The 144,179-nt window shown below is 39.5% G+C and overlaps 1 protein-coding gene, 1 long non-coding RNA gene and 1 other non-coding gene across 3 annotated transcripts in view; 2 read left to right on the top strand and 1 right to left on the bottom strand.

Annotated features, from left to right (window-relative positions):
• The window catches only part of LOC131225891 (uncharacterized), a 3,961-nt gene extending 1,694 nt beyond the window's left edge, over positions 1-2,267 (bottom strand). Inside the window, exons 1-3 of the long non-coding RNA XR_009161605.1 lie at positions 1,930-2,267; positions 1,507-1,598; positions 1,289-1,340 (exon numbers count right to left, since the gene is read on the bottom strand). This is a non-coding gene — a long non-coding RNA (uncharacterized LOC131225891). The remainder of the gene's footprint in view (positions 1-1,288; positions 1,341-1,506; positions 1,599-1,929) is intronic.
• A 60,477-nt stretch (positions 2,268-62,744) lies between these two features.
• LOC131226414 (small nucleolar RNA R71) lies at positions 62,745-62,849 on the top strand. Its single transcript, XR_009161801.1, has one exon. It is a non-coding gene; the product is annotated as a small nucleolar RNA R71 (small nucleolar RNA).
• A 12,420-nt stretch (positions 62,850-75,269) lies between these two features.
• On the top strand, positions 75,270-133,624 carry LOC131225889 (protein RETICULATA-RELATED 4, chloroplastic). The gene is made up of 8 exons (XM_058221496.1): positions 75,270-76,209; positions 90,172-90,240; positions 118,184-118,315; positions 118,404-118,457; positions 118,583-118,627; positions 126,393-126,532; positions 132,695-132,820; positions 132,911-133,624. Exons 1-8 carry the CDS (start codon positions 75,688-75,690, stop codon positions 132,957-132,959), a joined length of 1,137 nt encoding a protein of 378 aa, XP_058077479.1. The 5' UTR covers positions 75,270-75,687; the 3' UTR covers positions 132,960-133,624.
• Positions 133,625-144,179: the final 10,555 nt, after the last annotated feature.

Below are 144,179 nucleotides of genomic sequence, written 5' to 3'. Positions count from 1 at the left end.
AACCATTAGATGAAACACCAAAAATTAGACCGTAGACCCAACATTTAGGCCCATATATATGTTACAAAATTGCCCTTCCAAATCCTAATTAGTCCACTTGGGGCAATAGTATTGTACATGGTTCAAATCAGCCATGATTGAAAAACAGGCTTGAATTTTAAGCCTAAGCCCAGCCCAAAAGCCCAACAGGTAGTGCTGCAAATGGGATGGGTTGGGTTAGGTGTCTAGGCACGCCTCGTACCTGACCCATTTAAGAATCCACTTGGAATTTTGGACCTAGCCCTCACCCATTAAAATTCAGGCCAGTTTAGGTTAGGTTGAAATAAAAAAGAGTTGACCCACTAATTTAATAGGTCAAAACTGGCCACTTATCCAAATTTGACATGTTTATCACATAGGTCACATTAAAGTCAATAGGGATGCCAATGGGTACCAAACAATAAATCAGGTAGAGTTGGGTCCAAACAATAAATTTATCCATACTTTTCTTCTTTATTTTGTTTTGGGTTTTGGGTTGAGTCAAGCTGGCTCATCTAGCTCAACCCATTAAAAACCTATGTAGGTTCAACCCAAGCGTAACCCATTATTTAAACAAACAAATTCTAAACCTAGCCCATTAAAATTTGGGCCAGTTTAGGTTAGGTTGAAATCAAAGCAGCTGACCCATTAATTTAATGGGTCAATATTGGCCTCTTATCCAAATCTGACCCAATTTATCACAGGGGTCGCATTAAAGTTGATAGGGATGCCAATGGGTACCCTATGAAACCGACCCAATTTTAATGAGCTCGGGTTCAATCAATTGGACCGAAGAAATCATGTTGAGTTTGGGTGCAGACAATAAATTTATCCATACTATTGTTCTTTATTTTGTTTTGGGTTTTGGATTGAGGCAAGCCAGGTTATCTAGCTCAACCCATTAGTAACCTATGTAGGGTTATCTGGCTCAACCCAGTAGGTAGGTTCAACCCCAGCCTAACCCATTATTTAAATGGACAAATTTCTAGCTCAAAGGCCAACCCACTACCCAATAAGTTTGGCTTGAACCCACCTCAAAAATAGGTTGGGTCTGTTAACACGCAGGCCAACCTGACTTAGGCCCAAGGCCAACCCATTTTAAATTAAAGCTAGGCCCATCAATGGGTCTATATTAGGCCCAAGTCCAACCCATTCAGTTTGGGACTCAAACCCAGAGGCCAATCTGGCATGTTCCTTCCTAATGCAAGGTACAATTTTAACTAGGAAAATAAATAGCAATCAAAGGTCAAAAGTGAAGTGGTTTCCTTACCTTTGTTAATTATTTCATACCCCATTTGCCTTCATGCTCTTTGGTAGCGTCACTAGAAAATAAAAAGAAAAAGAAAAGTAAAAAACAACAGGAACTGTAAGTAGTTGCTTTGACAAACAATTGATTACCTGAAAGTGGCAATGCTGCATCAAACCGCATTCATTGGCAGCCACATGTTCATCTACCCCCATTACAATAATTGATAAGAGTATTCATACCTTCCAATCATGGGCCAGGCAACAAGAGTTTTCCCATATGCAATAGTGAAGTTGAGCATTTTCGCTTTTCATCTCTCAAAAGCAAAGGCATCCTGAAATAAGCACGCATATATAATTAAAAAAGAAAAGAAAAAAAATCATTACCAAGAAACAAGTTAAGCATAAACTAGTTAAAATATGTTCCCATATGCAGTGTGGCTCCAGACTGCAACTATCTTGCTTGAAGTTGGACTTAAGAGACCTATAACTAGTACTACAATTTCAGAGTCACTTCCTCGTCACTTTTTTTCTAATTCATGAGGCACTGTTCATGATTGTCTCATTCTTTCATATTAACTCTATATTCCTAGTTTCATTGTCTTTTCTTTTCTTTTTTTCCTTTTTCATAAGATCAGTGCAATGAGAAGTTTACTGTATAATTACCTTTTTTTAATAGAGGAACTGGAGGTTTGTCTTCCCTGGGTTGAGGGTACCATTCAATCAGCACCCTTTTTTCCTCTACAACCTTACGAATATGTGGGTACATATTCATTGCCATCCTTGAATGGAAATTCCCACCAGCCTTGAATGCATTCAACATGCTCTAACAGTTTGCAAGATGCACAAAGATCCGAAGCTCCAGCTATATGATAAAATTTGTTTCCATAATCAGATCTAATGTGGCAATTTTAAAATTCACTAATTGCCTCGCTGACTCAGCTAAGTCAGCCTGGTTTCGACGAGCTCCAATTACCGGCCTGAACTCAAATCTTATACGAAAAGGGCCCCGTGGATCAATTTTTATATACTTGGTGAGCTTGCAATTGACTTGGCTAAATTGTACTCAGAAATCAGGAAAGAAGTTGAGTCTGTAATGACGACTATCACATGATTCAGTCCACAAATGAAAACACAGAGGATAATAAAGAGCGGAATGGGACCTTACTGCAGGTGAAGATTACATCCTGCAACGGCGAGCAAATGCTACCAGGGGCTCTGGGTTATCAATAAAATATTTTCTCTGCTCCTCTAATATCTTGAATTTATGAAGGATAGAACCAAAACCTGACAAGAGATGCATAATAGTATGAGCAATGTCAAGCTAAGAAAATTATGTAGAAAATGCATACATGAGACTCAGAGAAAACAACAATCCCCACCATGTCTCCTCCATTAAATATACATATAAATAGACACACAAACACTTAGCATATCCTTACATAAATATCGACTCATACATATAGAGCACAAAACGAGGTATCCATTTAAATAGAAAGACATTAAGGATATGTTTGGGTGTATGTAGAAACTAGAGATGTAGGTAGGCAGGGTGCTTTCTGTCAAATAATATCATTTGTCTCAGATCCTAATTGATGTGCAATGGATATGATTTGGGGTACATAATGTAGTTCTGGGTTATCACATAGCCACAAATGCTCAGCAGAATGGAATATCTGTCTCTTTTTCTTGTTTGTCTCTGCTGCATGGTCCTGAGTTTGGTGTTGAAAGTTCATGATTAGCTTCCAGTTTTGAACTACATATATTCTAAATTCAAGGGTCCATTTCGATGCACTATCAAATTTGAAATTGTAGGCATGATGAAGAAGAAGTAACCAAATTGAAGGATCCTTCTTTAGCATTAATATTAGACTGTTAAAAATAAAAATAAAAAGTCCAACAGTCTTACTTCCACGAATAAGCCTTACAACCATCCCATATGGTTTGTACATAGCCATAAAAAGTCCAATAAATCGCCGCTTTTGGTGATCCAATTGGATTTGTACAGGCTGCACTACAGTTGTATGGCCCATCTCAGGATCCCTTTGACAGATGGGTGGCTTGTATGTTACATGAGGCCCGTGTTTCAGTTACCAAAGCTATATATTTGATGGGTTCCAATGTGGATGGTCTATACAACCAATATACCCTAGATTGGAAGATCATATCCATTGGATCTCTGGTTTTTGTCTTGGCTGAATGTGGATCGTTGCTGCACTTATTTTCTCAATAGCACGTGCTGGACACATATTGAAGGGTTAGGATTTTCCCATATGGCGGTTTTTGTTGCATGGGCCATCGCAAAGTGGATCCATCCAGGCATACCAACAGTTTGGACCACTAAACCAAGGGATCCCACTTGTACAAAGTGAAAAATTAACCTGAGCTTACTTGAATACCTGAGCTTACTGTTAACCTCTTTCCTAGATGAATAATGCTACAAGAAAATAAAACAAGGCATAAGACGCATTGCAATTTCATATAAGCAATTTCAATATAAAATTGAAGAGAGTTAATATTGAGACCACATCAAATTCAACAATGCTTACTGTATTCAATCTGCATGATGTCCCATGATGTTGATCAATACAATATGTTAGTCTACCATAGCTTAAGATTTTGACCAAGTGATTTATGCAAGTTTATTATAATCACATTAGCTAACTTTTCAAGCGCTTCACATGAAGGTGTCATAGCCAATCGGAAAATGCAATAAACTCCATGTGCTACATATCATCTCGGTGTGGTACAAAAATGTCATTTCATTTGCAAAACTCGAAATATGATGAACTTGATCAGGTTGAATGAAGTCAAGTTATATAATTAGGAGGGCCACTTCTTTAAGGGTTGAAGTTAGAAGCCAATCTATGGTTCATATTAAACATGGCTTAAGGGTTAGTTAATTTAGGAGACCTTAAGGGCTGATTGGTGTTGGAATTTGTGGTTTGTTGGCATTCAAAAGCTTTTTTTTCTCGTATATAGTGTGGAATTGAATCGCTAACTCAGCCAGTTTAAGTCCCAACAATTAATGGCATAGCTGCTAATGAAGAGGCATACTTCATGCTCCACAACAATTAAGTCAAGTTTAGAAAAAACCCCATATCTATAAACACACGCGTCAAATAAACACATCAATAGGGGAATTAATATTTTATATTAGAAGGAAATCAAGAATAGAAAATTAAAAAATAGGAATTTCTGGTATAAAAAATATAAAACATCACATCTATAGCCGTGTCCAATTGTCTGTATACCTCTGATTTGGGAGTAAAGATAGTCTAAAACCTTCTAGCCCAGAATGCTTGACCTCCTGCGCCAAGTCGATCTTTTAGGCTTGGCTTCGTCCAAGAAGCGAAGCTTCTATGACGAGTCGCTTCTCCACTCTCTCTAGTGGACAAAGCTCTTCGAGCTTCCCGATGAGTTTAGTATCCCTACTTAAGAAACATAGACTGCAAGATCCCATGAAAGTTACACATTTTGGATCATCCAATTTTGGATTTTAGTTAAAATTGTTTCCTAGATTAAGTTGTGACCATTTGGTTTATATCTAGCCTTTATTAAGGGTTAAGTTATGGAAAAGCCTTAAGACAACATAGATTCCCCATGCTCGTGTCATGGCATGCTCGACACGGGAAACCCTAGATATTTGAAGGATCTGAATATGAAACATCTAGTTTTGAGTACTATGGATAGCCATATTAAAAACAAAGGAAGAAAAACATTTTGAATTAATGAGAAATGACTACATAAGACGTTGGGTGTGGAGTGGTGTTTAGAACATAGAGTTCAGCTTGCATTTTCTCTTAGGATGAAGATTTTTGCCCATCTACACCACAATAGATGTCACTGGTAGTGCTAGCTATAAGAAGATTTTTTACTGTTGGATGACCATACTTTCAAAAATTCTAACGAGACACTAAATCTGGGATTAAAGCTCCTAAGATTAGGAAGGGACAAAATAAAAATAAAAAATGAACACAGCGAACAAACCCCAACCCACTGCCCCTGTGCCCCCCATCTAGCGTAATCCATTTGGTCAATCAAGCTCTACCTAAGGAATCATCTCTTAAACCAGCTATTTTCTAACTAAATCCCAAACCTACAGCTGCTTCTCACCTAAAAGCGCAAGACTGTTGAATGAATCCACTGCCTTATTGCACCTACGATTTACCTAAAGAATGCGGGCTAGAAAATACTTCTTCAAATGCTGCATAAGGCTTACCTAAAAGCTAAGGAATTTGCTCACAGGATTGCTAAATAAATCCGCCTTATTTCACCTACCATTTATCTATTGCACCTACCATTTATCTAAAGAACGTAGGCCAAATAAACAACCAACATAATCCCATGACACGTTTCATCATTATAACTTGGGCCTTCTTAGATTTACAAACAGTAGGAAATCAAGTATGCTGGAGAAGAACCTTTACACATTTGAACATCTTCTGTTAGACAAGGGGAAAAAGGACAGAGAAGATTATAGATTTAAGGCTGAACTAAGGAACTAAGAATGACTAGAAAAGGAAAAGAGGAAAACCTGAAAGACTGCTTACCATGTTTAGACCAATTTTGGCTGCCAAGTGCCAACCATATATCCCGATTCATAAGGCTTGCTTTGCTTTTGAGTTCGTATGCTGGCCATAAGAGATTTCTCACAATTTTCTCCATGGTGTTGATAATTAATGCCGAAATACGGATGACCATGAAATTATAAATGGGAATGTTAGCAAGAACAAGCTTGACAAGAATAAGCCTTTCAGCGAAAGAAGTTTACCTTTCCTTTCAACAATTTTAGCTCTGAACAAATCTAAAAGAGATTAAAAAGAATCTTCTACATGGGGCACTAAATAAGAGGGGCAAATGAGAGAATGTGATGTTCTTATTTGAATATGCTAGCTTGTGGGGAGAGTAAATCATTTTCTCATCAATCACTTCGTTATTCTCAATAATCGAGGCCCAAATTACAGATTTTCTTCGTCATTCTCAATAACCTAGGCCCATATTACAAATTTTCTTTGAATAGTATTCCAATCCCTTTATCATTTTTTTCAACTCTTTTTAAATTTTTTTCGCGTTTGAAGTATGTGTTTTTTTTCTTCTTCTTTTTTTTAATAGGAAAATCCAATGAATTCTTTTTGAAATTTGGGCATTCAACATTTTCTTCTTTGTTTTGACATTTTACGATGATCATTGGAGTAAACAATTTTTATAGAAGGCAATGATGCTTTAAAACTTAAGAAACTTACATGGTATCATCAACTCTTGCATAAAATTCTGACGTTAATGCTTATGCTACTAGCAAGGTTTGACTAAACATTTAATCCATGATTAATAGATACCTCAATCCTCTTAATTACCTCCTCAAGGAATTCTAATATTTTACTATTTAATTCCCCTAATCACTTTGCGTATAGAAGTTTAGATTGGAATATAAGGATCAAAGGATTTGATATATTGATTTTATTGATCATCTTTTAGTAGTCTTTTCTTATCAATTTATTTTTTAATTCTTCAAATTTCCCCAGTTATTCTAGCGCGGAATCCTTTTGTAGTTTGTTGATGATGCACAATATTTGACTATTTTAAATCATGCCCCAAAATTTTCAATGAGAAAAACTTTTTCGGAGTAACTTCCTAATCCATGTGGTCCTTCTATTCGAGTCTACCATCGTCTTCAAGTTGGAGCCTTATCATTCTTATTTGTCTTAATCCTAACTTTGATTCTGCCGTTAAATCACCCTTGTCTAAAGTAGTGTGTGATTTTGCCTATTAGAAATAGTCCAATAGAAAGGAAGTCGTCTGCACGCTCATGGGACCTTATCCCATCCCCTTCATCAATGAGAGAATGCAATTGAGGTTACGATTTCTGTATTCTCAAAATGTGAGGATTAAAAAACTTTCCCGGAAACACTTAAGGTCTTTTAATATTAGTGTACTTCTATTTTCATTCTTTTCATTTCTTTACTTTTACACCCTTTTTTTAATTCCATCACACTTTGCAATAGAGGAAGATCCAAAAGGCTCACTTCCCACTAAGGCTTAAAACTGCAATGGTAACGACATAGGGAATACCCCTGCCCCATATTACGGCGAGCAAGCTCCAACTCTCTCTCTCTCTCTCTCTCTCTCTCTCTCTCTCTCTCTCTCTCTCTTCTCAATGTATTTTTTTTCCCTTCCTTCTTATCACCTTGGTCAATAGTTGAAGGTTCCAAAAGGCTCACTTCATACTAAAGACAAAATAACAATGGTAACGGCATTAGACTATAATCCTGCCTTAGATTGCTCAATCTTCTTGTTCCTTTTTCAAGTTTTTTTTTTCCTCTCTCTTCTAAAGTCCTTGCCCTTCTAATTTTGCTACAATATGGTTAATAACTTACTCGTGTTTTTGGGAAGCGAAACCTCATATCTTTCGAATCCTTAGATCTAAGTTGAAGGTTCTAAAAGGCTTACTTCATTTTTATTTTTATTTTGCTTTTCTTCTTCTTCTTTTTCATTTTATTTTTATGTTCTTCTTATTTCTTGTTTTCGGTTTGTATTTTTTGCCTCATTAAAGCTTAAAACAAACGAAAGAATTTAGTTATGGCTCATTTCAATTTACATTCCTTCATTCTTTCTTTCTTTTTTTAGAGGGAGAGAGAGAGACAACTGAAATTTTATTAGAAGTGCGTAAATCGAGTAATATGAAAGGTTAGATAATTGAAAACAAGACAACTGTAGATGACCAATGAACCAAGTATGTAAAAGGTTTTGATCCACTTAAATGGCCCAAGCATGTCAAAGGTTTGGATCACATGAAACGGGTTGAATCATCTCAACAGTTTGCATCTCTATAAAAATAAAAATAATAAAAATCATCTCAAAATTTTATATAATATTTTTTTCAAGATGATCATACAAGTTATTAGCTATTAGCTATTACTTGGAACAACTAACAAGAAGATGCAATACTTTTTTTTGTTTTTATTTCTTCTTTTTTTTTAAAAATAAATAAAAATTTAAGTAATGCATTATTTAAAGAATTGTCCGAAGGGATTACAAATAAGAACCGACCATTAAAACTATATATGGGACCAACCATGGTATTCAAAATCGGTTACATAACAGCCGTTACAGAGAAACGGGCTATAACAGTCCTGTAATAGTTTTTATTTTTTATTTTTTATTTTTTAATTTTTAATTTTAAAGAGAGCCATAATGGCCAATACAAGGGCCGTAACGGCCGTTATGGCCTGTATCATAATGGTAACGGTGGTGGCCATTACGACCACCGTTACCATTTTGGAACACCTTGGGACCAACTCAAGAGCTAACGGAAGAAAAGCGATCTGAAGCCTCTGCCCAGAAGGAGCTAATAAGACTTTCAACTCTAAAAATGACAAAGGCAGACAATTCACTAATATTGTTGAAAGTGTGTTTATTTCTTTCCTTCCAAATAGCCCAAATGATCGCAACAAAGCAAGGCTCCATAAAACGTTTCCTTTTCAACCAAATGGACTCTTAGTCTCCAGGCCTCAAAAAGTTGTTGAATATCAGCATCAACCAAGCCACATTAAACTAATCCAAATACCATCCTCGTACAACCAAAAACATAGGAGCAATTGATGAGGAGATACCTAACACATTCAACATCAGAAAGCATAAGCAACAACCACCAACAATCAACATATTTCAACGACAAAGGTAGTTAATTATCCAGATATGATCCTGTCCCACAAGCCATGCAAAACCTATAATCCTTTATAGAGCCTTTCTTTCTTTTTTCAATGAGCAAGAAGATAACAATACTTCTATGCTAGTGCAAAACATGACCTTCTACTGACAAGACACTAGAGGCATTAGGGAAGACATGTGGCTATATAAGAAGAAGAAATGGGTAAGCTGACGGGGGGTTGAAACCAAAGATGCTTCGGTCCTTACCAAGGGGAGTCCTATAACATATAAAATCCAGCTTTCTAATCAGGGATTCCTCATATCATGATGCATATGGGCCACACAGCCATTAGATGGCTCCTAAATGGGCTCCAAAAGTTGACTAATTAAGGATCAGATATCCTTAGATTGAATATCTGACTCAAATCAAGCCCAGCCGGGTCCATAGTCCATACATCAGATCAAGATCATCCAACCATCCAGATTGGATACCAGGATCGCATCAAGGATCCAGATTGGCAGGATTGAAAATCTGGATCAAATCCACAGTCTAAAAGACACACCTAGATCCAGATTGGCAGATTGCATATCCAACAGTTTAATTGATCCATGAGAGCTATAGATCTAGCCATATTATATATTTTTTCTTGCACCTTTGTTTAAGCTTTCAATAAGGTAAGTTCCTATTTATGCATATCGGAAAAGTCATCAATAATAACCACATCCTATTTGCAATAGGATGATCTATCCAAATATTATTTTTAGAAGCAACAGTGGCTATTTAGGATATTTTTGGGAATTTTTCACAGTGACACATTCCCCAACAGCAGTCAATTGGTATTTGCGGAGAGATTACAGTTGGCTATTGCCTATTGGAAAAGAATCTGCGGTCAGTAGACCCCTATACTCCCGCGGCAGTTTGTTTGTCATTTTATACAGTCAAATAGGCTTTTATGCAACCTAATATTTATGTTTTTGGAATTTCCAGCAGCTGGCAGATTCCATAATTAACCATGTGGCTACATAGTTGTGAAGGTGGTTTATGCAAAGAAGATGTCTAGTTATATTTGTAGTTTTTGGTTCTCTACAATTAGTTTCCATCAAGAGATTTCCGATTAGGAGTAGGAATTGTCATTGCTTGTGATAGGAGCTCATCGAATAAAAGGACAACACTACACAAATAAACCTTGAATGCAAACCAATCATAAGCAAAAGAACCACATAACAAAGAGTAAAACACAAACATCCGTTGGAACATATGGCCATATGGTATCTTCCTGTAACACACGAACTGTCTGAGCCTGTCTTATAATGGATGGACTATAAACAAAAAACGCCCAAAACATTTTTTTCCTGCAGTGATGGATGATCCCAAAATGGTAATAATCCCAAGCTCAATAAAAAGGGCTGCCATGAAAGGATTCTTACACACAGAAAAAATACAAGAGAGAAAGGGATTAAGAGATTACCCATTTGGTTGAAAAATCCTCCTGCTAGAGATTCGTTGCCAAACGGCTGTCTAACGCCTTCCAAACTTCACTGGTATCAGAGTTGAGGACGATCTCCATCACACACCCGCACCCTGCATCGCTGCCTCACTCTGTAGCCGGAATCGAAAACCCACGCCAACCCCGGGTGTTGTTGCTGTCAAAGAACCAAAACCCTTCATCATCTATACCACCCATTGCGATCAAATGTGACGAGGGGTTCTGCTGCTGCTGCCACCTCTCAATTAGGGTCATAACCCACGCACAAATCAAAGGGGTGCAACGCTCACGATCAAATCAGGGCCGTAATCTTCATCCACTCTCACAATTGAATCAGGAGACAAAACCCTTAATGCCTATCATCATCTCAATCAGGGCCGTAATCTCCATCCACTCTTGCGATCAAATTGGGAGCTAAAACCCTCGACGCCTCTCATCATCTCAATCAGGGTCATAATCTCCATCCAATCTCGCAAGAAAAACACCTTGACGCCTCTCATCATCTCAATCAGGGCCATAATCTCCATCCACTCCCGCAATCGAATCGGGAGCTGAAACCCTCGACGCGTCTCATCATCTCAATCAGGGCCATAATCTCCATCCACTCCCGCAATCGAATCGGGAGCTGAAACCCTCGACGCCTCCCATCATCTCAATCAGGGCCGAAATCTTCATTGTGATTAAGACTGGCCCGAAAACCCTCTTTTCGAATATCTCTCTCTTCGATTTCCTTTTAAGGAGGAGTAATAAAATGCCCTTACGAAAGAAAATCAAAGAATCACGAGAAATAGAGAGGCTACCCGCATTGATCATATAGCTCAGTGAAATTGCCAGCATAAAGACACCATCCCTTTGTAGAAGGCTCTGATTTCACCTCTTTGCAGTCGGGATTGAAGCAGATCTTGGATGAAGAGGAGGACAGCGACATCTTTCGCTTCATAACCCTAGAAACGATCTCCATGGGAGAGGAGAGGAAGAAGAAGAGAAGAAGCGAAAAGAAATGAGGGGAGAGACGGAGGAGGTGCCATGATTTGTAATCACGAGAGAGGGGAGAGAAAACGGAAAGAGGGAGAGGTTTTGTACGATTTTGACGAAACGAAAATTCAAAAATTAACAGTTACAAGTGTCTTTTCATGGGATATGTACCCGATAATTTGCCGAGGTTCATATTTACCCAAATATTCTTATCGGGTAGTGTCGTTCCCAGTAGGAATCGGCTGGTGCACCACGCAATAATGTATTTATCGTATCCACACCGTTCATACATTTGGTCAGATCATTTTAAATATTGATCCCAAAAATAAATTATATCCAAAACTTAATTGGACCACACCACAAATATCAGTGGGACAATGACTCTCACCATTAAAATATTCATAAGGCTACGTAACGTTTATTTTACATCCCTTCTACTCTTGAGGTCACAAAAATCTTAATAATGAGGGAAAACAAATATCATATTGTTTCTAAGTTTGTATGAAAGGATTTCAATGATAGACGTTCAATCTCCTGTTACCTTTTACACGGTTGTCTACTTATTTTTTAATGTTTTATTTTCGCGTCTCACGAGTTGCACTGCCAATCGGCTTCCACAGATTAGCTACCGACAGGTACTGTGGCCAGACTCGTTATTCCGTGGGCCCTGCTGTGACACATGTATTGTATCCACACCATCACCCATTTGGAGAAATCATATCAGGGCATGAGCCAAAGAATGCATCGGTCAAATCTGCAGGGTCATGCAAATGTATAGCCCCTTCGAGTTAGTTTGAAGGCGCTTTTCATTCTACAATCCCTTGGAGCGAAGGGTTGGGTGGCCTTCTGACTTCCAGCCATGTGCTGTGCGGCTCCCGCGAAGTGAATGAAGGGAAGCTCAAGTGATTCAAAGCCCGAGTGGACTTCACTGTAGAAAACATTGGTAAAGAGTAACACCCACCGTTGAAACCTTCCTAGGGGACCGTGATGTTTTTATGAGATAGAACCTGTTCATAAGCTAACACAAACATGAGCCAACGGAGAATACAAATATCATCATGATCGACAACTTCTGTGGTTCATAGAAGTTTTTAACGGTGGGCATCACTCTGTGGATACAAAACATGCATCATGATCGGCATACGGAACTTACTAATGTCACTTCGGCAGCAAGTCATGCAACTCAACCTGTCAGTAGCTAATTGGTGTCCCTGTTCCGCATCCATTCCTACGAGGTTACTGATAAGACATGAAAAGTCTAACTTAAATGAAACCGTGTTGGCCCACATCTCAAGCGGATTTGCTGCTGTACCACACACAACCGATGTGGCTGGTGTGTCGTTCCGTGGGTACATCACGAGGTATGAGTTATATCCAAATTGTCCATTCACTAGGTGAGATTGTTGTAAAGCTTGAGCCAAAAAATAAGACATCCAAAAATCAACTAGCCCATCCTGTAAAAAGCAGTGGAGAATTGAACGTCTGCCGTTGAAATCCTTTTGGGGTCATAAAAATTTTAGATTAATATTATATTTGTTTTTTTTCTCTTCATCCAGGTCCATTTGAACTTATGAACAGATTGGATAGAAAGTAAATGTTACGGTGGGCCCTAAGAATGTTGTAACAATGAGAATCATTATCCCCGGTGCTATTTGTGGTGTGGTCCACTTGAGCCTTGGAAATTACTCATTTTTGGGATCAAGATCTAAGATGATCTCTCCAAATGGATGAACGGTGTAGATATGATAAATACATCATTGTGGGCCCCATGTAACTTTGATCTCCTTTGAACTGTTCATAAAACTCAGAGCTCATTGTGGGGGCCATGTAACTTTGATCTCCTTTGAGCTGTTCGTACAACTCAAAGCTCTAGGACTGTCATTTCTCGGCTTCAACGCCAGATAGGTTGCTAGTGTGTGGTACACCAGCCAATCCGCCTCCATCCACATAAACCAGCAGCTAGGTCATGAACTGATTTTAAGTGTACGGCTAAAAAACCATCCCATCTGTGATGTGATTCAATGGACCTACGAATTAGAAAAGGTGTAGAGGGGATGCCCACTTTCCAAACTATTTTTCTTCGCGTAGCCCATTGAATCACAAATTATCTTGATTTTTTGTGCCATGACTAAATTTTGTATGGCATCTAACAGTTTAAGTAGAATTTACATCATCATTACAGTGAACCAATAAAAATTCAACAATGGATAGCTTTCTCCCAACCTTTTCTTTTGATGTGACTCATCTTAATCACATGTCAATCTGATTAGTTTTTATCATGTTTGCCTGTAGACACACCACCCGAGGCCAACAAATTGTCGAGTTGGATTGAAGCCCTAATCCAAACCTTAAACCCAATCCAAACCCTAAACCTAATCTAAAACTCATACTAAAACCCAATCAACTCAATCAATCAGACTAGCTAAACGATAATCCAAACCCTAACCATAAAACATAACCTTAGGAAAAACCTAGTCAAACCTGATCAACTCACTGAGTCAACTCACCCAAACAACTCACCAAGTCACCCTACCCAGTCAACTCACCTAGTCAAGCCCTAACCTAAACCAAGCCTAAATCTAATGCCTAATTGAAGAGAAAAGCATAAGCAACAACATACCACCCCTTTGAGCAGAGCCCTTACATGTGAAGGGGAGCTCACATGCCAAAGCAAGAGAGCTCATGTGTGATGAGCGGCCCCTAGGGTCACCAACCACATGACATCTCTCTTGTTTGGGGAGAAAGCTCCATCCGTGTGCCCTATATCCTTTCGCAAGCTTCGAACGTGTGACAATATGGATTGACTCTGATGCCCCTCCCTTGCACCCAAAATTACAACTTATGACATCCAATACAACCCATTAGATCTTGCCACATGACAATCTTAAATCTTAGCTATCCAAACCATTTCAAATCTCAAGCTTGGCAAGAATTGTAGGAAAACTAGGTTGGGAAGCTATAAATAGTCCCTTTCACCTCTCATTTCACATGTCCTCACTCATTCAGAAATCCTTCAGTTATCTCTCAAACCCCTTTTAGCCTCGCTACACCATCTCTCCATCAAGGAGAGGAAAGAGCCATTTGAAGAAGTGTCTAGTCCATTTCAAGCCTTGTCCAACCCAATCAAAAGCTTCTTGAGCAATCCAAGTCTCAATCCAAGCCCTCAGATCTGATCCTTGTGACACTACCGTTCACCCAGTCCTTTAATCTTCAATCAACTTTGTCTAATTTTAGCATTAGCATTGTGCAACACTTACTCTCTTCCCAACCCCCTTGATCATCAAGTTCATCATTTCTTTATTACATTGCATATTACACCCGATCACTATAAATGTATGCTCTGCGGCTTGCCAACGCAGTCGGATCCTGCCCATGAGAAATTCGTGCTGACTGGTAATTCGCTTTGGTAGGTGGAGGAATTAGGCCTGATTTATCTAGCCTGAACCAAAGCATATCATAAGCATTATGTTTAACACAATACTAAATACAACATTGCATCATTTGTGAACGAGAACTAATACATAACCCTCAGTCAATTTTTGTGAAGCAAAGACCGTACGATAGTACGGGTAGAGTGGGTGTCTAACACCTTCCCTCTCTATAACCATGGTCTCTTACTCAAAATCTCAAATCACATATCAAAGAGCCATATTAGGATTGGAAATCTTCGGATCTCTCTCTTAGCGTCTCTATAGGGTCTAGCCGACTATAGAGACAAAGTAACTACCTAGTGGCGACTCTGATCAAATGTACATAATTTTTAAAGCCTTTTGAAGGTCAAAGTAATAATTCAACTATGGTAATAGTTCTAGCTACTTGTTGTTTTGCAGCATTATTATTGACACTTATTGTATTAGAAGATTGACGATTATCCGCTTTTGGGATCTAGGGATCGACAATCATATTTTTGTCTGTAGGAATATATTTAAAGGAATATTTAAAGACCATATCTCTCTTTGATTTTTGTTTTTATTAATTATTCCCCATCTTTACTTCATTAGAGAAGGGAGGCTCATGAAGATACATTGTTGCATATTGCGTTGTTACATGATTATTCATCTCATCGCATTTGTTATGCTTGTTACATGTATGTACTCGTTCTTCCCCCTTTTGATTGGAAAAGATTTACGTTATCTTGTGAGACAAGCAATAATACCGTAATTTCTGTACTGCAAAGACGAGGGTTAAGCATACTTTCTCAAGGGGAGAATAGTTTTCTACTCAGGTAATAGAGGACATTTTCTTTTCCTTGTTTGTTATGTTGAGCTAGCAAAGCTCCTGAAGAACTTTCACATGTGGTGATGTACAAGATCAAAGGATTGCCTTTCACAGACGTTGTTAGCACTGGGGTCATTTTAATAGGTCATTGATGGAATCGAACACATTCTGGCATGTTTTATCCCATACGAACTCTACCTCTCTTTTCATGAGGTGGGTGAATAGCTGGCACCTTCCCATCAAGTTTGATATGAAGTGCCAAATATATGCTAATTTTCCTTCCAAGTTTTTCAATTCTCGTAATATTTTCAACAGAGACATTTCTTGGATTGCTCTGATCTTTCCCGGGTTGACTTTTAATCCCTGATGCCTGACAATGAACCCAAGGAACTTATTGGACGATACCCCGAATGCACATTTCATTGATTTCATCTTCAACTGTTTCTTCTTGACTCGATGAAAGACTAATGATAAATGTTCACAATGCTTTGCATGGCTGCAGGATCGTGTTGCTAAATCGTCGACATAGCATTTAGCATGCTTATGCATCATGTCCTAGAAAATATTTTGCATCTTTTTCTGATACATAGCCTTGGCATTTTTAAGCCTCAATGACATGACTTTGTAGTGATATATTCCTAGGGATATTCTGAACATTGTAGCTTCTTCGTCCTTTAGAACCATGCGTATTTAATTGTATTTGACATATTCGTCCATGAAGGACAACTTTGCATTTCATCGTACTATCGATCAATAATTCTGTTATATCCAGTAGGAAGTCATCTTTTGGGCATGCCTCATTTAGATCCCTAAAGTCAACGCATACTCTGATCTATCCACTCCATCTTCATGGGCACGGTATTAGAAATCTATCTGGGATTTTTTATCTCTCTTATAAGTCGACCTTAATCAATTTGCTTACTTCTTCCTCCATTAAAGGTATTAAGGGCCCGTTTGATTTTTGGGCTCAACTTTAATTAACATGTAAATGGGTAATAATTATTTACCTGGATAATTACCACATCTTTCCCAATACAGATATGACAACTTACTTTTTTAATACTTACATCGAGAAATTTATAAAATCAATGTGGGGCCCACTATGATGTATATGGCATATCCACACTGCTCATTTGTTATGCTAGCTAAATTTAGGTCCTACGCAAAAAAAAATGGGGCAAATCCAAAGCTCAAGTGGACCACACCATAGGAAACAACGGGAATCGAACATCTACCATAAAAAACATTTTTGGGCCCTTAAAAGTTTTGGATAAAATTGATATTTGTGTTTTCCCCTTATCCATGTTTGTGTGACCCTATGAACGGGTTAGATGATAAAAAAAACCTCAATGTAGGCCTAGTGAAGGAAATAACTTTCAATGGTATATGAATTAAGGCCATTGTTTCCTTTTGTGTGGGCCATTTGAGTGTTGAATCTGCCTCATTTTTCGGTTCCTGCCCCAAAATGTTCTAATAAAATAAATGGACAGTGTGGATATATTATATACATTATAGTGGGGTCATCAGATTTAAGTCAATACTTTTGTATCGATTTTCGAGGTCGAATTATTCTCACCCTTTTAAACGAGATGAAAAAGTAATAATTACTTATTTACCAAGATTTACATCCATCATAAAAAATCAAAAAGGCCATAAGTCAGGATGGAAACATTTCTTTGCTTGCTTGATTGGCTTCTTAGTTTTAAAAACATTGAGCTGATGCATTGCCACTGTTAGTATTAGGTTAGTAATTTCTGTATATGTCCAAGCGAATATATCTTTAATTTTTTTTCAACAATTCAATATACCGGTCTACCTCCTTTTATGGCAGGTCATCACTTATGTAAGTATTTCAAGGTTCATCATATGTTCCTAGGTTTATTTCTTGTAATTCATCAATGGTCAGCTAACCTCCATCTTTAATCTGTATTAGTGTTGTTTTAAGGTGTTTCACCTATTCTTTGTTACTTTCGCCCGTCTCTAAGCTTATTTCCTTGATAACTGCCTAGAACATGTGAGTCATATTCACTTATCCATATGTAGGGGATGCCTCCAACCCGTAAAGCTTTTCCCATTTTATTTTATGGACGCTGACTGGGATCTTTATACCTCTGCCATTGCCAAGTTCTATTGGTTCATCGCAGTCCAACCCCATAACTTGCATAATTTTTTGGCTTACCGGCTGTATCTTTTCAAACATTCTAGTAAGAGCTTTTTGTTGGTCATTATTTTATCAATTTCTTTTTTTTTGGTGAGGTATAAAACATTATTGGCCTCGGATTAATGAAACTAGATTGTATGTAAAATCTATTTAGTAATGCAGGAAATGGCTTGCTTCTTTCTAGTCGTGGTGCAGGCACCGCATAATTGACTGTATAATTTTCATCTGCTCTTGTAAAAATAACACCAAAGAAGGTTGTCTTGACTGCCTCAAATGCTTCAGAACGAAGTAGATTTTTTTTTTCTTTACAGCTGCCACAAATGACTCTTAAACCTTTGGCTGTCCTTAGTTCTTTTCTTCGAACAGTTCAAACTATGCGACTTTTTCCTTCTAGCATTGAGGCCTTACAATCTTTTAGCTTTGAATATTCCTTATTCAATTTTTCATCTTTCTCTATGGTGGATTTGTCATAGTAACTTGCATTTACAAAGAATGATTTTGCCACTATATATGGCTTCATATAGACCATTACCTTATATTGAAGGTTGTTTCGACAATATTTGAAGCACTAAAGCAATGTAGATGGCATGACGTAATACTTATGCATCCAAGTACACCCCAAAAATAAATTATATATTGTCACTATATTGATCACGTGGCATACAATATTTGTAACCAAGTCCCCAATCTCCAGGACCAATATAATTTTTCCTAATGCTCTTTGACCATCTTGGTTAAAGCGCTAAATCATCATCCCACAGGTGCATAAATGTGAACAAGGATACTCTAATTTACCAAGCATACTTAGCGGTAGTAAATTCACTACGAAGTCGTTATCCAACATTATGCACTTGACTTGTTTCTCATGGATGTGACCGACGATCATGAGCGATCTATTATGTTCCTTTTCTCCTAACATTAAGTCATCATAAAAAAACATGATAACAAACATATAGTCAGTGTTTTCATTCCTTTGGACATGACATCTTGTGCTGCATAGCCATCTTCCTCTGTTTCTGTATTTTCCACTTCGGCAAGCAACGCTTGTCTCATCCTATCGTCTGACAGTGCCTGAAATAACATTTGGTGAAAGTCCCTGGATAGACACAATGTGTCATATATGCTTAGTCGAGCAGGGATCCTCTTCAAGTGGCTTATGACGTTGTAAGTCACTTTGGTAGCTAGTGGAGCTTTGGCACATGACATTTCATCTCCTTGATTTTCTTCGTCACATGAGTATTTCCTGTCCCAAGAATTTTCTAGAGTCTTCCCTTGCACTGTTACGAAACCATGCTTTCTTGAGGGATTGACTACCTTATTCCCTAAGTGTAGTGTAACCATCACTGCTTCACGGGTGCTTTTTGATGGGGAACCGACTGGCTCTATTTCTGATTTCATAGCGGTCACATTACAACTTTCATAGCACCGTTTGATGCGCGTGAGTGACATGTGTTTATCCAGCTCAATCCTTTTGCCCCTTGTCCTCTTCATTATGTATGTTGATTAAACCTAAGGGTTGACAACCCCAAGTATAGGGCTGCAATGTAGTAATAACTCGGTAAGGCCAAGGTCAAATCCACATGAAAATTGGTGAGAATATACTAAGATTTTATCTAAGAAGAATGGTTGGTCTGGGTTTTTAATCCAACAGAATAGAGTGGTAAAAACAATAATAAAAAGGACTAAGGATTAAGGAATCCCCAATCAATAGACTTTGAATTCAATTCGTCTTCTCGAGTTAATAACTCAATTAGAACTAATTCCAATCCATTCTAACTAGAAGATAACACATTAATATCAATTAAAATATCTGACATATATTAGAATCATAATAAGCTTGATCTCTCATGAAGATACATGTAATCACATCGTAGGGAATTGAAAGCATCTAATGTACCTGGAGGTGACAATGGATCAAACAACTTTATGGATTGATTCATTCCCTAATATAGGAATTCAATCACATCTAATCATAATTCAACATAAAAATCTTAATTTTCATTGAAGAAATGAATTAAACATCAAATATCTATCAAAAGGTTCATCCCTTAACTTTAGCTAAGAGATTAGCCAATCAAAGACATAATTGAAATAAAATTGAAGAGAAAAATATAAAAACTAACTAGAACCAAAGGATTGGAGAAGAAAGAGGACTCTTTGGAGGCTCTACAACTCATTTCTCTACACCTTCTATCCTAATTCATCCATAGGAAAGCTTAAAACACATTCTTAAGTAGGAAAATTTTGCACCGACTTGGAATCGACTCCAATTTACGCACTTTGGTCATGCTTCGGTTGCAACTGATTGAGACTTTCGGTCACACCGAATTAACTCTCGGCTGTAGGCAAATATTTTTTATTCACATCTAAAGTCTATCTTCCTTAGGTTGTACCGAACCCCCCTTCGGTAGCATTGAACCCAGCTTCGATTAAACCGAATGTTGAGCCAAAGCAACTTTGAAAGTCACCAATTATTGCTGAACTGTTCTGTGCACATTCGATCAAACCGAACCAACCTTAGGTAAGACTGAAAAGATTCTCAGTCTTTTCTTCACCTTTTGTACTTAGTTTTCTTGAATCCTTGGCATGCGAATTCTTCATTAATGACTTCCAAATCTCTAAGTCTTCTGTTAATTAATGTTTTGAGCTTTAATCCTTCTTCATAGGCATGATTTCATCTTTGTTTTTCGTATTACCTCATATGTAGAAAGTAGATATTAGTTTATCAATTAAGTACTTTAAATGCATGGAAACTAGTGCAATTGAGATGATAAATATGTAATATTTAGATGTTATCATACCCCTTAATCGACATTTTGCTAGTCCTAAGCAAAACATGCGAGAAATTCTGAATGCAAAACAATTCTGGAAAGAAACCAGTTTCATAAGCTTAAATAATTTCAACCTAATCCAATCAAGAGAGAACAAAATCAAACATATCATGTACCAAATGTCTATTACTTTGATAAATATTTCAATTAAACTCAAGTAATGCCCATTTAATTGAATAATTTCTAACATTGAGTTTCATGAATGTATTATGTAATCCAGACTTAACAACACCATAGATCTAGTTTTTCTACCTTCATATTTATAATGATAATTAAAGAAATGAACAATCCAACCAAAACTTAAACCAGAACTTATTTTATAGTTCAACAATTCATTGTTCTAGCTCTTTGATTTTTTTATTGACAACTTTCACACTATTACTTGTTTTTTTCAGTCATTAACTTCAATAGGTAGCCCTTTTCGACAATAACTATTTTAAAGCTATGTAATACTCTTTTTCCTTTTTTCTCAATAAACATGATGGACAAATTATCCAAGCTTAGTTCCTAGCATTCTTAATAATCACAATTTCAACAATTTAGTATGTAAACTAAGGTTTAATGTGTAAATTAGATGTGACCCATGAATTCATAACTCAAACAATGTAAATAAAAAATAAAAAAGTCAACTAAATCTCATTCAAATGCACTTAATCCTAACATCCATTAAGTAACTAGAATTTAGGATTCAAAAATATTCAATACTAACTCTAAAATTTTATCTCATGAAACTATCTAAAATTTTTAAAAAAATAAAATCGGATAAAAATAATTTAGAATTTTCAGCTCTAAAAATATCTATAACCCACCCCAACTTAAAATCTACATTGTCCTTAATGTTTAAAATATATTCAATAAAAATAACATGAAAGAAACAACATGAAGAAAAGTAAGTGGAACAAGTATTTGAAGAGCGACATACGGCAACAAAGTTAAAAGATTGGTGCTTCAACAACTAAATATTACGAAACAAAAGATCATATTCTACCAAATGAAACTAAATCCTAAGAAAGCAAGGAAAATGGTCTTCATCAGACTAGGGGATCAGTCCTGATACATAAGATCTTCTAAAGATATGGACTCTTCTTATAAAATTAATTTTTTCATAAAATGTTTTAGTCGTTGGCCATTTACTTTAAACACATTACCGTTTTTAGGATTCACAACTTTCACAGCCCAATAAGGATAAACATTCTTTACTTTGAATGGGCCAGTTCATCTACATCATAATTTTTCAGGAAAGAGATGGAGATGAGAATTTTTAACATCTCGAAAAAATCCGTACAAAGACCCGATTACCACCTCAGGCAGAAATCACTAAGGAACAAATCCTTTAGAAATTAGTCAAGGATTAGCTAAGTGCTAAACTAGATTACTTATGGAATTAGCACTAATCACTTTAAATACGATCTGCAAGACCTAAACAAGTAAAACCGCTAACGCTACATTACCTAAAAACTTAGTATCCATCTCAACACCCAGTTGCTCTCGAGAGCATCATGAAACTTCGTATCAGACCTGGACTGCACGTCGAAAGTCTGATTGCCCCAAAACTATATGGTTATGACTGCATCACTGGACTTGACAACCACTTCAGAAATTAAGTCCTAATAGTACCCAGAAACACACAACTTGAGCCCGGAGCAATGTGTATGAGAAATGCGAATATCTTTAGGAAATGAACTGAAACTTAAGTGAATTGAGTCATTCGCTTGCAGGCCGAATTTAGGGATTCAGACCGTCGAAATCTAACCCAATTACACTCTCGGATCAGGAAAAATTTCTAACACAGGTTAGTATACTTGTGACCCTAATCAAGTACCGGTGGCCGTTGAACTGAAACTGGTCCCCCGCGATCGATCCACTGATCCGATTGGGCTGAGATCTTAGCCTGGCCTAGATCCAATGTTAAGGAGCTTAAGTCTGACTGCATGCGGAAAAGGGGCCTCTGGAAGTGTTTCGTTGGATCGAAACTGTCTCCCTTTGGCTATAACCTAAGTATACCTTGGCCCTGGGGCCATTTCCATCAGTTATGGGCTTATATAAAGGCCAAAAACCCTCTCTCACCCTTCACATACGAATTTTTAACCCTAGGTGAGAGAAGAGGAAAAGAAAGGGAAGAAAAGAGAGAGAAAGTGTGAGGGAAAGCTAGGGTTTGTTGCAAAGATTCTTCCCTGTCGCTCTATGTATCGTATCACCGCTACCGTATCGCTATACCAACGATTCTGGTTTCATTTTCGGGTAAGAAATCCTAACCCTAACATATTTTAGGGTTTCAAATAGAGTAAATGCTGAAGTAGCTAACCTATTTCATGTTATAGGTTGCCATTGTACCATAGGCAAGAACTTAGTGTTTAAACTGAGTTCGTTATGAGTCTACCAGCGTAAGGTGCAGACTATAAACGTTTAGGTTATGGTTTTCAAGGCTTTCAATGTCAGTCAATGATTTGTGACTGACTTGAGTGCTATTACATATGCGTAGTTAGGATGTTTCAACATATTACACATATATGTAGGTTAGGCTATTTCGAATGCATTCTAAGTGTTTGTTAAAATGTTTGAATGAATATGAAATTATGATTTGTACTTGCGATGATTATTGATTGCTAATACATGATTGTTGTGCGTGTGAAACTCCCATGTAGGAGGATTTGCTATAACATGTGTTTTAACTGATTTATTACATGTATGTAATATGTGTAGACTAAGTGTTTGATAAAATGTCTGAATGAGAAAATGCTGGTTTAAATGTATGTAATGAGGGTGTTGAGATGGGATTCTCAATCCCCTTATTTATAGTTACAGTTTCTTTATGTAACCTACCTTACTACTATATGATTGATGGATGAATTGCCTATGTATTGTAACATGTGTAGTATGCGTTATGTTGAAATGCTCAGATAAGATTTATATTCAGATTTGGTTGTCACACGTGAATGTTAATGTTTGAAGTGTGATTGGGGCTACAATGTAGCCCAGGCAATTAGTAACGGTTTACGATCGGTGGCCGAATTGATTTAGCCATGACGGATAAGTTCAACGAATCCGAGTCGTACGTTGTTTGACGGCAGTGGTTAGGCCACAGAGAATGCTTATGCATTTCATGTCAATTAAGTCGACGTACGCTCGTACTAGTCAAGCTTGTCAAGTAACCCAATTGGCCCGATGTATGTTCACCATGTATGGACGCTACTGCTTGAATCTAAGGTACCAAACTCACCAGTGGAAACCCGTTTAACCTTGATACCTCGATCCGCTAAGACTCATGAGCTGGGCATGGTGGTATGGGACACCGTGGTCGTGCTGTCGGCCTACGCTGGGGCGACGAGCCTCCCCGCAGTGTCCAGTGAGTAACTCAAACTCATGGGCTGAATACGGTGGTATGGGACACTGTATTCGAGCTGTCGGCCTACGATCAGGTGACGAGCCCGTAGTGACCTCGAGCATACACTAGAAACTACGTTGAGGTGACGAGCCTTTCCATAGTAAACTAGAGTATAAACCAGGCCTACATTGATGGTGACGAGCCTCTCCGTAGCGACCCGAAAACCATCTATCGTATGTGACTACTAGGATTGACGACCCTAAATGGATCAATGTTTGGGTTATGATGTAAAGGGAGGTGCTTTAGCTTCCCAATCCTCCTGTATGAATATGTCTAATTAAGAACTTGGCTAATACGATCATGAATCGCATTGCACGGTGCTTTGATGAGAAAGTGCACAGAGGAAGGGGTGCATGCCGCGACCGTAAGAGGAAGATCGCAGAAGGAGTGCAGGCTAGGGCATGCATCATTAATACATATCATGTTTGCATTAATCAGAGTACTTAGGAACGTTTGATTGTATTGCTTTATCATTACTGTTTAATTGAATTGATAACATGTTAACCTTTGCCTTATAGCTCCACCGAGTTGATCACTCACTCCCACGTTCTGGGACGGTGTTTTCAACACCAACTAGACTCTGTCTTAGCTACAGGTGATGGCGATGCTTATGAGGTAGAGCCAGACTATTACGATTGTCACGCCCCAAACCCGGGGACGGACAGCTTCCGTGATGCCCCGAATTCGGCACTCGACTTTCATACACCAAGTCCCGAGTTCGGCGCACCACAAGGAAGATTTTTGACTGAATTTTTTTTTATTTATATACATAGTAATACCTGAGCATGAAGATCCATGATCAAACTACCAAGCAACACTCTCTATCATAAGTCCCGATGATTATAAGTATAATGCTTTACAAAAGATACGTAACGTCAACATTGCCAAATCGAAGAATAGATGCAATGCATCGAGAAAGCTAAGTCTTCCAAGCTACTCCAACCCTGAAAAAAATGGAAAATAGGAGGCTTAGGCAAAAAGCCTAGTGAGTACACACATGTGTGCAGTGTGTCCTACATGCAGGCAAGATAAATATGCTACAAGGAAATTATACCACAGCCATAACCATATTACATGCATCCGTAATCACATCATCATCATCATATTGTCATGCCATAATTATACAATATCAGAAATACTGACAAGTCCATGAGTCATACAATATCAGAGTACGCAATATAAATCAGCATGTAAATGAGGAGTTATAGAGAGCCAAATATCAGATGTCGAGGATGCAATGCAATATGTGGTGCGAATGAAATGACTATGCTGGAGTGAAGACGGGATGGTAGTACGTAGTATCGCAGACTATGGGGTCTATCACAAGGGACTTCTATCCAAAATAGTCCCATACCTAATTTGGATAGTCAGACTCAATGTGGTAAACTCCTGATCTCAGGTTAGTAGTGCGCCCCAACTGAAATCCTGGCCATTGCGAAGGTACACACAACAAATAGTTGCGCACCACCAGCCCGAGTGAATAGTGAATGAATGAATGAATGAGTATGCAACTCCTGCTTAATAAGTCCACATATCAATATAGTTCATCTCTGGGATCATTACCGGGGTTTAGTACACTCCAAATGGCACTGTCTCTCTCCCAGCAGCACAGTCCAAGTGAGCGTAAGAAACCTCACTATCCGCCTGGCCAATAGTCTGCCAATACCTATCCGGCACGTCGATAGCGGACCCATTTATGAGCTGGTCAAACTCAGCCTAGTAATGCCCCCTACCCTCGGGCGGGTAAGGCCACACCCCCTCCCAACCGACCACGACACAGTGGGAGACGCGGCCTCCTGGTATTCGGCACTCGGGCGCTCATATATCCACTCGGTCTCGACGTTGGGGCGTCTCCTGGCCTCGGAGGTTTAGGAATTTTCACCCAGGGACATCTATGGCGCCCGTATGCTAGAACCAAATATTTTCGGTATCCCATCTAGCCATCCACGATATGCCTGTGGAGGCTACGGCCCTGATGTCGCTAGGGCACACAATGCAAGATGCATGAGTCATACAATCCAGTCACGCATCAATCCTGCGCATACCGTGCACTCATGTGAGATAACCTCCGCCTATCAGGGAGTCTCATAGTAACATGCTCAATGACACATGCAATGATCAACCACATCTCATAACGAACATGCAGATGATGCATATGGGCATGTATCATGATGTTATGCTATCATGTACTCGTAATCGGCATCGTCAATTGGAATCGGTGAGAATGGGCCTAACAAGGCCTAAAGGAAGGTCACAATGTGGACATTCAACCATCATTGCCCGTCAATGTGGGCATTTAACCAACATTACTCCCAAGGAGTGACCCACATAAACATCAATACATACATCATGGCGAAATCACACATCACATTGGTCCTCATATACATCGCTTTGGATCTCTTGCAAGGGCCACACATTCATCACATTGGGCCTCACTCGTGGGCCGCATATACATCACATTGGGCCGTATCATATGGGCCTTACACATCGTTATGGGCCTCGACACATGGGCCAAGAATACACCACATTAGGCTTCACAACCCATGGGCTTCAAATACACAATAGGTGGGCCCTACACATGGGCCTCAAGTACATCACAATGAGCCTCATCATATGGGCCAGAAATATATCTCAATGGGCCTTGCTCATAGGCCATGAATACATGGCTACACCAATTATGATAAGTCTTATACTACAACCACTTCACACGTCACATAGTTAATGGCTCATATTTGGTGCTGCATAGTTAAGGGCCAAAAGCCACGTTTCATCGTACCATTTACGGTTTAGCGATCACAACGTATAGAATCCAGGACCTTAATAGCATTAGCTTAGGTAATATAACTCTACATCACATTCAGTTAGTGTACAACTTAGTTATATGTGATTCAAGTGGCGGTATCTATATCGATAAACACAAACCTACGTTATTGAATGGCCATCAATGCCACTTGATTTCATACGGTTGGGTGGCCTTGTACGTATTTCACATTTATACAATTACATGACTACGTATACTATGTATACTCCACTATTGCCTATGATTAGGCGGCTATATATACATTAAATACCTACATGATTAATGGACCAAACAGGTATATCACACCCTCACACCACTAGAGTCTACATATTTATTATAATTAAACATGTTTAAGGGTTTAGACATAAGTCACATGATCCTATTACTTAGGGTCGTACTTTAACCAAAGTGTCAAGTGATCAAGGGCTGTCCACGATCAACCCATTTAGGGATTGACCATTATTACTTCAAAAATTACAATACCAGTTCGTCATATGTTTAACACATGGAGATTACAAACTCTTGTCGAAGAGACATAATGGTTGGCCCAAGGCTACCGCTGATGGGCCCACATGACATTCTCTTAAAATGGGCCTTAACATTCTTGGACCCACAAATAAATGGAATTTACAATGAGTTCTATATGGTGGAGCTCATGGGGCTTTCCCATGAGGTTAAGTCGTATGTGACTCACTTAAGACTTAGGTCTACTTTGATTTTAGTACAAATCCTAAAATGATATGAGGAAGTGGATGGTCCGCATGGATTAAATAGATACACCATGGTGGCCTTAGGTTGGATTCAATAGTTAAGTCCTTATTCTCACAGCCTTGTATTGTGGTCCAATTCAGGTTGAATTGACTGATCTTTGGGACAATGCCCTAGAGGGGACCCGGTACATAGGCTAGATGGGTTGAATATCTAATACATCATCGGGATGACCCATAATAAATTTTTAGTGATGAGAGTTCAATTTACATTATTTTATAATGGACGACTATCTAATCATTGGATGGGCCTGAGTCTTGGTAATATACCGTTAAAGGGGCTTATAAAATAAATAAATGATGAGGATCTTGAATATAAATCATGTCATAACCATGGTGGATTAAGTGGCATAATACCTACATCAAAGTGGGCCATATCACACACAATTTGAGAGGGTTACCCTCCCTTAAATATTCATAATTATTTGTTGGGCCCGCAGAGGTGTGGTTCATAAATCCAGCCCATCCATTATATGTGTCCCACTTGGTTGAGGGGTCAAACCAAGTTTCAGATACATCCAAATTTTAGGTGGACCTAACACATGATTTTACATGCTCGAGCTTCGAGTTGTACGAATGGTTCAAGGAGATCAAAGTTACATGTGTGCTACAGGGATGTATTTATTATACCTACACCGTTCATCTATTTTTAGAGATCATTTTAGAAAATTATCCAAAAATGAATCATAACCAAAAATTATCTGGACCTCTCCTCAATTAGCAATTAGGATAATGATTTCACCGTTAAACCATTCATCGGGCCCACCATAACATTTATTTCCCACCCAATCTGTTCATAAGGTCATAGAGACCTGAATTAAGGGGAAAGACAAATTTTATATTGGTTCAAAACTTCTGACCCAAAAAGGGTTCCAATGGTAAATGTTCAATCCTTGCTCCTTTTGTCGTGTGACCCACTTGATAGTTAGATCTATCTTATTTTTCTTTCAAGCCTTAGGTCAAGTTCACCAAATGGATGGATGGTTTAGATATAACATATACCACATGATCAGACCCATAAAATTGCTGATTTATTCAGCTTCATAAATTTATTTTTATTTTTATTTTTATTTTATTGTTTTGATGATGTGGGCCACCTGAGTTCCATGTATGGATGAAATTTGGAGGTGGCCCATTTTTAAATAGGACCCATCAAATGCATGGTACTGATGTTCGACATGCATCAACGTGGGGCCTGTGATGGGGCCCACTTTCCTCCAGCGTCAGCAGCAGACGCTGCTTGCTGCAGCGTCATCCAGACGGGTGACGGCATATATATATTATTTATTTATTTTGTTTTTAAATATGGGGCCCACAACAGGACGATCCAGTCCGACTGTTGTGTGTGTCCCTCGTAGTTGATGGGTCAGTCCAAGTTTCAGATGCATCCAAATTTCAGGTGGGGCCCAGCAAGTGCTTTTATATGTTTTAGCCATGTCTGCACATTATTTTAGATGGTGTGGGCCACCTAAGCTTTTTATACGGTTGATTTTTGGCACGACCCATTTTTAAGAGGGGACCCATCAAATTCACGGTGCTGATGTTCGACATACATCAAGGTAGAGCCTGTGGTAGGGCCCACCTCTTTCCAGCGTCAACAAAGACGCTGCAGCATGCAGCGTCAGAGTGCTATTTTTTTTTGTTTATTTTTTTTTTGTTTCTCATAGATGGGGCCCACAACAGGACGATCCAGTCCATCTGTTGTGTGTGTCCCACGTGGTGAAGCGTTCAATCCAAGTTTCAAATGCATAAAAATTTCAATTGGGCCCCAGCAAGTGCTTTTATATGTTTTAGTATGTGTTTACATGATTTTTGATGGTGTGGCCTACCAAAGAAATGGATTGGCTTCATTTCTTGGCTCAACGCCTAAAATGATCTGAAAAATTGAATGGACTGCATGGATTTAATACATACATCAGGGGTGGGGCCCATTGTGGACCCACGCCTCTTCCCTTCTTTTTCTTTCAAACGGCGGGACGCCTGCCTTCTCTTCTCTTCTTTTCCTTTTTTTTTCCCTTTGGTGAGTATGCACGTGTGCATGTGTGAGCGTGTGGCTAACCAAATTGCCATACTTGAACAGTTTGGATGGCTACAAAATTCTGGTGGGGCCCACTATCAATGGGTCCCACATAAAGCCTATAATAAATTATTATTCTTATTATTTTTATTTTTTTTCCATGCATCCATACCATTAATTACATCCTTATCATCATATCATCTCAAGTATTAATTATTATTATTTACATGTACTCTCTTATGTATGCACACCATTGATCACATCATTATTCTCAAATCATTTCCACTAATAATCAAACAAATAATTAAAAAAACAAACAAACCAAGAGTGGAGTGGGTGTACTCACCTTGATGAATTAGATGGATGGTTGAGATGGATAGAAGGGATGTAATTGATGGTTGAGATGGATGGAAGGTATGGGATTGATGGAGTTGATGGCCCACCAAGATCACTCCTCTCTCTCTCTCTCTCTCTCTCTTTCTTATAGAAAAAAATGGTGAAATGTTAAGGAATGAAGGGGTATGTATAAAGAAATGGATAAATTTTTGGTTAAGTTAAGCTAATGTGATTAATATTATCTTAGGCTAGGATTATGGTACTTAATTCATGCTTTATAATTAATGGTGGATTAAAGGAGCATGGGATGGCATGGTGTGGTGATGTCATGCATAGTATATGGCATGGAGAAAGGTTGACTTTTCATGCACATGAGAGAGAAGAGGTATGGGTATGTGACATCACACACATGGGTAGAGATTCTCTTACCCATGTGTGGCATGTGCATGTGTGTATGACATGTGTTGTGCACATGTGTGGAATGAAATACATGGTGCCATGCGCACATGATACACTTATTATTCTTCACGGCGCATCTCACTAACAGATTATCATACCGACGAACGGGTGGTACCTCCACGATCGCGGCGATGGGGCGGTTAATATGAGATAGGTTTCAAGGTCTTGATGTCCCGGTCAGTTGGGTGTGTACTATGAACGACTAATCTAGGTCTAGTTAAGGATGTCGATCATCATGCATATATGCATAGAAACTGGTACGGAATGGACTGGGTATTACAACGATGACGAGTTCTCCTATATGTAACTCTCTGGCGGGTCTATGTAGACCTGAAGTTGCGCTGACGGGGCTACAGGGTTTTAGATAGAGAACATTACACATTCTGATTTTGTATATTTTGAATTAAACTTGTAATTATTTAACCTAGTGACATTCATACTCTGAGGGCTTGCTATTACTTTTGTATAGTTTATATACATATCACAGTCTTTCGTTAGCTACTTTAATTGCCTTTAGAGTATGATATGCTGTTTTGGTATATTTTCATTCATGTTTAAGGCACTAATACAGACAACATTTAATCATTATTATCTATATTGCATAAGTGATGCGTTGGAACTCGGGAGTTGAGCCTATGCTCGACCCCCAATTTTCAGGGCGTTACAGAATTATAAAGGACTTTCTGATTTAGCTCAAATGTTTTTCTGAAAATATTCTTGTCATGGAATACTTTTTTCCTCTCCTTATAAATTCTCGCATTCTCATACACATCTTTCCTAATTTCTTCCAACTCCACAAGCTGGAGTTTATGAAGTGTGCTAGCTTTGTTAATGTCGAAATTGAACTTTTTTATGGCTTAGTATGTCTTATGTTCCAATTCATCTGGTAAGTGATAAGCTTCCCCAAAGACAAGTCTATAAAGAGACATTTTAATAGGAGTTTTAAAAGCGGTCCTATAAGCCCACATTACGTGAGTCTTGAAGACCAATCCTTACGTTCTGGATTCATAGTTTTCTCTAATATTCATTTAATTTTCCTATTGAAAACTCCATCTTGGCCACTTGTCTATGGATGATAGGTTATAGTCATTTCGGGTGTAATAACATATTTCCTCATAAAGTTCTTGAATAGTCTATTCTAAAAGTGTAGCCCACCATCATTGCTTATAGATCTCGGCATTCCAAATCTTGATAAGATATTTTCTTTTAAAAATCATAGAACTATTTTATGGTCATTAGTCTTACAAGGAATCATCTCCACCCACTTGAAAACATAATCCACAACTAGGAGGATATAAAGATGTCCAAAAGATGGGGGAAAGGTCCCATGAAATCGATACCCCAACAATAAAAAAGGTTCGACAATTAAGATCGGATGTTCAAGCATCATATTTCTATGTGACATTCTTCCCATTTTTTTGACATTTCTGACATTTATTGCAAAACTCATGGGTATCTTTAAACATTGTCGGCTAATTGAAGAATCATAGCGGTGATTTTCTTGACCGAAAAATGACCTATAAAAGTTTGTGAGTGACAAAAGGAAATGACACTAGAATGTTCATTATTCGGAACACATCTCCTAATGGTTTGGTCTAGACAATATTTAAAGAAGTAAGGATCATCTTGGAAAAAAATTATGTACCTTGGTTAAAAATATTTTCTTATCCTATGATGTCCAATGAATTGACAATTTTTCTATCACGAGATAATTTGCTTTGTTAGCGTACCAAGTTAATGGGGAGATTTTAAAAAGTTGTTCACTAGGAAACATGTCTTTAATATGTGTTATCTCCATGAAATCAAATAGAACAAGCCGAGAGAGATGGTCAACCACAACATTTTTTACTCACTTCTTATCTTGTATTTCCATGTCAAACTCTTAGAGTAAGAAGATCCATCTTAGTAAACGAGGCTTAACATCATTCTTGAAAAGAAGTTACTTCAGCGCCGTGTGGTCAGTGAAGATAATGATCTTAGATCCTATCAAGTAAGACCTAAACTTGTCCAAATCGAATATTATGGTAGGAGTTCTTCTTCTTCTTCTTTTTTTTTGTAATAGAGTAGTTCACTTAAGCATAATTTAGAGCTCTACTCTCATGGTATATAACATAGGGTTTCTTCTCTTTTCTTTGGCCTCACATCGCCCCAATTGCATGGTCACTTGCATCTCACATAATTTCAAAAGGTAAATTCTAATCGGGTGGTTACATAATGGGAGTGCTAGTCAACATGCCTTGAGCTTAATGAAAATTTTTTGGCATTCCTCGCTCCACTCAAATGGAGTTTCCTTCTGAAGAAGGTTACACAAAGGATGAGAGATGAGATTGAAGTTTTTTATGAACCTCGGTAGAATCTGACATGTCTTAAAAAGGTCGCACGTCGTGTATTCTATTCACGAACCCCAAGTATAAGGCTGTGAAGTAATAATAACTTGGTGAGACCATGGTCGAATCCACATGGAATGATGAATATGGCCTATAACTAAGTCTAATTGTTTTTCTGGGTTGTTAATACAGCGATTTAGGAAAAGATTTTAAAATAAATAAATAAAAGACTAAGTATTCAAGAATCCACTCATAGCAATCACAATATCTAATTTACTAATTTAATGTATATCTCAATTGGAATCAAAGTCCTATCCTATCAAATTGGAAGATAATTTAATTAAACCATTCATAAACACCAAGAAAAATGTGATTTTCAATTGATTGATTCTCTTATGAAGTACTTGAACATTATCATGCCGCGAAAATCAGTACCCGAGTATGGAGACTCTGATCCCGAATTCTCAATTGTGAGACTAGCCAAAATGCACGTGGGTGAGTTCCCATGTGCTCGTGCCGTCTGGTTAACATTCACATATGATTAAAATAAGAGTAGCTTTAAAATTAACGGTATCAAAAGTTAAGCAAAGTTAAGCAGAGATAATTAAAACTAGAAATATATGGCTAATATTCAAAATGTATAATTCTGAAAGTGGATTTTGCCCAAATGAGGATTATATAAGCCATAACGTATGGGATATTGGGGATTCCTATTACACGATTATGTAAGTAAATCTTGTTGTGCGGTCGCGTAATAGGCCAGCCTTCTACTCCTTGCATCTTCGACTTCCCTTCCTCCCGTGGTACACCTCGTGAGATACCTGAATGCTACAACTCATGGCTTTGAAAACTCCTGAATGTCTCTCTGATGGTCCTTTCTTACTGATATCTCAAATGAGAGTGGGAATGGGTATTTATAGGCCTTCACACGTATAAACCGTTGAATTCGTACAACAAAGTACTATTACATGATTGCACAACATATCCCTGTTGCGCGGTCACGCAACAGGCTTCTATGCAATTTAGACAGTCTCCCTTTCTACCAATTATCTAGTAATCCTTTCTTAGTTGCGTGGTCACGCAACTTATGTCCATTATGCGGTCGTGCAACAGAGCAACCTTGCGCAAATAATCATTTTTGTGATCCAACAGACAAAACATCTAGATCTTTGATGAATGATTCTAGATGAAAAGCTGGAGTAGAAAAAGAAGAAGATGCAACCATGATAATTGAGAGGAGAAAACTAGGAAAAAAGAATTTGACACAAGAGAAAAGAAGTAAAGAGTGAAGGAAGAGAAGCACCATCTTAGAGCTTGGTTATGTATTGGCTGCAACATGTGCTCATTAATAAAAGGATAATCATGACTCCTCATACAATATGATTCTACGTGATGTGTCACATGAACAACGTAAAAGAGTGAGGCAAATGATATCTTTTGGAACGACATCGGTCGGGTAAAATCAATAGAAAGACAACACATGGACTAATGACCAATTACATTTATTGCATCAGGTAACGGAACAACATCGCTTTTACCTTTTTCCCAAAGGCAAAGCGACATGGGGGGAATGTTGTACCTTATTTCTGACCATTCGAGGTTAAGATAATAGGAAGGCGACAAGTGACATTATATAAGAAATATGAGGTAGATAAAAAGATCTTTAAGATACTTGGAGCACTTTTTGTGAAATTATAGCTGGCATAAATATAGTTTTTCATGTCAATAGAAGGTCAATGGAGTGATGTGGTCGAGGTACTAAAAAATTTAACGAGTGAAGAGAGAAATGCGGTCGAACAATTTAAGTTACAAAAGGCGACCGAAATGAACAAAGTTTGGCCAACAGAAGAGGAATAGTCACAAAAAGAAAAGGTAACGAGAGAAGGATCTAGAAAATGATTTTCGACTACTGTAACCATTACAATAATGGAAGAAGCATATAGAAGAACAAGCTTCAAGAGAAATCTATAAATAGAAGTGGAAATATATAGAGCAAAAAACTAATCAATTTATAATCTAACATAATCTAATAAAAAACAATCAATCTAATCAATTTATCTTTTGATCTCAACTTATTATATGAATAGTGGTAATTCTTAACTATTCTTTAGTTGTAATCTGAATTTATGCTCATATGCTAGTTTTGTTCTCTATCCAATATCACGCAATTCTTTCAAGAGACGCATCCTTGCAATTGCTCCTAATGACCGATTGTGAGTTTTTCTTTTTGTTTGATTGCACATGTATTATGAAAAGTTCTTTCTTGAGGAAGGCACAAAACAACCCATCTTTGGAGGAAGCACCCCACCCTTTGATTATTGCCTAATTGTTATAAAATTTTGTAAGTAGATGAGTAAGCGACCGATCATCTTAGAATATGTTCATATGCATTAATATCAGATGCATATGCTTATTTTGGCACTTGGGGTCAAAGTTGATCAGTTTGGACAGAGCTGCTTTATCGATTTTGCCATGCTCATGCACACTACACATGACAAAAATATAATCAAGTGCCAACACTTGTCCCTAATGTTTTGTTGGTTCATGTAATGTGAAATAATTTGCTATTAGTAAGCCAATTCACTAGAAATTTACCTAAATGCTTCAAGTTCTCATATGATGGTTTTGTTGTCAAGAAAACGAGCACATAGACGGTACTAGCAAGAGAGAGTAGGAGAAAAGGAATCTATGTTCTTGAAATTACAAATAAGATATCTTCTGAGCATGTTTGGAATTAGGTTTTTATCTTTCAAAAAATTGATTAATGTTGATGTTTAAAATAAAGTAAACTCTATAAAAGAGTTGTACACTTCATTTTAGTAATGCTAATAAAGCTTCTTTTGAGCCACTATTTAAGATTTACTATGGTTTGTGGGTATTAACTCATGTTCTATCAAATTAAAAGTTTTCATATTTTGCTCTGTTTCCTATGAAGTGATTTTTATTTCATATAAATATCTTGTATTCTCTTGAAAATTTTTATGACTAGGATCTCTAACAGGTGTGCAATCTAATGATTATTTTTGTTGGGGAAAAATATGACAAGTCCGGAGACCTGGTTATGGAATGGACCAACTCTGCTGACACTGCTTGAGATTCTGAGGCAATAGGTCAGATCGAGATAAGACAAAGCCTAAAGGAGAGACTTAGCTCGGATTGCAGGAAATGAATCTTGACGGAGATTCAACGAGTCAAGAGCCATAGGCAAAATATATAAAACACATAAAGTTATCTCGAATAATGAGCCAACAATGTCTTAATGAGACCAATTAAGGTCCCAAGCCTATAAGTCACCTGATCGATCATAAAACCGACCCATAGTAAATCGGTTGTAGTGTCAGCTATCGGAGTGAGAAGGGGTATCAGTTACGGACCAACTCTATTTCGTCCGACAAAAGGTAAGACGCTTTATCCTTGCTGCCAGCCGAGACTCATCTCTCACTAGAGTCGGTTAGGGCCGAGCCGAGCAAGGAAGAGACGGTGTAAGCATTAACACCATCCCGAAAATCTTGTAAAAGGATTTCTGACCCCAAAAATCTCGAGATCGAGAAGCATCCGTAAACAAATTGTAATTAAATCAAATCTCTGAGATATTCAGAAGAAAATCCTTGCACGGGGGACGTCCCATTACTATAAAAGGAGGACATCTCCAACATAAAAGGTATGCAAAAACTCTCTCTCAAACCCCCTCAATACTATAAGACCCAGATTCCTAGCCTGACTTTGGCATCGGAGGGTCCCCTGCTGTAAGCCCTGTATCCTAGACCGTACTGTCCGTCAACTTCCGCGGTCTTCCCGGTCGAATTTCGGCAACCTTCGACCCTTAACCGGTATTTATGCGCGACCCTGATTCACACGCCGTCAATCCGAGTCGACTCAACCCGAGACTGATACCTTAGCGACCGCGTCATCGCCGCGGTTCCGATGCCGCGACTCGCGCGCCGATGCGGTACTCTGGCCAGGAGATGTGGGCCAGCGTTTGGTGCGAGAAAAACGCCGCGCATGCGAATTCCGAGAGAATCTCTATGAGATGTCACCTCAATCAATCAATCAATCCATCTTATCATGTCAAGTACATGTCAAGTACACCATCACCTCTCACCCTTCCCAAAGCAACCCCTAAAGTCAAAAGTTTCTTACAAACCTATACCTTTCTTACACTATTTACCATAAAAGTCAAAAAGTCTCTTACACACCCATCCCTCTCTCTCCCATCCATCACTTCACTCCATAACCCATCTCTCTTTATAACTCTCTCTCTCATTCATTTTCAAATCACAATCCAAGCAACCCAAAAGCCTCCATACGTCCAAACTCTTCCACTACAAGAGAGCCACAAGTGTGGCCCACCTTTCCTACCCTTTCATCTCCCATCTCAACCATCCAAACCTCATCTCCTCCGTTGGAATTAAAGCTAAGGAGCTAAAGAAGCCTAGGGTGCAAGAAGAAGCCGGTGGGTGATCTTGGATATGTCTTTTTTTTTATTTAATGGTCCACATATGTGGGACCCACCTTGATGTAGGCTTTGTATCAAAAGGGGCCTATAGTGGCGGGCCCCTCCATCCTCTCCGTTCTCTCTCTCCTCTGTTTTATCTTTTTTTTAAATCTTTTTTTTGTGTGTGTATGATGGCTTGTGGCCCACTTGATGCAGGACCTTATCCATGCCATCCATTGATGTGGACCCCCACTGTTTTTCATGGGTGGTAAGTGCCATGGGCAAAGCACAAATATCAGGCTAATCCAAAAATAGGTGGGCCATGTGGGACCCACCTTGATGAGGCATGCCACCCGTCTGTCAGTGGAGGTGGCTAACAGTGAGTGTGCACTGATGTAGGTGACTAACAGTGGGTGTGCACTGATGTGGGTGTACTAACAGTGTGGGTGTGCACTGACAGTGGGTGTGCTAGCCAGGGAAGTGTGGACTGGCATGGGTCCATGGGACCCATCCACACCCTCCACCCCACGTGTGGGGCCCTCCTTGACGTGTTAACCCACCCAGATCCATAGCTCAGGTGGCAGACAAGTGAAAGATATCTCGTTTTAACGTGAGCCAGGCCCTAGTTCAACTGGCAGACTGAGGGAAAGATACCTTCCTTCAACACTGAGGCCTTGGTACCGTACCCTAGTATGGTGGCTAACTATGGTGTGAGTGGACGGTGGGGTCCATGGGACCCACCCACACCATCCATCCACTCCGTTGGGCCACACCATGGTGTATGTGTGGTATCCTAGCCATCCACCATCTTTGGACGGTGGGACCCACCCCATGTGTGGGGCCCTCCTTGATGCATGAGACTGTCCAGGCCGCCCAAGGGCCTGGACGTCAGCACATATGCATATATTATATATTTAATATGTTACATATATATTATATGTTTTATATATATATATTATATTATATATATATAAAAGGTGGTGGGCCTTACATGGAACCCACCTCTCCTTTCATGTGCATAACTGCACAGCAGCAGCTATACCTATATAAGGTATTATATATTTTATATATATACATGCCTTTTTAAAAGCATAAAGCTGCATTGGCAGCAGCCATGGATATATACATTAAATATATATTATCTTCTATACTTCATACGTATATATGGTGGGCCCTACATGGGACCCACCTCTGCTCCTTTTTAGAGCAGCTGAGGCTGTACGTCCAGCAGCTGTGTAGCTGCTCTTGCACCCTTGGCATTAACTAGGTCCGTGAGACCCATTGTACATGTGGGTACAATCCACACCGTCCAGTTCTATGGGACCCTCTACTATTCCATGTGTAGGCCCCACCAGGGTGTATGTGTTATATCTTCACGGCCACTGTTTGGGTGGTGGGGCCCACCATGACATATGTGTCGTATCCATACCATCCAACCACTTGTGAGATCATCTTAAGGCATGAGAAAATGAGTGAGTCCGATCCAAAGTTCAAGTGGACCCCACCATTTAATAGTGAACCATGACATCCACCGTTCAACTTCTTAGTGCCATGGAAATTTCCAATTACGTTGATATTGTTTTCTTTTCATCCATCTCTATGTTAACTTATGAATGGGTCGGATCTCAAAAACACATAATGGTGGGCCCAACTTGATATACATGAGGTCGTTGGTGCGGCCCAATTTGATATACATTTGGCCCATTTGACTCGGTCATTTAAATCGGCCCATTGATTCGGCCCATTTGATTAGGCCTGGTGCAATGTACTTGGGGCCCAGTTGGTTAGGCAGATATGATATACGAGGCCCATTATTGAGGCCCACCTTGATATGTATGAGGCCCATTTGATTAGAGCCATCTTGATGTAGTTATGGTCCGTCCATTGAGGCCCACCTGATATACATAAGGCCCATGTGATGCGGCCCATTTGTTGTATCTAAGGCCCATGGGTCAAGGCCCACTTGGATGTACACAAGTCCATTACAATGTGTGACTCTACCATGGTTTGTGTAATAATGTTTATGACGACCGTGCCTTGGGAGCAAATGTTGGTTTGACGTCCACATTGCAAGAATAATGTTGGTTAAATGTCCGCATTATAATTCTCCCTAGGGCCCATTATTAGGCCCATACTTGTAGGCCGTCTAGGCCCATCTTCGTTATGAATAGCATCCATCACCATATAACATGTTTAGTATAGTCCATGATTCATGATCATACGCATCATATGTATGCTTGATATGAGAAGTGACTGATCATAGCATATGTCTTCAGGCAGATTGTTTAGGGGCTCCCGAATGAGCGGTGTTGCCCTACATGAGCGCACGATACGCGCAGGATTGCTGCATGACTGGATAGTGTGATTCATGCATTGGCATTGTGTGATGTGGTACTGTACGCCCTAGCGACATCAGGGCCGTAGCCTCCACAGGCATATCGTGGTTGGCAGGATTGGATACCGAAAATCTTATTCTACATGGGGTGCTATAGATATCCCTGGGTGAAAGTCCCTAAACCCTTATAGTACCAAGAGGTTGCTCCAACGTCTAGATCGAGTGGGTGCATGAGCGCCGAGTGCCGATTTTCAGACGGTCGCACTTTCCACTGTGTTGTGGTCGATTGGAAGGGGGTGCGGCCTTACCCGCCCGAGAGGAGGGGGCAAAGCTAGGCTGAGTTTGACCAGCTCGAGGAATGGGTCCGCTATCGACGAACCGAGCCCTATATTGGCAGGTGGATAGTGAGGTCTTTTTCACTCACCTTATTGCATACGATGGGGCGACAATTTGGCTTGGAGTGTACTGGACCCCGGTGATATCTCAGAGTTGAGCTGTATTGATATGTGGACTTAGATGAGGATTCGCATGCTTGAGTTGCATTTCGCATCGCATGGCCTTGTTATGGCCAACATCATTCATACCTTGTATCGCATAGCCTTGGTACGGCTAACGGCATTCATGGATTCATCAGCATATTTCGCATCACTCTGATACTGCATAATTGTAATACTATCTTACGCACACACTTACACCACCCTTTAAGCTTTCCATAAGCTTATGCACGACCATTGCGTGCAGGTGACGTTAGAGCGCAGCAGCGCTGAGGCAGGAGCGCTTTGCAGATCATCTTGGAGCTTTTTGTTCATCATCATTGTATTTCCTTTTATACTCATTGTACTTGTAAAGTTTTTGATCATAGTGAAAATGTAATGGAGTTTTTGGTTGTTGTTTGTGGGTTATGCCTTTGGTTATGCTTATTACGAATCAAACTGATGTTGAAAATCCTCCTCGTAGCATCCCAGGATCGGAACTTGGCGAATAGGCGCTAGGAGCCGAGAATGGGGTTCTACGGAGGCTGACGGCTCCGGATTCTGCAATCGGGAATTTTATGAGCTCGGTTTCTGAGTTTGGGGCGTGACACCTGCTCTAGTCAGGGTCTCCTTTATCCTCTTCCTGTGCAGGTACTCAAAGGTTTAAGGAGGGTGGACCAGTTTTTGCATCAACAGTTTGGCGCCGTCTGTGGGACTGTATACAAAAAGTCATTTTCCACGCTCTACCCAGAAGCTGTGAACGCATTATAATGGCGATAACTAGAAGAACGGTCCAAAAAGAGCTTAATGAGGCCACTGTCACTGGACCGCCGGGTGCGAGCGTAGCCCAAGGAACTCAGAATCAACCCGACAACCGCCGAGATTCTGCTGCTCGTCCAGCGGCCTCTAGTGTGACAAGAAATACCCAGCGAAATTAAGGCAATAGGCGATTGGATAAAGAGGTCCGGGAACTCAGATTCGACATAAACATCATGAAACAAATGTTGGAGTAGATACATCAACAGCAAGTTCAGCCCTATGGTCAGACAATGAATGTCCCAACAGAAGTAGCCGACCCTGAGCCTATCGCTCCGCAATCAGTCCCTCAGCGAAGTCAGCCCCACGGTCCGTCCAAGCCAGTGCCCGCTCATTCCACGACTATCGTGCTGCCCCTCACTGATCTCCAACATGAGATAGATCGGCGGAGGCGCAGTCGGCCTCCGGTTGAGGGGATGACAGAAAGCGACGAGCCCTGGAAAGTCAACCTCCAAGACTTCAGGAAAGAAGTATAGGAAGAGATTGCAGACATGAAGTAGAGTCAGAATGCATATCAAAACAGGCTCAAAATAAAGGCATCCCCGTTTGTGGAGGAAGTAATGTAGGCTCGGTTACCGGAACGGTTTCGTCTTTCACAGATTACACCTTTCACCGGTAAAACCGACCCAACTGAACACATCGAATACTTTCGAACATACATGGAATTGCACGATGCCTCGGATGCCGTAATGTGTTGAGCTTTCTCCCTCACCTTAGCCAACATAGCTCGACTTTGGTTCAAACAGCTGAAACCAAAGTCCATTAGCTCATTTGTAGAGCTCAGTGATGCGTTCCTCACCAACTTCATTGGTGGAAAGAAGAAGTTGAAGCCCCCTGCGCATCTGAACAACATAATTCAGAAGGAGGGAGAGCTACTGAAAGACTACATCAAGAGTTTCAATTTTGAGTCGCTCCAAGTTCGAAAACATTCAGAGGAGACAGTACTCAATTCAATCATGCAAGGCGTTAGGGATAAACCGTTTCTGGCATTCCTGGATAAGAATCCGCCTATGACTCTGGCCGAGTTTATGACTTGATTGGATAAGTATGCAGATGCTGAGGAAATGCGAATTATGCGTGAGGCTGCCCAAAATGCAAAAGCCCCAGCTAAAGAGTCAGCTAAAAAGGAAGTTGACTCGGTCGGAGGGAAGAAGCACAAGGATGACCGAACGCGCGAAGAGTGCAAGTCGGGTAAGCGACCTGATTGAAAGTTTTCTATATACACCCCGCTTAATAAACCCCAAGAGCAGGTGTTGATGGAGATTAAGGCTGAAGGATTCGTGAACTGGCCAGACAAACTTCAAAGCAATCCCAACCGACGAAGCAAGAACAAGTATTGCCATTATCATCGCGATCATGGGCATAATACGGGTGATTATTTTCATCTGAAAGAAGAGATCGAAAGGCTCATCCGAGACGGTCGACTCAAAGTACACGTCGAAAGAACCGGGCAACGGAAGAACGCCTGGGTGACAACTGACCCATGGAGGAGATCTGAACTATCGTCAGTGGTCCTCGAGGCGGAGGTAACTCAAACAATGCATGGAAAAATCACGCTAGGAGCAGCAGTCGACCCGAATCCGAGATCCTGATCATAGCTCGACCTTCTAAAGAAAAGAAGAGGAAAAAATACTGCATCTCATTCACTGATGAAGATGCTCGGGGTATTCATCACCCCCACGATGATGTATTGGTCATCGCTCTCACCATCGCGAGCTGTAGGGTGTTCCGTATACTCGTCGACACAGGATCGTCTGCTGACGTGCTGTTCACTCAAGCGTTTGACAAAATGGGTGTTGAACGATCGGCATTATGGCCGGTTCGTACCCCATTGCTCGGATTTTCAGGAGGACAGACATTCCCAGAAGGAATCATTTCACTGCTACTTACAGCTGGAAACCCTCTGCATCATGTGACAGTAATGTCAACTTTTTGATAGTCAATCAGTCATCTGTTTACAACGCTATACTCGGCCGACCTTCTCTGAGTCTCCTCTAAGCAGTGGTATCTACATACTACCTCTCCATGAAATTCCCGACTTAGTCGGGAGTAGGAGTCATCAAAGGAGATCAGTAAGATACAAGACATTACGCGACAGCCGTAAAAGCTCCAACCGAGATATCCATGATTGAGTCACTGCATCCTTGGGTCAAAACTCACGAACGTGGACAACCGATGGAAGACCTTATCTCGGTACCTTTGGTCGAGACAGATAACTCCAAAATGGTGCAAGTTGGCTCGTCTTTGCAATCTCCCCTGAAAGACAATTTGATAGCCCTGCTCCGATGATACGTTGATGCATTTGCATGGAGCCATGAAGACATGCCAGGAATCAATCCATCAGTAATGACTCGCCGACTCAATATCGATCCGACCTACCGGCCGATTCAATAGAAGTGACGTCCGCTCGGCCCTGAAAGGTACACTATCATTGAAGAAGATGTCAGCAAGCTCCTCAAGGCCAAATTCATAGAAGAGATATACTACCCAAAGTGGGTAGCTAATGTTATACTTGTGAAGAAGGCCAATGGGAAGTAGTGAGTCTGTATTAACTATACCGACCTAAACAAAGCTTACCCAAAGGACAGTTTTTCTCTTCCGAGGATCGATCAGTTGGTGGATAGCACTGCAGGGCACGAACTTCTTAGTTTTATGGATGCTTATTCAGGATACAATCAAATTGTAATGCATCAATCTGATAAATCTAAGACCACCTTTGTCACTGATAAAGGTCTTTATTGTTACCGTGTGATGCCGTTTGGTTTGAAAAACACTAGGGCGACTTATCAAAGATTAGTGAACAAAATATTTTCTCGGCAAATCGACCAAACCATGGAAGTATACATTGACGACATGCTCGTCAAAAGTATACATGCGGCCGACCATATAACTGACTTAGAAGAAATGTTCCTAATCTTACGCAAGTTCCAAATGAAGTTAAATCCGATCAAGTGTGCCTTTGATGTGAGCTAGGGGAAGTTCCTCGGATTCTTGGTTAGCCAAGGAGAGATCGAGGAAAATTCTGAGAAGATTAAAGCATTACTTGACATGGAGTCTCCAAAAATAATCAAAGACATACAAAGGATGACCGGATGAGTAGTCGCGCTCAACTGCTTCCTCTCCCGAGCTACCGATAAATGTCTCCCATTCTTTAAACAACTGAAAGGACAACAAACGATGGACTGGACGGAAGAGTGTAAAGCAACGTTCCAACAATTGAAGTCTTATCTCGAATCTCCACCTCTCTTGTCAAAACCTGAACCAGGGGAAGCTCTACTGTTGTATCTCGTAGTGTCCGACACAGCAATTAGCTCGACTCTGATACAGGAGCACGAAGGAAAGTAATTACCGGTCTATTACGTCAGCAAAGCACTATTACCGGTAGAAACAAGATATCCACTCCTGAAAAAAGTGGCCTTAGTCCTGGTAGTCTTCTCGCGATGACTTCGGCCATACTTTCAGGATCATACCATTGTCGTTATGACCGACCTCCCACTGCATCAAATTCTTCAGAAGCCAAAAGCATCCGGCCGACTCACAAAGTGGGAGATCGAACTCAGTGAATTTGACATTCAATACAAGCCGAGAGTAGCAATCAAAGGGCAGGCCATGGCCGATTTTATTGCTGAAGTGACACCACAAGCCGATCCAACGAATGAGCATGCTACCAAGCCTATAGAGGAATCGATGACCGCATCTCCCAAGTCAGCACCCGACCCAACCCCTAGAAGCTATATGTTGATGGCTCCTCCAACTCTAAGGCAAGTGGGACAGGAGTTGTCCTGAAAACTCTCGATCAAACCTACATACAATATGCCTTAAGAGTTAGATTTCAAGCCTCGACCAATACAGCGGAATATGAAGCTTTATTGCTCGGCCTTCGACTCGTAGCCAGTTTGGGTGTTACTCATCTTAACGTCTTCAGAGATTCACAATTAGTCGTCAATCAAGTCACCGGTGTGTATCAGACACGGAAAGAGTAGTTGAAAGCATATATGGAGAAAGCCAAAGAGTTAATCGATGGATTTTAACAATGTGTGGTTACTCGGATCCCTCAGACAGAAAATGCTAAAGCCGATCTACTAACAAAACTTTCCTCTGCCGACGAAGACGACATACCCAGGTCCGTTCCAATCGAATACGTCGCTAAGCTGAGTATCACTGACCCGGTTAGCATGACCATACACACAATTGATTCGGGACCTACTTGGCTCGACCAGATCGTTCGATATCTCGACAATGGAGAGTTGCCTGAAGATCGTGCCGAAGCTCGACGTTGAAGATTCGAGCCTCCTGTTACACCATACTCAACGAGACGTTATATAAAAAGGGTTACTATGCTCATTTATTGCGATGCCTAAATCCCGATGAAGCCAACTATGTACTACGAGAAATCCATGAATTGATCTGTGAAAATCACTCGAGAAGACGATCACTTGCGCACAAGGTCTTATGTCAAGGATACTACTGGCCGACCATCTAGCACGACGCTCGTAAGCTTGTCCAATGATGTGACAAATGCCAACGGTTCGCGACCATTCCCTGGTAACCCCCGGAGGAGCTAACTCCTATGACCGGTCCTTAGCCTTTTGCGCAATGGGGAATAGACATCATCGGACCACTCCCTATGGGGAAAGGCCAGACCAAGTTTGCTGTCGTAGCGGTGGATTATTTCACAATGTAGGCCGAGGCGGAGGCATTGGCGAAGATAACTGCACAGAAAATTATGGACTTTGTATAGAAAAACATTGTCTGTTGGTTCGGGATACCCCGGACTATTATTACTGACAATGGGAAGCAGTTCGACAATAAGAGCTATCGAGAGATGTGCGATAATCTCGAGATCAGAAATGTATACTCATCGCCCCATCATCCTCAGACGAACGGACAGGTTGAGGTGGTCAATGAGATCATTAAATAGCATCTTCGAACCAATCTCGACTGAGCCAAATGAGTATAGGTTGAAGAACTCCCGAAGATACTGTGGGCATACCGAACCACGGCTTGAACCGCTATGGGAGAAACTCCTTTCTTCCTCGCTTATGGCTCGAAAGCCGTCACCCCAATCGAGATCGGGTTGCCTTCAGCCAGAGTCAATCCGTTCAATGAAGAAGATAATGAAGAACTCTTAGCCCTCGGACTCGATCTTGTAGATGAACAAAGGGAAAGAGCTCGGCTACAAATGGTGGCTCGGCAGTAACAATTAGCTCAGTTCTACAATGCCCGAGTCAAGGTCAGGCATTTTTGAGTCAGGGACATGGTCCTCCGAAAAACGTTCTTCAATACCAAGGAAGTCGGGGCGGGCACATTGGGACCCAATTGGAAAGGACCCTATGTCGTCTCAAGCACTATCCGACTAGGAATGTACCGATTGGAAGACCTAACCGGGCAATTGCTACCTTACCCTTGGAATACCAAGCATCTAAAGATATATTACCCTTAGGTCAACCAATTGAATATGTAAGAAGACTCAAAGATGACAAGCATGTAAACTGAGTCAAAATGAATAAAAGAAAAACTAAAGTATATTCATTCATCAGTACGTTTGTGCATCATGCATGTCGGGTTGCATCTACTCCCTAACAATACTGGGTAGGTAATCCCACAACCTTGCTGTGGTTGTCGGATGAGATTATGGACACCGAAAGTCTATTAAGGTTACAGGGCATTACAAGCATTCCTAAGTGAAAGTCCTTAAACCTTATGGTACCAGTAAGATGCTCTAATGTTACATTGAGTGGATTCATGAGGACATAATGGCTGATTATCAATAGATCGCGTCTCCCATTGTGTTAGGGTCGATTGAAAAGGGGTGTGACTTTACCTCACTCAAGAGCAGAGGACTATACTCGTGAAATGAGTTCTCCATCGAAGAGTCGGGTGGGCATTGGCGTTGTCATGCTCTCGATCTGGAAATTCGAGTTCACTTAACTCAGTCGTTGAGTCGAGGGTGTGCCTCGATGGGGAAGGGGTAATATTATACACATCACCATAATAACCATAAAAATAGTAAACTTAATTAATCAGCATGCATCCAGTCAATAATATCCGACTCAAGTTTATACATCATTATTTAAAGCAATAAATATAAAATGAAAAATTCTTTATTCTTGCAGCGAATTTTCAAGAGTATGCCTCTCAAAGTCATCACTCCATATGCGAAAACTCCAGTTCATTTTCTTGTCCTGTATGGTTTTTCAATCAACAGAATAAGCTAACAGCCCAACAAGTAGTTGTAAGTATGAATTCACAACATAAACATGATACAAGTGCATATACAAGAATCTTAATATGCCACATTAACACATAAACATTTTCTTTAGTGAACAACTAATGTTATAACTATGCACAACGTCCAGCCTGCCAACACCCATCCGACCAAGATCCATACGAGCTCAACACGTGTAGGAGTTTACTCACATCCTACGCGAACGCTGGCTTGAGGTATCTCACGTACCGTGTATAATTATATATTATGGAAATGAGTGGCCCACTCTAGATATGGCCAAACTCCTTTTCCAGCCTCGACTGTAGTCCAAGGAGGAGGCCCTATTGGTACTAACTCGGGTTTCATTGGGAACTCTACCTCATAATTTAAGAGATAACTCGATCCCCTAGTTGTCTGGTGTTCTCAGAATGACATATCAAATACAAGACAATTGTATACTTAAATAGATATCAACAGATTATAAAAGTTAAGTAAAAGTAAGCATGTAATGTTATGCAATGCATGCGAAAAAATTCATCTGTGATAGTGATTACTTACCCATAATGTCCATTCCTTATTCGACTATTTTAGCATTTTGATCATTTCCTCATAAATTTGATAACAGCACTCGAGTATACAATTCATAAAAAGTTTCCTTTTTATAAGTTATAAATAGAATACAAGTATCAAGTTAATTTCTTCATTGGTGTTCATTTCCTTAAAACACTTGCAAAAATGGGTAAGATCCTAAGATTGTTACATTATTCCATTAAATCAGTCAATCAAGTTCATAATTTCTTAGATCTGAGTCGTAAATAGTCCATTTACTATGTTTTTAACCATAAATCAAAATCTTTATTAAGTTTGACTTATGATCAAGATATACCTTAAAGACAATTGGATCTTTAGACTCATCTAATTTGATCATTTATTTCCTTATTTCCCACGATTTTGGTTCAATGGTCTTCATTGATCTTTGATCCGATGATGCGATCTAACATTAGATCAAGTAGATTTTTTTCTTAAATCTAATCCCTTGATTGGTTTATTAAACCTTTGATTAACAGTAGGATTGGACCTCGATTGTCGATTTAACGGTCCAGATCATTATTATGATCTTTCTCATAATTTTAACAATTTGGATATAGATTTGTAAGGTCTTCAATCCGTACTTATACTTAATGAATAAGATTTCTAAAGATATGGTTAATTTTATGTAGGGCTTACTTCACATTATGTCTAAAATGAATTTTTCATTAACATGATTATAACACAATATAAGATATGAAAAACACAAATAATTTAATATAATAAACATATCTTGTGGTGGGGCTCACTTTTAGAGAGATGTTAATTTTCTTTTGTGTTGGCCCACCACAATTCTAATGATAAGATCCTGCAACTAACTAATTCATTTGTATTTTCAAAAATAAAATAAATCAATAAACAAAAATTCAAATCTAAATAGAAAAATCTACATGTACAAAATCTTATACAAGAGTGGGGCCCACCCTTACCATTCATTATGTCTACACATGGGGCCCATGCACTTGCCCATGTGAGGCAATGTGTGGGGTACCACGTTGTTGCTTACATGACAACATGTGGGGCCCATGCATGCTACGTCATAATTAGCCCACGATTTATCTCAATTTTACACTTCGTGGGGTCTACTTAGATTTGATTTAAAATATCTAAGAGATATAGTATTAGAGCACTCACTTGATAAACGGTTTGGATCAGAAGGTAAGCTCACAGATCTCCTCTTTAATCTCTTTCTCTCTCCTTCTCTCTCTCTCTCTGTGCTTACGAGAAGTGGTTTGTCATGCTTTATATAAAGGAGCCAAAGCCCTCTTACATTAATGCACATGCACATGTAACATGTGATAAATACATGTTAAGTGCATGTAACTCTCATCTTAAGGATGAGAGGTTTTAGGGTGGATGAGGGTCCAAACAATATTTGTGTACGTGCCATGGAGATGTGGGTCCCACAAGTACAATCTTCATGATCTAAGCGCATGATTAGATTATTTATACATTACGCCCTCTTGTAAAAATGATTTCTTAATCAAAATTATCATGGTTAATTGTAAGGAAATCACAAATGTTCGTAAAGGCGGTAGTGTACCAAAGATTGTACACAAACGTTCATGTGAAGTAAAGTTTATTAATCGAGTGTATACATGTCACGATCATGTGTGCCATATCAAAAGTTTTTATATCCAATCATTATATCAAAATGAAGTTTTTATTACAAAGATAATATGAAAAATATTTTCAAAGTAAAAAAATAAGTGTATAACACAATGGACCATGCTCAAATGTATGGTTATAATACATATGAATAATTTTTATAATTTTACATATACTAAAATAATTTAAAATCATATTATTGAAGATCTATTGGAGTCATGAAATAAAAAGCTAGTATACTTTACTATGGTTCACAAAATATGCTAAAATAAACGATTCAAAAATTATTGGCTTTAGATCTTAGCTTTTTATTCTTGTTCAAGTCAAAAAATTTATATGGCATTGTTGATATTATGTCAAAGAACATATTAAATGGTGGTTTATAAAAAGATTAAGTGGTCTAATGGAACATTCTTAAGATTTTAATGATACATATGTTATATGATAGTTTTAACAGTAGATTTGAAAATTAATTGGTTACTATTTAATTTAGATGGTTTGGATTAATGATTCATGGTTTGAATTGGTGATTCAACGGAAAGATTATCACAAATCTTGGTTTAAATGGTTAAGATGACATACTTGATGATCGGCTATGATTAAATAATCAAAAGAAAAAAATTTACCCATCCAAATTGTTAGTATATTACAGATGTACCACTGACGAGGCGAATAGTAAAGTCTTTTCCACTTGCTTTGTTATGCGTGCAATGGGGCGGGATCCAGTGACAGAGTATACTAGATGTAACATCCCGGATTTTTCCCAACTTAGCGATGGACGTCCTTGGACGTAGAACTGCCCTAGGCCCTATTCTGTCGTAATTAGGGCAAGATTTAGTTAAGTACTAAGCTGAACAATTAGTAGAATTAGCTCAAACCACTTTCTATACGTACTGCAAGATCCAAAACCATTAGAATCGCTAACGCTACATTATCTGAAAATCTAGGATCAATCTTAAAACCCAGTTGCTCTTGGGAGCATTTTGAAACTTCGTATTGGACCTGGACCGCGTGTCGAAAGTCCGATTACTACAAAACTATACGGTTATGACCGCCTTACTGGGCTTGACAACCATCTCAGAAATCAAATTCGGATAGTGTCCAGAAATGCATAACTTGAGCCCGAAGCTAAGTGTGTGAGAAACACAAATATCTTAAGAAAATGAACTCAAACTTAAGTGAATTGCGCCGTTCGCTTGCAGGCCAAATTTAAGGCTCTAAATCGTCAGAATCTAACCCAACTACACCATCAGATCAAGGAAATTTTCTAACATAGGTCAGTTTACTTGTGGCACTGATCGAGTGGCGATGACCGTTGAACAGAACCTGGTCCTCCGCGGTCGATCCGTAAATCCGATCGGACCGAAAACTTAGCCTGACCTAGATCCAATGTCAGGGAACTTTCCCCGGACCATATGCAGAAAAAGGGCCTCCAGATGTACTCTGTTGCACTAAAACAACCACCGTTTGGCTGTAACCTAAGTATACCATGGCCCTCGGGCCATTTCCATCAGTTCTGGGCCTATATAAGGGCCTTAACCCACCCCTCTCTCATTCCATACGAATTTTAAACCCTAGGAGAGAGAAGAGCGAAGAAAGAGAAGAAAAGAGAGAGAAACTGAGAGAGAGAGTGAGAGATCGTTCCTAAGATTCGATCCCACCACTCCATGTGCTTAACCACCACTTCCGTGTCGTTATACCGGCGATTTCAATTCCATTTTTAGGTAAGATAAATCCTAACCCTAATCTATTTTAGGGATTCAAATAGAGTAAATGGTGGAATAGCTAACCTATTTCATGCTATAGGTTACCGTTGTGCCGTAGACGAGGACTTAGTGTTCAAACCGAGCTCGGTACGGGTTTACCAGCGAAAGGTGCAGATTATAAACGTTTACGTTATGGTTTTCAAGGCTTTCAATGTCGGTAATGGTTTATAACTGACTTGCTTGCTATCACATATGCCTAGATACGACGTTTTCATTGCCTTACACATATATATGAATTATGTGAATATAATGCATTCCATGTGTTTGTTGAAATGTCTGAATGAATATGGAATTATGATTTGTGCTTGTCATTCTTGATAAATTGAAAATAAATGATCGTTTTATGTGTGGCAACTCTTTTGTGAAAGGATTTTCCATAGTATAGGTTATAACTAATATATTACATGTATGTTGTAGGGTGTAGTCTAGGTGTTTGATAAAATGCCTGAATGAGTAATTATTTGATGAAATGTATTTATTAAAGGTGTTGGGATAATTGAAATGCATGAGTTGGTTGCTAAATCCTGTTATGACTACTATATGGGAATGCTATTACTTGGAGTGTGATTGGGGCTACGATGTAGTCCAAGTAATCGGTAATGGTTTACGATCGGTGGCCGAACGGTTTTAGCCACGTTGGACACATTCGATGAATCCGAGTCGTACGGTGATTATCGACAGTGATTAGGCCACGCGGAATGCTTATGCACTCCATGTCGATCAATTCAACGTGCGCTCGTACCAGTCGAGCTTGTCAAGTAACCCGATTGCCCAATGTATAGTCACCATGTATGAACGCTACTGCTTGAACCTAAGGTACCAAGCTTACTAGTGAAAACTCATTTAACCTTGGTACTGCGATTCGCTAAGACTCATGAGCCAGGTATGGTGGTGTATGGGACACCATGGTCGAGCTGTTGACCTACGCTTGGGCGACGAGCCTCCCCGTAGTGACCAGTAAGCAACCCAAACTCATAAGCCGAATATGGTGGTGTATGGGACATTGTATTCGAGATGTCGACCTACACTAGAGCAGCCTGGCTGTGGTCCCTAGTCGGGTTAGTGACGAGCCTTCAAAAATAGACTGCCGTTGGTAGGGTGTTGGTGGAGTGACCTCGAGTATACACTAGGACTACGCTAAGGTGACGAGCCTTTCCGTAGTGACCTCGAAAATAAATTACCTACCGTATGTGATTAACTAGGATTGACGACCCTAGATGGATAATTATTTAGGTTAATGATATAAAGGGAGGTACCTTAGCCTTCCAAACCTGCTGTATGAATATGCTTAATTAAGAACTTGGCTAATCACGCACATGTACCGCATTGCATGTGCCTTTGGCATTAGAGTTGAACATAGTGGGAGTATTGCATGCCGCGATCGTGAGATGATGTCGCAAAGGGAGTGCAGGTGAGGGCATACATCATTATCACATATCATTATTGCATTAAGAAGAGTAATTAAGACCTGATTGTTGTACTGCTTTATCATTACTGCTTGACTGAATTGATAACATGTTAACCTTTGCATTATAGTTCCACTGAATTAGCTACTCATTCCCACTTGGGACAGTGTTTTTAAAACACCACCCAGACTCTGGTTTAGATGTAGGTAATGGTGGAGTCTATGCAGCTGAAATGGACTTCATAGGCGAGGAGGAAGTTCTCCTACATTCAGCTCTCAGGCAGATTTATGTAGACCTCGTGCTGATTCGATGGGATTATAGGGCTATATGATTTAGTCGAACACTTTATATTTTTAGTATTTGGCATAATTTAGAAACAACACATGTATACGTTAAGCCTGGTGACATATTCATACTCTGGAATTTGTGAAATACTTATGTACTTTATATAATTATCGCAGTCTTCCGCTTGCCTAATTACGTTAACTCTGGAGTATGATATGCCGTTTAGTTTAATCTCACTCATGTTTCAATGTACTCATAATAATCATCATTCTCTATGTTGCATAAGTGATGCGTTAGAACTTGGGAGTTGAACTTTGCTTGACCCTCGATTTTCAGGGCATTACAGATGGTATCAGAGCATGATTTGGATTAAACTGGACCTGGATTTTAGATAACACGACGCACTCCGACGCACTCTGATTCAAGGAGGGGGCGATGAAATCTGAAAACCATATTAGAATCCCAAGTTTCGCCAACAGGCGAGATTGAATACTGTAATTTAGTCCGCAACGTATCTTCGATCATTTGGATCGACCCAGGTCGCCTCTAAGCCGTCAGTCGACGGTTTGAGTTATTAGTTAACGAATTCTAAACTTCAAATGGATCCAAATGGCGCGAATACAGGCGCGTACTCAATCCTAAAGTCTAAAATTCCTTTTTAACCCCTTTCCTGCAAAATCTCACATTTCACCACCTTATTCTTCAACTTTTTCTAAGTACGTTTATATGAGACACTAATCCTAAAGGTTAAATGATGAAGAACAATACTCAAACTAAAATTTACTATAAGTAGTAAGTTTATAAATAAAATGGGTTTTTGACCATTAACTTTATGGAATCTCACAAAATAAATAGGTTATTTGGATAGATCAGCTTCTCCTACCTCAAAATCATATATGGCACATCGCTTAACTCATTCTGTATTGAAAGATATGCCCATTCTAAAAAATGAGTGGCAGAACCACCACCAGGCAGGTGTGGTGCCACTGAGCTGACCGTGGCACACCGTGTCCGGCGCTCCAGCGGACCACGGTGCCACTGCACTGAACGCGGCGCACCCTGGTCCAGCGGGCCGGGTGGCCCGTTTTTTGGGATTTTTCTGCACTTTTTGTCTGACTTCGAAAAATCATATCTCCTTTGTTATAACTCTAATTTAGGTGATTCAAAAGCCATATTGAAGCTTGATAAGTCTGGTTTTATTTAAAAATAAGTGAAAAATATAATAAAATTTTAATATAGATAAATATGGGTTGTTGTGACAACTCTCCAAACCTTGTTCGTTTGGACAATTGCTGTTTCTAGAATTTTTAAAATTTTTCTACAACATGAAAATTAGTGAAAATTGAGAGAGATAAAGTAGACTTGATGAAGAACTACTAAAAAATAATTAGAATAATATACTAACTTCCATACATTAATAACGTGAACCCTATGACTTCCTTAGCTGGTATGAGCATATGTGTAGTGCTCGAGCATAGTTAAATTCAAGTTCGGGCAACTCAATTTCAATTCGAGACAACTTTTGACCCTAAGCAATAAAGCAATTTCTTGTATTAGAAATAGAATGACATCATCTAGTGTATAAGTGTAGACTTTGGATTACTTTTAGGAATGTAAAAGACTGATTATGCTAAGAAAATTGAAAAATAATTGAAAGATAGACTTAGTTAGTTGGCTTGATTAGGTTGGAGTAAGACCTCATTCCTTCGTTGGATCCCCTCGATCCTTATAGGCTTCTTTCATAACTTTTAGGAAGCTTGTTTTGACTTAGAAACTATTCACGTATAGAGAAACTTATATATCCCTCCGATTGAACGTTAGGTCAAATCAATACACCCTTTAGAATTACCTTCTTAAGGACTTGTTACAATCAGGAATATGGAGTAGATGAACTTATATAAGCGAAGTATTCGCGGTTTGAATCAAATTCTCAATTCTGGTAGTTACCAATGAACTCAATGCTCTGATCAAGCAGAAGATCGGGATTAACGAGGATTAAGAACTGATACGACAAATTTTCTGTCATAGCTAGGTAGAAGATCTATGTATCCTACTCAGACCCACTACACAACTTTCCTTCCGTGTTGGCCCAACCACTTGCAACCAAAAGTTTATTACTTCGCCTTTGAGAAGTGTTAAGAATATATAGCCAATAGAAATTTTCCTTTTTAGGCCCAAGAAATTTCTTAAATGGGCAACAGATAGTTAGGAAATTAGGTTCCGAATCACAGACCATTCTAGCATACATATTGTGCATATGAACTTAGAAGGATAGTCTGCCCATTAACCTATTTTGTCCAAATTCCTTATGTACTAATAATGTATAGATTATCTTACGGTATTGAAATGGACATGGCTAAAGAGGGTAAGTCGGGACCGTAGCAAAAGTTCCTCCTTTGGTAGAATTAGGTGTCTTCCCACAGACTCACACTCGTCCCTAAAATCAACCATAACACCTATCATTTTTAGCTCCTTTCTATGACCATAGGTACCAATGTCATAGTACACATTATCGATGAAGGGTAGACCAATGTATTGAGAGATCATTTCCCATTTCAAGTCAAGGATAGGTACTAAATTACACTTTGTTCTAACATACGGATCAGGACATGGATTATTGAACCTTGAGAGTAGAACTAATTTTAAGGTGGGTAGAACATTATGAGCCCAATCTAGTTAGGTCGGTTTTTATACACCCCTTTGATCAAAGTGGCACAGCGGAAGCGTAGTGGGCCCCTACCTGACTGGCCCAGGATCGAAGGTTGGGTCACTAAATAGGTGATGGACCTTCCTTAGAATGTTAATAATGAAGTTACTGGAAGGAAAATAATTAGGGTTTGAGTGTTAAACCAATTCGTTTAAAGACGAACTTAATAGAAGCCTTAGCCAATTCGGTACTATTAGAAACTTTTTTTTTAATGATCTAGTAAGATATGTATAAACCCCTACCTTGGACATAGATTAGAACAAGGACTCTCTTAGACCAAGATTCAAGGGGCAACTTTATAAATAAAAAATTTGAGCCTTTCAATGATGAGCATTCCCTAAGCTTTTAGAGTGATCGGACTACAGAGTTACTGAAATATACAACTGTGAAGCATTCGCGGCTTGACTCAATTCTCAATCTTAGGCGATTACCAATGGATTAACTGCTTGGACCAAGCAGAAGACTAAGATCCACCAGGACTAGGAAGGGATACAATGAGTCTTCTACCCTGGTCAGGTAGATGATCAATGTATCGGGATCATGCTCATTATAGTTGTCTCTCCGTGTTGGTCGATTCCTGAAAACAAATATCTTACTCTAAATAGATGGGAATCGTCGTCAAAACTCCAAATAGATAAGGGTAAGGGATAAAAGAAATAAGTTTTAAGAGGGGTAGACTAAAATGAACCAGACTAGTATATACCCTACCACGCGTAGAGACTTAAAATCAATAAAACTTAGGCAAAAGAAATAATTAAATCTTTTCTTATTACCCTTAGGTAATTTTGGGGATAAAATTATTTTTAAGGGGGATAGATTATAACATCCTGGATTTTTTCCAACTCGCAATGGACGTCCTTGGACGTAGAACTACCTTAGGACCCTATTCTGTCGTAATTAGGGCACGATTTAGTTAAGTACTAAATTGAACAATCAGTAGAATTAGCTTGAACCATTTTCTATACGAACTGCAAGACCCAAAACTATTAGAATCGCTAACGCTACATTACCTGAAAATCTAGGATCAATCTCAAAACCCAGTTGCTCTCAGGAGCATCTTGAAACTCCATATCAGACCTGGACCGTATGTCGAAAGTCTGATTACCGCGAAACTATACGGTTATGACCGCCTTACTGGGCTTGACAACCATCTCAAAAATCAAATCCGGATAGTATCCAGAAACACACAACTTGAGCCCGGAGCTAAGTGTGTGAGAAACGCGAATATCTTTAAAAAATGAATCCAAACTTAAGTGAATTGGGCTGCTCGCTTGCAGGCCAAATTTAAGGTTCCAGACCGTCAGAATCTGACCCAACTACACCCTCGGATCAAGGAAATTTTTCAACACAGGTCAGTGTACTTATGGCACTGATCGAGTGGCGATGACCATTGAACTGAAACTGGTCCTCTGCGGTCGATCCGTAAATCCGATCAAACCGAAAATTTAGCCTGACCTAGATCCAATGTCAGAGAACTTTTTCCAAACTGTATGCAAAAAAGGGGCCTCCAGATGTGCTCTGTTGGACTGAAACGGCCACCATTTGAATTATGATAAGAGAGAATCCTAAATCCAATTTGGAACGAAACAGTCCCCGGCAACGGCGCCAAAAACTGATGTTTTATTTAAACCAACATGATTTAAATGATTTTTAAACTCGCAAGTATACGAATCAGATGTAGATACGGTACGTATTCCGAGATCGTTTCCACGAGGACTGGTCGTCACAATTCAAATCTATGATTCTCCTTAACTAATCCAACAAATAATGGAATGAATTACTAAACACAATTTTATGAAAAAATAATTAATTAAGAACAGGGAAGAAAATTCAATCAGAGAGAGGGCACTAGGACTTTCGAATCCACCCCTAATTATCCTAACCCTTGTTTTGTCTGTTGATTCACCTTGATCTAGATTGATACCACTTAAATAGAGAAAGCACAATCTGTGTCCTTAATCGGGCATACAAACTGTCTAATTCCTTTAAGCAATGCCATGAATGACATATCCCATATCCTTGGTCGGGTACATGGAATGTACATTCATTAAAGCACCCTGTTTCTTCCTCTATGGGAAACTTGTTCTTGATCAGACACAAGTACCTATAATAAGCATCCAAACAACATCCATATATATACTTTAATCAAGTTCATAGATGAAAAAGTATAGAATTTAAACCCATAAAGCCCACTTAGAGAAAGAGACAAATTAATTAATATTCAAAGTAAATCAACCAATACAAGAGCTAATCAAATTAGGGGCTTCATCTCAGCCCTAGCTGAGAAATTAGTGACCCATAAAATCCATAAAAAATATTAAATAAAATTCATAAAAAAACGTCAAACCAAACAATCTCTCTCTCTTTTCTTTCTTCTCTTTCTTCTCTTTCTTCTCTCCCTTGCTTCAGATCTGGAATCCCCTGGTTCTGAATGACTTTCCCACGTCCAAAACTCCCCTTCTATAGCTGCTGGATGGCTGGGGTCGGTGGCAGAGTCGTAGAAGGACTCGAAGTGCAATTTTTCGCAGCCGTGATCGGTGGGCCCCACAGAGGCATTTTCTGGAAAATCTACCCGGTCCATTGGATTCAGGACGAAATTTCAGTTAAGAATAGGTGGTTTTGAAGGTCCATTAGTGTGGCCCAGAGAAGAAAATACAAAAAGATCAGTTTTGAACGTCGCCGGGTAGTCTACTTTTGGCCTCTGCACCGCACACGTGTGTACGCATGGGCGAGGAATATCAACATGGTTTTGAAGCTCTCGACGCCCTCTACACGATGGACGGATCAGATCTTCCATCTGATCGAAGATGGTGGGCCACAACCGCCCGGAAGTCAGCTCTTCGCGGACGTGCGTAAGCCTTCGCACGTCCGGCGCTGTGATGCTCGGTGGGCCCCACATAAGCATTTTTGGGGAAATCCACCCCGTCCATTGGATAGAGGACGAGATTTCGTTCAAAGATGGATGGTTTTGAACGTCCATTGACACGGCCCAGAGAAGAAAATACAAAAAGATCAGTTTTGAACGTCGTCGGGTAGCCCTTTTGTGACCTCTGTAGCTCACACGTGTGCACGCATGGGCACAAGATGAAAACATGGTTTTGTAGTTGTCAAAGCCCTCTACACGATGGACGGCTTGGATCAACCGTACGTGCTACCGGTGGGGCCCACAGCGGTCCGTAAAAAACGGTCTTTCCGCCCGTTGCGGCGCTGGAAACGGACTTTTCGTTTTTGAAAAGATGAAGTCGGGTCAGCGCTGCTGACCGACTTATGCTCGTTCGGTGCACAGGCAGTGCACATGTGCACCGTGCACATGTCACCCAAGGTGGGGTCCACTGTGATGCTTTCGAGAAATCCAATCCATCCATCCTGTTTCTCACCTTATTTAAACCGTCAATACTAAGGTTGAGGCAGTTCCAAATATCAGGTGGGCCCCAATTTAGAGATTAATATGCTGATCTGTCCGTTGGACCACTTCCCGAGATCTTCTATGGCTGAAATTTAATATGTACGGTTAATTTACGGCCCTCATCCCATGTATGAAGTTTCAAACTGATTGGATAGCGGGAACCATGTGATCTTGCATTTTGGACCCTTTTCGGGCCCCTTTGGCTTGCTTTCCTCAGATCTCAGGCGTGTAAAATCTTCATTATTGGTTCTCTGGAGTCCATCCCGTGCTCTGGAGACTTTGGATCATGAAATCCATGCCTTTAACATCAATTTTCAATTAACGCTCCTGACTTCATCCTGTAACAAAAATACAATTAAAATACTTCATTAAGCATTATCATATACGTAAAATCTGGTAATTACTGGGGTCTGATATGCAATATTTGACCCTGATCACAACCCCCAACCAGCATTTTGCTAGTCCCGAGCAAAGTATGCGAAAAATAATTTTAGAAATAAAAGATGATTCCTGTAACTCAAGTAACTTGTGAACAGACAGTTGAGATGTGAAAATTCTAAGATTCATGAATGGTAAGTAGAATTTTCTCCTGAAATCAAGCTCACAGTAAACTTCATAATCAAGTTCAACATATTAATCCATTAATTAGAACATTTCTGAACATCGAGCTCCATGAATGTAAAGTGTAATCTCGACTTACAAACATTAAGAGATCCAATTGTCAACCTCATGATATCATTGGTAATTCGTGACAACCAAGCTTGAAACCAACACTTATCTCACAGATTTATTTTTAATTTTACCAACCTTTGATTTTCTTTATGAGCAGTAATGTAAATGAGGGGAATCAAATTCTTACCTATAGGGAGCAAACCTATGGCGAAAACTCGTCGCCTCATTTTTTATAAGTCAACTATGGAGAATCAAATCTATACCTATAGGGAGCAAACCTATGGTGAAGATTATGTGACTTAGCCTTTTAATTCTTCTTTTTACCAAGTTAATCATTCAGTTATCGAACCAAAACTTAATGTGCAAGCGAGATGTGATATGTAAAATCATGACTTAATCAATGTTCACAACGTCTAATCATGGATTAACAATTCAAAATTGACTGTGAAATCAAGCAGATGGCCGAATCCAAGAGTCATTAGTTACCAACATCAGGTATCTTATAATGTTAAAATCACAACTATCCTTCAAAGTCACTTTGAATTCAATAGAAATTCAGAAAAAATTTTAAAATTTTCACAAATTTTCCTCAGGACTAAGAAAATACTGATTAGGTACCCTAATCTCCCACCCCCAACCGAAAATCTACATTGTCCTCAATGTATTAGAAATAAACAAGTAATGCACATGGGACAACGAATAATAAAAGAGAAATGAGGGAAAGATAGTACCTGGACGGAGAATCAAGAGGCTTCCCAAAATTATCAATGTAAGAGCAAGTTAGGGTAAGAGAGAAATTAACAGAAGCGAAAATAACAAAAAGAAAAAGAAAAGAAGATCCTACCTATACCACTTTCGCAGGTGCTCTCGATTGCATTTAGCGCATGCAACAAGCCTTTAAACCCCTAGGTTACCCCTAGTGGACGAGTTGTAGTCTCGTGAGGGTTTGCGGCAATGCTACCCACAAACATTGAACTAATGAATGAGAAAAGTGAAATGGAATGAAAATTTGGGTTGCGTCCTAGGAGCGCTAAGTTTAACGTCTTCAACTAGACAAGAATGGACCATGAATTAATCAATCTTGATAACCTGGGTCCGCCAAATAAATTTCCTCAACATCTTTGTTTAACCGATCCTAGACAAGTGATGTGAGTTCCCATGAACTGTGCTATCTGAAATAAGGCAACTGACACTGTCGTCAAATAATTTAAGGACTTTTGCTCGAACGACTTCTTCTATGTTAGGATCACGCTTCCTTTGCATGTTATGCGACATTTCCACAACAGCATGATCCATACATATCGTGGGGCATACTCCCTGTATTTCCACTATCTTCCGTTCAATTGCTGCCTTATATGCTCTAAGAACATTAAGCAGCCTGCTCGCCTTTGTCTTCTCAGAGTCGGAAGCTATACTGTCAAGAAGAGTCTCAGAGGGATGGAGAGGTTCCACTTTCGCTCTCCATTTTTCAGTCTCCAATATAGGAGTAGAGTCGAGCAATGCATTGACTTCATGGATGGGACTATCAATGTCAAAATCCATGCCCGATTGTGCTAAGCAGGTCTCAAGAGGATCTTCAAAAGATGTACGGAAGGAGTCCTGCACAAGGCTCTCGATCATGTCCACTTCAAATATGTCATCCAAATCTGAGGGTTGTTGTCCTGCATTAAAAACATTGAGTTTAATATTCATGTTACCAAAGGACAATTTCATAACTCCATTCCTGCAATTGATAATAGCATTAGATGTGGCCAAAAATGGACGACCCAAAATGACTGGAATCTAACTATGAAGATTCTGGACAGGCTGAGTATCTATAACTATGAAATCCACTGGAAAATAAAATTTATCAACTTGGATTAACACATCTTCAATAATACCCCGGGGCACCTTGAGATCTATCAACTAGTTGTAATGTTACCTTAGTCGGTTTCAACTCACCAAGTCCTAGCTGCTCATTGACCGAATATGGTAACAAATTGACACTCGCCCCTAAATCAAGTAATGCCTTCCCGATCTTATGATCTCCTATGCCGCAAGAAATGGTGGGAGCTCCTGGATCCCTAAATTTAGGAGGGGTGTTATGTTGAATCATGGAGCTGAGCGCTCTGCAAGGAAGACTTTCTTATGAACATTCTGCTTACGCTTTTGAGTGCATAAATCTTTAAGAAACTTAGCGTAAGCAGGGACTTGCTTGATAGCGTCAAGCAACGGGATGTTGACTTGCACTTTTTGAAACACATCCAAGATTTCATCAAAGTTATTTCTTTTCTTTGTTGGTGCCAAACGTTGAGGAAAGGGTGCTTTGGGCACATAAGGTGGCACATTAGTGGCTCTTGGAGAGTCAGAGAGCTTTTGGACTTTGGATGCATTGGTATGGCTCTCTGCTTCATCTTGATCTTCTGTTTTAGAATTTGATTCATCCCCAGGCATCTCTATTCTGTTATCAATCTGCTTGCCTGACCTAAGGGTAGTGATCGATTTGGCCTGTTCATGATATTGCCCTTGGTTGGAATTAGAGCCAATCTCATACTGTCCCTTTGGATTAGCCTCAGGTTGGCTAGGGAGCTTTCCCTTCTCTCTCTCACTCAATGTGGCAGCTAGTTGACCCATTTGTACTTCCAGCTTGGCAATGGATTGTGCATTTGTATGTAAGCTTTGCTGGTTGGACAGTAAGGTTTGTTGGGTGTCTTTTTGGAATTGGAGAGAACTCTGCATGAAAAGATGGAGTGTATCCTCAAGAGATGGTTTCCTTGATTGTGTAGGCAGTTGTTGATATTGTGGAAATTGTTGAGGTTGTTGACTGCCAACTTGGAGGTGCGGTTGCATGGGAGGATTTCCAGATGGTCCTCCTTGTTGTGGTCCTTTTGCCCAAGAGAAATTTGGATGTCTAGCCCACCCGGGTTGTATGTGTTCGAGTAAGGATCATTCCCAGATTTTTGAAAAGTGTTCATAGCATGAACTTGTTCAGAGAGAAGTTCTGGGAATGCTGCACCAGATGGACAAGACTGCATAGGATGGGCAGGACTAGAACATGTGGCATATGCCTCGACTTGAGCTGTTTGTGGTGGTCCATTATTTAATACCAGAGCATCAACTTTCTTTGTCAGGTTATCAAGCTTGGTGCTCAGCTCTGGCATGACTCCTATCTCATATATACCACCTCTCTTTTGTGGTTGGGGACTTCTGTCACCTCTATTTGAATAATCCCATTGCTGGGAATTTTCGCACAAGGTTTCAAAGAAGTTCCACGCTTCGACATCACTTTTGGTCATGAATGACCCTCAACTGGTGGCATCAACCATGCGACGGTTCTGTGGTGTCAGACCGTCATAGAAGTATTGAACTTGTTGCCACTTCTCAAAACCATGGTGAGGACATTTAAGAAGCAAGTCCTTCCATCTTTCCCAACATTCATGAAAGTGCTCGCCCTTTTTGTGTGAAGTTAGTAATTTCTCTACGGAGGGCATTGGTTTTGTGAACGGGGAAGAACTTGTTTAAGAACTTCTTAGACAGTTGGTCCCATGTAGTGATAGATCCAACTTCTAGAGAATTCAACCATGCTTTCGCCATATCCTTCAAAGAAAAAGGAAACAGGCGTAGGCGGATCGAATCGTCTGAGAAGTTTTGGAACTTAAAGGTGGAGCAAATGTTTAAGAATTCTTTCACATGATGATATGGGTCCTCCTTGTCCAATCCATAAGAGGATGGCAACAATTGTATGACTCCAGGTTTAAGTTCAAAGTGTGCTGCCGTAGTGGTTGGCAACACTATGCATGAAGGCGCATTAAATTGGACAGGAGCTGAATAATCTTTGAGAGCTTTAACTTCAGTCTCATTCGCCATTTCAACAGGATTATTTCTCAATCTTTCACGAATTGTTCTTTCAATCTCAGGATCAAACGGTGCTAGTTCTATATTCAGAGATCTACGTCCTAGCATAAACTATGTTATTAATATAAGAAAGAAAACTAAACTAAGATGCAACCTATGATGAATAAAACTAAAGGAAAAAGTTATGAATTCCTAAAAACAAGAGAAAGCTATGCAAACGAGAATTGGAAAGAAGAACCCGAGAAAAGGAGATGATGAATGTCTGAAGATTTGAGAGCTCCTCCTTTTGAAGACAATGTTATTTAGCAGCTTCCTTCCTTAATTCCTGTAAACAAAAAGAAAACAAAAATAAATTAAATTTACTAAGATAATGCTAGAAAAAAAATCCTAAGCAACGGTTAATTTCTAAAAAAAAAAAAAAAAGTTTGTAATCTTAGAAATAAAAGCTAAGTTAGTTTCTAAAAAGGGAAAATTTCTAAAAAATAGGAAATTAGAAAATAAGAGAGAAACTTTCTAAAAAAATAAAACCTAAAAACTCTTCTAATAATAAAACCTAAACTAGAAAATAGAAAGTTACTTGAAAGAAGAATCAGAATCTAGAATTAGAAAATAGGAAATAAAAAAAATAAAATAGCCTAGAGATAGAAACTTTCTAAAAAAAATAAAACCTTAATTCTAAAAATAGAAATTAGAAAAAAATAGAAAATTTGGACAGAGATTACCAAATTAGTAGTTTATGTCAGGTCCCTACAAAACAGGAAATAGGTTAGTTTCAAAAAAAATTTAACCTAGAGTTAGTAAAAAACCTAAGACTATGAATTATGATAAGAGAGAATCCTAAATCCAATTGGAACAAAACAGTCCCCGGCAACGGCGCCAAAAACTTGATGTTTTATTTAAACCAACATGATTTAAATGATTTTTAAACTCGCAAGTATACGAATCAGATGTAGATACGATACGTATTCCGAGATCGTTCCCACGAGGACTGGTCGTCACAATTCAAATCTATGATTCTCCTTAACTAATCCAACAAATAATGGAATGAATTACTAAACACAATTTTATGAAAAAATAATTAATTAAGAACAGGGAAGAAAATTCAATCAGAGAGAGGGCACTAGGACTTTCGAATCCACCCCTAATTATCCTAACCCTTGTTTTGTCTGTTGATTCACCTTGATCTAGATTGATACCACTTAAATAGAGAAAGCACAATCTGTGTCCTTAATCGGGCATACAAACTGTCTAATACCTTTAAGCAATGCCATGAATGACATATCCCATATCCTTGGTCGGGTACATGGAATGTACATTCATTAAAGCACCCTGTTTCTTCCTCTATGGGAAACTTGTTCTTGATCAGACACAAGCACCTATAATAAGCATCCAAACAACATCCATATATATACTTTAATCAAGTTCATAGATGGAGAAGTATAGAATTTAAACCCATAAAGCCCACTTAGAGGAAGAGACAAATTAATTAATATTCAAAGTAAATCAACCAATACAAGAGCTAATCAAATTAGGGGCTTCATCTCAGCCCTAGCTGAGAAATTAGTGACCCATAAAATCCATAAAAAATATTAAATAAAATTCATAAAAAAATGTCAAACCAAACAATCTCTCTCTCTTTTCTTTCTTCTCTTTCTTCTCTTTCTTCTCTCCCTTGCTTCAGATCTGGAATCCCCTGGTTCTGAATGACTTTCCCACGTCCAAAACTCCCCTTCTATAGCTGCTGGATGGCTGGGGTCGGTGGCAGAGTCGTAGAAGGACTCGAAGTGCAATTTTTCGCAGCCGTGATCGGTGGGCCCCACAGAGGCATTTTCTGGAAAATCTACCCGGTCCATTGGATTCAGGACGAAATTTCAGTTAAGAATAGGTGGTTTTGAAGGTCCATTAGTGCGGCCCAGAGAAGAAAATACAAAAAGATCAGTTTTGAACGTCGCCGGGTAGTCTACTTTTGGCCTCTGCACCGCACACGTGTGTACGCATGGGCGAGGAATATCAACATGGTTTTGAAGCTCTCGACGCCCTCTACACGATGGACGGATCAGATCTTCCATCTGATCGAAGATGGTGGGCCACAACCGCCCGGAAGTCAGCTCTTCGCGGACGTGCGTAAGCCTTCGCACGTCCGGCGCTGTGATGCTCGGTGGGCCCCACATAAGCATTTTCGGGGAAATCCACCCCGTCCATTGGATAGAGGACGAGATTTCGTTCAAAGATGGATGGTTTTGAACGTCCATTGACACGGCCCAGAGAAGAAAATACAAAAAGATCAGTTTTGAACGTCGCCGGGTAGCCCTTTTGTGACCTCTGTAGCTCACACGTGTGCACGCATGGGCACAAGATGAAAACATGGTTTTGTAGTTGTCAAAGCCCTCTACACGATGGACGGCTTGGATCAACCGTACGTGCTACCGGTGGGGCCCACAGCGGTCCGTAAAAAACGGTCTTTCCGCCCGTTGCGGCGCTGGAAACGGACTTTCCGTTTTTGAAAAGATGAAGTCGGGTCAGTGCTGCTGACCGACTTATGCTCGTTCGGTGCACAGGCAGTGCACATGTGCACCGTGCACATGTCACCCAAGGTGGGGTCCACTGTGATGCTTTCGAGAAATCCAATCCATCCATCCTGTTTCTCACCTTATTTAAACCGTCAATACTAAGGTTGAGGCAGTTCCAAATATCAGGTGGGCCCCAATTTAGAGATTAATAGGCTGATCTATCCGTTGGACCACTTCTCGAGATCTTCTATGGCCGAAATTTAATATGTACGGTTAATTTACGGCCCTCATCTCATGTATGAAGTTTCGAACTGATTAGATAGCGGAACCATGTGATCTTGCATTTTGGACCCTTTTCGGGCCCCTTTGGCTTGCTTTCCTCAGATCTCAGGCGTGTAAAATCTTCATTATTGGTTCTCTGGAGTCCATCCCGTGCTCTGGAGACTTTGGATCATGAAATCCATGCCTTTAACATCAATTTTCAATTAACGCTCCTGACTTCATCCTGTAACAAAAATACAATTAAAATACTTCATTAAGCATTATCATATACGTAAAATCTGGTAATTACTGGGGTCTGATATGCAATATTTGACCCTGATCATTAACCCACCCCTCTCTCATTCCATACGAATTTCAAACCCTAGGAGAGAAGAGAGAAGAAAGAGAAGGAAAGAGAGAGAGTGAGAGAGAGAGAGTGAGGGATTGTTCCTGAGATTCGATCCCACCACTCTATGTGCTTAACCACCGCTTCCGTGTCGCTATACCAGCGATTCCGATTCCATTTTTGGGTAAGATAAATCCTAACCCTAATCTGTTTTAGGGATTCAAATAGAGTAAATGGTGAAATAGCTAACCTATTTCATGCTCTAGGTTGTCGTTGTGCCGTAGACAAGGACTTAGTGTTCAAACCGAGCTCGGTACGGGTTTACCGGCAAAAGGTGCAGACTATAAATGTTTACGTTATGGTTTTCAAGGCTTTCAATATCAGTAATGGTTTATGACTGACTTGCTTGCTATCACATGCGCCTAGATACGACATTTTCAGCGCCTTACACATATATATGAATTATGTAGAATATAATGCATTCCATGTGTTTGTTGAAATATCTGAATGAATATGGAATTATGATTTGTGCTTGTCATGCTTGATAAATTGAAAAAACATTATCGTTGTATGTGTGGCAACTCTTTTGTGAAAGGATTCGCCATAATATAGGTTATAACTAATATATTACATGTATGTTGTAGTGTGTAGTCTAGGTTTTTTGATAAAATGCTTGAATGAGTAATTGTTCGATGAAATATATTTATTAAAGGTGTTAGGATGAGTTCCTCAATTACCTTAGTAATTCGAATAGATTTTTCCATGTAATTTATATTAGGCTTAATGATTTAGGTATGAAATGTACATGTGTGATGTCATGTTCACTATGTGTTTATAGAATGCTCAAATGATCGAAATGCATGAGTTGGTTGCTAAATCCTGTTATGACTACTATATAGGAATGCTATTACTTGGAGTGTGATTGGGGCTACAATGTAGTCCAAGCAATCGGTAATGGTTTACGATCGGTGGCCAAACGGTTTTAGCCACGTCGGATACATTCGATGAATCCGAGTCGTACGGTGATTATCGACAGTGGTTTGGCCACACGGAATGCTTATGCACTCCATGTCGATCAATTCAACGTGTACTTACCAATCAAGCTTGTCAAGTAACCCGATTAGCCCAATGTATGTTCACCATGTATGAACGCTACTGCTTGAACTTAAGGTACCAAACTTACCAGTAAAAATCCATTTAACCTTGGTACCACGATCTGCTAAGACTCATGAGCCAGGTATGGTGGTGTATGAGACACCGTGGTGGAGCTGTCGGCCTACGCTGGGGCGATAAGCCTCCCCGTAGTGACCAGTGAGCAACCTAAACTCATGAGCCGAATATGGTGGTGTGTGGGACACTGTATTCGAGCTGTCGGCCTACACTGGCGTAGCCTGGCTGTGGTCCCCAGTCGGGTTGGTAACGAGCCTTCAAAAATAGACTGCCAGTTGGTAGGGTGTTGGTGGAGTGATCTCGAGTATACACTAGGACTACGCTAAGGTGACGAGCCTTTCTATAATGACCTCGAGTATAACTAGGCGTACGTTGACGGTGACGAGCCTCTCCATAGCGACCTAGAACTTGCTTACCGTATGTGATTAACTAAGATTGACGACCATAGATGGATCATTATTTGGGTTAATGATATAAAGGGAGGTACCTTAGCTTCCCAAACCTGCTGTTTGAATATGCTTAATTAAGAACTTGGCTAATCACGCACATGCACCGCATTGCATGTGCCTTTGGCTTTGGAGTTGAGCACAGTGGGAGTGTTGCATGCCGCGATCGTGAGATGATGTCGTAGAGGGAGTGCAGGCGAGGGTATACATCATTATCGCATATCATTATTGCATTAACAAGAGTAATTAGGACCTGATTGTTGTACTGCTTTATCATTACTGCTTGACTGAATTGATAAGATGTTAACCTTTGCGTTATAGTTTCACTGAATTAGCTACTCATTCCTACCTGGGACGGTGTTTTTAAAACATCACCCAGACTTTGGTTTAGATGCAGGTAATGGTGGAGTCTATGCAGCTAAAATGGACTTCATAGGCGAGGAGGAAGAGTTCTCTTACGTTTAGCTCTCAGGCGGGTCTATGTAGACCTCGTGCTGATTCGACAGGATTACAGGGCTATATGATTTAGTCGAACACTTTATATTTTTGGTATTTGACACAATTTAGAAACAACACATGTATATGTTCAGCCTGGTGACATACTCATACTCTGGAAATTGTGAAATACTTATATACTTTATATATCTATCGCAGTCTTCCTCTTGCCTAATTACGTTAACTCTGGAGTATGATATGCCGTTTAGTTTAATCCCACTCATGTTTCAATGTACTCATAATAATCATCATTATCTATGTTACATAAGTGATGCGTTGGAACTCAGGAGTTGAGCTTTGCTCGACCCCCGATTTTCAGGGCATTACACTAGACTCTAGTGATGTCCTAGTGATGAACCATTATAATATGTGGATTAGTTGAGGATTTGCATGCTTGCATCTCTAGCATATGATGCTCACTCTATATGCATTCTTTCATTGCATAACCTTGGTATAACTGACAGCATTTATGAACTTGGCGGCCTAATCATCCATTACTTCCTACTTACTCTGATATTTATATACGTGTCACTTGCTTTGTGTGCACACACACATTCTATCGAGCTTCATAAGAGGCTTATGCCCATTTGTTTATGCTGTAGGTAATGCTAGAGTGTATTAGCATTATTGAGCCCATAGCATTTTTATCTTGTATTTCCTTTTTTCTAGCATTGTACTCAGACAAATTATATAGTGGATATTTGATGATGTTTTTAGTTTTGTTATACTTGTGATTATGTTCCTTTATAATTTTTTTTAAAAAAAAATCACTTAAAAATTTTCTTTGTGTGATATTAAGATCGAAACCTAGCGTATGAGAGCCAGGAGCCAAAATTTGGGTACTACGAATGTTATATGCACGAGATCATCAACTGTCCCCTCCTTCCGCACCCCAACTCAAGCAACATAAATCCCATCGCTTAGAGGCCGAAAAGGAGCGGACGGTCAAGATTATTCATCTTCTCAGCGGCGGTTAACCCCCACTCCTTTGCATTAATGGTGGAATTCGCTACTCTTTTTAGCTTTTCTTATTTATTCATGGTTGATGCATAGAAATCTTGGAAGAAGAACGCTTATGTAACACCCAGCATGTAGCTTGCTATTTTAATTTTATTTATAATCTAGGCCAGTGTAACGAGTCAAGCCCAAAACCAGTCTGTTTTTCAATTCAGATAATCATTGGTTCAAATTAAAGTGCAACATTTCCTCCATCTCATTCCCTGCACCGTAGCTCATGTGAGCATTGGGCGAAGTTGATTTTTAATTACTGAGGGTAACAAGAACTGAATAGACGGTTCAGATGTCCAGTATACATCACCTTCAAATCGACGATTGGAAAGGGTCCCCATCGGTTCTCATTTTTATTTCCTACAAATTAAGAAGAGGTGAAGCCACCCATAGCATATCTTAGTTTACACGTGGGCTTCACATATATGAGGAGGTATAAGTTTTAACGTAAGTTTTCGTCCGTCCATCACATACCTTTCAAGATTCAACCTGGCATATGAATGTTACATCCAACCCGTCCAGTAGGTGATCCCCGTCATGAGGACCACCATATTAAAAAATTTGCCATGTCCACTCATCATGTGGAACACAATTATATTTTATTACTTTCAGCAGCTAGAAATTAATTTCCAAGATGTGGCCCACCTGATGAGGGAATGGTGCCGCTGATTTTGCCAAATGTGATCGAGTGGCCACCTTTTAGAAGTGTTGGATGTCGCACACAACGGCTTGGAAGTTATTTGCTAGATGGGTGGTGAACTATGGTACAACTGTTTGGACTTGAGACCTTCACAGCGTCCAACCGTCCACGTTGAGGCGTCAAGCTGCCTCCAATTTCTCATCTTCACATGGCTTTTTAATGATTTGCTAATATTTAATTGTGCACGTTGATTAGTTTATACGTTTGATTCGATGGATGACCTTCTTCGTAGTTTCTTTTTTTTTTTTTCAAGTTTTTGGACCGCTGACCAATTAAAATCTGGAGTGGGCCATACCATTTCATTTTCGGGAGCGGATTAGGTGCGGCCGTGGCCTCACCCAACACGGTGCGGACCTGACTGTGGGGACCACCTCAATTCATTTATTGTATATCAACGCCATCCATCTGTTTTTTAATCTCATTTTAAGAAAGGATGTTGAAATTGAACCAGATCCAAAACACAGTGGACCACACCGGAGGAAACAGTGGTGATTGACCATTGCAACTTCTTATGAGCCACAAAAGTTTTGGATCTAGCTTATATTTGTTTATTTTCCCTTCATCCAGGTTTTTGAAATCTTATCAACAGGTTGGATGGCAAATAAACATTACGGTGGGCGCTAGGTAGCTTTTAATGATGGGTGTCCAATCACCATTGTTTCCTATGGTGTGGTCCACCTGAGATTTGGATCTACTTCATTTTTGTAATCGTAGCTAAAATGAGATAGCAAGATGTATGGACGGCGTAGATATAAAATAAAATACATACATCATGGTGGCCCCACTGTCAGGGCCGTACCTAATATGAACCTTTCGTGTTCTATTTAGCAACGAGTAACTTCCGTTATCGTGGACGGATGCGGATTGCGTCCTACCCCGCCAGTCTCCGGCTGGGAACGGGCAAGAGCTCTGGGTGACCACGGTGATGTATGGGTTTCATCCACACCGTCCATCCATTTATTCTAATCATTTTGGAGTATGTGCCCAAAAATGAGGCAAATCCAAGGCTCAAGTGGACGGGGTTTGTTCACGTGGGGCCATGGTTTGGTGATTCGGACCATTAACCTGAAGGGCCCCATCATAGATGGACTAGCTGATGTGGGCCATCAGATCAACGGGAGCTTCCAGCTTGGAAGATTTTTGTGAATGGTACATCCATGATGGAGGACATCTGATGAATGGCCTGTATCATTGCCTGCCAACCTAAATCCCTGTTGCAGAGAAAGAGTGCAGCAAAAGCCATTGGTGCCACCATGTGCGTTTGACGTAGGGCTGAAAGTGGGTGGGGCGGGGCGGATTGCGTCGGGTAGGTGCTTAATCCTCACCCAACCCAAGGTTCATATACCTCAATTCTAATCCAAACCAACCCAACCTAGGGTTGGGAGTTTTCAACCCAAGCCCAACCCAAGCGGGCCGGTTGGGTAGATACATGCTAATATTTTCATTATTACATTAATTTATTATATTTCAATACATATCTTATATTTATACCTATATTTTTATTAATTATATATGTAGTTATTTGTAATAAAGAACTTTGTGTTTTTTGAAAAAAAAAGTTTAAATATAGGATAACTGGTCCTTTAAAAGTTTTGTTGTGTAGCTTGCAATATATTTAGAATAGAGAAATCCGGCGTATCATGTTCCCTTGAGTCATTAGAAATGACACGGATCAATGAGACCTGATGGCATTGAAATTTTTTGTGCCTTGAGCACAGACAATCCATGTTCAGTTATAATCTATAAGTAATTTATATGTCGATCGGGTTCGGGTTGGGTCAGGCAACTCGAGTCCTCAACTAGCGCCCGACCTAAGTTTTATTAGGTTTTTTTTTTTTTGGGTTAGCTTGTTAGTACACACTCTGTGTTAGCCACCCCCACTAGGGATCGATACCAAGACCTCAAGTGTTGAAACGAGGTATCTCCACTCAGTTTGCCAGTTGAGCTATGGATCTGAGTGTATAGCCCAAGCTTGAGACCGAACCCGATACATCTTGCCCGAACCCCACCCAATGTTGGGTTGGTCATGGGTCAATAAGGTTGAACATGCCCAACTTTCAGCCCCAGTGTGACGTTCATCAATCCAGTTGCTGCAGCTCATTATATAACGTGAAACCAAACATCAAGCTAGCAAAACTCAAGTGGTCCACACCAGAGAACAGTGGGATGAGGATGCCCATACAATTAAAACTTTCTTGGGCCTTACTGAGACATACATATGCCATCCAACCCGTTCATAAGGTAGAGTCCTGATGTTATAAAGATTAAAGAAAAATATTAGCCTGATCAAAAGCTCTATGATTCCCACAAAGTTTTCGGTGCCAGACATCCCAACCTTTTTTTTTCTTTTTAAAACACACTCACACACACCACTACACACTCACGCCTTAGTGGGATTTCACCACCTATGGGTGCTCGAAGACCAGGGGTTGAAACTCGTGAGAGTCTACGACTGGAGCAAGAGCTAGGACCCAGACATCCCAACCTCACTGTACTGTTGGTGGGCACGCTTGAGTTTTATATCAGCCTGATTTCTGGGACACTTCTTACCATGAGCGGGATGTAGATTGCATATGGTGACTCCAACACAACTAGCTGCTCAGTGACAGGACTTTGGTTTGCTATTCACCTATTTTGCCACATCATTTTAAGGCATGAGCTTAAAAATAAAGCATTTTCAAAGCTTTAAGTGTACCACAAGACAAGAAATAGTGTGAATTGAATTCTTACTATAAAACTTCAAATGTTCTCCTAAAAAACTTTTGGATCAAGTTGATTTTTGTGTTTTTCAACTGTATAATCTCATGAATAGGTTAGAGATTGGATGATAAATAAACATCAACATGACATCATTATCCTTACTCTTTCACTTTGTACGTACTTTAATTTTTAGCTTATGCGTTAATGAATTGAGAAAATAAATTAATTGCATGGATAAAACATATACATCACAGAGTACTCGTGCCACGCAGTTACGTGGTGTTGGGTCACCACGCAAACGGCATCCAAGCTCGTGCAAACGACCAGCACGGATATGGCATGGCTTTGTTTTTTTTACGCGATTCCTGTCCCACATCAACACCCACACCCACGTCTTTCCGAGCTTTGTGAATACTTTTTCACAGTTCCGGCCGTCCAATCAGCTTCATGGCCCCATGTCTCTTTCCACTGTCAGATGATCTGAATTCTCCATCGCTTCAATATTCGACAACTAACCAGGTGCAAACTTCCATTACGATCGACATGTCAGTCTACAACTTCTCTGCCGATGAATGCCGACTATTGATTAACCGTCCATCTGAATGTGACTACTCGGACAGTCATTATCACCAATGCTTATGTTTTTCTAGTTCTAGCCAATCCACAAAATGCTTCACAAACTGAATGGCTCAGATTGTCCTAAAATGTAGCCAAGGGGCCCCAATCCAATCGGTGGAGCAAACCTGGAACCACTTCCTATATGCATAATAGTAGAGAAAGGAGATAAAGTATCCTGTCTGTCCGTGAGGGAATCGGATTGGCTACTCCCCCTGCCACTAGCCAGTGGCTGATGGTCGGTGCGCTGTGGGCCCACCATGATGTATGTGTTTCATCCATGCCATCCTTATGTTTTTCTAGATCATTTTATGGTATGAGAACAAAAATGAGTTATACAACCATCTCAAGCGGACCACATTACACGAAACAGTTTTGAATGAACGTAGACCATTAAAAACTTTTTGGGGGCCATAAAAGTTTTGGATGAATCTGATATTTGTTTTTTTCCATGAATCTGGGCATGTATGACCCAATCAACATATTGGATGTCAAATAAACAGTACGATGGGCCTTTTGAGGATTTTAATGGTAGATATCCAATCACTATTCTTTTCCTGTGGTGTGATCCACCTGAGACTTATATCCCTCTTATTTTTCGTATCAAGATTTAAAATTGATTTGTAAAAATGGATCAATGGAATGGATGAAACAGATACATCATGGTGGGTCCCACGGAGCACCGACCATCATTCACCGGGCTGATGGCAGGGGAGTAGCCAATCCGTTTCCGCCTGTGACTGCGAGAGACGCAAATACGTAAGTTTGAGCACTGCAAATCCTAAATCCATATACATGACCTACATAGAACAGATCCAGGTCGTCCATCTACTAGGCCCTACAAAACGTTCCAGAATATCACACTCACAGGATGACCCTAGACACTGATTAGAGGTCTTCTGTCGACTGCAGATGGAAGTTGGAGAAAAGTTCAACCAACGGTGGACTCTATGGAGTTTTCAATGGTGTGGTTCACCTGAGATTTTTATCTGCTTTATTTTTGCAATCGTGATCTCAAATGCGCTGGAAAAACGGATGAACGTCGAGGATATAAAATAAATACATCAAGGTGGGTCCCATGGTCAGAGTTGCACCATGTTGGGTGAGGCAGCGGCCGCACCTAATCGGGTCCCTTTTGGTATCCCATTGGATCGCCACACAAGTTCTATCTTCCAACGGAATCCGTATCTACATAGAGGAGTTACATGCTACTCGGGCTGCGTACGACGCTTGATACGCGGGCGCTCTGTAATTATACACTTGGCATATATCAACTCATTAGATTGGCAATTCACGGTTCCAACTCATAATCCCATGATCCTATTGGTTGAAAAATCTTATCCTCTGACTGGTGAACACTTGTTGGTGGAAATCAGACCGTTGGATATTTTTCATTTTTAATCGTTTAATAAATGTTTAAGATATCGATAGTTAGGTGATTAAATAAAGCTTAATTTTCTGTTCGTGATACCTCTCCACTGGCTACAATATTGTATGCCACGTATGCAATTCTAAGTAATTACTATGTGATTGCGTATCATCAATCTCACTCCTCCGGAGTATTAAAGCTCACACTTACCTCGCCGTACGCGCTCGAATGCTCCTCTCCAGGGGTACCTGTCTGATGTATGCTTGTGATATCTGAGCCGTCCATGGAGTTATCCGTACCTTACATATTACCCCATCCCAAAATATCTGGCCGAACATAACATCAAGTGGGCCACAGAGAATATCAACGTCCAGTCTAACAAGAGAAATCGACAAAGCTACACATCCGACATAAGCTAGAGGCTAGCCTGAAGAATGTACCAACCTGACTTTTAGTCTGAGCAATCCATCCGACCTGAGGTTCAGATCCCTCACTCGTGTCGGTTTGGCACGTGTAGAGACGCGTGTCGGCTTAGCAAACCTCGACTGGTGTGGACTTTGTGATTGAACGTTGACTGATCCTCTTCGTCTCCGTCGCCGTAGGTGCCGTCCGCGTGCCATAGATTCTCTCTCTCTCTGACCTAACCGAACTTCACCAACCAAAATAAAAACCTGTCCATCTCCTTCTCTTGAAAACTCTCTGGTGGATCTCCTGGTAATCCAAACCGTCCATCTGGTGGAGCCTATCTCTTTCTCCTCTTGAAAATATAGAATACTTCCCACCAACCCACAGCCTGTGTACAAAAGAGTAAAATTAAAGAAGAAATAAAGAAAGGAAAAACAACAACCAAACATGGCAGCAGCTGCAGCCACCAGCTTCAACCTTATTTCCACCGGCCGTTTCGGCTTCTCTACAGTAAATCACCACCGTCCATCTTGCCCCATCTTCTCCACCTCCCACCCTTCATCATCCACCGTCTCCTCTTCCTCTCTCACATGGTCTTTGAATCGTCGCCGAAGGCCGGCAATTATTGTTCTTTCCGGTGGTGGTGGGAACGTTGGCAATGGCGGAAATGATGGAAGCAGCGGCGGTGGCGGTGGAGGAGGAGATGATGCTAGTGATAAGAACCGGACGGAGGCGATCCTGGCCCTTGCAGAGATCGGACGGTCTCTGGATACGCTGCCTTCTGATTTGGCATCAGCGATCCAGGCAGGGAGGATCCCAGGTTCGATCGTGCACCGATTTGCGGAGATGGAGAAAATGCCAGTCTTGGGGTGGCTGCTTCGATTCGGGGGATTTAAGGAGCGTCTTTTGGCCGATGATCTCTTCTTGGCGAAAGTTGCCATGGAATGTGGCGTCGGCATCTTCACTAAGGTAGTTAGGAATGTTACTCTGATGCTCAATTCCCACTTCCAATTCATCTCTATTGTACACATGACTCTTGTGTGATGCAATTGGTACTGTTGATTTGGCGGGCCACGACATGTCGAAAAGCAAGGTGATTGGACTGTTCTAACCGTCCCTGCGGTGGCCTGAAATGGCTTAACCCCTCAAAACAGAGCCACAGGCCAGATTCAATGGGGAATATCACCACTGGATGATCGGAGTTGTCCAAACACTGATCATATAAAGCATTCACATTATGGCCCACAGATTGCAGTCCTGATCGCCGTAAGTTATTCCCACGAGTAAGTTGAGGACATCAATGTGAGGAATTTGTTTCCTGATTTAGGTTAGTCTGTGCTTGGATGCAAAACTGTAAAGAGGAAAAGATCCAATCCTAGTGATTTTTTTCCCCTGGCATTTGTAGTTTGGAAGTAGCTTACCATCTTTTCCAATTCCAAAGTGAAAGTCATGCAATTGCAATTTGGAATTGGAGCTAAATCCTCTTATATCTTGATATGAATGCAGTGGATGGTTACAAAATTATTTCGATTCATTTAAAAGTGCTTCGAAACACAGCTCATGTTGGTCAGATCAACTGGCTCATGAATCACTTTAGTAAGAATTAGAAATTCAGCAATTGATGCATTCTTGGCAAGTGGTTTTGGGCATTTTCTTTCAAGAGTCCCTTGTTTTTCCTTTTATTAACATTCGATCCTACTTTCTTCTTTTGTTTTGATTTTTTGCTTGTGTTTTTATTTATTATTATTATTTTCTTTTTGGCTTCAGTCTTACTTTCTTCTTTCATTATAAAAGGATAAAATCCACTTTACCATTCAAAAGGGGGAAAAATAATTTCCACTCTCTTGCTCCTACCTAATGCTTCATCCCTACAAGAAGAGTTGCATGCACAACATGCATATGGGGCGTGCTCCAGTGCTACCTGTTCCACCATAAGCTATGGTGGTACTGGGCATATGGGGCCCACGTGATGTATGCATGATATCTAACACGTCTATTAAATGCATTAACGCATGCTACCTCTGGGGCCCAAAAGTCAGGCTGATCCATGAATCAGGTGGGCCACAACACAGGGAACAAGTTGAGAGACAATGCCCACCCTTCATTTACGTGAGGCACCGTGTTGTTTATATGGAATCCAGTTAATTCAAACGCTTCATCTGGCATGGATGAAGGGTCAGACCAAAAATCAGGCCAGCTTGCAACTCAGGTGGGCCCTGGTGCAAATCAAGGGTGGTCGTTGCCTCCCAACTTGTTACTTGTGCTGTGACTTAGCTGAGTTTTGGATTGATCTTATTTTTGGGACCTAGGGATAACATGGGGTCATGTATTTGATGGACAGATTAGATGTGATGGAGACATCATGTGGGCCCTACCATTTACCCATTGTTTTATATATCGACTATGTCCGCTGATATATCCCACGATATATCTTGTATCCCACATGTGCGATACAAAACATACAAGTATTGCCGATATATCCCACCTATTCGATCCAGTGAGCGTTTTCAATTTTCAATCCATGTTTTTGTTGTAAATCACGTTAAACCAGTGTCAAGTGGTTACAAATCTATTATTTTTTATATTTTTCATGAAAACTTATTAATTTGGAACTTCGATTTTCAGATTTGGGGGAGATGGGTCAAGTTGCAGAAAATTGAGAAAAAATGAAATTTCTCAATTTCTCACAAATCGGTTGCAATCTTTGTATCCAAACACAATTAAATATGTATGTAACCCGATCTATTGATTCTTCTTTTGCTTTTGAATGTATTGCTTGTGTTTCCATACATGTCTTCTTACGTTTATAAATTATATGAATAGACTTTGAATATACTTCCATCGGTTCAGTTGGAAAGTACATATATTACGACCCCATGCAAAGGAAACCCCTATTATGTGCACTTTTTTTTTTTTTGTTTGTAATGTTTTAATTTCCAAGTGTCTATTGATGTCTTTTTCAGCAATCCCTGAAGTTTCATTGAAACATTCAACCAATTTTCCAATGTTCCCATGTTTCCCAACAACAGCGATACAACCGATATATCCCATGCGATAACCAATATTTATCTGTATCCTAAGGGTGCAATACATTACGCGATAACGATATTTAAAACATTGCATTTACCTACCTTCATACATACATGGGTTTTGCTAGTATCCCTCCGGGGTGATGCCCAATCATATGTGATGGAGACATCATGTGGGCCCCACATCTGCCTAGTACCATTTACCTACCTACCTACCTACCTGCACACGTACATGGGTTTTGCTAGTATCCCTCTGGGGGGATGCCCAATCATTAGTTGGGAGGGTTCATTCAACAATAGCATTGGGGAGCAAGCATGGTGTGAGAGTCACACCATTTTGATGATCTTGAATGGGGCCAACGTGTTACAACCATCCATATTTTATGAGCCATATATCACATGGTTAACAACCTGAAACCAAAATGCTAGTTTGGAATCATAAATACAAAGTGGTATCTATCAGAGAGATGTTTTCTCCGCTCAAGCTTGATGATCAATTTCCTTTGCCATTCAAAAATAAGCGGAAAAATAAAAATTACAAAATGTGATTTTAATGACTACTCGAAGGCATTTATGTGTAAATCTATTCCACTATTTACTGTCAATATTAAAAAAAAACATTTTTTGGACATTTTTCTTAGTAGTCACCGTTCAACCGAAAATCTGTCGAAAATATAAAAAAAATTCAAAAAATTTATAAAATAGGTTTTCGTTACTAATCAAAGGCATGAATTTGTACATTTATTCCAACCATTGACAATACATATTAAAACATAAAGTTTTTGGAGGGATTTTACTTGACAGTCACTATCCACCCGAAAATCATCCGAAAATTAAAAAAATATATAACCTGATTAATTTGACTAATGTAAGGCATGAATTTGTATATCTATTCATCCTACAACTATTCCAAAAGAAAAAAAAATTGGACACTTGCATCTTTTTTGAATTTCCCCAAAATGGCCTAAGGATCTTTGATTTATCCAAATCGCTTAAATCAAGTGTTTCAATATGCAAAGAGTGTACGGGTTATGTGAAAAATGGCATGGGATCACTCCAAGAACAATGGAAATTAAAGAGAAATGGAAAATGAAGCAATTTGTGTTGGTTTTAAAGAAAAAAAGGAGCCATTTTTTAAAAAACTATTATGGGGTAACGGTGTTACAGTGTCGTTTTTTAAGGGGTGCTCATTGTGCCTCCATATCGCGTAACAGGCACCATCAATGCCCCTACGTAACGATCGTTATGGCACACTTTGATTGAATTTGAATCCGACTCATATCTTGTGCTTTGATCCTCAAAATAGGTCTAGATCTGGTCTAAAATTAGTTCTAAGCTTCCTTCCTGATTGAAATGAAGAACTAGTATTTAAAAAATGAGATAAAATTTTAAAATAAAAATTTCGAATGAGGTCTTTATGGTTGTATTGGATGTAACAGCCCTGTATCACTGCCAATAGGGGTGGCAATGGGCTGGGTATGCCCAATGGGTACTTATCCCAGCCCGACATAGGCCCCATTTAGGTGTGGATGCGAGTTTTTCTATTAATTTGAGCTTGATTAGTAATTGTCTTAGGTGTTGGGTATACCTCTAGCCATACCTGTACCTAATCATATTATATATTACATATATATATTCCCAATGCTTCAATCAATTAGAATTAGTAATTACTAATCAACACTTTAATTCATAAAGCCATTAAAAAAAGGAGTCGGTACGTCTACAATGTTGTAGTATGTTTTTATTTTTATTTTTAAAATATTCATATTTATATTTATTTTTATTTTTATAATACCATACTATTTTGATCCATCATGAAAGTAGGATGCCCCAAAGTTCTGGCTGATCTAACGATCATGGCTACCTCATGAATTTGGAGTTTTTTGTGTGGTTGCCCATTGTTTTCTATGGTCTAGTCCACTTAATTATTTGATTTTTTATTTTTAGGGCATCCCCTCATTAAGGCGGGGGGTCACTTGATGTGTGGGTGAGATTTTTTATTTTTATTTTTGCAAATCGTAAGTGGGTATCCAACCCAGTGGTGGTAACTGACCCCCATTGTTTTCTGTATCGTTATCGCACAATGTATATCGATTATTGCATGAGATATATCAGTTATCGTGTAATTTATCGCCATTGTCTAGAAACATCGGGAAATTGGTCGGATTTTTCAATAAAATTTCAGGGATTATTAAAAAGGACACTAATACACTCTTAGAAGTAAAAAAAAAAAAAGTTTATAAAAGTACACATAATAGGTTTCCTTTGTATAGGGTCTTGATTTATGCGTTGTCTGACTAAACTGATGCAACTATATTCAAAGTCAACTCATAAAATTTATAAATGTAAGAAGACATGGAAACACAAGCATTATATTTAAAAGCAAAAGAAGAAGTAGAAAACTAGAAATATACTTGTGGATTTTGAAAACAAAATTATTTCTAACATTTTTAAATTAAAAAATTAATTCTTTTCGGAAAAATCCCAAATTGCGAAGAATGTGTAGATCGAGTTATATACATGTTTGATTTCGTGTTCGGACACTAAGATTGCAACTAATTTGGGAAAAATTAGAAAATTTTGATTTTCTCAAAATTTCCACAACTCAGCCCATCTCCCTGAAATTTTGAAATTAAAGCTCCCAATCCATAAATTTTCATGCAAAACATGAAGAATCATGGATTTCTTACCATTTGACACTATTTACAACCTATAAAAATGGAAAAAAAAAAAAGGAATCAAAATTAAAAAACACGAACTTTTTAGAATCTAGAACCAAGAAGCTTCCGATCGCGATTTTGGAGAAATTTCAAAGATTTTCTTCTAACAAACTAGAGCAGACTGGTTGAAATTACCTTACAATCTACTAGAAAGAAGTTTTTATTTTATTTTATTTTATTTTAAAAGAGATTTTTGTGAAAATTTGATTTTCTAGACAAAACAGAGCCGGTTTCCTTTTTATCTCTTTTGATGTTGCACTCGATATCGATATATTGCACAATACATTAAGAATTTATAAAGGGGGATGATGCAGGACATGAAAATTAAATATGATATGCGAGATTTCAGGCTTAAGATCACGTTAGTTCAGAAACAATTACATAAATTCCATATCCCACATGAAAGTCCAAACATTCAATTAAGGGGAATCTATGCGGGTCCAGGCCTACACATGATAGGGCTGGATCAATAAAAATTATGAACCAAACGATACTCAAAGATAAGAAATAATCATCCGCACATGCATAGTAATTAGTCCCTAATCCAAGGGATTCACCAATTTCAAATCAAGGAACCCTAGGGTAAGAAAAGGGGTATAAAATTGAAGATTTGAGTAATTTAGGGTTAGGTTTAGGGATTTTGGGTGAAAGCGGGGTGAAAGAGAGGAGAGAGACGAACCAGAGAAGTACCGCACGCATAGACAACAACAATGGCCCAGACGCATGTGCGTGTGATCCCGGCCGCACATATGTGGGACCTACTATTCAGAAAAAGGCCACCTTGGCCCTGGTCGGCCAGGGATGAACTCTAAAACTCCCAAATCTCAGTTTGATCCGATGTACGGTTTGTGCGTGGTACTCCGCCGAAGTTTCAGCCCTCCTGTAGGGCCAGATTCTGAAATTCTGCTGTAGGGAGGAGAATTGCTGCATTAGATGATTGATTCAAAGTGGAGATGATGGGGTGAGATGAGAAGAAGGGATGGTAGAAGATGGGTAGTAGAGATGGCGATGGATGGGGGCGAATCGGGATAGATATAGCTTCGCACCACGGTAGTTAACCCTTCGATGAAAGGACGGCTTCGCACCCAATTCGGCTTCACAACTCAGAGAGTAGGAAAACACAGAATTTTTATTAATCTTCAATTAATTAAAAAAAAACTACAAGGGGTGCCTATTTATAAGAAAACCCTATACCCCAAAACTCGCGCCATGTGCATAACCTATTACTTGGCGATGAAGTAAACCAAAATAAAAACTAATTAAAGAAATCTAAAGCGTCCATGATGTTCTAAATAACATTAATAAGCAAAACCCAAAATATGAAATCAATCTGACTAGTGGGCCACGATCATGAGATCCCATGATGGGCTTTTCTTGACTAACGGGCCCACTCTTTTGAATCAAAACTTTGTCTTCTAGGTAGGAGGCCCTCCCTGGACGTTGTCATCGATCCAGATCGACAGTGGGGCCCTCTTTCTTGCGTACGTGCATAGGGGGCGGTGTGAGTGTGCGTGATGTCCACATCAATTCTCCTCGGCTGCGAAGATTTCGCCACTGGCAAAATAAAACTCCTGAACCGCTCCAGGATGTCAAGATCAAGTCTCTAAAGTTCCTCCTCAGTGAGCCACGTGCTGTCTGAAGCTGGGCGTGACTTTCATTTAACTAGGTACTTCTGAAACCTGTCGTCCAACGTTGAAACTATCTGATGGTCCAGGATATCCTCTATTTCCTTTTTGGGTGTGTGAAGGTTAGGTATGGGAGGTAGAGGCTGAGAAAATGGGTCGGGAAGGATAGGTATGGGAGGTAGAGGCTGGGAAGATGGGTCGAGACGGGTAGGTATGGGAGGTAGAGGCTAGAAAAATGGGTTGGGAAGGGTAGGTATGAGATGTAGAGGCTGAGAAAATGGGTCGGGACGGGTAGGTATGGGAGGTAGGGCTGGAAAAATGGGTCGGGACGGGTAAGTATGAGACGTAGAGGCTGGAAAAATGGGTCGGGACGGGTAGATATGGGAGGTAGGGCTGGGAAAATGGGTCGGGACGGGTAGGTATGAGATGTAGAGGCTGGAAAAATGGGTCGGGAAGGGTAGATATGGTAGGTAGAGGCTGGGAAAATGGGTCGGGAAGGGACCATGGTTCAAGGGATAAATATAGGAAATGAGGACGGGTAGGTGAAGGGCCGGATAAAGTATTAGTGGTCCCTTGAAAAGTAACTAGATCCTCCACGTTGACTGTGGAACTAATTCCTATAGAAGGTGGAAGATCTACCTCATACGCTTGAGACCGTTTCGTTTTATAATTTTGAAGGGTCCAGTGCTATGCGCGTGTACCTTACGAACGGCCCCTGGAGGGTACCGCTCGGGCCTGATGCGGACCATCACAGCGTCCCCAATATTGAATTCTTTGAAACGTTTATGTTGGTTTGCGGAAAATTTGTAATGTTCATTACTAGTAGTGATCTTCTGCCTGATTTCTTGATGCCATGAATGAATGTGATGCGCAAAAGACTTTGCAGGCTCTGACATCCTATGGGACACTGACATAGGGACAAGATCAATAGGTTTCCCAGGTTTATAAACAGTAACGACGTCACAAGGACTGAGACCTATGGACTTCTTGATAGAACTATTAAACGCAAACTCGGCTGTAGGTATAACGGTGTCCCATGTTCTGGTGTGCTCTATATCCCTCCTAAGGGGAGACTCATCCGGTAAATTATCAGGAAAGACATCACGTAACTCATCCATTATCGGAATGACCTTAGTGGGTAACTCTACACTAGCGTCTGGTGCACTCTCTCCAGCCACAAGGCTGCACATGTCGTACCCCTCAAAATAGTGGTCTTGATGTCTCTCATTGGGTGGGTGCACAGGTGCACACCCATAATTGATTCCTTCACCAACTCCATTCATTGGTCTATCCACCAGACTACCTGCTTGAGATGGGACATCTACTCCAATGGTGGGGTTTGTCCTGACGATGGTCTTTAGTCGGGTAATGCGCACATCAAGTTGTTCTAAGTATTCGTCCATTTCCAAGCGCTTAATCATAAACTCCAATTTTTGGGACAGCTTGTTTAGTGATTCTTGCAATTATTCCATGTTTAGTGTAGGGTGCCAACCAAAATTCAGCAATATAGTTGTCAAAATATAAGAATTTTTTTTAAAGAAATTAAATATGAAGGACATGAAAATTAAATATGATATGCGAGATTTCAGGCTTAAGATCACGTTAGTTCAGAAACAATTACACAAATTCCATATCCCACATGAAAGTCCAAACATTCAATCAAGGGGAATCTATGCGGGTCCAGGCCTACACATGATGGGGCTGGATCAATAAAAATTATGAACCAAACGATACTCAAAGATAAGAAATAATCATCCACACATGCATAGTAATCAGTCCCTAATCCAAGGGATTCACCGATTTCAAATCAAGGAACCTTGGGGTAAGAAAAGGGGCATAAAATTGGAGATTTGAGTAATTTAGGATTAGGTTTAGGGATTTTGGGTGAAAGCGGAGTGAAAGAGAGGAGAGAGACAAACCAGAGAAGTACCGCACGCGTGGACAACAATAATGGCCCAGACGCACGTGCGTGTGATCCCGGCCGTACGTGTGTGGGACCCACTATTCAGAAAAAGGCCACCTTGGCCCTAGTCGGCCAGGGATGGACTCTAAAACCCCCAAATCTCAGCTTGATCCGATGTACGGTTTGTGCGTGGTGCTCCGCCGAAGTTTCAGCCTTCCCGTAGGGCCAGATTCTGAAATTCTGCTGTGGAGAGGAGAATTGCTGCAATAGATGATTGATTCAAAGTGTAGATGATGGGGTGAGATGAGAAGAAGGGATGATAGAAGATGGGTAGTAGAGATGGCGATGGATGGGGGGCGAATCGGGATAGATGTGGCTTTGCACCACGGTAGTTAACCCTTCGATGAAGCGAGGGCTTTGCACCCAATTAGGCTTCACAACTCAGAGAGTAGGAAAATGCAGAATTTTTATTAATCTTCAATCAATTAAAAAAAAGCTATAAGGGGTGCCTATTTATAAGAAAACTCTATACCTCAAAACTCGCGCCATGTGTGCAACCTATTATTTGGCGATGAAGTAAACCAAAATAAAAACTAATCAAAGAAATCTAAAGCGTCCATGATGTTCTAAATAACATTAATAAGCAAAACCTAAAATATGAAATCAATTTAACCAGTAGGCCACGATCATGAGATCCCATAATGGGCTTTTCTTGACTAACGGGTCCACTCTTTTGAATCAAAACTTCGTCTTCTAGGTAGGAGGCCCTCCCTGGACGTCGTCATCGATTCAGATCGACAGTGGGGCCCTCCTTCTGGCGTACGTGCGTAGGGGGGGCGGCGTGAGTGCGCGTGATGTCCCCATCAGGGGAGTGTGGATATATTATATGATATCGTGATATATCCAATATATATCGCAATATTGTGCGATATATTGAATGACACCATGAAAATGGATATTAAAGTTGGGTTTCGTATTGCCAAGCTAGGATAACAAATATATCGTGGGTTTATCAGTGATATCGCAAGATACTGAAAACACTGCCGACACCCTAATGTGTACAAGCATGGGTGCATATTTCAGGTTCGACGTGGTTATGGGTACAATGCCCATTGGTGGGCATAGGTATGACTTATGAGTACCTGCATATCCCGACTGGCTGACCCGAACTCAGCCCATTGACACCTGTAGGTGCTGATATGGAGTGTAGGCCTGTATCGGCCAATATGGCCCATTTTTCTTAATGGATGGCTTCACTCTCGTATCGCGAGATGGAGGTGGCCAATACAGTTATGGTACAACCATATTAACTGATTTTAAAACCATTGTATCACCCAAGTCATGCCAAACAAACTTCAAAAGAGTGCCCACTGCCTGAGTAAATTTGCAATGAATTGAGACGTGGCTGATGGATTCCCTATTTTTAAACATAAGAAGCAACTGCTAGCAATGATCTTTCATCAATTTCTCAAGTGATTTAAGGTCAGGATTTGACTAGGAGTTAGGCCAGCCGCCTGACAAAAAGCAATAAATCTGGGAGGAAATCCAAGCTTCCAAATCATGTTTGTTGGAGACTTGTCATATTCCAAATGATCTGCACTCCCTCCATGGAAAGACGATGGTCCAGTTATATATCATTCTGTGTTGTCAACAGGATATTCAATAATGGTAATGGCCACTGTAATTACTGTTACGATGTGGGCCATAAGGGCCGGTACGGTCAATATTTCTTTTTCTTTTAAAATTGTATTGGCCCCTTAACCCATAATGGTTTCCATCGTTACTGTTACACAATGGCTGTTAAGTAACTGTTTTTGAATACCTAGGTTGTCAATGTATAAATATTATGGAAAAGGCAAGAGAAAGGTTGATTGAAGCACCAAATACCTCCCAAAAGTGGACTGGAACATGTGCTGATTATGTATCTAATTCCTTGAATAAAGTTTCTGTTCTTCTGATTGCTCTCCAAGCTCCTGAAACTGAATGGTCCAACCTAGTCCAATGATTCAACCATTACCACTTCTCCCATATTTCACCTTAAGACCTTCCATAACATATGGTCCTCAGAGAATCTCCAAACCATTTCCAGAGAAGGGTAGTGTTCCTTGTTCTAGGTCATTTGATTCCCAATCCCATTTATCTTTAGATTTGTAGACATCTTCCTTTTCACTGAACAATACTTCCTTTCTCCTCCCTTTCCAGAGAAAATTCCTTTGGATTTTCTCCAATCTTTTCACCAATCTAGCCAGACAATTAAAGAAAGACATATAGTAGACATGCATGTTCGAGAATGTCTGCATTGATAAGGGTAATTCTCCCTTCAAATCATGAATTTTTACTTTCATTGCCGACAATCTTTTCTCGATTTTTTTATTAGATCCCACTAGTTTTTATTGGGCTTCCCGGTGCAGAGAGGAAGGCTCAGATAAGTTGATGGAATGAACCAACTTTGCAACCAAGGATTTAAATATTGGTTATGAGTGCAAACTCGTCCAGTTCATGAACTGGCAAACTTGTCTGAAACTGGACGACTCACCCCACCCTACCTTTACACATAAATTACTAACTTAAAATATTAGAGAAAACTGAGAAAAAAGTTCCTCCTTGCATGTGTTGGATGGAATGGCCTGGATTTCTGGCCACAAACTCTAATTAATGTGGTCGATGTGATGGAATGCTTGGACATTGCACAAGTGTGTGGTCTTAGCATGCAGAAAAAGAAGCATACTTGGTATTTCTTCTTTTTCTTTCTTTTTTCTGCTTCTTCTCTTGCTCCTCTTTCTTATCTCCTCTCCTCTCTCCTCTGATACTTCTCTTCAAAATAATAGAGCTATGCAAAGCTTTGCCACATGCTTGTATATCATCCATCACACTGAAGGGCTAGAATCTTTTGTTAGTTTAGTACCATATAAAAAATGGTGATGACTCTTTAGCTGTAGACATGGCATAGCAGTACAACAATCTAGAACATCCAAATTGCTGACCCAACTGAGAATGGAGCATAGCGGAAAAATTATATTGGGCAGATATTATTGAGTCCTCTTAAACCAAAGTGATGACTCGCCCCTGACTGACTTTCACCTGCTTCGGTTCAGCTTGACTTATTCCAATACGGGGAGAGTGGGGCCAAGTTAGGGGTGAATTGGACTAAGTTGGGAGTTTTTATTGTAGTTCGATTTGGGCGATACTGAGTTGTATTAGACAATTTTTTATTTAAACCTATGCTTGTAACCCAACAAGGGAGCAATATCCATCACTGATCCTGTCTCCATTCTGATGCCCAAGACTTCAAGCTTATTCCAGTTGACTTCCAAATGGGAACCTGCTTCAAACCATCTTAGAATAATCTTGAGGCACATGACATACTATGTTGAAGGCTCACACAATAGAAGAATGTCATCAGCAGACTGAAGATGAGAGAATTGAAGTTTGGATCTTAACCGTTGATTATTCCTAAAAGTATGTGCTGTCATGAGCAATCAATCCAATAGTAACACAACAATCACTTAAATCTCATTAAACCAATTAACAAGCATACAAATATGCATAATGCATTCGTACATTATATATCCATGTATAAATAAGCATATAAACACAATACACATGCATGATGATCTGTCCATCCATCCATCCATCCAAACATTTTTTAATAATTAGTTTTTTCGCGATATCGATACATTGGTGATATTATCGAAATATCGTTAATGCAATGGTGAGACAAGCGACACTTGGAATTTACACAGTCGAAAGTCTTGGCAATACATTGGCGATACAAGTGACACCTAGAATTTACACAGTCGAAAATTTTGGCAATACGATATATTAACGATACTCGGTGATCTATTGTTGATACCCGGAATTTCTGATACTAGCAGTGTTATTGGTATTGCTACCAGTGTTGTCGGTATTGTCGAGTTGGAGATATGGATAATATCGAGGATACTCTGAGCAATGGTGGGCACAATAGCTTATGGACTGGTTGGATGTCATACAAACCCCACATGGCTACCCCATGAGTGCCTTTTCACCACATCTGTGCCGAAAACACTACTCTTGCACATACATGGCTAACATTGGCAGCCCCAATGGTTTTAATTGATATGTGGGGCAATCAATCACTAATCTAGAGCATCCATTCATTCATTCCACTAGGAGTAGGCTATAGTGTAAAAATCATGCTGATCGAATGATTCTAACCCTTTTAATTTTGGCCATTTTGTTATAACCAGTGTTCGAAATATCGGTATCATGTTATGTATCGCACCATTGGGATACATACGTATCGGTTATCACATGGAATATATCGGTTGTATCGCGTAATGTATCACTGTTGTTGGAAACATGGGGAAACATTGGAAATTGGTTGAATTTTTCAATTAAATTTCAGTGATTGTTAAAAATGACATTAATACACACTTACAAATTAAAACATTACAAAAAACAAGTGCACATAATAGGTTTTCTATGTATGGGGTCCTAATCTATGTGTTGTCTAACTGAATCGATGCAAGTATATTCAAAGTTTATTCATATAATTTATAAATGTAAGAAGACGTGGAAACACACTCAATACATTCAAAAGCAAAAGAAGAATCACTAAATCAGGTTACATACATGTTTGATTTTATGTTTGGACACAGATTGCAACTGATTTGCAAGAAATTGATTTTTTTTTTTTTAAATTTTCCGCAACTTGGTCCTTCTCCTCCAAATCTCAAAATCGAAGATCCCAATCCATGATTTTTCATGCAAAACATGAAAAAACATGGATTTGTAACAACTTGATTTTGATTTAACATGATTTATAGAAAAAAAAAAAGATCGAAAAAAAAAAAATGCTCATTGGATCGAACATGTGAGATATATCCCACTACTTGTGCATTTTGTATCGTACATGTGGGATACAAGAAATATCATGGGACATATCGGCCGATATCATCGATATTTAAAATACTGGTTATAACTGCCTGTTCTTTACGAGCAATAGATCGGATGGTTAACATCATCTAACCAAAGTGGTTATCTGGAGTTGTAAGCAATCCACGGTGGGGCCTGTTGCATAGATGTTTCAACATGATAATTTGACATATTTTGGTTGTGCACTTGATCTTGACTGTCTATTTTTTTGTGCCATTGATTCGGTGGCTATGATCATATGATACATGTGATTTTTGCACCATGGCCTACCTCTAGTGGTGTGATTGAATGAACAGCCTGGATAGATGAGTGACTGTCCCCCATGTCAATTGAAAATTTTGTGGACATTGCTAACATCCCCATGAAGGTGGGGAAGTTAGCATCTATGAATCTGTATGTATAATATAACAAATTTGAAGCAATATAGAGATTGTTTTGATCTGGAAAGGGAACAGGTGTTTGCAGAGTCATTTTTAAGCTGGGCTGTCAGCATCATTGGGGTTCTTATGACCCTCTTAAAAGATATTAAAAGAAAGGGTTATGCAAATCTACTAATATCTTTTAAGTTTTCGAAGCTAATAGAGAAAAGTATGGAATGCTTCTGAGTTTCATGTCTTTTACGGTTTTCCTAATAGAAGATTTGTGGTGATTTTGTGCACATCTCCTATTTGAAGATATAACAAAGCATCTAGTTATCTGTGGGCATGATATTAATATGGATTAATTGCATTTTGCAGACTGCTGCTGAATGGGAACGTCGTAGAGAGAATTTTTTCAAAGAGCTCGATTTTGTTTTCGCTGATGTGGTATGCTTCTTTCCATGTTCAAGAATCTAATGACAACTTTTTCTATGTTCTCTGTTTCTTTTGACTTAGATGTTGAATGTTATAACCTATTACTTATAATCAATACTGGATGATCAATGTGGCTGTTTACCATTCAACAAAAAAGAAAAATAGAAACAAAAAAGAAAAGAATAAAAAAGAAGGCATTGTCGCTTCTTTATTTATTTATTTATTTTTTATTATTTACTAACTTGATTCATGCAGAACTATAACGGTAATTTCAAGAAGCACTATCTCATGAACAGACTGGCTGCTTATCATTCCGTCCACCCCTGCCATAGTGACTAATATAGGACAGAAGGATGCAATAAACATCTTGAATAAACTATTGAGACGGTTAATCCTTTGCTAGAATGGGGAATAGAACATTGGTTATTGCTTTGGTGTTGCAGGGTGCATGGGGAATTTCCTTTAGAGATGTTAAATTCTACTTAATTTGGTTTCAAGGCTTAAAAGAAAATTATATGAAGAGAAATGAGTTAATCGAGCTCATAAAAAACATATTAGGCTGTGAACGACATGGTTTATGTAATAATGTAGTCACATTTTTATGTCAGTTGTCACTTCTATGGTGACTTGCTATTTACTAGTAGCAAGTCCAAACATCTTTAGGTAGTCTTCAAGTCTACTAGTTTGGGCCTTTATTGGGTTTTCTCTGCTGTTTGCCCAAACAAACCAAGCTGCAGGCCTTAAACATGGAAAGAGTTGGATGGAATCAGATGCAAATGGGGTGTTCTGTGTTGTTTAGGTGGTGACTTCAATGCAACAAGATACCATCATGAAAAGTTGAACAGCTCTCAGCATCAGCGATTTCTGAAAATGGGTGGAAATCAATTATCTGATTGACTTCCTGCTCATTGGTGCCAATTTTACCTGGTCCAATTTGCAAAATAGACTTGCCATGTCTAGGTTAGATTCTTGATCTCCATTGATTGGGAAGCAATGAGTTTACCATTACGATACAGACTGTAATGGCCGTTATGGCATTTTTTATTTTGAAAAATCCTGTTTCAGGACCGTACAGGGCCATTACAGGAAATTTTTTCTGTAACAGCGGTTACGACCGTTTTAGCCCCATAACACTTAACAGTTATAGCTGTTATCGTTATGTAATGGCCATTACATAACTGTTTTTGTATACCATGTTGGGAAGTGGGCTTTCTGAGTGTTATTCAACATGCCTTGCCTCTTATTATGTTTGAAATCTATCCTGTTGTGTGAGGAATCATGTGTTCTGAAGCCCTTTTGGTTCAAGCTTGTGTGGTTAGAAGAAAGCGATTTTATTCCTAAAGTCAAAAAGTGGCGGGCCTTGTTTAGTGTGGAGGGATGGACTGGTTACAGGCTTATGTCGAAGCTCAGATTTCTCAATATGGGTGCAAATCCATGATCTGATGGACTCCTTGCTCATTGGTGCCAAGTTTACCTCGTCCAATTTGTAAGAGATACTCGCAATGTCTAGGTTAGATTCTTGGTCTCTATTGATTGGGAAGAGGGTTTTCTAGGTGTTGTTCAACATGCCCTGCCTCATATTGTGTCCGATCACTGTACTGGTGTGCTAGAGTCATGTGAGCAACCATGGGGTTCTGAAGCCCTTTTGGTTCGAGCTTCTGTGGTTAGAAGAAAGTGATTTTATTCCTAAAGTCGGAGTGATGGGCCTTGTTTAGTGTGGAGGGATGGGTTGGTCACAGGCTTATGTCGAAGCTCAGATTCCTGAAAAGGCAAAAATCAAGGACGAAGAAATCCCATGTTGGCTCAATAGCAAAGGAGAAGCTCAGAATGTTGCAGGCTATTCAAGCTAGTGGTAGGAAAGAAGAAGTGGCTCTTCCCAATAATGATGTATTGGAGTGTCATGTTTGAAGCTTCAGTTTGAAAGCTATATGAAACAAGAAGAATTCAAATGCCACCGTGGTTCTACTTCTAGGACAGTGTGGTTAAAGGAAGGCCACAAAAACACTATGTTCCTCCATGGACTTCTTAATGCTGTAAGAAGGTACAATTGGATCCACAGCCTCATGGTAAATGGGGAGAGGATAGAGGAGAAGAATGATATTTATCAGTCGATAGCAAACTATTATTCAGATTTCTTGTCTGAAGAGGGATGGACTCATCCCAAGATGGACAATCTTTTGTTCTAATTGACGATACAGTGGCTGCTTGGTTGGAAAGTATTTTTGGAGGCTGTTTGGTTGTTAGGGAATTCATTCCCTGCTGTTTATGTTTCCAGGGGAATGTAAAAGTTGGCCTAGTATTTCCCGAGGAAATATTAAAGTTTGTTTTTTTTTTTTTTTTTGGTTGATACACTGGGTTTCCAGGGGAAACCTGGGAAAAGTCTAAAACTCTGTTTTAATTCTCTAGGTTTCTCATTCCCCAGCTAAAAATTGGGGCAAGTTTTTTTTGAGGAAAAGCAGGGAATGGAATTCTGGGGAATGTAAAAACCAACTAAAAAGAGTGAACCAAATTCCCCCCTTGAGAAGGTAGAGTTGTGGAAGTGATCAATAATCTAGACAGAAATAAGGCTCCTAGCACGATGGATTTCCCATATCCTTCTTCCAGATTTTTGGGGAGATGTCAGGGGCAAATGAATGGTCTTTCATCTCTGAATTTTTGCAAGAGAGGGGTTACCTGAGGGCATTGATACGTCATCTTAGTTTCCAAGAAGGAAGGTGCAAAATGCTTGATAGACTATCGGTTGATTAGCCTAATTGGGGGTCCTTATAAGATCTTGGCCGAAGTTTTGGCTTCCAACTCCACAAGGTCATAGGGGGATTTCAAAATCTGTGAAAGTTGGAAAAGTATGCAGATTCTAGAGGCTACAAATTGTTTTAGATAATCTCCTCAGGCTTGCTATTGAGCTATTTTGTTCTTATCTTCTTTAATATCAGATTTCAAAGCAGTAGTAGTGATCATATGGTATTTTTGTGATCATATGGGAAGAAGGTACTACTATTCTTCCTGGTGCCATTCTTCTTGCTTTACATTGACGTAGTTACTACTTGCGATGACATGGCCTCTATTTGTGAGCTTTAACTGTATCTTGGTTATTAGTTTGACATCAATAATCAGAGTTCACTCAAATACTTATCCTCAATGAGAATGTTTCCAATCTCACGGGGATATCTTGATTTGTCAAAGAAAGTACACTTACCTATGAAGAGGCACCAAAAAAACTTTGGGCTCAACCCTTGCCTATGCCGTGGAGCAAGATCATCACCTCTATGGTCATGAAGGTGATTGACTGTAGGATACAAAAATGTATCAGTGGTTAGTTGGGAAGCTGATCTTACTGTTACAAAACTTAATATTGCATATGTGGTGTGTTGTTAGCCAGTTATTGCACTTCCATTGGCACTGTATTTTGAGGCAGTGGATTGGATTCTTTGAATCTTCTCTTCTCCTGGCTGTGGATTGATATATTTCAAGCACCAACATCATAGGTTATTCGCTCATCTTGATGCTGATTGGACTGGTTCAGCTTCTTATAGGTATTCAGCATCTTGGTGCTGTTGATTTATTAATGGTAGTGAGGTCACTTGAAACAGCAAGAAGCAATTTTTTTTGGCTGTTCTGATGATGAAGCCATGTATCTTGCATGTGGCAGACCAATCGTGCATTACTGGGGCTGCGAATTCTTCTTTTGTGTTGCTGACAGATGTCTTAAATCTGTCAATGAGGGTTCGATGACATCGAACCAGCTTTGATGTCATCGAAGCTAGTTCGATGACATCGAAGCCGGTAGATGACATTGAGTTTTTTCGGGATTTTTAGCCCCGGTCGCTAGACTATTTTTGTCATTTTTCAATAAGATCGAAGCTAGTTCGATGGCATCGAAGGTTTACGCAGATTCGTTTGCGGAAACGCAGATTCTGCAATTTTTGTTTCCTATTCCGGTTCTACTTGTTTCTAAAGCTATATAAAGGGTTGTATATGGAACTAGGAGAGATTTTAAGTTTTCTAAAAGGGTTCTAGGGTTTCTAAAAGGGGGCTCTAGGGTTTCAAGGGGTGAGAAAGGTGAGGTTTGAGGATTGCTCAAGCCAGGTAAGTCATCTATCTTTGTAATCTGTGTTTTCATAGTGGAATTTTTGTCGCTTTGTGCCATGGCTGCCACGTCAGATGGATCGAGTGGATGTGATGGTGATGTCTTGTCTGTGTCTACGATCAGACGCCCATACAATGATCGTACGGGCGAATGAATTTTAGACACAGGGGCATCCTTTCACATGACTCCCCATCGGAGTTGGTTCACCAGCTATAATGAGTGCAATGGTGGACAGGTGTTTATGGGCAATGACAGCGCCTGCAATGTTGTGGCTGTTGGTACGGTGCGCATCAAGATGTTTGATGGGACAGCGTACCCTGACTGAGGTAAGGCACGTTCCCGACATGAAGAAGAGTCTGATTTCTCTTGGTGCACTCGAGGCTATAGGGTGCAAGTTCACGGGTATTGATGGTGCCCTTAAAGTATCTAAAGGGGCATAGGTAATCACGACTCAGTAATCTTTACAGGTTGATCGGGAGCACTTTAACAGGTGGAGCTGCAGTGGCTGTAGCAGATTCCACCTCTGCACGTGTGTGGCATGCTAGGCATGACCACATGAGCGGGCAGGGCATGAAGGCTGAGACACGCGAATAGAGATACAGAGCAGGTGGAGCAGCCACCTGTGAGAAGAATCACACAGCATAATCGCAGGATATCGGCGAGGTACATGGACATCTCCAACATCGCATATGCTCTCGTTAAAGATGAGGGAGATCCGTCTACTATTCAAATAGCTATAGGTGAAACTGGTGCTGAGAAGTGGAAGGTGATTATGGATGATGTGATGGACTCCTTGTACCAGATCGATATATGGGAGCCGGTGGAGCTTCTAGTGGGCCGGAAAGCGGTTGGATGCAGGTGGATCTTCAAGAGGATGCAACATAGATACAGAGCAAGGTTGGTAATGAAGGATTATGCTCAGAGAGAAGGGATCGACTTCTCAGAGATATTCACGCCGACGGTATAGCAGGTGTCTATCAGATTCGTGTTGGCGCTGGTTGCCCAATACGATCTCGAGCTGAAAGGATGAATGTGGAGACTGCACTTCTACACGGGAAATCGGAAGTGTTGTTATTCATGAAGTAACCAGAGCGGTTCGAAGTTTAAAGGGGTTGGGAAAAAAGTTTACAGGAGGTCGTGGTACGACCTGTCGCCTAGGCAGTGGTATAAAATTTGATTCCTTAATGGTGAGTCAGGAATTGTATGTTGATGACATGTAGATCGCCAATCATGTCATATCTAGAATCAACGTACTAAAGACTCAGTTAATTGGGACATTCAAGATGAATGATCGGTGAGTTGCAAAGATGGTTCTTGGCATTGATATTCATAGTGACCGGAAGAGGAGCAAGCTTTGGTAATCACAGGTAGAATACCTTGAGTAAGTATACGATGGACCAGGCAAAGCCAGTGAGCGTCCCCTACGTGGCTCACTTCAAGTTTTCCTTAAGACATGTCCTAAAACAGATGAAGAAAAACAGGATATGTCTCATGAGCCTTATTCGAATGTGGTTGGCAGTGTATGCCATGGTCTGTATTAGACCGGTTATTTCATAGGCAATCGGTGTTGTGAGCAAATACCCCGATAAGTAACATTGGGAGGCGGTGAGATGGTTACTTCGATACATTCGAGGTACAGAAGACTACGTCTTATTTTTGAGAAGACAAGAGCAAAGGTGGTTGGGCATGTGGATTCAGATTCGGCAGACATGCTCACCAAGATCGTTCCTTCAGAAAAGTTCAAGTTATGTGCAACTTCTCTGGGCTTGGCGATGACATAAAAGGAGGATGGAGTGTGCACAAGAAGCGTTGATGAAACTATGATGCGAGGTAGAGATAAGAGAAGAGGACAAAGAGCTACGTTTGAAGATTAAAGACATGGTGGAGATTGTTGCTGACAGATGTTTTAAATTTGTCAATGAGGGTTTGATGACATCAACCAGTTTGATGTCATCGAAGCTAGTTCGATGACATTGAAGCCGGTCGATGACATTGAGTTTTTTCGAGATTTTTAGCCCCGGTCGTTGGACTGTTTTTGTCATTTTTTGATGACATCGAAGCTAGTTCGATGTCATTGAAGGTTTACGTTGCAGAAACGCAGATTCTGCGATTTTTGTTTCCTATTCTGGTTCTACTTGTTTATAAAGCTATATAAAGGATTGTATATGGAACTAGGAGGGATTCTAAGGAAATTCTAAGGCATTCTAAGTTTTCTAAAAGGATTCTAGGGTTTCTAAAAGGGGGCTCTAGGGTTTCAAGGGGTGAGAAAGGTGAGGTTTGAGGATTGCTCAAGCCAGGTAAGTCATCTATCTTTGTAATCTGTGCTTTCATGGTGGAATTTTTGTCGCTTTGTGCCGTGGTTTTTCCCGAAAGGGTTTTCCACGTTAAATCTTTGTGTTCTTCTTTGGTTTGCTTGGTGCTCTTGGATTGCTATCCAAGATTCATATCTGTGTGATTCCGCAGCACAAATCCCAACATGTTGAAATTGGGGTTCCTATTGTTTCCCAGCAGATATGTTTTCAGATAACCAGGAGGTGCTCTATTTCCTTCAATGCAGTTTTTCTTGAGTGGTCAAAACATATCTGGTTGATTGTCATTTTGTCTATGATGAGATTTTTGGACCTGTAATTGCTACTCCATATGCACACAATGAATCACGTCTGCACTCTGCAAGATAGTCAGAAAGGCACTTGGGTGACTAACTAGAGGATTGTTTTGTTAAGATGAACATGAGCAACAATATGCATCAACTTGAGAGGCAGCACTGAGAAAACTATTTATTTTGCTTTATCTTTTATCCTTATTTTATGTCAAAGAGCTGTTTGTCATCATGTAATTCAGAAATGTCATAGGTGTCCATTTAAACTATTATTCTTTTAATATAAAATGGACAGGTGACCTAGAACTAGAAGGGGTCGGGATACCCTTTCCCTTGTCTTCCTGTTTGCACTTTTGGTGGAAACTCGAACTGAAACAGTCTTCCAAAGAAAGCAAATCAGTATTTGCAAGAACAAGTAGTGTTAGTCAGTTACTATATCAGACAGTTATGCATAGCATTTTTGGATATTGCCAACACTTCTTGATCCACGAATCAAACAGCACAAGCTCTGGAATTGAGATTTTAGTTGTTGGCCTTGGCCATCTTTTGATTTGTTATCTACTTTAGTGCCAAATGTTAGTGTCTCATTTCAAATACTTCTTTTCACTGTTGTGAAAGGAAATAAACGAAAATTGCAAAAATTTACTTGGCCACTCTTTATCGGTTCATCTCATGTAGTTTATTAACTTTGAGATACTTTAATATAGTTGAGCTTTGATGTTTAAATATGACACAAGATTGGTATGTATGTATGTGTGTGTCTATTTATATACATGGGGAATCCTAACCTCCCCCCCTCCCTTGGGGAGTTTAGCAACGTCCCCAAAGTTTTTAAAGGACACATGGGATGACCAATCATCAATCCGGGCTGTCCTTTCAATGGTAGTACCCGGAGCAAGCCATGGTGCAAGAGTCACGCCGGTTGGATGGCCCTAACTGTTTGAATGGAGCCAATATGTCATCACCATCCATCTTTTAACCCATAGATTAAGGAGCGAAGCCCTCAGCGATGGATTGAGACTATGCTATATGATTGCGCATGTGTGCTTTTGTGCGTATGCGTGTGTTCATGGAGAGGTTAATTGTGTCCAAAAAGCTCTCAAATGACACATGGGACAACCAACTGTCGATTTGAATTGTCCATTCATTCATATAAGTAGGGACAAACCATGGTGCAAAAATCATTCCAATCAGATGATCCTAAACATCCGATCAATAGCATGGAAACTGGAGAGTCAAGATTGAGCGGAGAAACAAAATAGGTTTGGTCATCATATTAAACATCTATCTGATAGATCTCACCTTGTATTGCATCTGATTTTGAAGTAGCGCTTTTGTTTTATGATTCTAATCATGTGATCCATGGCTCATATAAAATGGACAGTTGTAACAAATTGGCCCCATTTAAAGGTTTGGATCATCCAATCAGCGTGATTCTTGCACCATGGCTTGCTTCCAATGGTACTATTAAATAAACCCTCATGACTGATGATTCCACATCCTGCATGTCATTCAAAAGCTCTGGGGATGTTGCTAATGCCCCCCATGGTGGGGGGATGCATATACAAACACACACATAGATACACCCATACATGCACACATGTGTCTGCATACATACATATAGTTACTTATACATGTCAGCATACATATGTGTGTATGTAATGACTAATGACACATGGACCATCCATTCATTATTACAAATTGCAGCAATCCATTGTGCAAAATATCTCGCCAATCAGATGATCCTAAATGTCCAATTAATATCATGGAAAATGGACAGTCCAGATTGACCGGACAAGTCGGTCCAATCATCATCTTGAAACATCTATTCAATAGATCCCACTTTGTATTGCTTATGATTCAGAGTAATTCATTGGTTTGATGATTCAGAAGATGTGATTTATGACTCCTAAAAAAGGATAGCTATAACAATGCCTCATTCAAAGGGTTAGTATCATCCAATTAGCATGAATCTTGCACTGTGGCTTGATATGAATAGTACTATTGGATGGACCATCTTGATTAGTGGTTGGGTGTCACGTGTCATTAAAAAACTTTGGAGATGTGTTCTGTGTGTGTGTGAGAGAGAGGAATATCTCTTGTGAGAAATACTACACTTGGCTATGCTGTGAGCAATGATTTGTGTTGTAGGATTTAATCAGATGGCTCACGTTTTAATTTCTTGAGATCTTGAGAGAGGATTTTGGAATTTACAAAATAAGGGAACTACGAAAAAACAATTTGCTTAGCACTTTCTCTCTCTCTCTCTCTCTCTCTCTCTCTCTCTCTCTCTTTTATTATCTTTCTCAATCCTAAACAAGTAGCAACCTCTCTTTCCTAACCAAAACCCTAAACCATGTCCTTACTCTTTCTTAATCTAAACCAAACCCTCACTTCTCCCTCTCCTAACCTATTGACCCTCTCAGTCTCTTAAGATCTCTACTGTGAGAGAAGATTCCTCTCTCTCTCTCTCTCTCTCTCTCTCTCTCTCTCTGCCCCCTAAACAAGGTATTTAAAAAAAAAAAACAGTTGTATAACGGCTGTAATGTAATGGTAATGGTAAGGGCCATTATACAATATAGGGTCATAATGGCTTGTGTCAAATATTCATACCGCGATGTGCCCTAAGTGGTTGTTATGACCATGCATCACAGCCCAGGGCAATTATGCATATATAAGTCCCCTTTTGGGGCTATTCTCTTTTTGATATGTTTGTTTCTTGAGACCATTTTTTAACCCATTGTCGATTAGATTTGTGCAATTTTGAAGATTAAAACACAAGATGTAAGCCATTTTTTAATAATTGAAGATCTAGGGTTGAATTTGGTGAAAATTGAAAAAAATAGGTAAACACACATTTTTTGTTTATTTTTTGTTGCTGCAAATGTATTGATTTAATATTATATCACCAAATTGACCAAATCTTGATAGATTTGTGTTCAATTTGCCCATATTTGTATAATTTTTCAATTTGCTTTGTATTTTTACCAGTTTTTATATAATTTCTAGCAATTTTAATCTTTTAATTTCTCGTAAAATATTTCTAGTATAGATTGTTCAAATACATGAATGGAATTTTGATATGCACATGTATGGACTAAATCAAATTTCATCTCCCCCTTTTTTTTTAATTTTTTTTAATTTTTTTTTTATTGTATCTTTTGTAATTTCATCTCATTTCTAGGTTGAATAGTGACATTTTCTTTTTAAACTTTTTCTTCAAATTTCTTGAGGGAGTTGTCAAATGCTTTGGGATATGCATTAGTGGAATGAATCCCACGGATTGCATAAATTTCGATGCATTTTGGGGGCATTTGTGATGCAGGATGCATGCATGTGGCTAAATAATCAAGTGAGATCAATCAGCGACTTGATCTAAATAATTAAAATTTACAAACTATGCTAAATCATCATACATATCGAGAATCGAGCATTTGACTATGAGAATTCCAGGCCACATGTAATAATTACGCATTGGATGACCATTAAAACACTAACTGATATGATCTTATGGATGTAGAAACATCCAATTAGCATAGGAACTAATTTAACTTTAAAGGGAAGCCATTACTAATTAGGGTTTGCTCAATTAGGGTTTAGGTTAACCTAGGGTTCATGGGATTTAGGGGAAAACTAAAATTAGGGCTTAAGTTGGTTGATTGGTTAAAGGATTTGGGATTTTCAAGTCTTAATTGATGGGAATTGTGGGTGAGGGTTCGATTCCCCTCCTTGGCTTTACCCGATACACGTGGTTGTGGGTGATTGCGTGTATTCGCAGGGATTAGTCTCACTTCAAAAAAGAGGTGGGGACACCCTGTGTGTGTGTCTTCAAAAAAATAAAAATAATAATAAATCGATGGGAATTGTAGAATTGGAGGGTTGGGTGTTTGGAAATTGGGGTCAATTAGGGTAAATAGAAATCTAGGGTTTAGATGGTTTGGGAAATTTGGGAATTTGGGGATCTAGGGTTTAGGCTAGGTTAAAGGTATGGGGTTCAAGGGTTTTTTATGGGAAAACAAAGAGGAATCAAGGGTGATGCCGGGCTGACCGTACGACCAGCTATGATGGCTCAAACGTGTGGCCGTACGGTCACACGTGTGGACTGTTTTGGCTAGGGTTTGGTGATTTCAAAGGTTTGGATTAATGTGGATGATGAAAAGAAGGAAGGGATTCGGGTGGGTATAGATCAAAAATGAAGAGGAAAGAGATGAAAGTTTGTGAAGAATATCTCTTTGGACAGAGAAAAGAGAAGATGGAAAATAAAAGGAAGCCTCGCACCTCCGTTGAAGAGCAATGGCTACACACCAAACCTACTATCCAAATCAGTTGGAAGCAATCTTCAAGTCACATGAAGAAAGAGAGAACTTGAGATTTTTTTATTTTTATTTTTTAATGAAATCATAACATGGAGAGCGCCCCCCTATTGTTATTTTACCAAATTACCCCTAAAAAAAAGAAAACCTAACATAAAACTCATAAAAGGTCCAAAATGTAAAATAAACTAACGAATAAACCCTAACAAATCTATGCCATCAAATGGCCTATATGTCGTCCATCGGCCCATGTGGTTGCGATCTCCATACAATGGTGATAATGGTCCCTGATCGCGATCCAACGGTCGAAACAATGTGTCAATGAAGATTAATGGCCCAACACTTCTCGAAATGTAGCTCATGATGATCTGTGCCTAGTGGGCCCCATGTGCGGGTCTCTAGCCAAAAAGATATTGGTGCCCTCCTCGCATACACTCGGACAGATGACATGCGGATGTCCTCATCAATTCGAGTGGTCCCGAATCGGCCCAACACTAATTATCCGAATTTAATTTTAATTATTTCCTATTTCTTGAGGCGAATGTTGTCAAATGGTCAGCGATATACATTACTAGGATGACTTTCAGATATTGCATGAATTTTGTGCAGTTTTGGGGGCATTTGAGTGTGTACCTAAATCGGCTCAACACTATTCATCCTAATTTAATTTTTACATTCTCCCTCAAATTTATATTGAACCATTAATATTAGATATTTAGAATATTAAATACAGGAGTTTTGAAGTTAGTCTTAATCCTCATATCTTAATCATATCATCACGTAGCCCAAGACAACATTCTTACCAAAGAATGGCCCGTTACACCCATCATAAACATGCTCAAAACCAGAAAAGAATACACATTTGGAATCCCCTTTTTATTTATTTTTTTTCCTTAAGAAAGAAAAATTTAAAAGTTACAGGGCTGTAATGGGCATTATGTCACATAACGGGACAATCCAATTGGTGGCTGTTACCGTTATTGAATATTTTGCTCCTAACCCATGGACTTTCTTGTTCTCTTGAGATCTCCTATGATGAAGAAGAGGGGTAGGAGGAAAAAGAAGAAGACAAAGTAGTTGGAGAATACATTATGGTGTGAACCGATGTCCTATGGTGAAGAGCTTGATTGGCTTTTTGTTGGTTTGAACCATCTTGGGTAGCTTTTTATATGTGCCCAAACATAGTTGTGATGGGACGCACTGTTTGCTTTAGTTGTCCAATGTATCGTGTATTATTCCTTGAATGTGCCTTGTGGAGGCGGATGCATGGGCCAACCGTCATTTTCTTAGCAACCCCAAATTACCCCTAGGTGGACACTTTGTAGAGAGCAGTTTTTTTTTTTTTTTTAATTTTTTTAATTTTTTTTGTTATAAATGATGTGTACATTTCCAAAGGAAATTTAGAAATGAAGATACAAAGAGACAAAATATTATAGTCGACAAAGAAGAACCTATTCATCCCTTTATTGAAGTTGTTGTATTTGGATACTTGAGAATGTGTTGTAGTTAAACACTTAGATTGAGTTAAATCTGTTCTTTTTCCATGGCAAATGAGCCAAAATCAAATTCCAAAGAATCACGATTTCAAGTCACCCAATGAATGACGCTGAAACCATGATTGCAAGTCATCCAATGAAGGAAACGGAACTGATCATTTGTTTCAACCTAATGAATGGCCACAGAACTATGTCGATTAAGTAATGATCCATATTGGTGGTGACTTGCAGTTTTCTTTTTTTTGGCAAGTCAAGCCTATGGTACTTGATTCCAATATTTCAGGCAAGGTCTGAAATGAATCACCTTATAGTGGCCAATTGGGCCTTAAAGCATTCCACCGAGCCATTAGGATTGTATTTAACCATATACACCCATTGACACCCAACCAAGCGTTTTCTAGTAGGTAAGTTAATTGCGATGGACAACACCAATCTCCTCTTCCATTACTCGTTTCTATCAATCATGGCTGAGAGCTTCTTGGAAAGAATGAGAAACGAATAAGACAATAAGGAGAAAGCAAATTTATGAAAAGATGGGGATAAAACAACGAAGGAAACAAAATGACAAATAGGATGTTGAGTGCAAAAATGTATACGCTTGTGAGGAGCGATAAGTATATTGCCTTTATTAGATACTAAAGAAGGAGATTTAAGAGGACGATGATCTTTAGACGAAGCAGGAGAATTGGTGGAAGCCATGTTGGATGAACTTCATTACCACGCTTAGAATGTCTGGAGTAGACTTGAAATAATGGAATTAAACGTTGTATATGAAAACAAAGAGGAGCTGAAAATTTTTCTGTATTTGAGACAACCTAAAGGGGTTGAATATATAGAGATTACAGTCATCTATACAAGGAAAATAATAAACTCAAAATCCTCTACCTATGAAAACGAACTATACAAGGGATACTAGCTATACAAGGTATACAAGATATACAAGGCATGTGAGCCTGTCTAACATCCTCCTTCAAACTAATGCTAGTCATCGACAAGTAATAGTTTGCCAACTAGAAATGAGTGACGTGCAGAAGTGAGGGACTTGGTGAGAATGTCAGCAATCTGATCATGAGATGCAACATGTGGAAGAGAAATGAGCCCAGGCTGAAATTTCTCTCGGATAAAGTGACAGTCAACTTCAATATGCTTCGTCCGTTCATGAAAAACCGGGGTAGAGGCAATCTGAATGATACTTAGATTATTGATATAGAGTGGAGTAGAATTTTGCAGAGGAATGCCCAAGTCGGAAAGAAGTCCACGTAACCAGACAAGCTCACTAAACACAGCGGACATCGCCCGATATTCGGCTTTTGTGCTCGATTTGGAAACAGTGGCCTGCTTCTTACACTTCCAAGAGATGAGAGAAGTGCCAAGAAAAACATAGTTGCCAGTGGTAGATCTTCGTATTAGAGCGCAATCGGCCCAATCAGCATCCGAATAAGCATGAAGGTCCAAAGTCGCCGTGGAGGAGAAGAACAGTGATCGATCTAGAGTTCCACGTAGGTACTGTAGGATGCACAACACCGCAGTCATATGAAGAGTCCGAGGAGCAGAAATAAACTGACTGACAACTTGGACAGTGTAGGCAATATCAAGGCGAGTCATAGTTAAGTAAACCAGACTCCCAACCAAACGACGGTATAAGTCGGGCTATGCAAGCAGATCACCATCGTCACGGTCATAATGAACGTTAAGTTCTAAGGGGGTCTGAACTGTCTTCTGATCCGTCAATGATACCAAGGTGAGAAGATCCTTGGTATATTTACTCTAGTTGACCAGGATCTCACGTTTAGAATGAGAAATTTCAAGCCCAAGAAAGTATGTTAGATGGCCGAGGTCTTTCATCTTGAAGGATGATTGCAGAACTTCCTTTAAAGCCAAGATGCCAGTAGAATCGCTACCAGTCAGAAGTAGGTCATCAACATAGACGAGAACAATGACAATTCCGCGAGCAGTGGTGCACAAAAATAAGGATGGGTCATGACTACTTTAAGTGAAGCCAGCACATATAACAACATCGTGAAAGCGTTGGAATCATGCCCGAGGTGCCTATTTGAGGCTATACAGGGCTTTCTTTAGGCGACATACCTTATTGTCAGGGATTAAAGAGCCAGGAGGAGGTTTCAAATATACTGTTTCTTGGAGGTCTCCACGAAGAAAAGCATTTTTCACGTCCATCTGAGCAAGTGGCCAAGAGCGAATGAAAGATATAGCCAGAAGAGTATGAACAGTTTTCATCTTAGTCGCGGGAGCGAATGTCTCATCATAATCAATTCTGTATTCCTGTTTGTATCCCTGAGCAACAAGTCGAGCCTTGCATCGATCCAATGATCCATCAGACTTGAGCTTGACAGAATAAATCCATTTACTACCAATTAGTTGTTGGTTAGCGGGTCGAGTGACAATGTCTCACGTATGATTATCATCCAATGTCGCAAGTTCTTCTGCCATAGCCTTCTTCCAACAATCATGAGTGGCTACCTGAGTGTATAAAGTAGGAATAGAGATAGTATCCAGAGTAGCATTCATGGCAGACAGAGAGCATATCAAGCGATTAGGCGCTTGATGTACACGAGCGGAACGACGTATCAAGGTAGGTTCAGGATCTGCAACAGGTATAGTAGGTTCGGGTTGAGTAATAGGTGGTGGAGCTGTACGTGGTCGACGCGAGTAAACCTGCAATGGACGAGGGAGAGTACTCGAAGCAAAAGGAATATCAGGAAAGGTGGTTAGACCAGGAGATTTTGGGGCATGCGGAGGAGGAAGAGATGAATGAAAGGCAATATATTCAAGAAAAACATGTCATGAAACCTGAACACAACGAGAAATCGGATCATAACATCAAAAACCCTTCTGAGTTTCTCCAAATCCCAAGTACATACATTTGATCGATTTTGGAGATAATTTGTTACGCTCATGTGAAGCCAAGTGAACATAACAGACACAACCAAAAACACGAAATGTGGAATATGCAGGAGATAAGCCGTTGAGAACAAAGTATGGAGATTTACTGTTCAGAGCGTTGGTTGGCATCCGGTGAATCAAGTAGACTGAATGTAACGTTGCTTCCGCCCAGAAAGAACGAGGAACACTCATAGTTGTCATCAGGGTATTGGTAGTTTCAACAATATGACGATTTTTTCGTTCAGCCACCCCGTTCTGTTGTGGAGTATCAGAACAGGTGGTCTGATGAATAATCCCATGACCTTGAAGAAATGTACGAAAATCTGTTGAGAGATATTCCCCCTCTGAGTCAGAGCGAAGAGTTTGAATTGGAACCCGCAATTGAGTCTCCACCATAGAGTGAAATATCTTGAATTTTTCAAAAACCTGTGACTTCGAGTGCAGAAAGTAAATCTAGGTGTAACGTGTGAAATCATCAATGAATATAACATAGTATCGTAACCCAGAGAGAGACATAATTGGTGAAGGACCCCAGACATCTGTATGCACTAGTTCAAACATAGAAGATGATTTTGTAGTACTTAGAGGAAAAGGAATACACTTACTCTTTGAAAGACAATAAAATGAACAAGAATAATCCAAATCTTTTTTTATTAAGAGAAACGTTCCCTAACATGGCAGAAGAAAATAACTGAATTAACCGATCGGAATGTATATGACCTAGGCGAAAGTGCCATAGTTTCCACAATTTATTTGCCGAACAAATATCTGATGAAGATAGAGAAAAGAAACAACGAGCCGGAGTGACAGATGGATCAAAGTCCAGCACGTACAGACGACAATGCCGCCTACCCATCCCAAGTACCTTCTCCATTGCCAGATCCTGCATAAAACAACAGTTGGGAAGAAATATGACTAAGCAGTTATTGGATGTGAGTTGACCAACTGAAATTAAATTGGAGGATAGGTTATGGACATGAAATACATCACGAAGGGTGAACTGGCAATGGGCAGAAGGAGAGAAAGTCAATGATCCAACGGACTGAATGGGTAGTCTAGTGCCATCCATAATAGAAATAGCCTGATTTTTGGTGTAGGGACGAATGTCACGAAGATGGGATACAACACCAGTCATATGATTGGAAGCACCCGAATCGAAGAACCATTTAGAAGATGGGGATATACCTGACATAACAGTCGTAGAAAGGGCCTGAACGATTTATTGGAGCATCGCAGGAGTCAAAGGTGATGAAAGACCTTCAGCAGAAACAGTAGATGTAGTATCACTAACAGACGGCTCGGAAGAAATAGTGGCAGCAGTAACAGAAAGAGCACGACCACGGCCACGACTACGACCACCAAGTCCACGGCCGAAAGAAGATGCATAGGCACGTGTACGGCAGTCCTGAATACCATGACCAGCTTGTCGACAATAAGCGCCACCATTCTTTGCATTGAGCGACGACATGACCCACCTTGTTGCAGCTGCGACAAGTCAAAGGAGTGGAACCACGTGTTGGTGTAGTGGTGGACACAGCAAGCACCATATCGGATGATCTCGGAGTTGAGGAAGGAAGAGAGAACTTTCAGTCGTTGTTCCTCAGCCATAAATCATTAATAACCAAATTTAATGGAGTGGGGCTATGGTTCAAGAAAGCAGCCCGATAATGCTCAAATTCCAGACGCAGCTTCATAAGAAATTGTTGAACTTGCGCACTCTCGTGCATAGTTTGGAATATCTTAAAGTCATGAGGAAATGTTGTATCCATCATAGCCATCTATGTCCAAATTGTGACAATTTTGAAGTGAAATGATTGAATACTGTCGTCACCCTGAGTAAGGTTAACGAAATCATGTTCCAGACGGTATAACCGGGTTGCATTACAAAGTTGATACATTGTTTGGAGATGCTCCCACATTGCCTTAGTAGTACGATGAGGTGTGAGGCCAACAACAATGGACCGATTGACCGAATCGAGAATCCAGGTGATAATCCGTCCATTGTTCATTTCCCAATCAGCTAATTTGTCGACATCTTGTGGAAGTGGGGATAGTAACAGATCCATCAATTAGTCCCCACAAACCATGACCCTTAAGGAAGTTCTGAAAATGGATGGCTCATAGAGAATAGTTGGTACCATCAAAACTACAACGTGGGGCCTCTGTACGTGATGAGTCTTTGTCCATTGATTTGAAGTAATGGAAAGCATGCAAAGAGTTGCAGCAAAAGAAGGTTTTAGATGTACCATACAGTAGGAGATACCCAAGGGATTGCAGTTTCTGTATCTGGTGGAATAACAACAACAACAGGGGCTTTGGATCTGGAAAATTTAGATCTGGAGCAACAACAACAGGGGCAACAGGGGCGCTGGATCCGGAAAATCTAGATCTGGAGCAACAACAACAGGGGCGCTGGATCTGGAAAATCTAGATCTGAAACAGCAACAGGGGTTGCTGGATCTGGAAAGAAGTTCGACAACAACAACAGATCGGAAAGTAGAGGGGCGTGCAATAGGGTGGTCGGACGACGCTGTAGGGGTGGTTGGACGACGCTGTAGGGGTTGGACGACGCTGTAGAGGTGGTCGGATGACGCAGTGATGGTCGGACGACGCAGTAGGGGTGGTCGGACGAGTAGGGATGGTGGCCGAACGCAGCAGGGATGGGGGCCGGACACAGGGATGGTCAGATCTGATAGGTGGTGCCAGTTTTGGATCAGTGAAGCTCTGATACCATGAAAATAGAGAGCTGAAAGATTTTCTGTATTTGAGACAACCCAAAGGGGTTGAATATATAGAGATTACAGTCATCTATACAAGGAAAATAATAAACTCAGAATCATCTACCTATGAAAATGAACTATACAAGGTATACAAGATATACAAGGCATGTGAGCCTGTCTAATAGTATAGGCATTTCTCCTTATGCAAGTACTATGTTAAGCACGATAGGAAGAGTAACAAAAACTCTCTAAATTGCAATGACTTACTGAGTCTTTAGAAAAACAAGTACTTTCAAAGAATGTGAAATTAGCTGAGACATAACATTTGTGAGAGATAAGATTGTAGTATTTGTATCTTCATTCTGTACGTGAGTATCCAAGAAAGATGCACTTAATAGTTTTTGTTCAAACTTATCAAGGACATGATCTAACTGATGTACGAAACACACACACTCACACACCTAAACACCTTAGGAGGGATAGAAAACATAGGAATACCAGGACATAAAACAAATAAAAAGATTATTTTCCATCCAAAACAAATGAAGGCATTTGATTTATTAAATGGCATGCAATGAAAATTGTATCACTCCAAAACATTTTAGAAAGCTTCATATTAAATAACAAAGCTCGAGTAACCTCAATTAACTACTGATTCTTATATGCAATGACACAATTTCGTTGTGGCGTGCGTGTACATGAGGCTTGATAAATAGTGCCATAGGATGAGAGATATAAATTAAAGTAATAAAATACATATTTCCTGGCTTTATCTAAACATAAAATAAAAACCTTAGTGCTGAATTGTGGTGGCATTTCTATATGAAATTCTTTAAAACAGGAAAACACTTCATAATGATCTTCATTAATTATACAAGGTTATGCAAGAAAAGCTGTCAAGAAAAACAATGAAATACTTAAAATCAAATAAACTAGTTGTATAAATTGGACCCACACATCATAATGTACTAAAGAAAAAGGACTATCACTCCTTGTGTCCACACGAAGCAGAAATAAGAGATTATGATCTTGCTTAACTCGCACGCTTCACATTCTAACTCAATCACATAAGACCATGAGGGAACAAGACTCTTTAAACTACTCAATGAAAGGTGACTAGGCGTGCAATGCCATTGATAAAGTGAAGCATCTATTTGTGATGCAATTCTAATTATTCTGTTGTTGAGATTATAAAGACCATTCACTTCATGTCATCCATCAATCGTCCTCCTCATCTTTGGATATTGAAGTTCACAATGGGAGAGAGAATGTAATAGAATAGATCAAGGATGTAGTTAGCTTACTGATAACAGACTCAAACGAAATTTTGGAATATATAACATTAATGACAATTGAAGAGATAGTGTAGGATAGGTAGTACCTAACCAAGACACATGGGTTGGAGTACCATCAACTATCATTATAGAGGAAATACAAGTAGACTTATTTAACTGAGACAAGACATTATGCTTATGAATCGTATGGTATGAAGCTCTAGTCAATAACTTAGAGAATACTTTCAGAGAAAGCAAGACATGCTATAATTGAATGGGCAAGAGTAGCAATGGAGGATGACACATGGTTGGAATGATCTTTTAGCAATTTGGCATAGTAATCCTTGGACAATGTAACTATATCACTTGCCATACCTGACTCAGGATGAGCTGAGATGGGCTTTACTACATAGCCCTTAGAACTGCCATTGGAAGATCAAACTTGATTCTCCTAGGTTAGCTTGTGAGTGAAGTCCCCAACAAGTATCAATTATGTGGTTATGAAGCTCATAACGAGAACATTATCGATTTTTATGACCATGACTACTAGTAAAATCTATACCATGACCTACTCAAGTATTCTTACCACCAAAATGACCTCTTCTTGAATCTCTACCACCAAATTGTGCACCAAAACAACAACCACCACGACTTCCTCCATCTCCCCTACTAGAGGAAGAAATAAATGCCGATCGATCATATGTAAATGAACTGTCACGCCCCAAATTCGGAACCTGGGAAGTACTACTTCCCAACTCCCGAACTCAGGTCGGAGAACACGAAACCCAGCTCATGGCGGAGAATTTGTTTATATATATATATTATTTATACGGTTAATCTGTTTAGGCGGTTACACATTTTGTACATGGTATCAACGCATATCGAAGAGACGAACCCGTTCGACATGTTACACATAATATGATGCACCAGCTCAACAGTAATGAAGGAAACAATAGCAAACTCCAACAGCTCTTGTATGCATCCTGAAAAAGTGTAAGTCATACGTATGAGCAAACCACAGCTTATGAGTCTACTGCGTGCCGGGAGTAAAACACATCTTATCAAGGCGCTCCCGTAAAGACATCCAAAACAACCATAGGCATGTTATCAACCAGTCCTGCTATCATAAGTGAGTAGGTTATCAATCAATCATGTCGTATAACTACACAGGTTATCATGAACATGACATCAATAATAGGCATGTCACTCAACAAGCGACCTAACGTCACCTGCACGCAACGGTCGTGCATAAGCTTACAAGAAGCTTAGAGGGTGGTGTATGTGTGTGTAATGTACGTGCCAAGCATACAAATATCAGAGTAAGCGGAAAATACTGGCAAGTCCATAATCGTTCGAGTACAAGGACATAATAAACCAAATGTCATATGCTGAGGATGCAATGTAATATGCAAATCCTGACAAGTCCACGAAACCATCAGCCATATCTAGGCCGTGCAATGCAGAAACATAGTAAACCAAATGTTATATGCTGAGGGTGTAATGCAATATGCAATGCAAAATAAATGACGAAGCTGGAGTGTGTAGTCGGGATGATAGTACGTGGTATCACAAGCTATGGGGTTCATCACAAGGGATTTCTATCCAAACCAGTCCCATACCTAAATTTGGATAGCTAGACTCAGTGTGGTAAACTCCTGATCTCAGGTTGGTCGCGCGCCCAACCGAAATCCTGGCCATTGCGAATGTACACATAATGATTTGGTTGTGCACCACCAGCCCAAATGGATAGTGAATAAATGAATGAATGAATCAAATGCTGAGTACGCAACTCCTGCTCAGTAAGTCCATATATAACCACCAACACTTCCGATGTGAGACAAGGTTTTGCCCCACTATATGCACAGTAGCCTGCCAACCACTGGTAGCTAGCCCAGGCCCTTAGGCCTCGCCCACATCAGCGTCTGCCCACGTGTGTAACAGTAACAAGGCGTCACAATATCAGTATTGTACATCTTTGGGATATCATCGGGGTTTAGTACACTCCACACCAGATTGCCGCCCGCCCTAACTGGACATACAACCATGCAAGTGGAAAAGACTTCACTACCCGCCTGACCAGTAGTATGCCAATATCTGCCCGGCTCGTCGATAGCGGACCTATTTACGAGTTGATCAGACTCAGCCTAGCTTTGCCCCCTACCCTCAAGCGGATAAGGCCACACCTCCTTCCAACCGACCACGACACAGTGGGAGACGTGGCCTACTGGTATTCGGCACTCGGGCGCTCATGTATCCACTTGGTCTAGACGTTGGAGTATCCCTTGGCCACGGGATTTAGGGACTTTCACCCACGGACATCTAAAGTGCCCATATGCTGAATCCCAAACATTTCCGGTGTCCCATCTGACCATCCACGATAAGCCTGTGGATGCCACAGCCCTGATGTCGCTAGGGCGCCAAATGATCATGTCACAAAATGCGAGATGCATGAGTCATACCATCCAGTCATGCATCAAACTTGCGTGTACCGCGCGATCATGTGAGGCAACTCCGTCTCTCATGGAGTCCCATAAACATCTCAGCCCAGTGGCATGTGCTATGATCAATCATTCCTCACAACATGCATACAAATGATGCGTATGGGCATGTATCATGATGTTATACAAAGCATGTTTTTAGTGCGTCCTACCAGACTAAGTACACTAGCATGATCATTAGATATAAGCAATAATCGGCCTAAACACAAGAATGGCCAATGTGACGCGAGGGTCCATATAATTAAGTGTCTTTAATAGCACACTGAGGCCTTATACCTCTTGTGAATACTTAACAAATGGCCACCAGGGCTCCTATAACACGCACATACATAAGGTGCATAGGTTATGGTGGTACACAAGTTCTAACATGTATCATCATTATCATAGATATCATTCAACATCAAATTTATCCTCATAACATGTATCATGCAATCATGTGCATAGGGTATATAGCATATAGGGATTCACATGCATCATCAATATCATGGCCATTGTCTAATACTATCATTATACTTGCCCTTGGCATTAGTTGTCTATCATGCATAAGGTTATCCTTACGTCCACCAACATCATTTATTTATCATTATCCACACATCAAGTAAAATATGGTTATCTTATCCACATTATCATCATGACAATCAATACGTGCATTATTATCACTTGGATATCAAGCTTAGTGGTCAACTAGCATGTTTTGTCATTATGCATATAAAATATCATCATCATTACCTGAGGATCATTTTCACTTCATGATTAACATAAACAATGTCATAAGTACCATAAATAATTACTCATCCATCATTAATGCATATGCTATAATTCACCATCCATTAAATCATATCTATCATTTCAACCAACAACTCACAATCATCATTATCATGTTACCATACATGTATCATCATCTCACCCATCACTAGGTGCGTCCTACCTAGTGTGACTTCCACACTGGACTTGAACTACATACAAGGCATGGGGTCGTATAGGTCAAGTGTGAGTCCCACTTGGTGAACCAATAGGCCAACCCAAGGGCATAAATGTCCAACCACAACGCTTTCAATGGTGTGGATCTAACTCTACAACTAAGTGGGCCCCACACATTCCACCAACTAGAAACAATGTACAATCTCAAACATAAAGGATAACATGCTAACGTCTTTCATGTCATATATCATATTGGGCCCACTAGCCACATACACAACAAACCAAGAAAAGCCCAATTATCCAGTTTATGCATTGTAAAATAGGTCTCTCTAAGCGTGGTCTACTTGACTAGAGGTAGTATAAAAGGCACGCTGCCTAGTAGGCAATGGGCCTGCCCAACAGGCTCAAGGAAGGTTACCATTGTGGGTTTCTCATTCCCCAACGATTTCTCTTAGTGTTGGGGTTGCATCATTTAGATGGGCCCAAGGCCACCTATGTCTTAAGAGAACATTCGGACAGCAAGATCTGTCCACTAAATATTTTACAAGTTATACAACACCCATTTACTAAACATGCCAGGTGGACTTCATTACATGAAAGGTAAGGCCCATACAAGATAGCCCATACTAGATGGCTCACTTAAGGTTTTTAAGCCCAACAATATCTGAGAGTTATTTTTCAGAGTTTAGATGCTGCATTAAATGCTTTGGGAAGGTGGTGGACCCCACTGACGTGGCCCCACATAAATTTTACATCAAACAGATTTTTTTGCGCAAATGTTGGTTTCTGGTTATCTTCAATTCAGATTTATGATCATGTGGGACCCACATATGGTGAAAGGAGGGATCCATCTGGTAGCTCTATGTAGGGGCTTTAAAAGGTATAAGGCAAGCCTCATTGGTTGGGTGTTTACAATTTACGGTGATGTCCCAAACATGGGTACTTGGAGGAAATGTGCAGGAAACACAGTGCAGAATTAGTTTTGGCCTGATTTTGAGTATGTCCCATGATCATAAGGGACCACCTTTCAGTGTGCCGTCTAGTGCCTTTGGTAGTACTATATATGTACTTTAAAAAGTATAAGCTAGGACCAACTAGTTGTGTATACATAATATTTGGTATAGGGCCAAACATAGGTACTTTAATTTTCTGCACAACCATGTCTGGCCACATTTTGGGATCCACTCCCTGATCATGTGGGGTCTGATTTAGCTCGAGTAAAATATTATTTATTTATTCATTGGCATAGGTTAAAGGTTCCAAGTGGTGGCATACTCATATCTCTAGCGTGTGGTCCACTACAGGGGCCCAAAGTTGGTACAAAACACAAATAATCAGACAATTTTCAGCAATGGGGTCTGTCACAACTTAGGGCCCAATTTCCAAACACTTGGGGATCATTTCTGACAAAAAAGTGGGACGTCCTAGCTCACTTATATAAGGATAAAACATCCCCCAAAGTAGGACTCTTAACTACAGAGTGTGGGGCCTACTACAAGGTGTCAAAGAGGCCTATATGCAATACAGTCGAGTACTTATAAAATTTCAGCAAACAGAAAGTGCAAAGGAAATGAAATAGATCCAATGGCAAGTGGGGCCCACATGCTAGCAAACCATAGATAAGAGACAAAAATATACATGGGTTTCCAGATTGGATGAACTAATAAAATGCATAAATCACAAGTGATCCCACACCCAAGTGGGTCAAGAAGAGGATGAATGTTATGTATAACATATATCCAACATACACATCTAGTAGCACATGAAATATATTAATCAAATTCTCTGTTGGAAAATCCGATCCAATGGATGGTTTAGTAATACATCATTTAGGTTGTATATAGATTTCCAACCATATAGAGCCTTGGATCCATCTGAACCATACAAAATAATTTAAGATTTATCCTTACGGAAGTATGTGTCTGTTCAGAATTTTCTAAATTTTATCATGAAAGAATCTGATCATAGGGACCATACATATGATTATTTACTATCTTAAGTAAGTTAAGAACAAATATCAAATGCATCTGACCGTTGGAATCATGGATATCGACCACACAAGAAATGTCATAGCAAGCCCCCAAGTACATCTTTCGTATAAGATCAAGATCTCAGCCGTACGAACTCCGATTGAGGCTTACTATATACCGTTGGAAAGTTGGTTCGATTTTCTACGAATTCAACGGAACGCATATTTTTTATACATTCAATAAAGGAGTTAAAAATGGGTTTGTTTTAGGCAAATCGGAATCCTGCATGTGCTGCTGGACAGCAGCCAAGTAAACTTGATGTTACGGATGATTGGACCATTGGATGTCTACAAAATTTGGTCCAGAGTTAATTCATATTGTGGTCCATATTATTCCCAAGTTTCAACTCTGATCTTAGCATGGCTGATTTTATATGATTTTTTAGACCTTGCTGTCCAGATACAAAAACAGGATTACATGTGAAGGGTGTGGATATGATGCTCATCATGGTGGACCATACTGACATGGGCCACTTTGTTGACCACCATAGCCATAAATACATATACACAAGAACTCCACACCAGTGGGCCCCACACATATCAAGAAAATTAAAAGTGGAAGAAAGAAGAGGATGAGGAGGATGGAAGGAGGGGTGTAGACTCACCTCAATGGATGGATGGTTGGATGATGATGTGTGGTCTACTCCCTCTTTGATTAATAGTGGGCCACACCTTGGCCCCACTCTCTCTTACTCTCTCTTAAAATCTCAGAATTTTCTAAGTATATGAAAAGAATAAGTGCAAGAGAACTCCTACTCTTATATAGGGAATTGGATGTTGAGGTGGCAAGATGATGTGGCAAATTTATGAGATCTTATTGGTGCTAAAAGTGAGGTGGAATGTGATATATGGTATAGGTAGTGGATGGATGAGGTGGATGCTGCTAAGCATGCATTGGCCAAGGTGGAAGAAATCTAGACATGCATTGGCTAATGGATGGATAAGGGTTATGGGTTGTAGGTGATGCATGGTGGATGATGAAGGAGTGTTGCAATTGGTTGTTTGAAGTGATGTGGCACAAATCAAGACATGCATTGGATGCATGTATAGGATGAGATGGACATGAGTCATGATTAGTTTTTAAGGCTTGGGGAGAGCTAATGATGAGTTTTGGGATAGAATCCAATTTTGTCTTACAGTGCTTGTCTTATATGTGCTAGCTCATATTTTTGTCATGTAGCGATTGTTCTATTTTTTGGTAATTTCCATATTCTAAAAGTGGGCTTTAGGCCCACATGAGCTCAAGTCCAATGGACCTAGCATAATAAAGGTTGCTTGTGTTACCGGATACATAATTTGGGCCTTATATTCGATGAGTCATATCTCACTAACGGAGCGTCGGATTGACACGGTTTTTGCCGTTGCGACTGCAATGACGACGTGGTCCACATGATAGAGGTCTCAAGGTCATCCAGAACAAATCAATTAGGTGAGTTTTCTAGCTGCATTAGGGTGTAGTGTATGGTCTATCAACGGTGCGAGTTGAGACACGTGTGCACACGAGCAATGTTACAAAAGACCGGGATCCCAAATGAACTTGGTGTGTTTACTCTAACTACACATTGAATATGGACAAATGCCTTTGTTGTAGATGGACTTCACTACTTTCAAGAATTTGAGCTCGCACAAGTTCGAACTGAGGATGAAGACTAGAAAGGAATTTGATGAAACGAAATTCCTCTCGTTGCCATCTCATGGTCTCATAATCAGTTGATAGGGATGGTATACATTTAGTTCTTCCCACATACCCCACCTCATTACGTTAAATAATTCTCACCCACACTCTTATCTCCTTGTTAAAACGTAAAGTTGTTTTAAAATAGCTTATATGTACGAGTTAAATTCTTTTCACCTGAATACATCTCTTTTAAATTTCCCCTAACTTCTTTTGCTGTTTTAAAATAGATAACAACGCTAATATATGTGGTTCCATGCTATTCCATGACAAGGTTCTAATACAAGCAACTTGCCACCCAATCATCATAATCTATTGAGCTTTCATCAGGCTTAGGAGATGTTAGATACTTCAATTCCTTCTTCCTGTAAGAAACACTTCTACTAATATGGCCCATTGTAAATAATTTGCATCATTAAGTCTGGTCAATGTAATTTGAAGATTTGTCGACTTAGATGAGGTCAAAAGACTACTCTTAGCATAATTCTTGATATCCATATTAAGGAAGAGGAGATCAAACACACAAGGATGAACTTGAACTTGAACTCACCCAACACTTGCTTTAAGAGAGCATAGATCAATGACCACCATAACCATATTGGCCATTTGATGACGAGTTCAAAGAACCCTTTACTTTCATTCACAATCTCTACATTCCCACTTAATTTTCAAATCTGGCCATAGATGCACAATGGCTCACTTTGAACCATAATGATTGGTTGCATGTGGCAGTGGACCTGAAACACACTCACGTGGCACAACTATATAACCCACCGTATGGTGGTTGAATAACAAATGGAGGGAATTTGCGTAAATCAGCTCCCAAACAATTTAGGGTTTCATGTTGTAGAGAGGGAAAAGAAGAAAAAGAAGAAGAAGAGAGAAAGTGAAAGAATGTGGAAGGAACACGATATTGGATCTTTTACTGTTCTACTACCATATTCCTTGAGTGAGATTGAGAAGGAGAGAGACTATGAGGAGAAGCAAGAAAAAGAGAGAAGGCTCTAAGAGGGGGTGATGCCCTAGCCTCCTCCTCACTTATCGTTAGGGCATTCATAATATATGTGAAAGTACAAAAATATCCCATTCTTAAGTTATTACATAATCCAAAGCCCATTAACTTAAACTCTATTCTAACACATCACCTTTAAGGACTAAAGAGGAAAATAATAATTTGAAACAATAGAAATCGTAATTTCCACACGAAGTGGGCCACACGTTAAATCATCACAGTCCATCATGGTCTGTCAACACTTTCTTCTTCTTTTATTTTTAAAATTTTTGTTTATTTATTATTATTTTTATGTGGAATGCTTTGTTTAGTCACATGGTGGAGGCACGAACATTTATTTGCTAAGCGCCATTCCTTCAGTAGCTGAAATCATCTATATTTTTTCGTAGCTAAGGTCGATCACAGACTAACTCACTTTACTTCTTAGGTGATGGCCATAATTGCAGACTTTATGCTTGTTTGGCTTCCCGCACCCACTGTTTCTCTACGACCAGCACTTGCAGTCAGTGCTGGACCCATTGCTAAATTTTTCTACGGCTGCCCTGACAATGCATTTCAGGTGATTGTTCACTTGTCTAAAAGTTGTTGAATTAGTCTGTGATACAGTACAAAATCACTGATTTTGTCTGTTGGAACCCTCTTTGCAGGTTGCTTTGGCTGGAACGTCCTACTCATTTTTACAGAGAATAGGTGCAATAGTGGTAAAGTGGCAGAAATTATTTTATTCATTTCATTCACTGCAATAAGTTTAACCCTAAATTGAAAATTTTCATGATTGGTTCTACCTCCCTGCAAATTATTGTCTGGACTCTGGACTGTGTTGCAGCGTAATGGGTCAAAGCTTTTCGTGGTTGGAACAAGTGCATCTCTGGTAGGACATTTCAGCCTTTTGTCTTACACGCAGTATTAGCAGTTGCTTATATCTGGGAATTTCTAGCATTCATCGTTTTTGGAAACTGTTCTACTCATTGCAGGCGTGAACTTTGAAAGATCCTGTTATTGTTCAGTGCTTCAATATGTTTTCTGCCATATAAAATAGTCATGTTGCTGCATTGTTTCTCATGTGTACCTTGTATGGATATGTTACTGAATTCTTTCTTCCCACTTTTCCTGCTTCACGTTATCTATTTTATTACAAGGCATGACCCATTGAAATGCTGGTATGGTTGCCATTGTTTTCAGCATATTGAATGTTTTGTTTTTCTAGAATTTATTTATTTATTTTATTTTTAGTGTGACGGAATCAAACTTTGAATTAGTTATTTTATGGAAGAAGACGTACCTAATTTGTGCGTGATAGAGGAATTATTTCTTGAATAATTTCAAAAAATAATTCCTCTATCACGCACAAATAATTTGTGCGTGATGGAAGAAAACTCTTTTTTTGATTTTTTTTTTTTTTTTCATCATAGTCATTTTTCTTATGAAAATAAATAAAAATAAAAAACAATTATAAAATTATAAAATGGGCTTCACATCGCTAATCTAAGGCATGGTGTTGTGCGTCTAATCATCTACATCCGTTGGAAGCATCAACATTCAATATTGAACATAAAAAAGAAGGCTTTTTCCCCCTTACAGTCACCATCCATTTGAAAATCAGAAAAAAATTAAAAAATTATAAATTGAGGTTAACATCCCTATTCTAAGGCATGATGTTGTACATTTAATTATCCTACATTTTTTGGAAGTATTCACATTGAATATTAAACACAAAAAAGAAAGCCTACTTTCTTTGTCTTTTTTCCTTATAGTCACCGTTCATCCAAAAATCAGCAGAAATAGGGTTGTACATCTAATCATCCTAAATCTGCTGGAAGCATCATCATCATCATCATCATCATTATTATTATTTTTATTATTATTATTATGAGTTTTTTTTCAGCATAGTCACTGTTCATCCAAAAATTAGTAAATTTTAATAAAATTATAAAATGTGGTTAAGATCTCTAATCGAAGGCATGATATTATACATCTAATCATCATACATTTGTTGAAAGCATCCACGTTTAGGAGGGTGGGGAGAAAGCAAGAAATGACTCTTATTACTAACCCAGGACAAAGTCCGAAAGAAATATAAACCAAAAAGAAGGGGCGAAGCTCCTAAAAAAGGAAAAAGAAAAAGAAAAGAAGACCACATCTGAGCTAAGGAAGCAAATGAGCAAAAGAAAAGGAGCCCACACACTGGGCCAAAGAGTGAAGCCCACACCCTGGGTGTAATGCCCTGAAAATCAGGGGTCGAGCAGGAGCTCAACTCCCGAGTTCCAACGCATCACTTATGCAACATAGATAATGATGATTAAATGTTGTTTGGCCTAGTGTATACTCAAGGTCACTACGGGCTCGTCACCTGATCGTAGGCCGACAGCTCGAATACAGTGTCCCATACCACCGTATTCGGCTCACGAGTTGATTTACTTACTGGACACTACGGGAAGGCTCGTCACCCCAGCGTAGGCTGACAACTCGACCATGGTGTCCCATACCACCATGCCCGGCTCATGAGTCTTAGCAGATCGAGGTACCAAGGTTAAACGGGTTGTGGCACTGGTAAGTTGGTATCTTAGATTCAAACAGTAACGTCCATATATGGTGAACATACATCAGGTCAACCGGGTTACTTGACAAGCTCGACTAGTACAAGCGCACGTTGATTTAATTGACATGGAGTGCATAAGCATTCCACGTGGCCTAACCACTGTCGTCAAATGACGTACGACTTGGATTCGTCGAACGCATCCGTCGTGGCTAAAATAGTTTGGCCACTAATCGTAAACCATTACCGATCACCTGGACTACATTGTAGCCCCAATCACACTTCAAAACAATTTCATTCACATGTGATAGTCAAGACAGCATACGACAACCAAATCTAGATAAAAAAAATCTTATTTGAACATTTCAATAAACACATGCTACACATGAAACTAAACATGGGCATTCCATCCATATATCGCATAGTAGCAAGATAGGTCACATAAACATGAATGAGATTAAGCCAAAACAACATATCATACTCCAGAGACGATTAATTTAGGCAAGGGAAGACTGTAATAGATATATAAAACGTATATGTAATCATAGGTCTCCAGAGTATGATCATTTTACCAGGTCAGTAATTACATGTAAATTCTCAAAATATACAAGATGGTAATGTGTAATGTCATCTAGTTCAAACTCCCGTAGCCCCAACAGTGCAACTCCAGGTCTACATAGACCCACCAGAGAGTTGCATATAGGAGAACTCCTCCTCGTCATCGAAATAGTCCGGCTCTGCTTCATAAGCATCGCCATCACCTGCGGTTAAGACAGTCTGGTTGGTGTGTACAACACCGTCCCAGAACGTGGGAGTGAGTGATCAACTCAGTGGAGCTATAAGGCAAAGGTTAACATGTTATCAATTCAATCAAGCAGTAATGATAAAGCAATACAACCAAACATCCCTAAGTACTTTGGTTAATGCAATTATGATATGTATTAATGATGTATGCCCTCGCCTGCACTCCCTCTGCGATCTTCCTCTTACGGTCGTGGTATGCACCCCTTCCTCTGTGCTCAACACCAACGCCAAAGGCACATGCAGTGCGATGTTATGAGCATGATTATCGAGTTCTTATTAGTCCTTTTCATACAGTAGGATTGGGAAGCTAAGGCACCTCCCTTTATATCATAACCCAAACATTGATCCATCTAGGGTCGTCAATCCTAGTAGTCACATACGATAGATGGTTTTCCAAGACGCTACGGAGAGGCCCGTCACTATCAGCATATGCCTGGTTTATACTCTTGTTGCTACGGAAAGGCTCGTCGCCTCAGCGCAATCTCAGAGTATGCTCGAGGTCACTACGAATGGCTTGTCACCTAGTCGTAAGCCGATAGCTCGAATACAGTGTCCCATACCACCGTATTCGGCTCACGAGCTTGGGTTGCTCACTGGTCACTACGGGTGGGCTCATCACCCCGGCGTAGGCCGACAGCTCGACCACGGTGTCCCATACCACCATGTCTGGCTCATGAGTCTTAACGGATCGAGATACCAAGGTTAACGGGGTTTCCACTGGTGAGTTTGGTACCTTAGGTTCAAGCAGTAGTGTCCATATATGGTGAACATTCATCGAGTCCATCGGGTTGCTTGACAAGCTCGACTGGTACGAGCATGCGTCGAGCCGATCAACATGGAGCGCGTAAGCACTCCGCGTGGCCTAACCACTGCCGACAAGCAGCGTACGACTCGAATTCATCGGGCGTGCTTGTCGTGGTTAAGTAGTTCAACCACCGTTCACAGACAATTACCGATTGCCTAGACTACCTCGTAGCCCCAATCACATTCCAAAGATAGCATTCACATATAGTAATCCAAAATAGCATGTGACAATAGAAATCAGATATAAACCGTACTTGAGCAATTTAACAAACACATACTACACATAGTATCATACATAGACATTTCATCCATACCGCATATAGTGGTAAGATAGGTTTATATAAAGTATATTATAACCATAGTTAAAGGGATTGAGAATCTTATCCCAACACTTTCATTACGTGCATTTAAACAAGCATTTTCACATTCAGGCATTTCATCAAAACGTAGACTACACATATAACATACATGTAATAACTTAGTTAAAACACATATTATAGCAAATCCTTTCACAAAGGAGATGCCACGTATACAACGATCATGCATTTACAATCAATAATCATGGCAACATGAATCATAATTCCATATTCATTCAAGCATATCAACAAACACATGGATTTCACTATATTCAACATAGTTCATACATGTGTAAAGTGCGGGAAACATCGCATCTAAGCATGTGGTAGCATTCAAGTCAGTCATAAATCATTAACTGACATTGAAAGCCTTGAAAACCATAACCTAAACATTTATAGTCCGCACCTTACGCCGGTAAACGCGTAACGAATTCAGTTTAGACACTAAGTCTTTGTCAACAGCAGAATGACAACCTATAGCATGAATTAGGTTAGCTATTTCATCACTTACACTATCTGAAACCCTAAAATAGCTTAGGGTTAGGTTTTCTTACCTAAGAACGGGATCGGATTCGCCCGAATAGCGATACAGGAATGGTGGATAAGCACGTGGAGTAATGGGATTGAATCCCAGGAAGAAGCGCCGACTCTCTCTCTCACTTTCTCCCTCTTTCCTTCTCTTTTCTCTCTTCTCTCTCTTAGGGTTTTCCAAATTCGTATGGAATGAGAGAGAGAGAGGGTTTAAGGCACTTATATAGGCTCAAATGTGAGCTCAATGGCCCCAGGGCCATGGTATACTTAGGTTATAGCCAAAACCCATCTGTTTCGGCTCAACGGAGCACTTCTGGAGGCCCCTTTTCTGCGTGCGGTCGGACTTAAGCTTCCCGACATTGGATCTAGGTCAAGCTAAGTTTTCAGTCCGATCGGATTTACAGATCGACCGTGGTGGACCAGTTTCAGTTCAACGGTCACCGATACTCGATCAGGGCCACAAGTACACTGACATGTGTTGAAAATTTCTCCTGATCCGAGGGTGTAATTGGGTCAGATTCTGACGGTCTGAATCCTTAGATTTGGCCTGCAAGTGAAACGACTCAATTCACTTGAGTCCCAGTTCATTTTCTAAAGATATTCACGTTTCTCACCATGGTATGCCAAATCGGTTACTTATCGGCCGTATCGGCCGATACGTAACGGTAACGGTGCGAACCGTTACCCGTTTCGGGGCCGAAACGGCCGATTCGATTTTTTGTACCCGTATCGGCCGATATGAGACCAATACGGGCGTAACGGGCCGTTACGGGCCCGTAACAGTAACTTTTTTTTTTTTTTTTTTTAGCTCTGTTTTTGCTGTTTTTTTGAAACCTCTTGCTTCCAAACTGTTTCTAACTCCTTCTACTACTAATTTCGACCAACCTTAGCTAGGTATTTGATAGAAAAACACATTATATTATAGATTTTTTTGAATCAAAGCTCGGTAGGCCATTTTTCAGAAATTTGTCAAAAATAGGTATTTATACTTTTTTTAATATATTTTACTGTTTTAATCATGTCATATGATGTGTTAATCATAGTAGAACATGTTAATGTGCATTTTACAGATTTGGGGTGCCATTTAATATTTTTTTCTATTTACGCATGAATTTGGCCCTCAAAAATAATTGCAAACACCTAAATGTAAGATATTTTCATATTACATTCATTCTAATATATCTATCATTGATAGTAGATAGTTAGAAAATTAAATATATGAATTTTGTAGTCAAATTCAGGTTATCTGGTTCATAAATTCATCAGACAGTCCGATACAACTTCTCACTAAAGAGTGGACCGTTACACCACCATAAACATGTTCCAATTTATAAATGAATGCATATTTGGAATGCTTAGAATATTCCGGATTTAATCCATATTTTTTCATTTTTTTTGGCAAAAAAAAAAATTTGCGCCGTTACGGGCCGTTACGCCCCCGTATCACCGTTACGCCCCCGTATCCGTATCGGTTTTGGAGGTCACCGTTACGCCAACCGATACCGATACGGGACACCTTGTTTCTCACACACTTCACTCCAGGCTCAATTTGTGCATTTCTGGGTACCGTTAGGACTTGATTTCCGAGGTGGTTGTCAAATCCAGGAATGCGGTCCTAACCGCATGGTTTCTCAGTAATCGGATTGTCGACTCGCAGTCCAGGTCCGATACGGAGTTTCAAGGTGCTCCCGAGAGCAAATGGGTTTAGAGATTGATTGTAGATTTCAGGGTAAAGTAGCGTTAACGATTCTACACGTTTTGAGTCTTGCAGTTCGTGTTTATAGTGATCATTGCTAATTTTACAGGTAATCTGGTTCAGCACTAGATAATTCTAGTCTAATTTCTAAAGGATTTGGTCCTTAGTGATTTCTGCCTGAGGTGGTACTCGGGTCTTTGTACGGATTTTTCCGAGACGTTACACTGGGCTAGGGAATGAAGGAGGAAAAAAAATAAATTAGATGAGACAAGATAACTCAGTAGCATAGATCATAATGGTCGTTACAGTCACCTCTTTTTTTATGGTGACTCATTCAACCCTGACTTGCATAACGGTTTCAGCTGATACCATTATGTAGAGGTTGATATGGTCATTATTCAACAGTTTCGGCACACCTTGATGGTCATTATTTGAATATTCAGATTTTCTATAGCACACCTGGGTTTGGATAATGAGAGGCATTCATTTGCCAGAAATATGATATTGAGCAAATCCTTAGCAGTAAATGAAGCAGCTAATGATGAAAAAAAGAAAAAGAAAGAAGAAGATACTCTCAAATAACCAGCATCTGTCAATACCCTGATTCACTATATAGATGTCAATATAGGCACTAAAAGAATAATCACTTGTAGCTTTTTAACACCACAAAGACACATAAGCAGATCTTAGTTGCATGATCCTTCTAACTAGGTGCGGCTCTTGCTCCCACTTTCCTACCTGTTTATACTTGAAAACATTTCAAAATAGATGCTCACCTGAATCTGTTGCTGCTTCACGTTCTGTGAAACTATAAACAAATACCATTTATTCACACACACATACACACACAAAAAAAAGAAAAAGAAAAAAAGAAAAGAACGGAAAAGAAAATAGAAAACATTAGCTGATGCAACATGATTTTATTAGATTGATCTCTCCCAGTAAACCAAGACATGCATTACTTAGAGATCAATCAACTGCAAACAGACCGCGCAAAACTCTATAGAGCTGATTGGATGGGATACTTGTCGCCGACAATCAACTCTGCAGCCAGCATATAACTACCATGCGGCTTATGGATGATTCTCTGGGCCAAAAAAAAAAGACACAACAAAAGAGAGATAAACCAAGACATGCATTACTTAGAGATCAATCAACTGCAAACAGACCACACAAATTTGGAACAACTCTATGGATCTGATTGGATCAGATGCTGCAGGCGATCAACTCTGCAGCCAGCATATGACTATCATACGGCTTATTGATAACTGTCTTTGGTCGAAAAAAGGAAAAAAAAATACACACAAGAAAAGGGAGGGAGTGGTTACAAAATAACTCAAACCTGCCCTTGTACTGAAATGAAAACCAAAAAGCCATCTGAGTCCCATTTTGTTGAAGCAAAATAGAATGATGTATGTATTTGTGTACATATCCTCTATATTTAAACATTGAAATGGGATTCTGTAGTATCAACGCTTCTCTTTACATTTTCCTTACCCAATTTTCTAAATTATCTAATTTTTTACTGGATGTTAATATTCTCTACAAACATTTATTTTCCCAGCACAACAATATGGATTATACAATAAGTTGTCTCCTTAACATTCTAGAGTTTGATATCATTGGAAAGCCCATATAATTAAGCCTCTTATGTCATTTAGTGGAAATTATTTCCATTCCTAGTATATGCTGATTATGTGTATAAATAAAATTTTGGTGTTATGTCACTCTTATATATTCTAATTGTGCTAATATGTGCATGTGCATGTGTGTGTTTCTGCCTGTTCGCCTGTGTTTATGTGTGTGTGCATGCATCCACACATGTGTCTCTCTTGTCTTGAAGTTAAAAAAAAAATAAAAAATTATACTCAATTATGTCAGCATCTGACAGAAATTGGTTACATTTCAGGTTGGTACAGGTATAACAAATGCCCTAATTAATGCAAGAAAGGCAATTGACAAGAATTTTGCTGGCGAAGCAGAGGACGTACCTATATTATCAACCAGTGTTGCCTATGGTGTCTATATGGCGGTTTCTAGCAACCTTAGGTAAGCCCTACTAATGACTGATAAGCAGAACTATTCTTAGTTGTCTTATTATTATTATTCTTATTTTTCATCAGCAATGACACATTTTATTCAATAGACAAATGCTATAATAATCCATTAAGATAATGGGATAAGCACTATGAACACAAAAGGAAGGATGGTCCTTCTCAAGCATATCAATTATGGAATTGGCTTCTCTGGACGTGATGCAAGATCACTCAATCCATGTATAGAGTTCACAAAAGGGGGCCCTACAAGCTTGGCAATTGAAGATTGAATGAGAGAAGTCATCTGATTGGACTTTGGGGCCCACAAATCCAGTTGGATGGTCCACAATAAAGAAACAATTGGATTGTGCATCCCACAAGTCCAACCAGTGATGATTTCAGTCCTTATCAACTATTGTTCAATTTGAGGTTTATATGCAAACTGTACAGCATATACAGCCATATGTTGTATATAATCCATGTTCTGATTTGGGGCCTGTATTTACATTCATACAGATGAACATCACGTACAATCAACCGTACAGCTGGAAGAATCCATACAATTTTACATAAGGCGTGTATGGTTGATGTATAGAGAAGTACAATTATGTCTGTAATTATTATTTGCAACTTCTTTGGCTTCGTTATTTAGTTACTCCCTTTCATGGTAATTTGAGTACAACTAGACCATTGTATGTGGACCAATGAAATGAAAGGTAAGTAGGGAAAGAACATTGTAGAAACTTCTTTTTGAGGATTCTAGAGACAGTAGAGACCTATTGTTGATATTCAAGAATGAAAAACCATGAGAAAATAATGAAAAGATTAAGAAGAGAAAAGGAGAAATGAGAGGAGGAGAGGAAACATGGGGAGAGATTAGATTAGTCTACCATCTAGTAGGAAGAAGAAATTACAATAGTGCCACTCAGGGGTAAAATGACTAAAATACCCCCCTTGCAATATAACTAAAAAATTTCTCTATACTCCGCTTCAAGTGGGAGCATAGGTGCCAATCATGCTCAACTTGTCAATGATACGATGAAGAGAGTCCTGATATCGGCCAATTGCTCCCCTAAGTGAACAAACGGTGTCTCAATCTCCTAGTTAACTTGCATAATGGCAATCAATCTCAATATACTTAGTACGCTCATGAAAAATGAGATTATTAGCAATGTGAATGGAGGCTTGATTGTCATGGTGTAATGGAATGAGATTAGAAGAAGGATGGCTAAGCTCTTGTAATGGTGTTTGAAGCCAAATGAGCTCACAAGTTGCATGAGACATTACCCGATACTCAACCTCTATAGTAGACGAAGCTAACAATTGACTACGTACTTTTCTATGTGACAAGATTGCCATCCATAAACGAACAGTAAACAAATGTAGATCGTTGATCAAGAAGGCTACCAACACCATTAACATTAGAGTAACTAAAAATGTAAAGGTGACCATACCTCTGAAATCATAAACCTTTGCCAAGAGCCAATTTCAAATAACGAAGAATCCGATAAATCACAGTAAGATGGGCAGTACAAGGAGCATGTATAAACTGATTGACGTTGCCTATAACATATGATATATTATTAGGTTGGTAATAATTAAATATGTGAGACAGCCAACCAAGCGGCGATGCATACCAGGATAAAAAGAAGATCGTCATTGTTAAAACTGATCTTCTGATTAACATCCATAGGTGTAGCAAAAGTCTACACCCAAGCATTCCAGTCTCTAATAATAGTTAAAGAGCATATTTCCGCTGAGAGAGGATAATCCCAGACTTCAATCGAGCAACCTCAATCCTAAGGAAATAACGAAAAACTCCAAGAGCCTTGATCTCAAACCGTGTTAGGAGGAAAGATTTAAGACTTAAAAAATACCCGTAGTATCATCACCAATCATCACAATATCATCAACATAAACAATCAAAATCATAATACCAGTGGAGTGACGGCATACAAAAAGAGAATGATTGGCATGACTGTGAAAATATCTAAAATCCAGAAGAGCTCGGCTAAACTTGTCAAACCAAACTTGATGAGGCCACTTAAGACCATAAATGGACATTTTCTAACAACACACAAGCTATGAGCCACTAGTCAAAGTCAACCATGGTGGCTGATCCATACACACCTCCTTTGTAAGATTACCATGTACAAATTGTGTTCTTCACATCCGGCTGAATTAATGGCCAAGACAAATTTGCAGCCAAGGAAATGACCACACGAACATAATTAAGTTTGGCCACTGGAGAAAATGTTTCAAAATAATCCACACCATATGTATGCGTGTATCCCTTGGCTATTAATCGAGCCTTGTATCTATCAATAGAACCATCTAGTGTAAATCCAATAACATCCAATAATCTGCTTCCCTCAGGTAAAAGAACCAACTTTCATGTATCACTTTTCGTAAGAGCTTACATCTCTTTCCTCATAGCTTGTTTTTAGTCAAAACTACTCAAAGCCATATAGAGGCTGCTAAGGACTTGAAAGATTGAGAAAGATGTTGAAAGAAAACAAAGTGATAGGATGCTTAGTACAAGAATGTGTAGGCTTTCGCAAAGCAATAGGAAGATCGTTGGGAGAATGAGAGGTAATGCATGAACCATCAATGGAAGCAGATGGAAGGATGGAGAGCTTATTGGTGGAGGATTTATTATGGCGCTATTACACATGAAGTTGCTTGGGAAAGGAACCAGAAGGGATATAGTCATGTAGTGGAAGCTCTCCCTAACTAGTAAAAGGGTCATACAGTGAATACCCTTATGGAGAGAAATAAGAGATATCCTTAAAGAATGTGACATCAACAGAATATACCTCTTACCAATTAAAGGGTTAAAACATTCATACTCCTTTTGAGAATGAGAATAACCTACGAAGACACTTTACCGACCTTCAAATCAACTTGTCATTACAACCATCAAGAATATATATATATATATATATAACTTTTGGAATTTTTATTGAAAAAAGACCGCAGCCAAAGAATACAAGAAACCAAAAGAAAACAAGAAAAGAAAAATTACAACTCTTGCCAAAAATCAAGAAAAATGGGCAAATAGCTTTTGTTGCAACTACCCATTCTATCACATGCATTTTGACCCTACTGAATACATCCCAAACTCACCCTGCCTAGTTCATGAAACAATGATTATTCCTTTCTAACCATAGGAACCAAATACCCGATACTAAACATAGACACCAAACTTTTTACCCAATCGTTCTTGAACCGCCTCCATGTCACATCAAGAAGAATTGAGCAATAAATCTTGGCCATACCCATGTAATGCCGAACATTTAAAAATAATAATAATAATAATAATAATAAAATAAAAATAAAAAAATAAATCTCACATCCTTCTTGCAAACGAGCAATGGACAAATAGATGGTCCACCAATTTCTCATCTTGATAACACATCAAATATACTTTCGGAAGGATCATCTTCCTCTTATAAAGATTATCGACCATTAGTACCTTCTTATGTCCCATGAGCCAAGCTAGAGCCGCAACCTTTGGAGGAGCACCATAACACCATACATAAGCCAATGGGCTTACCCCAACTCCAGACCTTCCACTAAGAAACCCAAAGAAAGATTTAACTGAGTACTTGGTAGACTTATTTGATAACTCCTACTATCAAGAATATGAACAAAACATGCACATCCAAAGACCTTAGGAGGTAAGAAAAAAGCTTTGTCACATGGATGTAAGATTTCATAGGAGGACTTATTCGATAATATTCTATATGATATTGTATTAATGAGAAAGGTAGCAATTAACAATGCATCATTTCAAAAATGTTTAGAAATAGTCATACTAAGAAGAAGAGTATAGGTAACCTCAAAGAGATGATGATTTTTCCTCTCAGCAATGCCATTTTGTTGCGGGGTCCTTTGATATATAGTCTGAGACAAAATACCATGATCTTACAAAAAATAAGAAAATGTTTGACATATATTCACCACCATTATCAGAATTGAACATTGTAATTAAGTGGTGACTTCGTTATAAAAAGCCTTGAACATATTAAAAACGTCATTCTTAAATTTAATAAAATAAATCCGTGTGTTCCTAGAATGATCATCAATAAAAGAAACAAAGTATTTACTGCCAAAAAAAGGATTCACAAGCAAGACTCCAAACATCATAGTGAACTTACTCAAAAGGCTTGGATTTCCTCTCATATGAACTTGAAGGAAGCACAATCCGGTGATGTTTACAAAACTCATAAGTATCACAATATAATTGCTTCATTGCAGAAATAGAAGGAATGTTTGAACCTAGACAACGATGGATGTCTTAAACAACAAGGTCATCTAGACACAGACTCCCTATCTAAAGATAAAACACTAGTAGCCCCTGTAATGGCACCATCTAGAAAGTAAACTCCTTATGCTCATTGCCCCCACCAATCGTCTGCTTCATCTAGATGTTCTAAAATACACAGTGAGAAGGGAAAAAGTTACAAAACAATTTAGAGACTTTGTAAGAGAGCTAACTGATAATATATTAAGTGGAAAGTTAATCTTTTCAATGCTTTTAGTAAAATAATATAAGTCACAATATTAAATCAGTTTCGTTACTCTTTCTTTACCTTCATACCGAATCATGTTCCTTTCCAATTACTTTAGGTTCGTTGTTTGGTTGCACCAAAATCACGAAATTTTATGAAATTTCATCATTAATTAGTCTAATTTAGTGCAAAATATCATAAAATTGGTGCAACCAAGCACAATCTTGATTAAAAATCTAGAGGTAGTGTGTAGCTTCTGGCACATTTTTTATAATTTATTCCTCACACTTCAAAGGGGTGAACGCTAGCTACATGCTATTTGCTATTAAAAATGCTGGTTAAAACTTAAAAGATACATGCTTAGATACACTCAAAATATTACAAAAAAATAACTCTACAACATAGGTTTTAGAAACCATGCATTGGTGGATGAAAGCAATGCAATTATATCCAAAATAAGTTCATATCATTCAAATATCATACAATGCAAGTAATGAAACACACTTTAACACTCATCAACACATGCGGCAAATTGATAGATAGTCCATCATTCATGAACATTCAAATTATTACACTTGCAATCTCATTTTAAGGGGTAAGGGACAAGGTGTTCCGTAACGGTAACGGTGGCTGTAACGGTCTCTCTTTTTTATTTATTGAAAAAACTCCTGAAAAACTTGTATTTGCCCCGTAATGTTGATTAAAAAGTATGAAAAACCTACATGTCCCGTAATAGACCATTACGGGGCTATTATGGCCATTATAAGGGATGTAACGTGCCGTTAACAGCAATTACGGGTCATTTTTTTTTCCATAACAGCTATTATGGCCGTTATGACCCCGTAACGTGTAACGGTTGCCACCGTTACCTTTACGTAATAGCCTTTACGGCACACCATGGTAAGGGAGGAAATTATAATTTCTCCAATTTCCTCCTCCTTCCACTGCTCAAATTTTGATTTTTATTTTTTTTCCTCAATCATGTTAATGCATGATTCCATAGATATGGATTTCTATTACAATCTATGCTAACATGTGCAAATAAATTAAACTTTTCCCACTTTGGAGTTTCTGCCCATTTCCGCACTTGAGTTGTAATTTCTCCCCAAAGCCGAGATTTGATTCCAAACAGCTCAAGAAAAGTTGTCAAAATAACCCTAGGAAGAGATCTTCGACAAATTTTTTTTTTTTGAAAACTGCTTTCATTTGGACTCTCTCTCTCTCTCTCTCTCTCTCTCTCTCTCTCTCTCTCTCTTATTTCACAGTATTTACACATGCTGTCATTATTGATGGTAATGCTGATATTTCGTCAATGCAATGTATTTAAAGAAGGGCACTGGTCAATATCTTGCAATATTTTGTGTACAATATTATTGTTAATATCAACCTAAAATGTTCCCAATATTTGTATTGCTAACCTGTGATACCAATAATATCGGTCGATAATATCGATAATATCAGTGACACTAGGAACATTGGTTGCCCTCACATTTATATTTGTCCGATCTGAATGATTTTCTGTGAGTGGCATGCATGTGTATTGGTAAACACAGATAGATTGTAGATAAGAGGTTCATTGTAGAGGGATCATTACTTATCGTGTAAGTTTTCACTTGTCAGTTTAGTGATCTTACTTGAATCCATTTTTATGTATTCAACAGGTATCAAATACTGGCTGGTGTGGTGGAACAGCGAATTTTGGAACCCTTATTACACCAACACAAGATCATACTGAGTGCACTGTGCTTCACTGTTAGAACAGGCAACACATTCTTGGGATCATTAATGTGAGTTCTTTGAGCATTCTTTTCAAGTCGTAATTTTTACAAATCCTCTAAACATTCCTAAATTGTCAAAATACATGTTTTTTTAAACAGGTGGGTGGACTATGCTCGCTGGATTGGAATACAAAAGATTCGTGAGTAGAAGGTGTGGATTACATGGAGAAGAGAATTATATGATCCTTGAGTCGAAGATATCCAGAATCCTCAAGCCTTGAGTTGGGAGGTGTGGACCCACAACTTGGTTATATAGACCGTTGATATGATGCGTTCTAACATGGTGTTGCGGCCCCAAAATTTCCCAGATTGGAAGCTTATACCAATCCAACCTTTCTTTTCTTTTCTATTGAATGTGGAACTTGCTGTACTCTCCTCTTAGCTTCAATTTCAGGCCGCCCATGGAAGTGTCAGGATGGTGAAATCAGGGGGATTTTTGTTGAATCTCCTAATCCAAGTTGGGGGCCATCAGATTGACAGGCTGGATCACCAAACCAAGGGCCCCACTTGTTCAAACTTAAATCTTGAGGGTACTGTGCATATCCTCGACTCAAGGTTCATATAATTCATCTTAGATGGATGCATTACAAATCTGATTTTTCCATGGTCTAGAAGTCTGCTGAAATTTGATGATGAAGAGTTGAAGCCCATTGGTGCTTTCTATTTCATTGTTTTATTTCAATGTTCCCAATCTATGGGCACAGGACGGCATGATCGCCGCAGGATCTCTTTTGACTTTTGACTTGCTTTCCTTAAATTCCTCCCATCATAAACACAATCCCAAACATCCCCGGGGATTGTCTTTTAGCTGAAGTTAATGTGGGGTCCATTCGTCGACAAATTGCAATTTTTTTTTTTTTGGATATTTGCTGAAGCTGTTGATAGATTGCATATGCCTGGTATTGACAGCAGTGGAAACCGCCAAAAAATTCTATTCAGAAAATAATTACTGCCACCAAGTGAAGTCCCCAATCGTCTGTGGATTGTTCACATTCCATATCATATCTCTATCATCTCAAAGATTTCAAGTAAGACCTGCACTCATTTGCTGTTTCTATCATTCTGCTGTTAGTCTACATTTCATTGTATGGAATCCCTGCATAGCCCCCATTCGAACTTTAGAAGATTTGTCATCCTTGCACAAGTTCAGATCTATATTTGTACGGGTCTGCTTGAAGGAAACAGAATAGAGGCCTTATCATCAGTGATGAGCAGTCGGGACCATATAGACAGTGTTTCGATGTGGTTGTGGGTGTGCAGGGTAATGAGTTTGAAGCTGTTTAGTTTCTTGGTTGGAAGGGACCGATCACAATTATCCCCTTTTTGCCTAAGTATCTGCTCCCAACATCTATATTTATTTTTGCAGCAAGTCTCATTGTCTTGGAATGCAACTCACATTGCCCTTCTTATGGCCTTGGAATGCAATTGTAACATGTATTAGTGTCCAATTTGAAGCTGCAGCAACTCACTGACTCAACTCAAACTTGGAAGAGTGATGTAGGACACATGATTTAATACTAGCATGCACTGTGGAGATTATGAAAAAGTTTATAAAGTAATTCAATTAACAAAAAATGCTAATCCACTAAGTAATTAAGAGTAAACATAGGAAATAAAATATAATTTAACCAAAATCACATACTCGCATGCTAAAAAATCAATTAAAATTAGGCTCGATGGAAGGATAAAATTTTCAATTTAGCATAGGCATGTTCCACACTCAAGGGACAAATTTGTAGGTTTTATGATCAGGGTTATGAAGGAGAAAATCTAAATTTTGAGAAATTAAAGTTCATGAAAATTGCGGATTTTTATAAATTGGGGATCTAGTGTTTAAGGTAGGGTTATGGATGAGAAATCAATGGGTTTTGATGGGAAAAGCAAGGGGAAATCAAAAGATTGAGCGATTGTCCATATGGTTAGCCTAGGGGTTTGCACGTGTGGGTCGTTGGCTAGGTTTTTGGATTTTCAATGGTTGATTTCTATTGGGGTTGAACTTGGATGATGAAAAGTTGAAGAAAAAATGATTTGGATTGTATTGGATAGGAAGGGAAGAAGAGAGGTGAAGTTTGGAAAAAATACCTCTTTTGCATAGAAAAGAAGAGAGAATGAAGATAATAGATGGAAATCTTACGCTTTCGTTGAATGAGGAATTGAATCACAACACACCCATGCTCCAAATTGCATGGAGTATTCTTCAAATCACATGAAGAAGAGAAAACACAAAGTTTTTTTTTTTTCTTCAAAATAATGGCATTAATGCTTCCACACATCCATCTTTCTCTTTTATAGTATCAGAAAAAACCTTTTGCAAAAAGATGCTCACAGATAAGATTCTCAAAATAAAGATGCTTAATAAATTAAAAGTTGTTCCTAACTCCCTAATCTCAACATGTAAACAATTAAACTATTAAACTATTTTGTGGCCCATAGGGGTCTACAATCAAGATGTCCGATAATAATCCAACGGACCAATCATCATGTCCATCAAATTCCTATATGCAGCTCATGTGCATCTTCCCAGGTGAGGTCTTCAAAAAATGCATGAATATACACATAGGGTCTTCAACGTGGTTAGAAATGTGAATTGGGTCAAGTGAGCCCCATGTAATGGTCGTCTAGCTATAAGGAGACTGGCTTAGCCCTCTTACTCTCATATGGTGCTCAGATGTTCTCATCAATTCCCCTCGGCTGAGGAGATTTTGCCTCTAGCAAAATAAAGCTGCAGTAGTGCTTGATGATATCTGGGTCTTGTCGTTGAATATTTGCCTTTGTGATCCACGTGATGTCTGACTTTGGTCTGCCCTTTCCACTTGACAAGGTATTCCTGGGAACTTTCATTTCGTGTAGAAACCGCTTTTTCATCTAAGATATCCTCTATCTCATCTCTTCTCATAGGTATGGATGGTACGGGTAGTAAAGGTTGAGAATATGAGTCAAGTAATGGTCATGGGTTATGGGACAAGTCAGGAGAGGTCCATGAAACAATTCAAGATCTTCCACATTAAATGTGGAACTGATACCCATGTTAGGTGGAAGATCTATCAAGTAAGCATTCGAACCTACTCTTTTCAAGATTTTATATGATCCAGCGCTACGAGCTTGTAATTTTTTTATGGTTTCCTGTGGAAACCTTTTGGACGTGTTCTAATCACAACTTCATCCCACAATAAACTCTTTAAACCTATGGTGTGTGTTAGCAATCATTTTGTATGTTTCATTACTTATATTGATTATTTTTCTAATCTCCATATGCAAGTCATGCATATGTCGTGTAGATGCATGTGCAGACTTTGAACGCCTATGGAACATTGATATAGGTATACAATCTATAGGAATTCTAGGCTCATCTACATGTCTTTTCAGATCCACTTCCTCCCCAAGGTTCATTTGATCGTGACGAAAGTTCGGTAGAGTCAATGTGTGAATGTCCCGCACGGGTGTGAGCTCAACTGGTATTTCCTCTGGAATAACAACACTAAACTCCTTCAATACCAGACTCACCTCAGGTGATAACTCTACATTACCCCCGAGTGTAACCTCAGGTGGCATCTCCATAATAACCTTAGGTGTGACCTCACTTGCCACATGGGCATACATCGTCAAATCAGTTTGTCTTTCTTTCAGACTCTTTAACATTAACTACATGAAGAGACTCAAGCTGGAGTTTCATCACTTCTTCAGGACCACATTTCTTGACGTCCTCCTTCTTTTCCAGGATGCTTTTGGGCGGAGTGACTTCAAGACAATCCTTTTGCCTTCATACACAAATGAACACGTATTTGCGTAACCGAATAATGTTGCGTCTCTATCATATAACTAGGGCTTACCCAAAATGATGTGGCCTATATCCATAGGCAATGCATCACACCACAGAGTGTCCATATAAGAACCAAACTGGATGGGAATGGGAAAACACTGAAAAACTGAAATCGAAGACACATCAACCCATAAGACTTGATAGGGCTGAGGGTGAGGAACGACTAGCATACCTAAGCGGCCCACGATGCTAGTAGAGAACACATTGATGCAACTGATACTATCAATGATCATCTTGCAATTTTTGCAACCACAGTTGACATAAGTGTGGAAAATTGAATTCTTGCGCCAATCATCACTTTTTACAATCTAGCTTAAGGTGCGGCTAACAATTCCAAGTGGCATAGTCTCAAGTCTTTTAATTGAATCCCCAACTTATGATTGGACATCTTCCCCAGTGTCGGGATTCACCTAAAGGAAGGCTTCAAGCTGATCGACACACGTATTGGTTACAATCAATTGAATTGTTGTGGTCTTATTATGCGCTTCGATATCCGTTAGATGGTTGTTGATAGCGTTAACAGCCTCGGAAATTTGTTCTAGATTTATAGTGGGATGTAGGTCAAAACTACGTCCAGAACAAGTGGGCATACACAAGGTAACTCTTAGGGGAAAACTTAGATCCCATGGTAATGTTATGACAAAGACAAAACTAACCTAGAGATCAAATTGGACACACTAAAGACACTAATATGAAAATTCAACAAGTTGTTAACCTGAAATACTACCCTAAAAATTCAGTAGAATGACAATCTAATAGTACCCAAGCTGAAAATTCAACAAGAGTGTAATATGAAAATTATGAATTGAAAATTTAGCAATGGTATAAGTAGAAAACACTACCTGAAAATTCAGGAATGGGATACTTCAAACTAGAAACAAAAATATGCGATATGATTCTATATTCTATATGCAATGTGTATGCTTTACTAACCCTAGATGTGAATCTAACCTAAATGCAACACAGAAATCATATGCTAAACTTATGGTTCTGATACCAAATTTGATGCAGGACACATGATTTAATGCTAGCATGCAGCGTGGAGATTATTAAAAATTCCATAAAGTAAATCAATTAACAAAATATGCTAACCCACTAATTAATTAAGAGTAAATAATAGGAAATAAAATCTGATTTAACCTATATCATATGCCTACATGCTAATAAATTACATAAATCAATTAAAACTAGGTTCGATTGAAGGATAAAACTTCCAATTTAGTATAGGCACGTTCCACGCTCAAGAGATAGATTTGAAGGCTTTATGATTAGGATTAGGAAGGCGAAAATCTGAAATTTAGAAAATTAGGGTTCATGAAAATTGAGGATTTTGGAATTAAAGTTTTTAAAAATTGGAAAAAATAGAAATTTGGGATTTGGGATTTAGGGTAGGGTTATAGATGGGAAATCAATGAGTTTTGATGGGGGAAGCAAGGGGAAATCAAAGGATTAGTGGCTTTCCATACGGTTAACCTAGGGGCTCACATGTGTGAGTCATTAGCTGGGGTTTTTGGGTCCTCAATGGTTGATTTATATTTGGGTTGAAGTTGGATTATGAAAAGTTGAAGAAAAAGATGATTTGGATGGTCTTGAATATGAAGGGAAGAAGATAGGTGAAGTTTTTGGGAAAATACATCTTTTGGATAGAAAGGAAGAGAGAAAGAAGATGATAGATGGAAGCCCCGCACCTCCGTTGAATGAGCAATGGAACCACACGACACCCAAGCTCTAAATCATATGGAGTATTCTTCAAATCAAATGAAGAAGAGAAAATACTAAGTTTTTTTTTTTTTTCCTTCAAAATAATGGCATTAGGGCTTCACAAATCCATCTTTCTCTTTTATTGTTTCGGAAAAGACATTTTTACTAAAAGACGCTCTCTGATAAGATTCTCAACATAAAAATAATTAATAAATTAAAATTGTTTCTAACTCGCTAATCTCAACACAAATATAAGGTATACCAAAAATAACAAAGCATGTAAACAATCTAAACAAGTAAACCATTTCGTAGCCCATAGGGGTCCATGATAAAGATGTCCGATGATGATCCAATGGTCCAATTATCATATCCATCAAGCTCTTATATGCAGCCCACATGCATTTTCCTAGTGTAGGGTCCTCAAAAATGCACGAACATGCGCGTGGGGTCTTCAACATGACTAGGAATGTAAATTGAGTAAAGTTGGCCTCATGTAATGGTCATCTAGCCATAAGGAAACTGGCTTAGCCCTCTTTCTCTGATATGGTGCTTGGATGTCCTCATCAATGAGTTAACCTAACCTGGTGATATTTGAGCCTTTAGTTGCTTGGAAACTCAGAACTGGGCATGACTCGTTCTTGACATAGACAGGCTTACAAGCCAACTTGATGTGATTCAAACCGAGTTCAATCCCAAACCTCCTTAGAGGGAAGCGATAGTTTTTATAAGGTAACTATTGGGAGAAGGATCCTTTCTCGACCACACATAGCAATATCGAAATTAAAAGAAAACCAAGAAAAGATATAAACCGCAATATAGAGATTTACGTGGTTCTCTTTCGGTATGTCCATGGATTCATACCAAAAAAAAAAAAAAAACGAAGAAGCAATTCTCAATACAATAATAGCTCTCTCTCTCTCTCTCTCAAGCGAAAAAATATATATTACCCAAAATGAACTAAGGTTTGCATAAGACGCCATGTGAAATTACAAAATTGTCCTCTAGGCCGGGAGCTATGCCCTAGGACCCCAAGCAAGGGAGCATTGCCCCCAAAACCCCAGTGAGCTCAGTGCAGAACTCGACCCATGAAAGTGTTGGCTAGATGAATAATACATATATGATGATCAGGCTTCATAAATCCTAATAATAACTACCAAGTTTTCTCTGTTATGTTACTTGCATGATAACTACAATAAATATTTACCTTTAATATGGATTTAAATCGTATCAAGTCTAATAAGGTGGCGTCTTGGAGTCTTGGACTCAACCTAGGCGTAACATACCTGTTTGATGCATGGTATTAGATGGGATTTGGTGGTATGGAATAGCACTTGGCCTTGTGCAAATCTCATCCGGTGTGCAAATTTCATCCGGTGTTTGATAATAAATGAAGGATTGGATTAATCCCATATTACATATTCCAATGCCAATGGTGGATATTGCAAGATTTCCACTGAATTTCGAAATCCACTGCAATTGTGGGTCTCACATTGATATGCTTGTTTTCTCCACACAGTCCATTCATATGTGCTCTTTATGGGTGACATTCAAGCTGCATATGCATACAAGTGACCGACCTTAGTTGTGAAATGTGATCCGCGGATTACAATTCCATGGTCTACCAAATGCAGGCTTCACTTAATACGATGTATTTCACAAGGAAAGATTTTTATCCCAAACATGGGATTAGACTGTCAAAATGCCAACATGCAATCATTGTGCAATAATAATATTATAATAATATTAATTCCATCTAATGCAATTCTATACCATTTAATATGGTGGTCCAAACAAGCCTGGGTTTCTGAGCTTGGTGGCCATTTGCCCATTAGGGCTAACACTTGGTAAAGGACTCGTTGGAAGATATTGTTTTTTTTTTTTTCCAGAGGCGGGCATCAGCTATTTGTAAAGAGAATGAAATCCTCAAAAGGATTTCAACTCAAATGCATTCACTCATTTTGTCGTGGTCTCATGTTGTTTGTGTTTTTCTTCCTTTACGCACCCTTCTCAGCATTCACCTTTACTTGCAACACGTGCCAATACAGAATGTATTGAACGTATGAACCTTCTATTGTAGAAATGGATCCAAAGTCACCCAAAGCGGGTTAACACCAATCGGGTCCAAACTCAAAGCCGGGTTTGAGCCTCATTGATTGGGTTTCAGGTCGGTTGCAGACCAGAAAATGTGAACCGTGGACTAAATGGTCGGGCTCAGGTAAGACTCAACTGACCTAGCCATGTATGTTATTCGGGTTAAATAAGTGCTTAACTCAGAGAAGTGCTTCTAGACTGATTGGCTAGTGGCCATGCCTTAGCTGAAGGGTCTTCCTATGTGCGCATTGCGAGGGGAGATCAAGTGATTTTGTAATCAAAGAAGGTAAGTAGTGTAAACTCCAAGGCTTTTAATTATAGTGGAGATCTCTGTTACTTTGTGACGTGGTTTTTTCTCGCAAGGGTTTTCTACGTAAAATTGGTATGTTCTTTTGTTTGCATGATTGTTTTGGTTATTTTAGTTATTTTTATTGTTCTATCTCTTGTTGAATGTGCTTCTGCAAAGCCCAAGGATTGACAGTGGTATTAGCTCCACATTTCTAATACCTAGGGTTAGTCCAGGTTTGTTGGGTTTCAAAATTACAACAAGGTTGTATTAAAGCCGAGTGGTATCAGAGCGTCAGGTTTAAGGACCTTCAGGAATTTAGCGAAGATGTTAGGGTTGAAATTCGATATCCAGAAATTCAATGGGAATAACAATTTTAGTTTATGATATAGCGAAATGTTAATGATATTTTAATATCACAAGGGTTTGAGCATGGCATTGTTGGAGACTAAATTGGAGAAGATATCAGATGATAACTAGAGCGAACTTAGAGAGAAGGCTATGAGAACCATTCATATGTGTATATCAGATGAAATCATGTACTATGATCTGGATGAGGAATCACCCTTAGAGATGTGGAAGAAACTAGAAGACCTATACATGGCAAAGTCCCCCACTAATAATTTGTTTATGAATAAACAACTTTTCGAACTACGGATGAAGGAATGATATGATTTCCTAGAGAACATGAACTCATTTATGAAGGTATGTAATGAGTTGTTATGGCTTGGAGTGATAATCAAGGATGAAGATAAAGCAGTGCAACTTTTAGCATTACTCTCCACATCATACGACCATCTTGTCACTACTCTGATGTATGAGAAGAATATAATGAAGCTCGAAGAATTTATTGCCGCTCTCGTGTCTAATGAGCTGAGGAAGAAATTAAGTGATGATGATTAGCAGGCAGAGGGGTTAGTTGCAAAATGAGGTTAGTGATGTGGGAGACCCGTGGAGTGATCTCAATTTGACAGGAAGAAGAAGTCTAGATCAAAATCGAAGGCTAAGGACGGATGCTTTTACTTTGGCATGAAGGGGCACTTTAAGAGATACTGCTAGAAACGGAAGGATGACCTAAAATGCAAGAATAAAAAGAACGCGCGCGAATCGGCTAGCGTAGCATAATAAAGCTTAGAATGAGACCTCATGACTTGGTTTGATTTCTACAAGTCCTATGATAGTGGGAGTGTTCTGATGGGGAATAGCACAACATGCAGGGCCATCAGAATAGAGACCAGCAAGGTAAGGACGTTTGATGGAGTTGTACGAACTCTAGGTGATGTCAAGCATGTCCCATATCTAAAGAAGAACTTAATATCTTCGAGCATTATAGATACAAACGGGTACACATTCATCGCATCTGGTAGTGTAATCAAGGTTACTAGATGTTCAGTGGTGTTAATGAAGAGACATAATATGTGAAATCCATACAAGTTGGTTGGGGGCACGGTTATAGGTGAGGCTCCATAAATAGAAACTATTAAATGGAGTTAAGGCTTGCAAGGTGGATTTCTATAGGCATTGCATCTATGAAAAGCTGTAACGTCCTATCCAACCAGAACAGTGTCCTGAGGCGTCCACGTAGGATTTGCCGCAGGACCGTTCGCTTAAACCGCTTGTGTGTGGGGTATCACCAATTAATTAACTTAAGATTAGCCCATTAGAGTAGACCAGTCTGGTCATGATCGGACCAAGTGTGGGCCGTCAAGCCAGATGGCCCGTTTACACTTAGCAACAGCCCGTGTGGGCCATACGACGACCAAGGAAGGTCAGAAAAATCTAAAAATTTAGGAAGTCGAAGATCTCACTGGGCTTGTGGTCCATTGAGGACTACGGACTTAGTGGACACCTAGAAATTAATTATCTACGCCGTCCCAGCGGCACTTGCTAAAAGCAACTCACCCCAGGCTAGTATTGAATCCGACTCTTGTAAATAAAACTGAAATATCAGGCTTTCCAGCCATCGGATCTCTTCTACATTTATGGTGAAGGTCTATTGTATTTTTCTACGCCCGTCCACAAAATCTGGGACCCGATCGTGGAACGGTGACCATTGATCGCAAATCGGACTCGTACGATCAAACCCCACATCCGATCGTTTCCAAATTTTTCATGGCCCTTCATCAGGACATGAAGCACCTATCCTATAAATTTCATGGCCAGAGGGCCACCAGAATCGCCCCAACAACCAGAATGGGCCTCGTAGGGCAATTTACAGATCGGATCCGTGTGATAAAACCCCGCATTCATTTGTCCCCAAACTTTGCATGGCCCCTCATCGGGCCATGAGTCACGGACACACCAAATTTGGTGGCCAAGGGAGTGTTGGGGCTACTCCAAGACCAATAAAGAGTCCTTTAGGGTTATTGTGGGCATTTGAGGAAACTTAAGGCCAAAGGGCCCAAGTCTAGAGAATAAAGCCCCAAGGCCCTCTTTCTCATAACTCCCCCATTACTCCAACAACCTAAGGGAAGGTGAGAGAAAGGAGAGTGAAGAGAGAAAGAAAGAGTGGAGAAGAGTGTGGGTGGACCTTAGATCGAGATGGGGCCCGAGAAACCCAATCTTGCAACTCCCTACCTCTTCTCTAAGAAAACCCTACCGCAAGAATTGCTTCCGCAGATCGTCTAGGTAAATCTCTCATCCATTTTTCTTGAAACCTTGTGTTGAGAAGGAATTGGCTTGGAGTTCTAACATACAAGTGCTTGCTTTAGGGATTCCGGCCGATCGACCCCAAAATTCACGCTCCTAGGTCGTTTTCCAAGTCTTCAATGATCCACATGTGCAAACTATTATCCTTAGGTGGCCTAGCACCAATTATACTATGAGTCTAATAATTTTGATTGCTTGGATGATGTATTGAGAGAATCTAGAGAAACCTAGGAAGGACCTCACTTTCAATTTCATCAATTAGTATGGATTTTTATGGAATGTTGTTGCTTCTCATGATTGTTATGGAATGTTGTTGCTTCTCATGATTAATAGGGATCATTGTTATGGAATATTGTTGCTTCTCATGACTTTGTGCAAATGGATGCTTGCATGTTCATGTTGTGTCGATTCTTGTATGATGTTGTCTTATAGTATGTATGATTCGTTACCCTTGTGCATTTTTAGTTCTATGGGATATATGAAGTGCTTAGCTTCCTCACTAACCCACACAAAACACATGCTCTTTTGTTTCCTTATATGGTTAGCTTTGCTTGTTAGGGAAAAATCTGAATTGTATATTGGAAAAATATGAACTCATATCTTGCTTATGCTAGTTGATAATCATGATAGTTGGCATGATATAGTCTACCATCAAACCCTCGGGTTGGTCAGGAATATGAGGAGAGTGAAAATGGTCCCGTTGGTAGGACTATCTTGAGGCTAGACCCATGTATTTGGGTAGGTGTGTGTGGGCGACAATAGTTAGACTACATGGGTCACTTGTACTCGATGTCGTCTGTCATGTGCTCGCCTGAACTCGT

Source organism: Magnolia sinica, chromosome 14 (genome assembly GCF_029962835.1).
Source record: "Magnolia sinica isolate HGM2019 chromosome 14, MsV1, whole genome shotgun sequence".
Classification (NCBI taxonomy): domain Eukaryota; kingdom Viridiplantae; phylum Streptophyta; class Magnoliopsida; order Magnoliales; family Magnoliaceae; genus Magnolia; species Magnolia sinica.
The sequence above is the reverse complement of the archived record's forward strand: the minus strand, read 5'-3'. Positions and strand labels throughout refer to the sequence as shown.

Excerpts from the sequence above, each read along its gene's own strand:
- LOC131225889 (XM_058221496.1), top strand. The coding sequence starts at position 75,688 with ATGGCAGCAGCTGCAGCCACCAGCTTCAACCTTATTTCCACCGGCCGT. Across the intron at positions 76,210-90,171 it reads GCGTCGGCATCTTCACTAAG|ACTGCTGCTGAATGGGAACG; the intron begins GTAGTTAGGAAT and ends TGCATTTTGCAG. Across the intron at positions 132,821-132,910 it reads ACATTCTTGGGATCATTAAT|GTGGGTGGACTATGCTCGCT; the intron begins GTGAGTTCTTTG and ends TTTTTTAAACAG.